At 41.2% G+C, this 127,963-nt stretch overlaps 4 protein-coding genes and 1 long non-coding RNA gene across 13 annotated transcripts; 2 read left to right on the forward strand and 3 right to left on the reverse strand.

Moving 5' to 3' along the window:
• Positions 1 to 2,910: 2,910 nt before the first annotated feature.
• Positions 2,911 to 89,385, reverse strand: add3a (adducin 3 (gamma) a). Of its 7 annotated transcripts, XM_058641113.1 has the most exons (17): positions 89,260 to 89,385; positions 73,727 to 73,764; positions 31,437 to 31,680; positions 22,256 to 22,394; positions 20,507 to 20,658; positions 20,164 to 20,244; positions 16,296 to 16,445; positions 16,002 to 16,145; positions 15,371 to 15,469; positions 14,195 to 14,368; positions 13,272 to 13,529; positions 12,093 to 12,197; positions 11,911 to 11,997; positions 11,098 to 11,124; positions 9,718 to 9,841; positions 6,114 to 6,206; positions 2,911 to 4,020 (listed from the first exon to the last, which is right to left on the reverse strand). In XM_058641113.1, the coding sequence occupies exons 3-17, from the start codon at positions 31,629 to 31,631 to the stop codon at positions 3,776 to 3,778; spliced, it is 2,073 nt and encodes a 690-aa protein (XP_058497096.1). In that variant the 5' UTR covers positions 31,632 to 31,680; positions 73,727 to 73,764; positions 89,260 to 89,385; the 3' UTR covers positions 2,911 to 3,775. The 7 variants fall into 7 exon arrangements, with proteins under 7 accessions (XP_058497096.1, XP_058497097.1, XP_058497095.1 ...); XM_058641114.1 differs by lacking the exon at positions 73,727 to 73,764 and having other exon boundaries at positions 89,260 to 89,278; XM_058641112.1 differs by lacking the exons at positions 73,727 to 73,764; positions 89,260 to 89,385 and adding an exon at positions 61,746 to 61,875.
• Positions 89,386 to 91,906: 2,521 nt separating this feature from the next.
• On the forward strand, positions 91,907 to 104,727 carry cusr (Copper-only SOD repeat protein). Its single transcript, XM_058641110.1, has 10 exons — positions 91,907 to 92,083; positions 94,508 to 96,581; positions 96,930 to 97,029; positions 98,302 to 98,376; positions 99,947 to 100,042; positions 100,283 to 100,415; positions 100,530 to 100,644; positions 101,777 to 101,901; positions 103,678 to 103,758; positions 104,221 to 104,727. The coding sequence occupies exons 1-10, from the start codon at positions 92,044 to 92,046 to the stop codon at positions 104,310 to 104,312; spliced, it is 2,931 nt and encodes a 976-aa protein (XP_058497093.1). The 5' UTR covers positions 91,907 to 92,043; the 3' UTR covers positions 104,313 to 104,727.
• Positions 101,544 to 106,541, reverse strand: LOC131467299 (uncharacterized). The gene is made up of 3 exons (XR_009241487.1): positions 106,156 to 106,541; positions 105,975 to 106,063; positions 101,544 to 101,910 (listed from the first exon to the last, which is right to left on the reverse strand). It is a non-coding gene; the product is annotated as an uncharacterized LOC131467299 (long non-coding RNA).
• On the forward strand, positions 106,032 to 116,483 carry xpnpep1 (X-prolyl aminopeptidase (aminopeptidase P) 1, soluble). 2 transcript variants are annotated; one of them, XM_058641119.1, is made up of 20 exons: positions 106,032 to 106,177; positions 107,197 to 107,321; positions 107,688 to 107,751; positions 108,228 to 108,332; positions 109,230 to 109,322; positions 109,620 to 109,763; positions 109,882 to 109,977; positions 110,855 to 110,936; positions 111,541 to 111,751; positions 112,457 to 112,546; positions 112,628 to 112,678; positions 112,813 to 112,871; positions 114,172 to 114,249; positions 114,351 to 114,422; positions 114,553 to 114,613; positions 114,701 to 114,770; positions 115,178 to 115,351; positions 115,772 to 115,848; positions 115,985 to 116,083; positions 116,213 to 116,483. In XM_058641119.1, the coding sequence occupies exons 2-20, from the start codon at positions 107,205 to 107,207 to the stop codon at positions 116,330 to 116,332; spliced, it is 1,863 nt and encodes a 620-aa protein (XP_058497102.1). In that variant the 5' UTR covers positions 106,032 to 106,177; positions 107,197 to 107,204; the 3' UTR covers positions 116,333 to 116,483. The 2 variants fall into 2 exon arrangements, with proteins under 2 accessions (XP_058497102.1, XP_058497101.1); XM_058641118.1 differs by lacking the exon at positions 106,032 to 106,177 and adding an exon at positions 106,550 to 107,004.
• A 420-nt stretch (positions 116,484 to 116,903) lies between these two features.
• Positions 116,904 to 118,336, reverse strand: si:dkey-246e1.3 (uncharacterized). 2 transcript variants are annotated; one of them, XM_058641123.1, is made up of 3 exons: positions 118,155 to 118,336; positions 117,893 to 117,989; positions 116,904 to 117,779 (listed from the first exon to the last, which is right to left on the reverse strand). In XM_058641123.1, exons 1-3 carry the CDS (start codon positions 118,237 to 118,239, stop codon positions 117,425 to 117,427), a joined length of 537 nt encoding a protein of 178 aa, XP_058497106.1. In that variant the 5' UTR covers positions 118,240 to 118,336; the 3' UTR covers positions 116,904 to 117,424. The 2 variants fall into 2 exon arrangements, with proteins under 2 accessions (XP_058497106.1, XP_058497107.1); XM_058641124.1 differs by having other exon boundaries at positions 116,904 to 117,761; positions 118,155 to 118,326.
• Between the last annotated feature and the right edge of the window lie 9,627 nt (positions 118,337 to 127,963).

Consider the following 127,963-nt stretch of genomic DNA (forward strand, 5'->3'; position numbering starts at 1 on the left):
AGACGAACTGCGCTGGTGGAAACGAGGCTTAAAAAAACCACAGATACAAACAACCCAGCATGGAGACGTGTGTCATAAAAGAGGAGAAAGACTCTCCTTAGAGCTTGGAGCCAAATGACCGACAAGTCTGGTCAGTAGGGGGCGGTCAAGTGAAGAAAAGGCCGACTGTGTGGAGGAAAACACCTGTTCAGCTTAACCCTTTAACATCCAGCGTATCGCAGAAGACATGTTTGCAAGTGCACTTTAATTACGCAACGGTTTGTTTCAAAACAAAAGTTGCACGTCAAAGCCAAAACATGGATATTACGGTAATTTCACTCTCACTGTTGCAGAAAGAAGCAGCATCTTTGTCACCAGGGAGGAGAGAGTTTTCATTTCTTTGGCCTGTTTTTGGACATTGAGACAAAAACTCAAAACAAATGTTATTTGTTATACATGTCCTATAGTGTTCAAATTTCAAATTTAACACGCAGAGTCTGGTGTTTGTGTACAACTACAGTGTTTTTGTCTCAATAAAACTTTTAAATATTTCAACATGCAGTACATTGTAAGTAACTACCAGATATTGAAAAGTATTCTGGGAAAAACTTTACGGGATACTTTCTGGTCCTTTAAGGCTTAAAATAAGTAGTTAGGCTCAAAATAAAGGTTTTTGGTTTGATACGCGACCAAACACCTATGATTCACAATAAAAAACACATATTTATGATGCCAAATTAATCTGTAAATTCATATATATATATATATATATATAAATAAACATTTAAGATTCTCACAGATTCTGATTCTTTAGTTAATTTGTAATAATCCACAGATGGAGGAAAGGCCACATCATTAAAGTAATTTGGGGAAATCAACATTTCTTGTACTGGTCTGTGCAATTCCAGCTTTGGAAATGGGCTTACATATAATTCATAGGTACAACAAACTGTGCATAACATATTCAGCGTGTCAATAACAAAAATACACATTATATTCCAGAGAGCAAACCCCACCCATTTTCATGTTCAGGTACAAACAGAGCAATACATAACATCTGTAAAGTGTCAGTGTCAGTCACTGTCACTTTCATTTGCATTTTCATGACCATCATTTCCATAAATGTGCCGTAGCTTCCTGATTCACACACAAGGTTCGCAAAAAAAACAAAGGCACCAGTTGCTCTCCAAACACTCACGTCTGTATAAAAGCGTTGATATTCTCTGAGTGTTGAGTTTAAATGCTCATGTTGTGATCGTGACCGTAAAGTAAAATGAACATGTATGGATTATGTTGAACTCAAAGACAACAATGACATGGATTTGTCATGCGGAGACATGAAAAATGAGCCCTCGTTTCTTAAAATACAGTTTTTATTTGTGAATTTACACTGATTAGCAATACATCTAAAAGCAACTCCATTAGATAACCGTTTATATAGGATTTTCACAGGTCACAAAGTAGCTTGGCTCATTCTGGCATGCCAAAGCAAAGTTTTCTTTTTTAAAAAAAAATAAAATAAAATAAAATAAAATAAAAGGGTGGATAGAGGCGTTAGTAAAGCAAAGTGAAGCAAGGTGCAAACAGTTGGGAACAGATGAGGAGATAATAAAAAGGATGCAATGCACATTCAGTTCATCTGGGAGCAACATATGCTCGTAAAACGGTTCATTAAAAAAAGCCGAGTGCTCTCTCTCTCTCTCCCTCTCTCTCACTGCAAACTAAAAGAACAACAAAAAAAGAAAAAGAAGCGCACTGCGATACAAATGAAGGATGGGAGAGAACAATCGGGGAGAGATGGCATGAGAAACTAAAGACAGTGTGTGTTAGTTTGTGGCAGGTTTTCCACACACACACACACTCACACGTGTGCACTTTCATTTCCAAACTCACACCTCCCGTCTCCATCACTCCGCCGTGTGACCTCAGCTTGCCCCGCCCCCACCCCCCGCCCCCCCCGCCCGAGGTCCAAAAGCTATTGTTAAACACAGTTACAGACGTGTCCTTAAACCCTCCGTCCAAATCCAATACTTCACATTGCTGGCTGGGATATTGGTAGATGTGGTTAAACTGCAGGAGGGGGGAGAATAAGTGGCGACCCATCACACTTTGGCTTTGCACAGTTCAACCGTGGGTCATCCGACAAGTTACAACGCGCTCGCGTTTACCAGAGGGAAAAAAAAACACCACCAGGGGATGCTTTTAGAAAGTGAGACGACAGCCGTGCTCGCGGGGCCTTCAAATAATAAAAACAATGTCCGTGTGACCCCCCCCCTGCCCCCCGCCCCCCGCCCCCAATCCAGTTCCAGGAGGAAGTAAATGGCAATTTTGCGAATGTAGCTACTTGAAATGAAGAGTTTCTGGGAGCCTGAGAGGTGTCGATGCAGTCACTGGGGTGATTTTACACAAGTCTCGTGAGGGTTCTTTGACAGACGACAATCGCAAACCCTTTTCTCATCAAAAAAAAAAGACAATATGGCTTTAAAAACGCACACGAACACGACAAACACGTCATCGCTTCACACTCCTCAACCCATAATTCTCATTTGCAGTTCTGCGGTTTAGTTTCCCCGACACCAATGAAAGACTTTCCTTTCCGTCTTCATTGGACTCACTCTCTGACTTTCACGCTTCTTTCTACTTTGAACAACAATCTCCTTCACGGCTGAAACCACGTGCGGCTACAAGGAGTTAATACACGACAAGAAAAGTGCAGCAACAATAAAATATGAAATATAGAGTTCATTCAAAATCTATAGCCAACACGTCCAGTTGTCACATGTTATAAAGCAAATGTGTTGAAGGATATAATTCCAGAGCAAACATGCAGAACTGAATGTGAACTCTCTGTCAAAGCTTCGTTAGAAATGAGTACAAAACTACTGCGTTCAGTACAAAACATAAGATCCAATTTCATGAGATGACATGAGATTTGTTTTTGTTTCATTTAGTTTGGCAAAAGCCACTGAGATGACGACAAGATATGAAAATGCTACATAAAAAAATAGAGTGAATGGGTCGGCAGCTCTTTTGAGATGACGTCAGCGTCAGCCTTCATCTCCTCGCCATCTCGTCCAGTTTAACAACAAGTTAACTCAAGTTCACAAACACTCGGCCCGCGCCGCAAGAAGCCGGAAGAGAGAGAGAGAGAGTAAAGCGAGAGCTGAGAGAAAGAAGAACGTCTCCCACAGTAAATGAACCCGACACAAACACTTCTCCAGTGTGACCTCTCAGTTCCCGGTGCAGCTGCGTCAGGTGAAACGGGGGCAAATTTAAGCTTTTGTTTCGACTTGTGCAGTTTTACAACATTCAGGTTGTAAATCCAATCGTTACATAACACTTGGATTTTGAAGCTTACAAATAAAAATTAAAATAAAAAAAAAAAATAAAAGAAATGCTACGTGGTTTCAAGTTCAGGGAAACAACTCAGGAGACGCAAGTTCTCCGGGATGTGAACAGACTCAAATGTGGCCTAACGGCAGGTTCTCTTCTTCTTCTTCTTCTTCTCTTCTCAGGTGTGTAGATGCACAACACCTGCCCCCATGTCACCGTGTGGATCCACACATCCACCCCAAAATGATTTTTACGGTTACAAACCAATTCCTTTTTGTTTTTTCTTCTCTGTTATCCTTTCCATCACCTTTTTGCACCAAAAAAAAAAAATTCTAATAAAATGAAAAACTGCTGAAAACAGAGACAAAAATAAAAACACAGACATTGACACAGAACATGGGGACGCTGCCCCTCTTTCTCCTTCCATGCAGTGGGTTTTCCTCCCCGCGCTGCACATGTGATATCAGGCCTCGGTCTTCTCTTTCTTTTTGTTCTTCTTCAGGAAGGACGGGGTGCGGAACTTCTTCTTCTTCTTGCTGTTGGGCGACTTGGAGGGCGAGCTCTCCGGAGACAGCGCCTCCTCGATCTTGTCCCCGGAGCGCACCGTTATTTCCACGCTCTCCACGCTGGTGGTCAGCTGACTGACGCGCTTGGACAGCTCCTCGTCCGCGTCGGCGTGCGTGTCTTTGCCGTTCATCATGTGGTTCTCTGAGGGAAGGAGAGGAGGGAGCTGAGTGAGTACGGGAGAGAATTTAGTCTGCGTTTCCTTATTAATAACCAGATAATCACATTGGCTAATAACAATACTACTCAACCTTTACTATAGGTAAAGGTTGAGAAGGTTGAGTTTGAGGTCTCAAACCCGTGGCCCGCGGGTCCCGTGAGGCCCTCAGTTGAAGTTCTGTGGCCCTACATTTATATTAAAGTTAAAGTTATAATAAAAACTGGCCGGTCAACAATATTTTCATAATAATAATACATTAGATTACATTTATCACATTGTTGAATGTATTACATTCAACATGTCATTATATACATGCTTGTCTAGTGTTTTAATAACAACTGTCTACATGTTACTGTTAAATATGTCGACTCGATTTTATTTCGGCCTGTTTTTTTGTTATTTACAGGTTAGCTTTTCGTGAACCACGCATCAAATCAAACACTTTTACTTTGAAATGGTGTGCAACATCATCCTGACTGTTCTTTACTCTGATTATCAAGATAGAACTTTCATTTCAAATCACTGAACTGGACCCCTCTTCCTCACCAGACTAGAAGTTCACCAGCCCTCAGGAGTTTGAGGCCCCTGACTCATACTGTAGTATACTCATTAGTAGGGGTCACATGGTGGGGTGGTGGATAGCACTGTTGCCTTACAGGCAAAAGAAACAGGTTCAAGACCAAGGAAAACCTTTCTGTTTCCATGTTAACCCCATGTGTGTGTGTTTGTGTGTGTGGTTTTCTCCGTGTCCCTCACTCGCTAATCCCATCTGAAGTGTGTTTTTAACCCCCACTCACACGGTGACACACTGTCCCCGTGCTCTACATATTTCATAACAGCCCTGCGTAAAAGGCCCAGTGACCTGAGAGCCCAGAGTTTGTCCTCTTTTCACCTAAACAACAACGAAAAAACCAGGCCTGTGAACAGTGGACTTCAGCCATTACCCTAATGTAGTGAAACAGGCATCAAATTTACTACACTGAAACATAGCGACGACGATGCCCTTCCTGGCTTATTTCCATCATCGTACAAAATGAAAGAAAAGAAATGTGAAGAAGAAGCCTTTACAATAACTGACCCGATTTCTACATAACAACAACAGATTGACCTCACAGTGGTATGGGCCCCCTGAGTCAAGTGTGCTGTCCTGGGTTCATTTGTGCCTCATTGTGTGGTTTTGTGTGTTTGTGCTGAGGGGAAGCTGACAGGAAGTCAATCCCACAGTGTCATTATTTACAACTTGTTCAGGCACTGGTGGGATTTTTTTTTTTTTTTTAAACTTCCCAGGTGCTTCTCGGCTTCAAATGAGAGACACTATTTATAGGGTTCCCACACCTTAGTTGACATCAAATTCAAGGACTTTCCAGGACCAATTCCCTCATATTCAAGGACTGAATGTGCCGACACAGCTTAAGATGGGATTTCCCAGGCAACTTTACTCGCTCTTTGTTCTGCATGGAATCTCACGCTCAGTAGAGTTCTTTCTAAGATTTCTTCTATGTAGCTTATTCCTTCCTTTTGTAAGCCGCTTCAGATAAGAGCGTCTGCTAAATGCTTCCATGTAAAGGTTCTTTCTTGCTCAAAATTGCAAGCACATGTCTATTTAGGGTGATCCTCAAAAAACCTGTGAGAACCCTGCATGTACTCGACACATGTTAAAAAGGTTAAAGTTAAAGTTAAGGTTATGACATATAATGTATGTTGTTTGTGAGACTAATAAAACTCTTTTGCCGTACTCGGCAAAATGAACTTCGACGGACTCCACCATTTCTGAACTGTCATCAAAAATGTTACAGCTCCGGAGAGACTTTCCAATTCCAACATCAAACATGAGGGGGCGCTGAAACGGACTGAACACAGTATACGTGACCCCGTCAATCATAGAAATGTAAAACAAAAATATATATATTTTTATATGTAAAATTATTAGTGCATGACAAACATGTAGCACAGATCATAAACGTACGCTCTCATGCACAGACACACACACACACACACACACAGACACACACAAGGCACGGCAGTGAGCATCATTGTGAAAAGCGTCTCTGTCCCTCTGTGAGTGAGCGAGCGATACCTTCTCTAGCTGGAGTGCTTTGCAGGGACTGGGTGAGAGACAGAGACTGAGAGAGAGTGGAGCCGTCGTCGGAGGTAAGCTCGTGCTCGCCATCTGCGGGGGTGGGAGGGAAGGAGGGAGGGAGGGAGAGGAGAGGAGAGGACAGAAGGGTTGCAGGGCGGTGTGAGGGATTGACGTGTAAGGGTGACAGCATGAGTGAGTGGGATGAGAGGTTGAGAGGGGAGTTATGGAAGGATTTGAGATAAAGGGTCAGAAGAGGGTAAAGAGAGTGGGGGGGTTGAGAGATTAGTGGTTACACACATGTTAGAATCAGGCCATGCACAGCTGCTTTTCCCCAAAAAGTCCCCAAATCCATGTCACTCATCTGTCATTTGCTTTTTTTTTTTTAAGTAATATCTCAGTGACAGGACAGATGTTCAGAGAAGCTCGACCACGTTTCCATGTGAAAACAGCATTTTAAGATCATCACACGAGCATTTCAGCCCCCTTATCAGACGTAGTCTGAAGGAGTCCGCACTGACACACATCAGTATTCACAGACAGGGTTCACTGATGACAAACAACAATCGGATTCCTGCGATGGGTGAAAGTGAAAAGTAGCAGAGCTTTTCATTCACAGCCGATTAAAAAAACACTCACTAAAGTGAAAAGGAGGTAAATGCGTCACAGTTTCCGAAGGTCTCCGGTAACGCTCATCCAGACTAAAAAGCAGCTCCATTGTTTTCAAACAAAAAGCGTTCTCATCGACAACTGATGCATTTTTAAACATTCAACAGTATAAGCTTTTTGATTGTGAAGACAGATGAACAGCATAGACAAAATGTATTAGGGCAGGGTGTCTCTCTCCTCTGCCCTGCACACACCTGATTCGTGTGGCGTGTTTGAACAAGGACGACCTATAACACCTATAACACGCAGGCCAGGAGTGAGAAACCCTGGTCTAGGGCACTTTTATCCAGAGGAACCACACGAGGGATCAGGGCGTCATTCATGCATTTCTAAGATCATCTCTGCATCACAATACTGTACATATTGAAACTGGAAGACGCTGAAGTCAGCGTTACCTTTGTCATGATGCACATTCTATTTTAATTTCCACACATTATGGCTCCTGGCTCTTTTTTTTTTGTACTTCTTATAAAAAACACTTTTACAGCAACCTTTTAAAACAACTTTTGTGAGTGCCGTAAAAGCTACTGTCCAGCTCAGCATTAGCAGCTTGATTAGCTTTAAACACAGAGAACAGAGTGAATGCATGAATGACGTCGCCATTTTTGGCACGTTCACTGGCGCGTTGGAGGTTACACAAAGGTTTCGTGCGTACGCCGAGACGCAACAGTCACTCTTTGTCGCAGAGTGAACGTCACGTGGTCGCACAAGCACAACGTAGTCTGCTGTGTTGTGTGCGTGCAGTGTTCGGATAAAATGCAAAAGTTAAGGAATTGAATTAAGCGCAGTGAGATGCAAGAGCTCTATCATGTTGAGGATTACTCGTCCCAGTATAAATGCATTCATTTACATTAGGCAGTTTTGAACTAACAGCTGCAGTGTGAGTGTGTGTGTGTGTGTGTGTGTGTTGGGACCTTTTCTGGCATAAACACTGACCTTGTCAGGACCAGTCGTCCTAATAGAGACCATAACCTGGTCCTGCATTAACTGGTTAGGGATAAGGTAGTTGGAAATACGAGCATGTGTATGTGTGTGTGTGTGTGTGTGTGTGTGTGTGTGTGTGTGTGTGTGTGTGTGGCCCAGGCATGTATCAGGCCATTCCAGACGGTCTCCAGCCTGCATCCAGATTGGTCACCGGGGATTCATGGGGCTGTGGGGGCAACAGTGTCATAGCAACGGGCTCCGCTCATGTGGCGGGTGTGAAGACCTGCTGTCTGTGCGGTCTGCCATCGAAGTCGTACCAGTCTCTCTCTCTCTCACGTGCATTCACACTTTCACCGTGTTTCACGTGCGAACATGAGAACACTTGGATGATTCCCATGCACATGCATGATCACATGTGCCTCATAAGGACCAGGTTTTTGGTCTTTGTTAAGACCACAAGTTCAAGGTTTTTGCCAGAAAAGGTCCCAAATAGGTAACAAATACAAGAACACACGTGCATACACATACCCAAGTCTTATTTTCATGACTTCAGAGGACATTACATTTTAGGTTCCCACAACATGAGTAATACCTGGAACACACACAGTAATCTGGTTGAAGGGGTCAGGAGGAGCGCTGCAGAGAGACGACGGGTGGATAACCCCATTCACTATCTGGGCTATTGATTTTTCTCCTGTGTCTCCGAACGGCAGTGGGGCAGAGGGCTAACTAATATGATTAGCAACGACTATCCTCTGTCTGCCTGTGTGTGTGTGTGTGTGTGTGTGTTTGTGTGTCTAAGTCCAGAAGAAGGCAGTGATGCTCCGTTAGAGAGAGAGACACAGAAAGAAAGAGATTCCCCAGTGGTGTGTGTGTTAGTGTCGGGGAGTGTTCACTGGGACTGCTGCTAAGGCGACAGACCCAGGAATATATGGATTTTTTTTTGAAACAACACAACTGCTGACAGAGAGAGAACACAACACATTTGCAATCATACATCTGCGAGTCATGGCCTGAGGAGGAGGAGACACAGATTTGTGAACACATGACAACATTTTCAAGCTCAGTCTGAAATGTCCTCCAGCTGTTTTCAGTTGACTGTGAGCACTTCAGGATGTCAGGTGGAGCTTGTTAACAGCATCTTCAGACGGACACACAGTCAATATCTCCCTGCTTAGGGAAACTGTCTTCTCTCCTTTTAAACGCTCTTTCCCTCAACAACTGAAAAAAGCGTGTGGTGCACGCCGGGAAGTGTATTGGCAAGTTTGAAGGGAAAGAAAAGGAATTAGACCGTGTGTGCTAATCTTATCTAATCGTAAACGATTGGAAAAAAATGCTGTCTATAAAACATCTACAAAACAATTAAATGCACCCACCCCGGCTTTGTGCCGACACACACGGATATCAAGCAGGTGCCGGCTGCTGACACATCAGTTGTGCTCTCATAAAAAAACAGGAAGCATGCATCTTTTAAGATCGGCTTCTCACTCAGGCCGAGCGATACAAATTCATCTCCACTGAGCTGTGCTTTCAAACGGTGCCTTGCAGTGTCTCTGTAGTGAAACAAGCATTCAGAGTTGTAGGGATTGTTCGCCGATAACACTTAGGCATTAAGTGCAGGTCATTAAGAGAGAGAGAGGGAGGGAGAGTGTGTGTGCTTGAATTGGTTACCTCCGTGGGACCTTTTCTGGTACAAATGCTGACCTTGTCCAGACCAGAGGTCACAAAGACCAAAACCTTATGGTCCTTATGAGGCAGAATCTAATTAATAAGGACGTGGTTAAGTTAAGATAAGGGAGTTCAAATTAATGGAAGTCAATACAGAGTGCTTAAAAGGATAGTTGCGCCTGTGTGTGTGTGTGTGTGTGTGTGTGTGTGTGTGTGTGTTCCTCTCATGGGATCTGCTCTTGCTGTATTTACAAGCTGAACATGATGTCATTGTGCCTTTGCACATTCATGCATTTATGAGCAGGTGGACATAGGTTTGCATGTGTGTGTGTGTGTGTCGTACCACTGAGGCCCGGTTGCTTTCCCTCGACGTTCTTGCGGTACTCATTGAGGTCCTTCTCCGCCAGCTCACTGAAGGGGTTGGGTGGCAGGGGAGCCATCTGTTCCTCCTCTGTGGGCACGTATGGCTGAGGAGGAGACAGGGACAAGGGTGAGTGTCGGTGAACACACACACACACACACACACAGAAAAAAAAAAACATGCACAAAACCACGTACACAGAGGGCTGGGCAATGTGGTCAAAGGAATTATCACGAAAAAAACCACAAGTGTCAAATCAGACAATGTTAAATGTCCTGAGTGAAGGCTGTGAACTACTTACTAGACAGAAAACAACAAACACGAGTTATACATATGTTTTCGGTATATTTGACTTGCAAGTTGTGTTATTAATGTACTATTAAGTGAGGGAGTTTTACCATATGTCATTGTACTGATTATGTCTCATATTCAACATCAGTTGCATTATTGTCCATATTTAAATATAATTCTATTCTATTCTATCTGAAGCAAATGCAAACGGTCTCTACCTCACCTCCATCTTGTCCATTCTCTCCCCCCTTTCTGTCCCCCACCTCTCCTCTGTCCCCCATTTTTGCTTTCCCCCCAACCGGTCGAGGCAGATGGCCGCACGCTCGTGAGATAATGTATGTTGTGACTCAGCGCCATACAAATACATATGAAGTGAAGTGAAGTGAATAGCACCAGACAATTATATTGTAATCATATTACGCTACATACATAGAAAACAGATGTACAGTACACCGCATACAGAAATATTCGTCTCTCACACAGACTGGCAGAAACTTACACACACACACACACACACACACACACACACACACACACAGCACTTGAACACAACTAAAGCTGCTTGTAAAGAGATAAAACAAGGGTGTTGACCACATCACACAGAACTCGTCTAATCGCCAGCTCCACGCCGAGTTTATCATCCAATTAGAACGCGAACCCGAACAGCCTCGTAACAGAATGAACGGAGACAATTAACACAGCAAATGCATGGCACACAAACACAACGCACCGATGTGCATATGAATAGATTTGTACCCACAAAACAAGTCACACACACACATGCAGAAAACCCAAGTGTGTAAAGCGGAATGTCCTGAATACCGCCGGGGTCCAAAACACCGTCACATTCCACTGACTCACACACAGGAAACAAAAGGAAGTGTCTTTGATGCCCCGGACTCAAGAGTCAACTTTTAAAACACAACTCACACATGCAGTGTTTCCACGGTTGTGAGCAGGCAAACACAATGTGTCACATGAATCCACATTGTACAAGAGTGAAAATGAGAAAAAAACTACTACAGAAAAGAGAAAAACAGGAAGAATTAGAAAACACTGGTGAATATTTACCAGAACCTTTATCTGCACCACATCCTTCTGGACAAGACACCAACCACAGAAAACATCAGCGTCAACATTTGATGTCATTCTTTTAAGTCACTTAATAACTCAGCACAAGACTGCTTCAGCATGATGTAGTCACTTGCCTCCCCCTAGTGGTCAGGAGGTGTGATGACGTAGTAGTAGTAGTAATAGCAGGCAGTGTTATCAAGTGAACTATAGAAAATAGAGAGCAAAAAATTGTTCATGCTTTTATTATTTAGTCTAGTTATGTTATGCCCTTTATGTTGGGGTTAGCCAGGCCTTTCCCATCTTCAGTTTGCTGCTGCTCGCCTTTTAACAAGGACACACAGGCACCAGCACATCATCCTCCCTCCACCGGCTCCCAGTGCGTTACATAATAGCTTTTAAAAACCCTTTATTTGTGTAGAAATGTCTAAATGCTCTTGCTCCTCTGCAGTCTCAAAGTTCAGCTGATCAGCGGCTCGTAGTCGTACCTAAATCGCAGCTGAACCTGTGATTCTGTTGTTCTGCATTTTCGGTGTCCACTGCGCTCTTATGTGACATCCTTTTGGCGCCTACTTGTATTTTATTGCACCATCATACACCTTTATGACCCAGTGCAACTCAACCAAAATGTAACCTGGCTGATGCCTAAACACAAGCTAAATACCTAAGAGTGTGCTAAAGTTTGTAAACCATGGGTTTAAAACGTTAACCCCTTCCACATTTCCCTATGTACTTCCTCATGTGAATGGCATTCAGGCTTTGGTGCCAGATAATCACCGCTTGACACGAGTATCTGACAGAGCTCATCCTCACCCGTCGTGGTTGGTCAACAGGGATTCCTGCAAGGGCCTGAGAGCGTGGACCAGATGTCATCACATCACACCGGTTCTGTTCTCTGATCTGCGGAAGAACAAAACACAGTGATGTCATCAGAAGACTTTAACGTCTGAGCTACAGCTCTACACGTGAATTGTGATTACCGAGTGGAAACTCACTTTGTTCCTCTTCTCCAGCACATCAGTGGGATTTGTGTTGAGAGGGACAAACTGATTGGGGTCCTCGATCCTGATCGGGGTTCCTGTCTCCTCCGCCTTCATCCACTATAATATATATGTTAGTCATATAACAGTATAACAACAGTAATGTGATATAACAGTAACATACTGTATATTTATTAATATTACAAACACAGGGAGTTATTTTATGGCCTAAGAATAAGCTGATGCAGTCGTCTTACTCCGACATGTTTCTACAGCAACATACCAAAAGCAAAAAACAGCCACAGTGTGCACTTCACGTTTTTAAGTGGAGGCTTGATGTGCAAATAAAGAAAAATGTCTCTGATCACAAAAACCTGATGCGTTTACCGACAAAGAAGAAAATGGAATCAGCAGAGAGAGGGATGAGATTTGTGAAACTGTTTTCAGTCGGCCCAACTGATTTGATATAGTTCCCTTTTCAGCCAGTAGGTGGCGATCTAGTGTCAATTTTGAAATGTCAAAAAACAGAACAGAAGTGTTTTGTCCTCATCACAAGATATTCATGTCCCCAAGAGACAAAAACATACATGACAAGGTGATATGTCAGAAACTAAATGAAAATATTAAGACATAAGACTGAGGAAACACGTTAGACTGAAATACTGGCAGCAGTATATTCACAAAATACAGAGAGCAAACTGTGTTTGTGCTTTGGTTTGGTCTTCTGCTCTGTAAACCTAACCCTAACACAATAACACATGGGATGCCAGCAGAGATCGTGGAACTGAAAAAGCCTCTCAAAAAGAGGATCTGCATAAAGAACATAGATGACTGAATATTGAGAGCATGTTGAAGACAGACTTCTCTCACTGACACATGAAACTAATGTTTTTACAGTGTGATGATTCTCTGATGCTGCTCTAAAGCAGACACACTTTCACTTTCAATCATCGCGTGTTGCTGACACACTAAAAATAACAAAATCAGGTTCAATGTTTATAAAAATGTGTGTGTGTGTGTGTGTGTTTGTGCATGAAAACATTGCAAGTGCTGAGTTTTTGGAGAATCTGGCAACCTACGTGAACCACGTGCCTGTACTGTCTTCAATTAGGATTGCAACAAGACTGAAGATCACTGTCGTACATGTGTTACACCATCACTTTTCACACACTAATAAAAGCACAAAGTGCTCACTGTGGTTGTCCGGCTGTTGTAGCGCTCCTCTCCACCCTCCACGTTGACCTTGGTGTAGCTGTTGGGTGAGTTGAGCCAGCGCGTCTTCTCCCTCTGCTGTCGTTGCTGCAAGAACTTGAAGGGCAGACGTGTGGCACCGCAGTCCCCGTCCTCCTCGAACATAAACGCCGTGACGGTGGCAGGGATCTCCACCTCGCTCTTGTGCCTGGGCTTGTCCCGGACGACGGGGTGCCTGTGGGTGTAACCTGTGCGGTAACCCTGCAGCGGGACATACGATCACAAGTCCTACAGTTGGTTTTCTTTGATCGGAAAGGATTTGGCTTGTTTAGTTCACAAAAAGCACATGGCCTCACAAGACGTTGTTTTTCCAGTAGCCTGTGCGGGCTCTTCCAACCTCCAAACACAGCTGCAGCACAACAGAATAAGCATTTATTATTCTTTGACTTTCACTTCCTGTGACGCTGATTGAACCGCCAGTTTCACAGTTAGCAAATGGAAAAGAAAGGCAGAACCAGAGCGATGACCGCAGGGTTTCTGGCAGCACAGAGGACAAACACAGTGTGCCATTTCCTGTCTGACCCTTTCTCTGTTGCCCTTCTCCCTGCATCCCCCCATCCTCTTTATCCTCATCTTTCCTTTCCTTTTCATATTTCTCTCTGTCCCCGTCCTCTCACGCGGCTCCACTGTTTTTTATACATTTTTCCACACACAGCCTGACAGCCAAGTTCCGTTCATTTCTGGGTTGTTTTTCCCTTTTTTTAATCTAGAAATCTGGTTTAAACCTCTCCTGTAAATATTCAGTCACAGTTGTAAGATTGCGACAGATCAACAGTGTCTGTATCCTCACGTGTCAATTACAGATGTAGATAGTGAGATAGATAATGTCTCGTTCACAGCATTATTATGTGCAGTACGTGACTCACCAGGTTATCCAGCATCCTCATCAGAGACTCAAACTCCAGCTCTCCCAGCTTCCACTTGACCTGGCTCCCCATGCTGATACCCGCTTCAGCCACACCGACCACTGTTGTTTTGTACTTGTCCCGTTCCAGCACGATCAGGTTGTCCACGCTGCCGGCACATGAGATGGCATTCACCTAAAGCCATGCAGAGAGGACAGTGGGACAGAGATGTCAGCCTCTACGCTAAACTGAGGGCAAACTACAGATGGAGAGGTCAATATACAGTACATGGCGGGGGGCGGGGAGGGTTTTATTTATAGAAATTAAGCTGGGGTTTTGCAGGATGGATTAATATTTTCCTTTTGCTTTACCAGGGAGAGTCAATCAGATCTCGAAAATCCAACACATCTACAAGTGAACACAAAGACGCCAGCAGTGAAAAGTTCTTAATAATCAAATCTGCCGATACAAACAGTCTCTCCCATGTTAACACATCCATACTTTCCCTAGTACCTCTTGCTATGTCCCCATATATATACACATTTAACCCTCTTATGACCATCATGATATTCAGGCTGCCTGGATTTATCTTGATGTTATGGCTGTAGAATTGTCAACACATTTTCAATGAGGGAGTGCTTCTGCTCCTTTTTCCTCCAAGATAACTTTCACTTTCGATATCTGGCAGTTATTCAACCGTTTGGGAATGACGGTGCTGAGAAGCTGATGGCACAAACGTGTGACGCGCTGGTTAATCTCGTCTGTGATTGGACGGCAACCGGTCTAGGAGTTAGGCTCATGAGAAGTACACAGAAGGGTTAAATGAATCCATTTAGATTTACAGTAAAACCTTTAGCTCAGTGTCAACAGTTGTATCCATTGTTGTCTCCACTACCAGCCACAGTTAAAATGAAGAGCATCGACAAAAACACATCCGCTTTTTAATCCCTTCATCGGTCACATCTCATCATAGCATAGATTATTAGACTGTAGACTGAAGTCTAAATCCTCCACATGGCACCAGATTATGATATAGTGTTGTTAAAAAAAAGTGACAGCAGCTGCAGAGAAATGAGACTGGGACGGAGGAGGGAAAGCTGCCGCCTGGTCAGTCTCATTCACGTGCATGTGGGAAACAGCACTTCTGGGATGTGTTAAGTGTCCAAAAACAGCGGCAGTTAGCTGCTCCGTGCATACCTGGATTTCACAGGCATACTGGACATTGTAGATGTAATGAAAGGCCTCTTCGATGGTTTCTCCGAGCGCGACCATGCCGTGATTCCGCAGCACCAAAACCTGCAACGCACACAAACACACAGATGTCGTAATGTTGAGGCACACCAGAACGGAGCCAAGTTGAGTCAAGTTTAATGAGACCAAACACGCCTTTTCATTGTTAATGAATTCATCAAACTGTTCTGATTCTCTGTGTCAACAAGGGTTGGGTCACTCGGTGATGACAGCAGGAACCAAAGGTGGGGAAAAAAAAAAAAAAAATCCCAGAATTGCCAATTTGAATTCTGCTGATCACAGATAATCACAACAGAAAGAAAGTGTCAGACACTCACGTTGTGCAGAACACGTTGGAACAAAATGAGGCAACAATAAACACAGCGAACATTTCAACAGGACGGGCTGGTTTTATCGTTCTGCTACTGTTGAACTTACTCCACACCCTGGTGATGAGGTCATCTCTCTTTGTTGACTGCAAGGACAAGACTCAACTTAAACTGTCTGGTTCTTGTTTGTGGTTTGCAGTCCAATTTACAAACATCTTAAACTTTTCTGGATTGAATGATTGGCTTTTGGATTTCCTGGGTGTCCCTACCTTTGCCGTTGGCCCCAGGGCCTTCTGCAGGTCTCTGCGCTCCTCCTGGTCATCCAGGCTGCCCTGGTAGTTGTAGTAGGCGATGTCACCCAGGATCAACGACTCCTGGGAAATGGGCAGGATGCCGCACTTCATAGACGACACCTAAATCGGCAGAGAGGTGAGAGGAAGGCAGTGAAGTCATATGAGCGATAGGAGTCTTCTAAAGGCTGACTGTAAAATACTGTCTCATAATTGACTCGATCAGATCGACCAGACGTTGGACAGTCGCTCTGCTGTGGTATGTGAACTCACAGCAGCCATGGCAGGCGTGTGCACATGGATGATGCAGCGTATGTCTGGACGCATGGAGTAGATGGCAGCATGGGGGCTGAAGCCCACAGGGTCCATCCTCAGGTTGGTGGTGCCCTGTTCGATCACATTCCCGATGATGTTGACCTTCACCTGAGGAAACGAGGAGACGAGGCAGAGTCAGTGCGTGTTTCGGTGAGTTCCATCTGCAGGTTGTAAAGCTCGACAGGAACCGCCCCGACAGGGGAGACGGGCGATAGAGAGGACGAAGGAGACTGATACTTTAAAACTAACACTGCCCAGATGTCATCAAATATGCCCGAGCCAAGCAGCCGATACCCCGCTAACATTAAGTGAGAAGATGAAATACTGTCACATGATGACACATGATCTGCTCTTAAAAGGGACAATGAATTTGGAGATCAACAAGAAAGATAATATAGTCAGAGAATGGATAGTATGTCTCTTACTATGCTACTGTTTTATTACCAGGCAATTAGTAATTAGATTACACAATGGAAAGAGATGAGCGATGGACAGGGAGAGAGGAAGAAAAACGCAAAAACCTGCAGGGCAGAGGCTTGGAGAATAAAAAGATAGAAAGGCTAAGACATAAAAGCTGGAGATGTCAGTCTGCAGCAGTAAAAGCAAATAATAAAGAGAGAAAACTGCAGCGTTGCCTGTGGAGCCTGTACAGAATGTGCCATCATCGTAGCCACGTGTTCGCTGATTCAAACCAGAACCTATAACTTACATTCTTCATTCACAAGACACAGTCCATTCAGCATGATCACAACGGGGATGGGCATCCCATAATAACACTCCCAATGTAATAAAATACACCCACTTCACATCTGGAGCTTGTAAAACAGGGACTCGGCCTCTTGTTACCCTACATTACAAATAACTGGCACAGTTATTATAAGGTTAATCAGGTTTTGTTAATCATTCAAACTAACGAATTAGTAACACATACTAAATAACATGGTTCATTTGTTTCTTCCCATTCCCTATTTGGTTTTTCCATCTGATTTTATTCTCTTAAGAAACCACAAAGGAGCAACAAGCTCCCGTGTACCAAAACCACTTGTTTCCTTTGAGTTTAAAGTCTGAAAACATTGTCTTGTAGTGCTTGCATCACTACATAAATACATTAACAGCACTACAAATATAATATAACATAATATAAATAGGGAAGATATGTATATTCTGTCAGGTTAATTATGTTATATTATATTATATTATTTTATATTATATTATATTATATTATATTATATTATATTATATTATATTATATTATATTATATTATAATTTATTATATAATATTATATTCCTGAGTGATTGCTCCGTCCTTTAACAGCCTTATATGGACGTTTGAATCAATGCTTTATCTCTGTTGAGCTTTCACCCGGCACAGGAAAGAGAATGGCACAGGCCAAGTGTAATGAAATGCTGTCAGATGATTGAACATTGATTGTTTACATCACGCGTCTGGTACAGTTCAGACTGTACCCCCCCCTGTCAGTCAGATAGCCCTCCAGCTGAGAGGCCCCTACTGATAAAGAGCTCTGCTAATTATAAAAACGATGCCAAAGGACGTGTCAGAAGGAATCTGAAAGGTCTGCTGTTGTTGAATAGACGATAAGAAAGAAAAAAGGCAGCGACTGTAGCTCGCAGTGGGAAGACTTCTGTGAATCTACTGAAGCCCCGGACCTCTGATGTTTACGTCATCTTCTCCACCATTAGTCATTAGATTTGGAGCGATGACACTCACTCAGTGACATTAAACTAAACATAAAAGTACCAAAAGCATGGAGTTTGTCCGTGAACTCAAATGACCGCAACTTCACCTCGGAGCTCAAACAGAGACGCGGAGAAGGAGAGGCGCGTGGAAACTGACCAAGGACAACAGCACTTTCTCTGATTACCAAGCCTCCACCTGGCTCACGCCAAAAAGACCTCGAGCACTCTTTTCCTGGATGATTTCCTCTAAATACTGTAAATCTGTTAACTTCAACTAAGCTGCGTGCGTGTGTGTGCGTGTGTGTGTCCTGACATCCTGGAAATAATGTTGTCTTAAACAGTTTTTCCAACAATATAAGCTAAATCACTTTTACTGCACAATCTCTTCTTGTTTCTTGTTATTTGGCGCAATAGCCAGGTTGTTGTTTTTTGTAATCCTTGGCCTTTTAAACAGACCTTTTTCTTCTACTGTGTGATTATTATTATTATTTCTTTTACATTCAGAGAATAATAAATCACTTCAGAAGCATAAGTTAGCAACGAGTGTCACGGCGCAACTGCAGACACCTGCATGAAGAGGAGGTCTGCAGCTGAAGTTCAGCTGGGTTTCGTTAAATATCTCGAAACCTGCCAACAACTCCACAAGGTCAAACAGTGAAATGTGTCTGTTAGTAGTTAAGCTACTACAGGTCCTGTCAACCACCTGCAGCAATACCACAGGGGTGTCTGTGTGTGTGTGCGTGTGTGTGCACACACACAGGTGTTTAAGATAAGGCAGAACAGATGTAAAACAAAGCAAACAGAACAGGAATATGGAAGAGAGAAAATGTGAGCAAATAAGAGTTTGTCAGACAAAAAGAACAAAGGCAATTGTTCTCTTAGTGGTGTTTCATGTTATTTTATGTCAGATTACATGGATTATTCTAATCTCTCACATACCTTGCTCTTTTTTTTTTCTGCTTTAAATAAATAAATAAAAGTTGAAATAAAAGTTACTGAAACTGGCCTATGTGCTTGTATTAAAGCACCATTTTATTAATGGAAACCAAACCATTCACATAACAGACATGTCATGTCATTTATAGCATCTTTTTATCTTTTAGAACAAGATGCATCGGAATAACATGACACCAAAACCAGCAGCATTAAGTCGAGACAAAGGGAGGCAAGCGGGCGAGAAACAGATGGAAATAGAAACTGAATTAGAGGGAGTTCAAATGTGAGGCAGAAGGAAATGAGGTTGCCAACAGATTATTACACATGTTGTTGTTGTGCGACATGCCCCAACGCTGTGACAACACGTTCAATCTCTGAACTGAAACTAAAAAGAGAGACAGATAACCTAAACCACACACACAGCATGTGTTGACCAGATACAGAGTCAACACCATTGTAAACATACAACGTACAGGGGAAGCCAGAGAGGTGAGCAAAAGGGAATAGCTTCTGTGTCCTTGTGTGAAAACACTACAATGTCATTTATATACCTTTTTTTTTCCACTTCAAGAAAGTGAATTCAAGGAAGTAAATGGCTGATTAAGCAAGGTGGAAAATTATTGGCTGTGTCCACTGAAGGTCAAAGCACATTCAAAACATACAGACACAGACAAGGGCACTGACAACCCTGTATTATTTATTTTATTTACTCACTAAAGCCTCAAGATCAATTTCTGAAGAAGAAACAGGAGTTTGTGCCAGAGAGGAAGACAAATATTGAAATGAAAGAAGCAAATAGAAAAACATTGTATAGGGAAAGTTCTATTTCCGTGTATTAAAGGCAAAAAAGAAGACTTAAAACATATTGTTTTACTCTAGCCTTCAACTAGCTCCTTTTTATTCCACCCTGTGTTGTATTTTACGGTTTTATTTGCATTTTTTGTTTTATTTCAAAGTTAAAACCTTGTGACTTTACACGTTTCCTTTTCATTCCACCCTGTGTTGTGTTTTATTGATGTATTTGCTTTTTAAATTTTCTTTTTTTCTTTTATTGTGAAGCCCTTTGAGCTGCATCCTTGTATGAAAGGTGCTACACAAAAACACTTTCTAAATATTTCAAATGTTGTTGTTTTTTCCTTGTGCTAGACTATATGAATAAATACAAACAGTGCAGGTGCTAATGTTTCTTACCAGGTTTGATGCAGATGCCTCAGCGAACGACAATCCTCTGGGGATGATAAGAATGTGGTCTTGCTCTTTACTGACTCGAGCCTTGGAAAAGGAAAATGTCACGTTACAAATGATTGTGACAAAATGAAACAGATTAAAGAAGAGCGTTTGTGTAGCGTCAGCATTGGGACGACCTGACACTTTTCACACAAAATACTGAACTTAAGTTTAAAATCAATCAATAAGAATATATTCAATGTTTTTGTTATATATATATATATATACATATATATACATATAAATCACAAATCACAACACTGTCAGCACTTTCTAATAGTGTCTGGCTCATTCTGTGGTCACTCACTGTGATGTAAGCGCTGGCGAAGTGTGCCCAGCTGAACAGGTCCACCAGTCTGTAGAGGCTGGCCAGCTTACAGCGTATCAGCTTCTCGCCTTTCACCAACGTGGTGGATTCCACCCCATACATGTCGTTGATGGGAGTGACCATCCCCAGACCTGGATACACAACAGTAGAGTTGAGTTTAGAGTACAGTGGAGAAGAGTTGGAGTAGAGTTAAAGCAGAGTGGTCAGAGTAGAGTTGGGGAAAGTCAGTGTAGAGTATAGTAAGAGTAGATAGTGTTAAGTAGTCATTTGAGGAGAAACGAGTTTAGAGAAGTGAGAGTAGACTAAAAGTCAATAGAGTGACAGTTTAATGGTATTTAGAGTAAAAATTGAGTAGCATTCTAAGTAGTAAATTAGAATAGTTGTTAAGTAGAGTCATTTAAATAGAATAGAATATTACATTACATGTCATTTAGCAGGTGCTTTGATCCAAAGCGACTTACAATAAGTGCATTTCAACATTTGGGTACAAACAAGAGCTAGAAGTAAGTACGTACTCATGTGTGTGATGTACAAGTAGGTGCATTATTATATATTTTTATATATATTTATATATATATATATATATATATATATATATATATATATATATATATATTTTTGTCGTCGTCTTAGTCGAGGTAGAGTCGAAAGAGATGTGTTTTTGTGGGCGGGCTGGGGTGTAGGTTTTGATCATGTCCTGGATGTAGACTGGACTGGATCCGTTTGTAGCATGGAACGCAAGCACTAGAGTCTTCAGCGGAGGAGTGGAGGAGGTGTGTAGTAGAATAGTTTAAGTATTTAGAGAAGTTAGAGTACGATTAGAGTAGTTGGAGTTAAGTAGAGACGTTTAAGTGGAATAAATTAATTAAAAGTTGGGCAGGTATGCCTGACAGGAGTGGGGGACAAAAGTTTTGCTGCCCGTCACGATCAAACACTACATATTTCTTGGCAGAGAGACGGACATCCAGAAGCGTTTGGCGACCGTGCACCGGTACAGAGTGGACAGTATTAGTGACACAAGTGTCACAAACAGTAATAATATAACAGTAACCGGCAGCGATACACGGCGTGGCACACACACAGGCGCCATCTTCGCTTGCTGACTGGTTTGTTCCGTATCAGACATGTCAGGCTTCATTATCCACATAACTAATTACAAATTGGTTAGCAAATTCTTTGGCTATTTATTATGTATTTTAAATCCTGGTGAGTGGAGCCCTGGAGCACTTTTTTCACTCGTTATTATGATGTTTTGCTGTTATGTATTATCATGCCTGCCAAATCTTTGCTGTCTGTAATTCGTTTGTCAAATCAACACTACACCTACGGGTATAAATATAGCAACCTGATCCTGATCCTGATCCTGACTACTCCATCCTTAGAGAATTTACTGCCACACATCCTCAGACTTGGTCGTCATTATCAAAGTATTTCAAGGAAAAGCGTCACTGGACTATTATATTGCCTCTGGCGTGTAATTCAGCATAATCTGTGCATTCCAGCAGTCTGATTAAAAGCAGACTTCACATATGTATGTACTCCTGGCTGGACAGAAAAACCTGAAGAGAAATGCACAGCTCTTCCGGAGTCTGGGGTTCTCAGCATGTTTATGGCCTAAAGCTTAAAAAGCTCATATTTGCATATTTTCCTTTATTGTTCTAATATTGATGCTCTTTAAGCACCCTAGGCAAAGGCAGAATGTATTTGAATGTTAGGGTGTGTACTCACTGAGAGGGGAGGTGTTAAAACCAGCCACTGAGCTTGCCATGAAGAAGTCAGCGATCTGTCTGAGGGCAAGAAGGCCAGTGGGGTTGTTCCCCTTACGCTGCTGTTCCTGGATCAGACTCTCCAACTCCTCCTTGAAGGCCTGGGAGAAAAGAGTGGAGAATAAGAGAAAATAATGGGACCCCATGATGATCGCTAAATGCAGATCTGACACGCTGTGTGGATGACAAATCATTCAATGATGTTCAAAACTTGTTTCATAGCCTGAGAGTCTGCGATATCAGGTCTTGTGGAGCGTGCTGCTCATTTATTTAATCACAACAATGGCGCGTAATATCGCGTATATCAGGTTTCTTCAGTGATATTAAAGAAATAAAAGAAAGAGAAATCATGGTGAGACACAAACGAGTGTACAAGAGTGGAGAGAGAGCAGGATATTACTGGTGACAGAGATGACACTGTGGAAAAACTGTGGGGACATTTAGAGACAGGAAGCTTGGGAATAACAGGAGATAGAATGAGGACAATGCACGAGTCACAGATTACAGATGCTCCTCGGGTGTCAGTGCGAATCATCCTGTGAGGGATTCATGAAGCTGGACGCACACACACACACACACACACACACACACACACACACACACACACACACACACACACACACACACAGGAAGCTGAGTCAGGACTGGCAAGTCTAACAAGCTCACAAGCTGCAGCATCGCGATTGGCTACTCGAAATGACTGGGAGAGAACGTGGCTAATCCTCGTGTCCAGGTCTCCAGTCATCAGCTGAATCCACAGGTACACACTATACAGTGAACGCTAACATGCTCTTGTCCGAGAGCAGGCGCAAAAACAGTTGGGTTGCATTATGTCATATCACGCTCGATATAATTGTTCAATGTTCAAGCTGGGAATTACCAGCTGTGCAACTACAGCAGACATGATGTTTTCATAAAGCTCCAGTCAAACTCAGATGGAGAAGGTAACAGTGGATCAGATTATGGATGGGCATTTTTTGTAAAAATGCTGTTCAAAACATCCAAATATCATATGAGAATTAGTGAAAGTAATGCAGGGTTCACAGTGTGCTGAGCTTAGAGGAGCAGCGTAAAAATGCATTCAAGAAACCTCTTAAATTTCATCACTTAGGCAAACACACATGAAGTCCACTAACTAAATGCTTGCTGCCGCCACCTTGAGATAAGCGATGCATCACAAATTAGGCAGTAATTGGAGTAGAAATGTTTGTGTTTATAAAGTATTTTTATAAACATTTGTTTTGTATATTATATCATGAATAATCACAGTAATAACACTCATGCCCACCCCTAAATCTGAGTCTGCTGAATATACCTCCGACATGTAATTGTTTACGCAGTACATCTTCTCAATTTTGTTCAATGAGAAAACTGACAGTGCGCTGCTGCTTATAGATTTGTCAAATGTGCGTCATTAAAACGGGTGGAAACACGATACTCCTAAAAATATACTTCATCTAATTATATCCGACCACCTGTACATAATGTGATTCCGTGTCCTTTTCACCACAAATAAATCTCATCTCAGCTTGCAATGCCAGTGTAACACATGCTAAAATCTTGAGGATAAACAACAACAAAACATGAAGTGCATTTATTGTTGGTTTGGATAACTGAAGTTTAAACCTAATGCAGAGATTTATAACAAAATGAAAGCTTAGGTGTCATGTTAATAACATTTTATAAAACATATAAATGTGTAGTTGATAACTTTCAACAGGGCCTTTACTTAATGCCAGTGCTTATGCAACAGTCAGCATATTCCACTACAGCTGTGTCTGTGCACAAAAACACATCTAACGTTTTATTTCCTCTCGTCTCTGCCCTCGCCATGGTCCTTTAGTGTGATACAGATGGATGAGGAGCTTTTGGTTTCAAGCCCAGGTGGAGTTGAATTGACATACAGTTACTGTAGCACTGCAGGGTCTGAAATCCAACCAGTCATTCCTTTGTCCTTACCGGTAAGGTTACCAGTGAGGTTTAGGGTTCTATTCTTAATTTATTTACTTTTTTTAAGCTGTTGTTGTCCTGGATGTGAGACCTCTGGGGGTAAAGTACAGTGCCAAAGGCACAGTAACTGCAGCCAGAGCACAGAGGGTAGGTTTAATGATTAAAAACAAACAAACAAACAATAAATGGATAATGGAAAAAAAAATTGGATCTGTGCTAGAGAGTTGCGGCCACTTTGATAAAGTAGTTGTCAAAGACTGACAACTACGATGAGCCAATCTTACGGCAATAAATCATTTAATGCATTTCATTTTCACTGAAAACAACTGAAATCAATGCTTTGAGAGCAGTGAAAGTGAATGAACACACTTCAGTTTGCCAAAACAATCAGATGAAAGATGGTAAACACATGTGGATCGTATTATTAATATAACATCAGCACCTCTGAAACGTTTCAAGTCAGTGGAAAAAAAAAGAATGAAGATATTTTTTGACTCAGGGGAAACTAAGGTTGGGAGGCACAATTTTTCAAAAACACTACCCCTATTCTATTAATACAAAGCTAAATGCAAATCAGTGAAGTATTCCTTTATGGTTACTAAGTCAACCTAAAGACTAGGGCTTGTCCAATTCCTCAAGGGAGGAGTCAAAGCTCCAGCGTGGACAGTGCAGTGACCATGCCGTGGGGACAAAAGAGAAACCGTAGTCAATCTGAGTCACAACACAGTCTGACACTGAAAATGGTCCAGCCTTTATTTTCAATCCTAGTCTGTATGTTATTATTTAAGTGCACTCATGCAGGAAACATTGCCTCTACTGAGCAGACTAGATAATCTGCAGACATCATCCAGGAGTCATGTCTTACTTGATGACATGATAAGGGCTGATGTCACTCCTGTTAAAGTATTTTATCACCACTTTACCGGTGGGTGGATGGTGGACAAAGGACTTTGTTGTAGGTCATGAGATTATTTCCTTTCACTATATGAGGAAGTGTCTTGTCTTTTACAAGAGCTTGTGGCATCGTACTTCCCGATAAGTTTCCTTTTGCTGCGATTCCCTTGATTGTGTTGCAGTTATTGTTGCACGTTCAGGTGACATTTAAAATTGCAGTTAGAAAACCAGTGGGAAAGGAAGACGGAACTTTTGGACGTGTTTGCTGGACCGATCTTACACATCTGTTCTGTAGGGCTGATCAAAGACGTGTGTGTGTGTGTGTGTGTGTGTGTGTGTGTGTGTTGTTCCTGATGGTTTCAGCATTGCCTCGCAAACACATCTGTGCGTGTCCTCATGTGAAATTACACCACTCTGGTTCCATGTGACTCACTACAGCAGAGCTCAATTAAGAACAAAAAAAAACGGTTGTTGTTTTGGCTCAAAAACCAAAGCAAGAGTCCTTAAATACCATATCTGTGAGCATGTAGTGAGTGTATGAAGGCTGAATCTGAGTCGTTCAAAACCTGATCTGAACGTACTTAGTCTGAAATACTCAAAAAATGTGTCAATAAACAAAAAAAGGCGAGGAAACAATCTCTCAAAAACAAGCCAGGTGAGGCCTGTAATTTCAGACTCAGTCTCCCCATTGATGTCAGCATAAAGTTGCTCTTTCAAAAAGCCCATGTGACGATGTTACAAAGAGGGAGAGTGGCTGCCTGTAAGCTTGCCATCACTATTGATTCCCCTCATCTAACCTCTGTGTGCGTCAGTGAAATGGGTCCTCTAGACAGACTGCAGTGTCTCCATACTCTGCATAAACTCTCTGGCCTCAGAAAATATGGCCACTGGGGAACATTAACACTGATTTCATTCAACAAAGTGGACTGCATTTGCTTTGTCAGGATGCTGGAATTTCAAACTTGATATTAATGCCAGAAAAAAACAAGATTAGATTTTTTCAAATGAGTGTATAGCTAAAAAAAGAGTACAATTTAACGGTAATGGTTCTTTTTCAAGCTTCAATCTGTGATTATAAGAGAAACATAAACGATTGTGGTATCCTGTTGAATAATGCCGTATGTTACACTGTTGGTATCAATACAGCTGTATCTGTGGTTGTATATGTGAATATATACACGTAAATTGATGTTATACATTTACGTTTAGTCATTTAAATTCCCCACATAGATAAATGAATTATGGGAGCTGGTACTAATCCACAGTGCACTGTAGTGTTATAAATACTCCCTATATTTAACCACAAGTGAGTAAAACTACCACAGAGTGGAAACAAGTTTTAGTTGAGGCAACATGAGGTCAGACATCACTGTGACTAAAACTTCAATCTGAGGCTGGAAGTAATTGATGCTGGTTATTAGATTATTAGATTATAATGACACTGAAACTGTATACAATGTGGTTTGGTTTCATCATGTTTGACACACAAGTTTACTTACAACAGTCAGTACGGAAACTGAATCCACACACTGGACTAAAACATTTCTGTACGAGGCAGAAGAGTAAAGAATCCAAAGAATCCCATGAGTTTTATGTGCTGATTGACAGAAAGAGCCAGTAAAAATAAAATAAAAAACGAAAGAAAGAGAGCAGATTAAGGGAAAAGCACCTGCTTGATCAGTTGATGCAGCGTCTCCTTCTCCTGGCCCTTTGTAAATCATTTGTCTCTGGTTTTGAATTCTAAAGAAATGATTGTTTCTGTTGCCAGCTGGTGATAGTAATGGGAGTCTTATATATACATTCTTTTGACTTTTGGCCTCTCCCTCTGAGGTTGTGCGTGAACTTCAGTGGACTTTGGAGCTGTTCTGCATTTTGCCCTGTAATCCTGGGGGCACTGGTGGAGGTTTCACTAAGTTCAGCACCCAAAATGATGTCTCGTGAAATGTCAAAGTTAAACACGGTTGCAGAGAGGAAAGGCTGTGGTATTTAAGAGTCTCTGGAGCGAGTTAAACCACTAATGTTCTGTCAAATTAGCCTTTAGGGCTGTAAAAAAAGAAAAAAAAGAGAGAAAAAGGGAAAACACAGTAGAGAGTAGCAATGACATTTGCCTTGCACGAAAGGGTTCTCAACAGAAGCCACCAAAGCAAATAATCCACAAGCCTTTTCTGACAAGTAGGAGTGAAGAAGTGAAGAGGAGAAAATATGCTCTTCCTCTGAGATCCCCAGGTCGAGGGGAAATTAGACTGGGCAAAGTTAACACTTGGCATCTGCAGATAATTTCAATGCATGAAGCACAACGTGTGCCACATACTGGGGGAACAGTGGAGGAAGTGCAGGAGGAGAAAGGAAACCCTATTGGCAAAGAAGAGACCAAAATGAGGGAAATGCAAAAAATAGAATCAGCACATGGAAGACAAACTTAAATTAAATCTGATCTGATTTAATCTGAAGTTTCTGATGGGGCCTTTGACCCTTAAAAGACAAATACAGCTGGAGAGATTTACAAACCACCTCAAGGCCAATTTCATCCCTGCATGTAATAAATTAAATACTATTTAAATTAGGTGGTGTATCCAACAAAAGCTGTTGTCTCTCTTCCTTCTTATTGTGGCTATAAATAATCAAAAAACGAAATAAATTAAAGTATATCGGGTTGACATACACAGAAAAACTAAATGGTCTGACCACTCGAAGCTGCTTTTTACACTACAGTTTTGCCATTCACAATTTCACACCCCTTCACTAGTAGCACATTTTCCATCACACGTCGTTCACACCCATTCATATGCTGCAAGCACAGCCATGGGGTTAAGTGTCTTGCCCAGGGGCACATCTGCTTGCAGACTAGCTAAGCGGGGAATCAAGCCCACAACCTTCCAGTTGAAAGACGACTCACTCTACCGCTGAGCTATCGTTGCCCAGTGCTCAACCTATCAGCACCACTGTCTCTGCGTTTCTCATGATGGCAGTTAACGTCTTTCGTTGCTTGCATGTGTGCTGCTCATGTATAAACACAAACACTCTCTAAGCCAGGTCTGATAGTATTGCTTGACAGAGCCCATTATTAAAAAATAAATCAATTTTTACTCTTTATTTTAAGGAAAGTTTATTCTATTGCTTCAAACATAAGTTTCCCTCTAAGTGTGTTTTCCATGTCGTTATCTGAGGATCAATAGAGTTTGGACTTGTGGTCTTTCTTTGACTTCTAAGACAATATTGCTGTTGCATGCATGCAATGTAAGTATCCATGCAGACATGGTGCTGGTGGACATGATAAAAAAAATAAGACTTTAACGTTCAGCTGTAGCCTGACTTTTAAACGTAAACACAGCTGCATGAATGAGACAAGTGGATGAAGTCTGCGGAGTTGATTCCGTCCCGCCTGATCTATATTGGTCTGACTTTAAATACAACCTGCCATCCGAGCGCTAGAAACCATGTAATCTAAAACCGCCACGGGTCCCATAACACTGGAATCAAAACAGAGCGAGAGGGAACGGAGTGAGACGCTTCAGTGTGGACATCCTGCCGCTGAAACGCATGTTGCTGTTGTTTTTGTTGTGTGTGTGGTTGAAGATGAGACGTCAACGGGCTGAGATGAAATAGAAAAAACACAGCCGTGAGACACTGACACAAGCCCACATGGCAGCATGCAGCTGGTGAAACACGCTTGTCATTGTTGCTGGATATGAGTAAATCAGTGCTACGAGGCCGACTGTCCTGATGTGAGGCCTGCAAACAATCTTCAGCCCACAGGGGACCACCTGTTACTGTGAACTGAGAGCCGTTTGGCATGTGCTCAAAACCACATTAAGCGAGGAATAATACACTTGACACTGTACGAAGGCAAGTAAAACACAGGGAGAGCAACGAGCCGAAGGGATGCAGCGGTAAATAATAGAGCTGAGTGAGGGCCTTATGACAACGATGAGATGAAGAGATGCTAAAACATTGAATGGAGTGAGGATCAAGAGTCAGACAACTCCTCTCACACAACTGCCTCTGCTTGTTTTTAAACATGAGCTGCCACTGATAAGCGCAAACTGAAGCCACAAAACACAGCAGGGACGGTCGGGCTCAGACTGCATCTGCAGTCTGCATCGAGCAGGGCCTTAAAATGTACTCCTACTTCATTTGGTCACCTCGAACTACATTTGTGGCAGTTAATCACACACGTAGACAAGACACACACACACACACACGGACGCACAGTATCAAGTGGAAACCTGCATCAGCAGCACGAGGGTCCTGCCCTTCCAGACATCTGGCACAAAATGTTGTGTGCCAAGAAAACCGCACTGGGCATGTGCAGAATGTGGATCACATTTAAAGCTAAAAAAGAAAAGAGCCAAACCACAGAGCAGCCACTACCTAGTATCAATCACACACACACACATCCAGACTTGAGTTACTCTATGTGTAAGCAGCACTCATTCATGTCATTCATTCATTGTCTTAGCAGCGTCTATAACCTTATCCTTCACCTAAATCCTTTACAAATGTTACAGCTGACTCTCAAGCAATAAACGTATGTAAAATTAGTTCAATTCACAAAAACAAACATAATTTGTATGTGCAAAGAGGAACACTCCCATTGTTAACAGTGAGGAGCACAATAGGGCAGAGACCTGCCCTGTGGCAATAGTGCAGAGTAAATATTCCTATAATGTGTGTAGGCTGAACGGGGACGTTGAGGCGCCACACTATAGTGGACCTGTGTGCACAGACACAGACGGTACTATGAACTGGTCCTTTTAGTCTCATAGAAGAATAAATGCATTCAGGGTTCAAAAACCTAATGGAATAATATTATATATATATATATAGCTTTACATTTTGGACATTTGATTTGTTTCTTTGTCAAGTCTCACATTATGACCTATCGTTTTGTGTGTTGTGTTCTTTGAGCTAATCCCTGCTATGAACACAATCACTGTACTACATTCAGATCCTGGCTGAGTTTGCAGCCAACAAAGGAACAAGAGCAAAGGTGTTTTCCTTTACGTTCACTACAATGTTCAAGTAACTATGTCTGGTTTGTTTCTCCAAAACATCTATGAAGTTTGGCGACACTTATTCAGGCCTCCAGGGACAACATTCAAATTCTCACAGCATTATTTGTGTTAGGTGAAAACTGCCCAATTCGCCCTGTGTGGTTTGTTTCAGCAAAGCCAGAACCAGCGTGAGAACCACTGGGCACTTTGAGAGTCTGAATAAGGGTGTGGTAGCTGGTGGTTATATTAGGGTGTTAGTGGCCTGCGGACTCTGGAGATTGTGTTGCCAGTGTCACATCAACATGAGCACAAAAACATAAGCACATGTGATGCACTCACTACTGTGACTTCTTAAGAAATCACTTGATTGGGGAATAATAACTGACAGAGAGAGAAAATGGGAAGTGATTTCCCACACTATTGGTCATCCAGGTGAAAAGTTCAGTCAGTTCTCTCTTCTGCAATCCTGACAGCTCAACTGTGTCTTTAAAAAGCACGACTCAGCTATTTCTTTGGCAAAAGACAAAGACAACAGGCAGTTGTTGTTTTTTTTTTTTTTTTAATAAAACTGCTTGTCCTGTGAAGACTTGCTTCCTTCTGCACTTACGTTGGAACACACTGGACAGTGCGCCAGTCCATCAGAGGGACAAAGACACAAGTCCATAAAAATGGATGTAGTTTTCTACAAAATCAACTTTTGTAGTGAAGATTTTGTGAATTGACGGACACATGTCAGAAATGCATAGACATCGCCTGCAACCAGGAGAACCAGGTTCTCTGCATTTAACCCATCCTCTACTTCAAACCTTCCTAGAATTAGGAGCAGCGGGCAGTCACTGAGCAGACCATCTTTCCACATGTCAATATAAAATTGACAATCATGTTCTACTTGGGAAATGCTGAAAATAGCAAGTGAATAGGACCTGAATAAATGAATGAAGAAACAAATCCCAAATACAGACCATCTTTCCCAAGGATGTCTGTGTAGGTTTTATGTGTGATGTGTCACACTGATATATGCTGACAGGGTCATAATCTGTCAGTTGTAGCAGTGGAACCCAACAACTGACTTATCGTCACCAGTGTTCCAATGGAAAGACATGCAGACACATCGTTCACCGTCATGTTAAGTCATTGATCAGGACATTTTAAGCTTTAACCAATGGAGACAATAAAAAACCCAAAGAAAGCTACTATCATACCATACAGGACTATCTAGTAATGATCCAACCTCGTGGGCCTTGTTCTCGTCTAGATTGTGTCTCTCTGTGTTTTACAATGTAGATAAGCAGGAAACTAACTCACAGGGCTCTGTAGTATCTGTGTGACGCGTTTCTTCTGCTCCAGAACGTTGAAGTCCTGCCGAAGGTCAGGTGACATGTTCCTGGACCTGATGTACTCGGGATCATTGACGTTGACCCGATCAAAGTAGCGCTCCTTGGTTCCTCCGCCTGACGGAGGAGGCGTGGTCACCACCACCTCATGGTTGTCCGTGCTCATGTTGGCCGCACCTCACTTGTACACTCTATGGCCGCTGCTTGACTCTCACCTGAGAAGAAAACCAGAGAGAGAGACGTGTTAAACGTGTAAATCATGTCTTTGGAAAAGCAAGTGGAAAAATGCTCTGCGATATTTCATAGCACAAAGAAGGGAGTGTGGGGAGCAGCACGGAGCAGCATGTGAAAGGATCCAAACGCAGCACCTGCAGACATTTGAATGCTGCCATATTTCTACTTTCCATGAAAACATGAAAAAAAAGCCTGCACTGATGAATGTCAATAGAGTCAACGACGGATAATACAGCAGAATCAAAATTAAGGACGGATATTTGATACATATCCTATGATTTTGAAATGATGTTTGATAATGTTTGATCACTTTGGTTGTGATGCACAATAATGAACCAGTTTCTGTTGTTGCTTTAGAGTTTCGAGTTCTGTGTCACACTGACACTCGCATGGAGACCACTTCACAAAAGGCATTATCCAGGACACCGTGACACACCTCCGAACAAAGCAGAGGAAAACGACAGGAGAGGAAACCCAGACCTTGACTGGTGAAGCGGTTCACTCCCACTGTTCATTCTCAGGTCACCTGGCACAGCAACAAACACTTTTCAGGAAATCAAAGTGTGACAGAGCTTCTTAACATCTTATGGTTCCAAGGAGCGTGATCAAACAAAAAAGATGAAGGAAATAAAGTTTGTGAAAGATTGTATTTTGCTCTTATTACACAAACATTCCTATACCTGATATTAAATTACAAACTACGCTTGTGTTTTGCAAATGGGAAAACTTCCCACCCAATTCTTAAATATATTGAACATCTAACAAGATAAGATGGGGGAATTTGTAGTGTAACACATGATACATGACACGAACATGCTTCCTTCCAGATGGAGACGACAGACGAATTCATGACGTGACAGAGAGGAGAAAGACCCTGAAACATGAAAAACCACACTGTCCAGGATCCTTTTGCAGCATGGTTAATGTGGTAGTAACAGACAATAAGCTTGTGGTGTATTAGGGAGAGGCGGGACTTATGGGATCTCTACCAGATGGTGTCTCTTAAAAGAAAGACAGAGAGGAAAAAGCATGGAAGAATTTAAGAAAGGGATCCTGTTGCTTTCAGAGGTCATGCGACAGCAGGTGGGTTTTCAGGGCCAGAATCTACCCCCCAACACACACACACGCACACACACGCACACACACAGACACACACATTTAGCGGTGGGAACGGGTTTGGAGGAGGGATTCAGTTTGACACACGTTGCTAAGCTACTCATTCAGGTCAAATGCCACTCGGAAGCATGGTCAAGATTAGTGAAGTGATTCACAGATGGGCATAGAGAGATGACATGTGGTTTTACGAAATAGCATGTCATAGCATCACTTAGGTACAAGAGAGGAAATGTAGGCAGTCGTATGAACAAAAGCAAACAAAAACATATTTGTAAATCGCCAGAACATTCCATGTCAATGACCAGGTTTTTATTGCTATATGTGTTTCGTATGGAAACCAGAGAATCAAATTAGAAAACAGGAAGCTTGTTGCTCTCTACCTGATCTTCCTTTTAAAGATATGCTTTACTGTGGAAATGCACAAAAGCTGCCTGAACAATCCTCTTTAATTGGAGGCAGCTGGACAGCACAGAGTTATGTAACCTGATATTGAATCCATCCTCCTGCATCGCTGTGCTAGTCCGCTCACTGATTAGCATCCACAGAAAACCAGAGTCATAGCCGTGTGCTGATGATGGACTGTGAATCCAAACGTAGACCGAGTGACTGAAGAAGGAAAGCTGACCTGTGACTTGCACTTGATGATCCAGAGCCAAAAAAAAAAACCCAAAACATTAAAAGACACTAAATCAAAAATACATCTAAGGAGGTGCGACTGACAGCTGGATCTCATGCCTGACGTTTTCTGAATGAGTGGCATTCTACGTGGCCAGCTGAAGTCTTACCAAAATAAAGTTACACCCCCCCACCCCCCACACCCAAGGTATAAACACAGCCCCCTGTCTCTGTCAATAGATCATTGTACCCATCACTACACAACCTCCTGGTCTGGTCATGTCCAGAGAGAGATCGACAGTTGGACAGTTTTAGGGGATTGAAAGAGGAGCTGAGGTGGTTGTTTGTCTGTTGGCGTGTCACAGATTGCACATGCTATTAACCTGAGAAAGAATACCTGATCCTCGTCTTACAGCATCGACGTTTACGATTCACATTTCATGCCGCACGGCAGATGCTCGCCTCTAATTCCATTAAAAGCTTCCTGAATAAGACCTGTTCAAATTCCACAACAAGGCCAGAGGTTTGAACAGAGTTCAGCAACCGATTATGGGCGAACTAAGCTCCATTATTGTGTGGCAGAGAGATGAGGCATGCTGTGTTTAGTGAGGGGCATTCGACTGCGACCGAAGCCTGAGGCAAGGTGACAGCAACCTCTCACCCTGTGGCCTTCAGTGACCCTCCCTCCATCTCACCCAGCACTGCAGACATAAGCCGACTTCATCTGTGGAGAAGCTGACCGTGAAAACGTTCTCATCTATCAACAGTTATTTAAAGAGCGCCATTAAACTAATTACCACTATGAAGGAAAGACACGTTGACATGTCTCCTGGTTACCAGGAGTTACTGATGAATAGTGCGAGTCAGCCAGACACACAGGCTTTACCTCCAGGCAACAGCAAGCTAATACTGCAGGATTCTCTCATATTTTATGCAGTAAATAAATACAATTTAAGAAGTTATAAAAAGTTAAGTAAATGACAAAAATAATCAATTAATGATCATTAAAAAAATTATTTATTCTTTAAAATGTCAAATAATGACAGATCATTAAAGTCTCACGTAATGTCTTACAATTAGTGATCAAGAGTCTAAACTCCAAAGATGTTCCACTTGCTCACACATAAGATGAAGAAAAGCAGCAAATGCTCACAATCACATTTTAATAAATTAGTAGAATAGCAGTTTGTTTCATTTCTATCAATAAACCAAATCGATGAATCATCTAAAATCGTCATTAACAAAACAGCTGTCTTACATGTAAATATACCACGTAACAAGCGTCAGAGTACTGACCGCGTGTGTTTAACATTAGATTTATAAGCTGAATAACATGACGGAGTGGACAGATATGAAACAAGTCACGGCACATCAGATTTTTAAATACAACAACAACAACAACGCTGGTTAATATGACAGGCAGTGAACATGAAGTGATGAGGCGTGCACTTACAGTGACTCACACCCCTGTGTCTGTATCTTAGTCGAGGGAAGCTTCAAAGTGTGGACAGGCACGACAGTCTCCATGAGCTGCCAACCCTAAAGATAGTCAAAAAGCCTTTTGGGTTGTGTTTCAACCCCAACAGCAAAAAATACCAGGAAATAATCTGGAAAAGGGCTAATTATATCCACTCCCATTGTAAATGGCAACATGAGGACACGTGCACAGATCCACACACAACTCACGCCGGGAAGCAGGTGTGCACATGTCTAAACAGGACTGCCTGACAGATCCAGCAGTGAAACTGGAGCCAAACGCTCAGCAGCTTACAGATCCACCCTGTGGATTTTCTACCAGACCCGAGGAAGACTTCTCCTGCCGAGGCCCCGTGACGTGCCAGCTGCTCATGTTTTGTCTGTGGAAGTATTCTGACGTTTGTTTGTTTGTTTGTTGTGCGACCTCGTGTTATTGCAGCAGCTGATTCTTATGCAGGTTACAGCACAGACAAAAAAAAAATCCTTATCTGGATTATCTTGTGTGCACACATTCCTCTGACCTTCTACAGTGAAGAGAGCAGCTCCTCTCACTGCAGCGGTGCTCGATGCTTACTTGGATCTGCCTTTACATACAGTCTGTTGTGTTGTGCACATAAGAGATAATTGCCAGAGCTAATCTGTGGTGCTTACGCTCCCTGCACTCTTACTGCCAAGTGTGTTTATAGTGCAGGAGTGTGTGTTTGCTTGAGTAAGTGCCCATTGCCCAACATACTCATGGAATTCCCCTCATAGTACAAGTCACTTTTAGGGATTGTAATGTGGTGGGAAAACATAAACATAGGAAAAGATGAATTACTATCCCCCAGAAATGAATAGAAATATCTGAAAGAGATATACCCGAGGAATCAAATTCCCATATTCCACATGAAAACCAGTAAATAAACAAATTAGTCAAGCCTCACCAACCTTGTATTTCGTTCTCAGTCAGTGAATGGGAGAGAGCAGGCAGTGGCAGTAGGCGGCTGAGGCAACACACATGTCTCTATTTTACTCTGCTCTTGCTCTGCTCGCTATCTCTGCTCAAAAACTCCAACACCGAGTTCCACAGAGACGCCGGGAGACGTAAAAGGGTTAAAGAGCAAGACGTGAGAGAGGCAACGTGGAAGCCAGGCACCGGTGACAGTCGGTCCACTCGTCTGTCCAGATATTCCAGGCAGGAGATTCTCTCAGACTCCTGCAGGCTCTTCTCCTCCACTGCCACAGTGTTCGACTGTGAGAGGAGTATCAACAGCTGCGAGTGTATACTGTATGTGAGAGAGGGTGTGTGTGTGTGTGTGTGTGTGTCCTCAGAGAATGAGGGTGTGTGTGTTTGTGTGGTAAAGAAGCTAAAGGGACCACGTGACAGACGCTTAATCCCCCGCCCACTGGGCTAGAAGCACACACACACACACACACACACAGATACACATGAAGATATTCAGGCAAACACACACACATACAGGCTGCTGGACCAATCAGGGCACAGGCTCACACACTAATCACCCCTCCTCCCGCCTACTCTCTCTCCCTCTCTCTCTCTCTCTCTCTTTCTGTCTAGTCTGGTCTAGACTTTTTTCCCCTCATCTCTCTCTTTTTTCTGATCCATTCACTTTCTGGTCTCTCTCTCTCTCTCACATTCCACAATGCTCCTTCTCTTTCTTTATGCCTCTCATTCACACCCTCGACTGCCCCCCCCAACAACCCCCTCCAGACGACTGTACTAAAGGTCAGTGTTTATGGGTTTGGCTGGCAGTCACACAACGTCGCGGCCCATCAGAGTAAAAGTAGCCCTGTTCCAAGGTGAACTGAAATGCCACGATGCCTTAAATCATGTAAGACACCACAGTCTGGATGATTTCAAAAAGGAAATGTGACAATGATTGCAGGTCACATCCCCTGGTCAGAGGTCAAGGTCGGACCCAAGGCAGCTGTTTATGATCCAGTGCTGTGCCTGGAGAAAAACTTTGTTCGTAACCCGATCCACGTATAATTATGCTGCAAAATGTTTAATTTACTGCTGAGACCGTGGTCAAAACTGTCTGATAAGAGGGAAAACAGTTGGATCATAAAATGGGAGTGGAAAAAAAACACTTTGACCTTTGCAGAGACTTCTAGTGGCGACAAGGAAGTTCCTCTATCTGTTGATCCATCAAACGCAAAACAAAGCCTATCTGACGCCACGCCATGTGGCAGAAACTGAACCACATTAGAAAAAACAAAGCGGTTTTTCCTATTTCTTTCTTTTTAATATTTGGACGTGGTTCCATGGTTCAAACTTCATACGGGTTAGAAAAAAGAAAACAGAGAGTCAGCACACTGTCGACAACCAAGCCCAAAGTTACTCTTCTCTTCTCTTGGACCGTTTCACAAACATACATTCAGATTTCACTCACTTCATGTCATAGACACACTAGTTCTAATGCTGAGCAGACGCTTTTTTGTTGATGTGTGTGTGGTGCATGTGGGTGTTGCGTTTTAAGAGTCTGGCACTTGTTGAATGAATGACGGTATAACGTGCGCGGAATATGAGTGTAACTGCAAGAAAAATCAATACCCAGACCTTCACTTCCCTTAGTTAGGGTGACTATTGGTGCCGGTGTGTCATTCCCCACCAGTTCTCTCTCTTTTCTATATTCATTTTTAACATTGAACTGTCTTTGAAAAAGTGTGTCACAGTCTCACACTGGCACAGAACTAGGTATCACAGAGAATATCACGTTCATCTCAAAAGAGAACACTTGCCGATTTCAGTGCCAGAGTATGTCAGGCTGAAAGCTCCAGGGTAATGAACCTGTGCATGCCAGAAGCCACCACCTCACAGCTCAGATAATAACGAGCGCTCACGGCATTTACGCATAGCCGTGTGAGATTAAGTGTATCATTACTGCGGCAACACACACACCGAACCAGACCCTTTCCGATGATACGCACCGAAGTTGAACATCTGCCAAAATTAAACTTCAGCTCGGCATCGGTTTTCCACAGCTAATTTCCTCCTGCAGCTTCTGTGGCTGTTGAGGTCGAACTTGTGCTTGTTGGGATTTGAGCAAAGTGTAATACCTGTTCAGGCAAGTGGTGCAAGTATATGTGCCAGTATGTCATGAGGAGGAATGACGTGAATAACGAATAATGAATAACGGTGGTGAGAAAACGGCTCCACACACTGGATGACTTCATGTTAGGGGGGGGTGTACATGTGCATGTGCATGTGCATTACCTCTGTTTTTTCTAGGGTAACACACTGACCTTGTCAAGAGCAGTAGCCATCATGGAGACCATAATCTGGCCCTACGAGTGCAGGTCTAAGATTTGAACAGTGCTTGCTTAGGTTAAGGTGAGGGTTCACCATTAACTGGTTATGGTTAAGGTTAGAGATAAAGCTTTGATTGGGCTCTCCAAATAAAAGAAAGCCATAGCAGCAAATACCTAAAATGCTTCTCATGATTTAACATTAATCCACGTAGTGATATTTTATGGCCTATTATACTGTTTTTAAGGTTTTATACATGTACAATTTCAAAGGTTTTCATGGTTACGATGTTCCCCTCAATGAATTCCCAATAACACTATTTTTTTTTCTTTTTCCCAGACATTTGTGCGTCCAATACTTTTAACTCATGGAGACAAGATCTCTAAAACCCTGCTATTTTACTCACTGCATTTTGATGAGTTATTGCTTCATTCACTGACTTTACCAGGCTGAAGAATTTGATCACACACAGCAATGAAGGGACTGGATCGCGGCCCCTCTTTGCACACACACACAGATATGCATTCCTCAGACATGATCTGGTTCTGCTGGCAATGTCAAACTGATTCCTGATTCCTCTAAATAGTATCACATGTATGTGGAGGAAATAAGTAGAGTGTTTGCTCGGGGGGCTGCAGCTGGTTTGTTCCAACAAACAAGATCTATCATCCTGCTGTCGCCACATGACTTACTGTCCCTTTCTACAAACCGAGCCCGATGCACAAATTAAAATAATGGGAAAAACTTGCAGTGCCGGCATGTGGAATTATATTGTAAGAAATGCCTCTAAGAACACACCCCTGTGTGAAATAGCAGGAAAGGACTGTTGATTTCGGACTGAGCATCATCTTCGGCATCGTAACATTATCCTTCCAGAAATGATTGCTGGGACAAGTGGAGGAATTCACTTCTACATTCACTTCTCAACGATCAGCAGTTCCTGAAATCCTTGTAGCAGCTCGTCAGACAATAACAACCATACTATTTTCAAAGTCACTGAAATCACCTTTTTCCTCCCATGCTGATGCTCAGTTTAAACTCTAGCAGGTGGTCATGACCACGTCTACATGCTTAAATGAACTGCATTTACATTTGCGTGAACGAGCCGTCGAAGAGGTGCGGTGAGTGTGTGTCTCACTGGTTGACAACACCAGGCTCGTCTCGGCACAATACCTAATCATGACCTCGCTCGTGAAAACCCAAATGACTGTTATTGTTTGCCTTACGTGACACATTAGACTGAACCCAGACGGGCGAGTCCGTGCTTGATACTCTACAGTCTCCATGTAACTGTTATCAAGTCGGATGATGAATACGTGCCTTGCACACCACATTGCTCTTAAGTAATCCCATATTTCTGTTGGAGTCGGCCCCTCCTTGACCCCTGTGATAAGTGGTGGACAAAAGCAAAACACAACAGAATAGAGGAAGACCTCAGCGTCGGCTGGGCCAAATGCACGCTGGTGTCCAGTTACTGCTATCAGTGTTCTGTCAGCATTTCCCACCAAACAGTGATCAGTAACGGGAGAGGAGAAAGGGGGGGGGCACGTTCACCGATGCTAACTGTTCAGGAATGTAAAAACACTTGAGCTCATTAATGGGAATACTAAGTTTGTTCTAGCCAAGAACAGAAACGAGAGAAACAACTTTCCAACTGCTGTGCGGACCCCATGGCGGAGAACTGACAGATGTGGTCATTCTTGAGAAAATAAAGCATTTTCAGTTAATGGTTATGAGGCCAATCCTTTGACATAGGAGACAGGTTGTTTTTTTTCTTCACAATGTTGTTTTGACTACCTTCACTTCAAACATCATTTTCCTTGAGTACAGTACAGCTCATCAGTTTACACATCTTGTTTGCATCATGAGTCAACCTGCGAGAGACTTTTTTCTTTTTTGGAAAAACCAAGCAAGAGAGATCAACTTCAATTGGGTCGGTTTGTTACCGGACATTCGTGGCCTCATTCTATTATGTTACCAGTTAACCATGACAGCGAGCCGGCATACGCCCTAACACAGCCCTAAAAGTGAAAAAGTCCAAAACCTTTGGTCTTAAAAATGATATACACGTTTGGTCGTTAAACATGTGTGTGGTCCCATTGAAAAGGTATACTGAAGCTTTTTTTTTTTTAGAGCTTATTAAAGAAATAAAAGGATGTATTGATATATATCAATTTATAGTAAATTGATAAAAAAAATATTGCTCCCCTTGGGCTTCTGTAATTCAGTGAGAATCTGCAAACTTTTTGTAATGTTTTTAGAATGAAAAAGGAAAATGTCATACAGCTGAAGTTCTGTTTCCAAGTAGCGTGTAACTGGTTTTGTTTAGCAGCATCAGACATCCAGCAAACCACCATCCTCTGTAAACTGTGTTTAAATGCAATGGCAACTAAAGGCCTTACTTTAACCCCAAGGAGAATGTTTTGTTTTAAATGTTAGTATTAAAAGAAATACGCGACCCTCAAATGGAGGCTAAAGCGACAGAAGATGAGTGAGTGAGTGAGTGAATGATTACTTTTTGCTGTACAATGTGTTTCTAAAAGTTGTAAATTGCGATTGTGTAAAAGAGAAATTGTTATTGGCTTCACTGGAAGCGGTTTTCAGTTTCAGTCTCTCTGCAGTCTGACAAAGCCAACATGCTGCTGCTATTTTAATGAATCCGCATGCAGGCTACATGCTGTATCAACAATAATCACATTTCTTATGCTTCAAAACCCAATGTGTGATTTCTTTATTCTCAGTGTCAAGCCACAATATAAATGTCCTTTTTATCAATAGTGTTTCACAGAATCCAGTTCATGTAGAAAACAGTGCGACGACCGCAGGCTGAAGACAAAACTGTGTTTTTATTGGTCATAAATAACTACTAAACTAAACATCATCAGCCTTCATGACTCTCAGGGTGACGGGTGGCGTAATCTAAGGCCATCATCTTTTTAACCCTGCGGGGCTGAAAGAAACATCATCTCACCTGGTGCACAGATGCAAACACGCAGACGTGCTGCACACTCACTGAATGTAAAGCTGTCATTCCACTGTTCACCTGGCTCTTTAACAGCCTGTCTACTTTTACGCTTGTATGGGAGTGATCCTGAGTAGCCACTAATGTTTAACGCACTGAGACACGTTCAGATTCACTTCCTGGAGCGCTGGCCGCTGGGAACAATGCTGTCACTGTCTGAGCAGCTGTCTTACTTAGCAGGGAGAAGAAACACACACACACACACACACATACATTTACAGTGATGAACTCCAGTGTGACCAGGAAAGTCTGCCTCTTCCTCCAGCAGCGCTGGCCCCTGTCTACACTGACAAGACCCCTGCTCACAGCTTTATAGCCCTGGACAGTTCGCCAGTGCATCGCAGGGCCACACATGGAGACAAACAACCATTCACTCTCACATTCACACCTATGGTCAATTTACAGTGACCAATTTACCTAATCCCCATATTGCATGTTTTTGGACTATGGGAGGAAGCTGGAGAAAATCCACGCACACACAGGGAGAACATGCAAACTTCATTCTCCAATATTCTTCTCCCAATAAGAAGAAATAAACAGCCCAAACATGACTCTGCTAAAATGCTGTTGCTCATTTTTTTATTTACATTTTTACAGCCGATGCATAGTGAAGCATGCGATACATAGGATTTTTGGATTGTATCTGGTTTTCCATTTGTATCTGTCCAATATCCACCTCAGTGATTCTGACCAGTGTTGGACCGATACTGATACTGACCGATACGATTCTCCTCCCTACCAATTAACCAAATGCCCAATGGGGGAAGCCGGAGTACCTGGAGAGAACCCATCAGTCAAACCGCGATCTGAAACGGTGACCGTCTTGCTGAGAGGCAACAATGCTCGCTGTGTGGCCAGTTGGGTATTCATCTCCGGGTAATTAAAGGACAAGAAAGAGACACAGAAATGACAAAGCAAGCAGCTGACTAGCAAACAAGAGGGCACACGCCGAATTACTCAATAAACCTTCTTCCATAAAAATGTTTATTTGGTGTCACCTGGCTGCCTTATAATTGTAGCACCTTGTCCCCCCCTGCCCCGACACATGTCAGATAAAGTGTTGTTGTAGAGTGTTGCATTTTTTTGTCTGCTGGAGGTGAAGAGACAACAGAGAGTGCAATGAGCATGGTTGTGTGTATTTTAAGGACTTGTTATTATTACTCCATTTCCTCTGCTGGTGCAGATGAAACTCGACCTAGGGATGACAATGGGGAGTCACCGCCCATTCGTCACCCAGGTCAGATGTGCTATCGCAGGTCAAGTTGCACGACGACTGAAAAGAACTTTAGTGACTGATTGCTTAGGAAATACGGTGTTTATCTGCAGGAAATATAGAGCTAAATGAGTGCCTTTGCTCAAAGACACTCATTTAGGATTCAAGAAGTCACTGGCTCAACTGCCAACTAATGATATTAACAACCCACAACGTCCTTGTCTTCATCATATGCGGGGTTTCGCCTGAAGCTCTTCAATTTGTCTTCAGATGATGCAACGATGCAATGTTTTCCACATTTCCGAAAAAGCTCTCTAGATAGACAAAGACCAGCTCCAGTTGGAATTCTCATGAGGGCAAATGTGAGTCATTTTTATTCCTGCCAAAACTGCAGAGTGGAACCAAGTATTTAGTTTGAATACCCATTTGATTTATGATGTTGATGTATGTTCACAGAGTCTGTTATAGGTTCAGTGGAGTGCGCCATAGTTTTCCTTATCTGTCCTGCGTGTTGCATGTAGAGACCCAAGATCCATTCTAAACACAGCTTGCCATACCTGTGCACCACTGTCACTCCCACAGCAATCACAGCATATCAGATAACCCCATACAAACAGGCATGTACCATTTCCACTCCCCGTTCACAATAGAATACCACACACCTTGAGTCAACAAAACAGGAGAACGAAATTTTACAATGGTACCATGGCCTCTGGGTGTAAATACAGGTTCGTGTTTATTAGGTTTTCATATTGACAGAGTTTATTTTGTGAAATAAGAACGTTAAACTAGAATAAAAAGAAGCAATATTCCAAGAAGGTATAAAAAAATACAAAGAGCTAAAAATGTACCTCCTCTCATCCAGGTTGATTTACTGTGGTCAGATTTTTAAGCAGCCATTGGGACCAAATGTTACATAACACATTGTCAAGAGAAATGTCCTCTCACCACGGTCAGAAATAGCTCAGAGCTGAAGCTACGCCTGTATATGAGTGAGGTGCAGTTGGCAGTCACTCAGTTTCACCTAAAAGGTTCAAAGCACACGATGCATTTTTGAAGTTAATGAGAACCAAGTCCGTCACAAGCTCCACACAGGCAGCGCATGACTATTCAGTGAAACGGTGACATGGAAGCCAAAGTTCTGACACAAAAAAAGTGCTTTGTAGCTTCACATCCAGGCCAATTCCACTGAATCAAAGCCGTGAAGGAAGGAGAAAACCCACTTTTATCTGTGGCAGTGAAAGCTGCAGAGCATGTAGCATGAAAGCAGCCCATGACCTTCTAACCCACTGACTGTGTGTGGATGCATGTCTCTGATTGTGTACAGGCCCTCCGTCTGTATATGTTCGGCGGGGTGTGGGCTGTGCCCGATGGCCACTTCAGCGAAATCAAAGAGCGACATTGCACCGGGGTGACAACATCAAAACGGGGCACAACAGAGAACGAAGGAGGACATCCAGCAGCTCTTTCTTTCCCTGCTCCGTACGAGGCTGTTTGTCTAGACAAGATGTGAACATTTCCATGTGATGTTTATACAGATCTCAAGTGAGTGACATTTTTCTGTCACCAAAAATCAGCTGGGTGTAGCTGGTGTAGCTCCACCCTCACCATACTGTAACATTTTCGGTGCTGGTTATTTTGGTACTATTCCTAATGGAATTGCAAAAAAAATACGTGCCGTAGTGCGTCAAATCATTCCACTCGGTGTAAACCCGGCGATATATGTTTTAAATATCTGGGTCCTGATATGGAAATGTGAGCACAAATCGTCACGATTTTAAACACTAGGAACAAACAGATTTTTTTTGGTTTTTTTTTAAGATCAATCATCGTGAAAATGTCGTCTAATAATCATGATTTAGAGCAATAAAAACCAGCGAAATAGCAATATATATCAACATAATACACTATAAATTATGGTACAATTCATCTTCAGCAAGTCATTTTGACATTGATGATTTAGAACAACTTAAAAAGTAATGCACACCAAAACCCAAATGAAAGACAGGGATAAAGGCTAGTGTGTGCTTGCACACACACACACACTGTTGGCTGCTTATCTCCCTGTAATTATACCTGGTAATGACAGAGCCATTGACACAGCTTAACTGACCCCTCTTGCTTCAACCATGCAAACAAAAACAATCAATTTTCACGTGTTGCTGCTGCAAACTGCTACCGTATGTCCTCGCAGTCTGACACTGCTTTATAGTCGGGCAGCACAGTAGCCTACACAGCACCAGATCGTTTTTTACACTGGTGTGCTTTATGAGCTTAAGGGTGAAAGACCTGACATCAGTGTGTGATTGAGGGAGGTGGTGAAAAAGTGATCCTTTCACACTGTAAAAGAAACACATTCACAAATTAACTTAACTTAATTTTGGTCTCAGGAACACTGAGGCAAGTGCAGTGATTTCATATTGGAGTGACAATTTTAATTTGTTATGGTTATTAACAACATCTGGAATAATGTGTCTTTATTGCCCCAATGACTAACAACCCAGAATAGACAATCACACTTTGTGGCCCCATAAAGCTTTCAGATTCATTTCCAAGGCAAATGGTTTCCATGCCAATCTGAGCCTGTGAACACAGACTTTGCTTGAACGGACATGTGGGAGCAAATAGGCAAATTACCCACATGGCAAAAAGGAAAAATGTAGGGGATTTTTTTCTGTACTTGTTGCAGGTTGTTTGTAATCACTAACTTGGCCCAACAAACTATCAGAAGAGCCTGGTTTGAGAACGGGCAGGTGGTGATGTGTATCTGTAACTGATTTACATGTATGTGCTTTATCAAACGCGGTTATGTAACAGCAGTAAAAAAAACGAGAAGTGACGACAAACAAAATGATGAACTGGATGCAGCGGCGATGATCTCTCATCTGAAACATGCAGCGAGGCAGAGTGCGTGTGAATGTGCCCCTTGTACAGCGAATACAGCCTTCTCATAGCGGCCCGCAGTCACACGGCAGATCAATAATCGTGACTTTAATAACAGTGTGTTTATGCTTTGGTGAAGGGTGGATCTTCCACAAATCTTTGTGAAATGAAACTGAACTTTTCTCCTGAGAAAGCTGCAGGGTTTTTTGTTTTTTTTACTTCACACAGATTACTTCTTAAACCCCTCAATTTGATCCTCAGCTACACACAAAAAAAAAAAACATAAATGGCTGGACCGTGTCCCAAATCACACTCTCACACTATCTGAGATTAGCAGCTGAAGTGTTTCACTCAGGTAATGAGGTTTACCATCAGTTCATGAAGTTTTCCACCTTTGTAAATAACACATAATACTGATACTTCTTTTCATTCTAATTTTAGTTTAATTTGACTCTTAACTCACTATATGAAATAATTAAAAGCCCTGTTGTGAAATGGAGTTATACTATTGTTGCTGAGGAAATGGGCCCGAAGACTTATTACCCTACGGTCCAGCAACAACACAACACTGAAGGGGCGTCAGCTAGAGAACTGGTGTGTGTGTGTTTGAGGACATTTATTACACAATCCGAGGAAGCAGACAGCTTCAATATGTGGAGGTCTGTGTGTGGATGAGGTCATCGTGCATGAAGTACAACTGCAGGCACATCACAACAGCACAAGCACACACAGAGGCATGAGCACACCAGCAGTCACACACACTCGCATCGGTTTCCACGGCAACTCCAAACAAACAGTGTCTGTGCATGTGACGACCCCACCCCAGCAGAAAAAAAAAGGGAAAAACCGAGAGAGCAGGGCAAAAACGAGACGTAAAAAGATAGAAAGGAAGAACAAAGATGAAGACAGTAATGAAGGACATTACATCGGATTCAACAGCCACATATGCTTGATATTTTGCATGCTCTCTTATTCAAAACTGAGACATTAAGAGAAAGATCAAAACGACTCCAAAACAAGAAGAAAACTACTCCATATGTTAGTGTTTACCCCTCCACATAAAAATCCAAAAGCTTAACCAAGCATTCATAAAAATCATTCTCAGACATAAAAGCTTCATGGCTTAGATTTGCTTGTTTGGTTACTTGGTGAGACTGGATTTCACAAGATGGCAGAGGACCTCATCCAACTAGCATCTCATGGGCCTCTGACTCTGTTCTCACCACACAATTGGGAGCCTGAACACAGGACCACCACACATCAACTACCCCGCAAAAAAAGGCCTTTTAAATCACCTTAGAGCTCCAGAAACCAAAAAGGAACAAACCAACAATAGGCATGTGGCCTGTATCAAAGTGAGGCCTGTGAGGCATTACTGAAGCTTAGCAACTCCCAAGGTCAGTCAAGGTTGAAGACGCCCACATCCGCACATTAACAGGAGCGGGGCATTTATATGCCCTGGTGGTTGAAAAATGTCTGACCGCTCGGACTGCTGGCATTTCTGTCCATCTTTTGCGACATCTTAACATTCAATTACATTTTCAAACACTGAAGACTTGAATGACTACTGCATTTGAAGAACAGAGCGGAGCCACGGTGAACTTGTTGTCAACAAATACCGACCACAACCGACCGTATTTGACTCTCATAATCTCTTTTCTTATGATCTCATAGCCTATGTTTGTTCTTAACAAAATGTTTACTCACTCTTACAAACAGAGTCATGTAAACGCTGCTAATGAGTATGGATCAAAACAAACCGCACAAACAACTTATCAACCAGAGCAAGAACGTAACTTGGCCAGGCATGGTAATCTGTTCATTACTATTAATAGTTATTAATTGACTAACTGACTAAGTTTGTTTCCTTTTATTTAAGTGACATTTAACTTCAGACATCAACCAAAGAACTAATGCATTTAGCAGAAGACAACGTCAAAAACCAGCAAAGCAAATGTGAGGTGAGGCAAACGGCCTCTGAGCTGCAACGTTGCCCAGGCATACCACCACGACTCGCTTCTGGGTGTAAAGAAGGTGAAAGAAATATTATATTCAAATCTAAAAAACAGCACTGATGACACCATTTAGCCGGTTAATTACATGGGCTGCACGGATACATTCATCTTTTCCATTAACCCTGTCGTCAACACTTTGCATTTAAACACTGGAAATCACCTGGTGTGGAACTGCAAACTTGGCTGAATACTTCAGTCATGCATGGCAGGGGCAGGTGAGCACAGGAACGCGGGTACTTTTACATGTCATTTAGCACACGCATTTATCCAAAGCAACTTACAAGGGAATTGAGTAAAACCTGAGCACTGACAGTTGAAAACTGCTCTGGGCTACAGCGTGGCCCGATGTGGCCTGTGGACTAAACGAATGGCATCCAGACCACACACTAAAACTTGGCCTTGGCTGCTTTGATGAGCACTTGTTTTATTTGAAAGGAAATCTTGGCACATCTCCACCACAACAGGAAAGGAAACCAGCAGAGGCCCTCTCAGCGAGTCACTGTCACTATGCTGTGCTTTGACCCCTTCTATCACATCTGACCATTCAATGACAAGCTGTCAGAACAGAGTGGAAAGAGAGCCTCTAATGTGAGCGCACTTGTGTGTGTGTGTGTTTCCGGTACTGCCAGGCTCAAGCCTCAGGGGTTGTGACACAAACGCATACAAAGCATCCGTCATGGAAAGAATAGTAGAGGCAACCAATGATGATGGTGGTGACATCCAGAAGGTCAGGCATCTGCATAGGACCCCCTGTCAAAACTACAACAATACCATATAAGTGTTGCCATGTACAGCACGCATTATAACACCTTACATTGTTTTCTGACCCTTAACCATTGAAATCAATCAACATTCAAAACCCGGCAGCGATGACTTTATTTTAAAATGAAGTCATCCAACTATATCTGTTGCTGCTATTCCTCGTATCACGAGAGCGAGCAGAAGTGGGAAATACCTGGTGTTTGTTTGCTGACACGTGTGTTTGGCTCTATGCATGTGGGAATACACTGCTCGGATTCCCATTGTGCTGAGTTTGAAACACTTCTTGCATAAAATAAACACCATGCCTCATACCGGTTTCAGCCATGCGTTCAAATCTAAGACATTTCTTGTTAAATCTACACTTTCCTATGTCATCCAGGATACGGTGATTGGCACATTAAAGGTCATGTAGCTAGCTGGCATGCATCTGCTGTGAGTATCTGGGTGGAAACATGTGACTGTTGAGTTGGTGTCGCTATCCTGATCTGTGTGATGTTCAGTACCTTTAGAGATTTCTTTAAGCATCCACCCGGAACCCTGCAAATAGTGTAATGGTGATGATTGTGCAGATAATCTAAGGATGCCAGGATCTCAATATGTGGTCCGGGGTAATGGAGGAAACGTTTCCCCACATTTGTGGCCTGCGTAATTAATTCTATTAGTTTGTTGTCATCTCCTTATCACTGTTATTTTCTGGCTGAACAAATGTGTGTGAAGGAAGGACAAGCTTCCTGTCAGGATGTGAGGCCCAGCAGTGGGACAGTGGATCATAGCCAGAAGTCCCAATTTTCAGCTCAGTCCAAGTGTGTTCGAGTTGTTCGTGTGTGTGTGTGTGTGTGTGTGTGTGTGTGTAGTGCATGCATTCATGTGCAATTGCCCACATCCAGATTTCTCCGACCGCTGACTGGGCATCATTCAGTCCACTCACCAACCGTGGGAAATTCTTTGACACCATCAAGACTTTAGACTTGTGCTCTATTGGGAGTTTTCATTCATGAACTCTTCAACGACAGAGCTCTAGATTAACCTGCATCAGGCCAACTACCAGTGTGATGAAGAGACTCTCCAAATACTGGGTAATAAGATCTCCAAGGAAGAGGAGAATACTTCAGATCATATAGTAGATGCCCTTTATCTGCTTTCATCTCCAACATGCCAATTTCTATATTATTACTCCTCTTTTCATTCCTGTTCATGTCAGTTTCTTTGTTCAGAATAAATGTAGAAAAATCATTCTGATTTGCACAAATAAAGCAAAGATGCTGAGTGAATCAAGATGCACTGAAAGACAAAATGCTTTAGGTAGATTTTACTCTTGTGATTGGTCTTATAATCTAATCTAGACCTCCACAATCTATTTGTCAAGTGAATCCTTCCAGATTGCTAAATCCTGTGCAACTCTCTCTGCCCCACAAACCTCAGCCCACACTTCATTCACAAAACCAACCAAATAATTGCCCGCTACATATTAATCATATGTCAAGCAGCTGTGAAAATGGGATTCAACATCAGTAAGTCAAAACAGTCTCTCTGCAGTTGTGTGTTGGGTAACATTGCTTCCAGGTATTATACCACAAATCTATTCCAGTAGCTGAAGAAACATGTTGAGAGTTTTACTCAGGGCAGTAAAACCAGACTCATCTGTATCTAACACGGTCCAAAAACAGAAGGTTACCCAAAGACCCACAGGTGGGAAATGATGTAATGGGGTAACTTTGGCAGGTGCATTCTTTCTCAATAGAATCTGCCAGTGTTTATTGATACAACTGTTTAAAATAAGGGAAATAGATAAATTGGGGGGGGGGGGGGGGGGGGGGGTTTCAACAGCACATTTGTAAAGAAAGATCGCAAACACGGATCCAATCCAAGTCTGCACAGTTGTGCAGTCGTGTTGAACATTATATATTGTTGTAGGTGTTTTAGGAAAACAAGTCATTGTCTATGGCTGTTGGTGTCACTTGTTGCCCAAAGCAGATTCATATAATGACTCACAGGTGGTCAAAGGTCTATTAAAGGGACTGATTTTAACATCTCTCACATGCTTCTTTAGTGACAGTAATTCATTCACGGCTACAGGTTCAATACGTAGGTTTAAATGTCAATGAACCAAACGTCTTTTTTAATAACTGTATAAATGACAACATATTGTCAACTGTCCAGATCATTTCTGTGGAAATGTGCATGTTTTTGTGAGCGAGTGCAGCTGTTTCCTCACGTAATCTCATTCCCATTATGGCACCAGCGCAAAGATAAACTACCATCCTGCCCAGTCAGGCAGGAAGAGCGTAATGCATATTACTGTAGAAACATCTTGTTCCTCAGAGGCAGCGTAGTGTGTCTCATGACTCACAGTCACCAACAAGAGCTGGTGATGCATTCAGGAAGGAAAACTTTGGAGCATGGGTGAACCATTGACAGCAACCACAGCTGACTGCTAGAGTTCAAATATCTTAAAATATCTTAGCCTAATTCAGGCACAAAGGATACAAGGGAAACTTCCAAATGATGCTTTGAGAGATTTTACAGGTTATGGATCTTCTGCTAAATGATGGTCCATCAGCTTTTGTAAGAAGTTTGGCTGTTTTGAAGTAATCTCTGCACCCACAATCACAAATGATGTATGCTAGTTGTTTGTCCTATTTGAGCTTCCCTTTCCCCCTTCAGCCCTTGGTTCTGAGGCTACATAGCTCAAACCATTAAAGTAACAGCTGTACTTCAGGTCCAGGCATGGACATTTTTGCTCTTTCTACTCATTTTTTCAAAGTATTTCATTTATCTCTCCATAAAACTCTAAACTTTTTTTTAAAAAAAAACAGGCAACAAATGCCTTGATGTAGCATCCAGGAGCTTTGCAAAAGAAAAAAAAACCTTAAAGTTTTATTTTCATTCTCAAAATGAAAGATATGGTCCAGCTCAGAATTTGTAGAAACATCAGCATTAATTCATGTCATTCATTTGATTTCTTTGTCAAAATCATATACTTGCTCTTTTATCTACTTGGCATCCTAAGATTCTCTATAGTTGATGATCACACATTTTACCGTCAACTTGAGCCACACAAAGAACACACCAAAGGATCTAATGACAGACATCTTAAAACCACTGTAGAAAGGGAGGCCTCCAGAAAGGTACAATACGAGCAAAGCAGGCAAAGGAAGGATTACACAACTGACGGCAGATCATAAAGAACAAGGAATTATCTTTTCAACCTTCAGACTTAGAAGTCTGATCTTTTTTTCCCGCTGGGATAAAGATTACATTCATTCAACAAAACCTCTTGCAGGCTAATGGTTACTTGGAACTACAGCTCATCACTGTGCATCAGCATCAACTCACATTGGCTAAGTTCACTTGTCTGTGAATGTTTTTAAAATAAGAAATCAAGAGTCAGTTAGTGCGACAACAGCATTTCACTGAGACACCATTAAGACAAAACTCATACACAAACCTGCTATACTTACTTTCAGGAATGTTTTGATTGGCCAAAAGTCTTATTTCCTCCCCTAACTTCAAGTATTTTGTGAGTCCACATGGTCTTGTCTGCTGAAAGTATTTACGATTGCAATTCAGCCATTGGCTGAGACATTGTTAGATGTTCCCACAAGTTCTCCCAATTTAAAAAATGACCAAATGAACTGATGTACACACTGGGATCTATGTCAGACGCCAGCAGCGTCTGGGAGGCTACAGTTAGACAGCAATTTGTTGACGAGGCAGGTAAATGCCAGGATCACCCCCAGGGTCCACACTGCAGTGTCACTTTTAATTAAAAATGACCAAACACAGGGAAATAAAGAGAAAGAGATGGAAAGAGATGGCCTTACCAAAGGCCTGCTGCTGCAATCGGTGTCTCCAAGCCTACGATTAGGGGAGTATCAGTGACAAGAAAGATCCCGTTGATACATTTTTCAGCTGTGTAGGTAATACCACAACTATGCACCCTGAAATTCCATCACTCCTGTCTTTTCTTCTTCTGCCTCTTCATCCTCTCAGGCAGGCGGCATCATACTCATCCCTCAATTCTTTCGTCCTGTAGCACCTTTAAAATATCTCTCCCCATTATTATTATTAGTAATGTGGGATGTTGGTTGGGAAGCTCAAAAATGATGAAGCTACTATAACGCCATATGGTAGACGTACTATCATCACTAGACAACAGAGGGAGGAGTACGGAGATTCTGTGAAGTCAAGGCGGTGTCTTTCAGGTGATGCCCCTGCCTCTGTCTTCTAAGGTTGCCTTGGCATACAGACGAGTCATTTTCTGTTCTTTGTCTGACACACTTTTGTACATACAAAAGCTTTCCCACAGCGTAACGCTCCACACCGATAGTCCTTCCTTTCTTTTTTCTTCCTTCTGTTTCACCAATCAAAAAAACGCCCACCATCACAGCAGTTCTTGGAAATGGTGTTTAAAAAAAGAAGAAGCATGAAATGATCTTTCCATATTTAAAATGGGGGAAGGGAAGATTTATGGCTAGTTGGTGGGCGATGACCACGTATTCAATACGGAGGAGGTTGCCATGATGCCATCTGACATCTTTTAATGGCCAAGAGAGTCCAGGGAGAAATGATCCGTGGGTCTGTTCAGTAGCTTGTGTGAGTCTTGTTTTGTCATAAGTTCACCTCTTGGATTAGTGCAAAAGCAACAACCATAAACAATATAATAAGTATATTATTTAAAGGGGATAAATTCATTCCATTCATCTGTGTATTTCAGTGCTAGATTTTATTTTGAAGCCGTTATCACTTATTAGTTAATGTTCTTTTCAGTGATACAAATTGTAGTCATGTCTGTCCTTGTGCATCCACCCATGTTCCCATCCATAACTAATCCACTTCTTTTACTGCTCACTGAAACCTCAGTGTTCATGTGTGCAACTCTGTTCGGTATCCAGTTGAGAGTGTGTGCCTCTCTATCCCCCCTCTCTTTATTCATGCCGGTGTTCTCCATTTCCTTTTTTTCCAACAGCGTCCGCTCTCCCTCCATCTCCCAGCCCCTCTACCCCACATCTCCTCTGCTTCACTCATCCCTACCTTCTCGGCTCATCTGTCTTTCATCTCCTTCTTCCATCAGGTCCTACTTTTCTCGCGCACACTGTCCACACTCTTTTTCGTGCTGAGAGGACAGTGCAGCGTCCTGGCAGCTCTCCGCCCTCCCAGCCTTGGTGGAAAAATAAACAAGTGTCCACATGTTCCCATGGAATTTTAATGACTTCCATAACTCTAGCTGCTTTACCTGCCAAACTCCAGGCAGCACAAGGGAAGCAGCAGAATCCTGATAAGCCAGTTTAGCAGCACGGAGGATGGACGTGAGTGTGACCCTGGTAGCATCCTTCAGAGCAATGAGTTCTCCCGAGCAAGAAGCCATATATACACAAATCCATCATTGAAAAAATACACAACCTGACGCATAGAGCTTCTCTCTCCCACACTTAATCAAAAAAGAACTGGACTCAATATTAAATATAATTGTTGAGTTGCAAATCAACTGTAATGTGCAGATGACAGATCTTTCTCTCCGATATGTACACACACAGATACACTACCTTTGCTTGAATAATAACCTTGATCATCCTGCCAAAATGGGATGATAAGCTTTATTGTATTGGCAATGTAATGTGCATGCATTAGATATTGATATGGTGATCATCTTGAGAGCAGAGCCATACTGTGACCATCTTTGAGCCAAGTATTCTTCACGCTCTTTACCAACGCTACTATCAGAACTGTGAGGGTATACATGTCAGGGTGATGGTTGGTCAAACGTTACAAAATTTGCCAGAGAAAGTGAGTTTTGATGCTATTAAATAACCTGACAAAAAGACAAAAGCCTTTACATAGAAAGATTTAAATCGTAATTTATATGTTTCCACTTTGGAACGACTGAAAAAACTTTTATCGTGAAGCAGGGTATCCCAACCATATGCATATCATAATGATAGTCATTTTTGCTCAGTGCAGCTTGGTCTGTAGTGTATGTACAATACAGTTCAAACATATATACTCCAACATTGGTCTCGTTGGGAGTTTATTTTAGTGCGGCCATGACCCAGAGGCTGCCAGGTCAACTGCAGTGACCTGACCTGAGAGGAGACGAGGGGTTGATGAAGGTCTCTGTTAAGAGGCCAAGGCAAAGCAATAAATCTGTGCATTTACTCACGTCAGGCTAATTATTGAGACCTATTTAAGAGAGGGAGAAACAAGGTCATTTATGCTTGAAACAGCTAAATAGTTAATGGTTTATTACTTAAGACAGCAATAATCAAATACTTGATCCCCTTCCTTTTATTATAGATCTTTTACTAAAAACACAGATTGTGCAACATACATGTATATTCCTGCTTGGCCTTCCATTCATCTTCATTACATCAGACAACATGTCCGGGGCGGTGTTTACATTTCTCCTCTCCTCAGTTCTATTTTTCTTCCCCTCTCAACTCCGGACCAGCTGCAGGGGAAATGACAATATGGGAGGGAAACAATATCTCCTTTCCGATATCTACCAATTCTTCTTATACACTGAACTGATACAGATACAGATACAGACACAGGAGGCTTGTTCAACCTCCCTCCGTACTTCTCAATCTGAACTTCCAACTCATTTCATCAGGGCTGCGACCATCTGCCCATGAAATTGATACATGACTCTGTCTTGCACAAACTAAGGAAACTTGCACACTCACACCGATATTGTTTTCTCTCCCCCCCCCCTTTCCCTTTTTGGACTTCTCTCATGCGTAAAGAATCTGGGATGTGTTCTCCAAACTTCAAACCCACAATGATTAGATCATTTTGGATTGTGGACCCACAGATCTTCCCCCAAATTGTAGCATTAAAGCGTTCTCGCTGAACATCTGCTACTCTCTAGTTTAAGTACTATATGGGCATCCATGGTACAAAGACATAATCCCCCGACAGTTCAAGTATTTCTCTTTTACTTTCTTTTCATCCACTTGACATTGGTTATTTTGCATTCTTCTATAATTGTCTTAAGTCCTCTCAAACCTTTGTTCTCTTTGGTTCAAAAGCAACATTAGTAATGAATTGTGCTGTATATTTACCAATTTTCTTCCCTCTTGCAGTCAAGTGCACATATTTGTCTTTGATCATTTGTGGGTGACTGTGGCTGTGGTAAACACTGCCTCTGCTGTGTAACTAGGTTTGGTTAAAGCTTAAAAAAATGTAACCACAGATGGTTCCAGCACTGAGATCTTCAGCTCCACTCTGATGCAATCCCCCTGATGGGAGGTGTGGGATGTCAAAGTGAAGTCCCTACTCACTGAGGCCTACTTGCATATCCACTTCTGGACGGGAGAAACCCCATCCTGACTTCACAAATGACTTCCAGGTTTTAGCTAAGAACAAGGGAAGGGAGAAGGAAAACATAAAGACATAGATTTTGGGGGGAAATTAAAAGGTTGTGTGCTCAGCCTCATCATCACCACCAGAGTCAACTTTTGCCAGAACAGTAAAGCTTCACAGTGAATGATGAAGTCATTGTTTTTGGACTAACAAAACAATGGTCTGCAGGGATTTCAGCATATTCCATGGACGCGAGGTCGGTTGCACATGTGTGCTTCTACCACTTGGTTTGTCTGATTTTAGGTTACGTAGAAACCGACATGGTCGAGAAAAGTAAAGCAACATACATCCTGTGCGTTGTTTTGTTTTTTTTCTCAGGAATTCTATAATTTTTATTTGAGGCTCACATCCCTTTTTTTGCCAGAACTGAGGATTTCATGCCAAAGGATTGACACGTTAACACTGGTACATCTGTGAATGTAAGCAGTACAACCAATATAACATTTTATAAGTTACCTGTATTTGCCTAGTTGTTTCTCATTTGAGTACATTGCATTACCCTTGCTAACTAATGCTCGTGGAAGTCTGGTGCAAGTTTTATTCAAACAAAACCCCTGAATGATAGATAATGCCTGCATGTGACTCAGCACTACTGTGACATTGTTATTGCCAAGACAGGCTGCCCATGATAAAGAGGAGACTAAAGATTATTTTCACGATTAATCGAGTAATGGTTTGGTGCATATTTATATATTATATACATATTTATCTTATTTGGTATCTGGAGCAAAGAAACCAGAAAATATTCCCATTTAAGAAGCTGAAACAATCTCAGAAATTTCGTTTGAAAAAAAAGAAGCTTCAAACCGATTATCAAAATAGTTGACAATTAATTAAGTAATCGATTAATTATCGAGTAATTGTTTCAGCTCTATTAGAAAGTATATTTATTTTAAGCAAACAACTGTCTGAATGTAGGGATTGTCAGGATTTTTCACTTTTCAAATAGTAGTTTAATTCTAAAATAAACTGCACTAACAACTAAACAAAAAAATAAAACTTTCATAAATTGTAATTTCATTACCAGGGTATTTGGTAAGTTAACAACACACTCTATGTAACTGTCATACTGCAACGAAGGAGGAAAAGGTAATAATCTCCCCAAAGCCAAAAAGTACAGGTAACCACGTAACTCTTTCAGGATAAAACTAATTCTCTTAAGTAAGAGAACTTTCAATCATATTTTGGTTTGAAATACCGATGCCAACTACATCTGTTGATTAAATTGTATTAGGTCATTTCACAGAAAAACAAGTGTAATACTTAAGATGGGAAAGTAAATGACATGAGACCAAAAGGAACTCAGAGGATAATGGAAAGTAAAAGTTGGTCATGACTGCTGGGGAGTGCTGTCCTGTTACACCATGTCCCTAAGGCCTGAATCATCTGGTGGTTTTGGTGAATACTGCCAAATTTGGTGGAAACTTTTATCTCATTGTGTCCATCTTGCAGCGTTCAGTATCCACACACTGATTGTCTTCTGAAACAAAAATTAGAGCCATGACACTTGGAATGAGGAGGTTCTTCTCATTCTACCAAGTGTAAGAGAGTGGCATTGCTCCAGTGAATGAGCTATCAGACAACCAACAAAATCAGACAATCACAAAAAGTGTTTTCTGGTATCAAATCCTACCACTGTTTATGCTTAAACAGCACATTTTAAAGCTTCCCCCCCCCCCCCCCCTTCCTGTTTAAAATAGTTAGCATATATGTAATCCACAATTAAACAAGCAATGATATGATAATTATATATTCTTGTCTTTTATTGGCATTTAAGATTTAAAAATGGAGATTTTAAGGAATGGCTTGCTCCTAAATAGTAACAGGTTTCAAGTTTTTCTGTGGGGGAGTCCTAGTAGCTGGTCTGGAACTTTAACACAGATAGTGGAACAGGTGCATAGAGATTCTCTCTTATTCTTAAACACATAACTATGAGATCCAATTTTAGTGAGCAGTCATGAGAAGCATGTCAGAAGATCCAGTCACTTAGTGAAGACAAGTTCACCAAAGCTTTCCCATGAACTCTGACCTGGCCAGAGCTATCTATAAAAAGTGTTGGGAGAGTATCCAACCATTATTGGTTTCAACCTATAAGCCTCAACTAACTGTGGTTGAGGGCAGTGCAGGGTCAAACCACTGCTGGGGAAAAGAGCCAAGCAACTCACACTTTTGAATTGGCTGATATTATTAACCAATATAGAGCATACAATGATATAATGAGAACAGTGTTTACTCATCAATCACATCAATCCAATATCAGCAAGAGTTCAACATCCCAACACTGGTCCCAGAGGCTCTTCAAGGAATCTGATTAAGTCATAGGAGTGCAACTTGCGAGGGTGAAAAACATTAGTCAATCTGTCAATACCATTATAACATCTGAAGCCCAACCAGTCGAGTGCCATCTACCAGTCAATCGTGGACTAATTCTCAGTCGATCACGAGAGCCTTGACAACCATGGTAAATGAAACTCTTTAATAATTTGTTTGTGGCCTCTACCACGTCTGTGTGCTTAAGGTCTGGACTGACCGCCCTTAAAAATCAACACTGCGTTGTCAGAACAACACATGACCTGCACTCACTCTCTCTCTCTCAACTCCTCTGACTAGCAACGAATTTACAGCTCAGCTGTGATGCGTTCACTGATGCTCGTAAAATCTGCTCACTTGCTCACTCTCACTCTTGTCTGGCTTTCTCCAAATATTGGTGGGGACACCGTCCATACACAAACCTACGCTACTGGTTATAACAGCCCACTTATTAAGAAACTGTCGGGTTGAAATCAGGGCTCAGGCTCATAATTACAATTAATGGGTCGTGTCAGCCTGGACAGATTGTGCACGGACCCGGGTCTACTGTCAGGTCATTGTGACAGATCCACAATGACAGATGACCACCTTGTGGTCTGCCTGAGCAACCAGTTCCTACTGTCCTGACTACAAGAACCTAGCTTCCTCTTCCCAGTGTCAGAGCACCAAGGTAGAAAAATGCTTTTTCAGCAACAATCGATGACTACGTGAACCAGTAGATCTCGACAGACTAGAAACTTTTAAAGTAGATCTTGATTTAAAAAAAAGGTTGGGCACCCCTGATCTAAAGGAAACGGAGCATCACTTCCATTTGTTCACTGAAATATCAAACCTTATACAACCTTGGTGCTTCTGGAACAAAATCATCATGAGTGCAAATACCATCCACATTTTTCAAAGACTTTATATTCTTGCTTTGGTTGTTGCAAGAGAAACCCGATCTCAGTGAGTTTGGGGCCCTGCATGTGCACCTGCATTAAAGCTGTAACAGAGGCTGTCCTTTTGTCAAAATTCACATTTAAGCCCCTCCGAGGGACCCAGCCCAAATACATTTGGTTCAACTTAGGGAGCTGGACCACGGTGTTCTATCACGATGATGAAAGAGCACCACAAAAAGATTCTGAGCTTTTATCAGCCAGGCACTGTCAGCCATGATTTCCTTTCTCTGCAGGCCAGCATGTGACACCTTAGTGTTAGAGAGCAAATACTTAGGAAGACTACATGTGTATATACATATATATATATATATATATATATATGTATATATATATATATATATATATATATATATATATATATACACTGTAAACATACCAACATGACACATTCTGTGGTTGGGGATGACTGTCTCGAAAGCAAAATTAAATGCAGCTGACTCAGACAGCTGGAAACCATGTTGAATGACATAATCAGTGGCAGGCTAGCCAAGCTTTTTAACACACACACACACACACACACACACACACACACACACACACACACAGAAACACACACAAACACACACAAACACAGTGCCACATTACATAAACCAGTGATTTACTACACAAATCAGCAAGAAGAGCAACACCCATTTCTTGGATGATATGATATTTGGGCCTTTTTGTAAAACACACTCATTTTAATCAAGCTATTTAACACACACCTACATCTTAAGTGAGGGCATGTTGTGGAACTTTCTGGATAAGAAGTACAAATATGGAATGGGAGGGGCATAAAACCCGCAGCAGTAGATAAAATCACTTACATCATTTTGCTGGGTTTGCTGCAATTTAAAGGGTCTTCTGAACCGCTATGTCGTCTGATTGAAAAGTCTACACAGTCTATCATCCGTCCTTAAGTGGAAACATAAGGAGAGGAGGTGAAGAGGTGCCTGGGTCATAAGGATTGACTGGGAAAGCAGGACAATACTTCACCGATGAAGCACTCAGTGTTCACCTCCTCAGAGTCAGCATGCGGGGGGGGAAGCAACTTCCTTTGACTACTTTTAAAATGTTATTGAATTACACGTTCAAGTTCAAAGTGCACTTTAGTCACATGTAACACTGAGAAAACTTTCTTCAGTTGCCACAAACAATATATCTCCAACCTTGACCTGAAAGCAGGCATGTGCTGTTGAATTCATTTCAGTCTGATACAAACATTTCCTCAAGAGGAAATCAAGGCCAGCAGGACTGCAAATCAATTGGGCCGAAGCTGCAATTTTCTTCAGGCAACACACAAAACCATTCCTGAAACAATGAGAAAACCTCTGAAAGCGGCTAAAAGGATGAAGACCAAACAAAGCTTGTTGGGGTTATGTTGTTATATTGCTCCTCTGCAAAAGAACTCTAGACAAATATTTGAAGAGACATCTCAGGATTTGTTAGCGGACCAAGGCTATCACCATGCCAACGAGTGTCATGGAAGCAGTGTGTATACGGTAGATTATAACTACCCTCCAAACACGGCACTGAGTCTCAAAGCAGGTACGTTCTGCAAATTTTGGTTCACCACACAATTTTGAAACACTTAGAGCAAAGCTATGGGCACCTGAGATGATATGACTGCACTCAAAATCAAGTCATCATTTTAGTGAGTATAGTGAGTATAGTGACCACAATATGTCAATAACAAGATCCATTATCCCCTCATATACAGCTCAAGAGCAAACAAAAAACAGAGAGACTGTAAACACAACAGACGTGAGGTCACTGAAATCAGGAGGCAGCATCGTGGATGCAGATGTCACTGTGGTGAATCCATCAGTTTTCATTATGTAAGCATAGAGGAGACAAACATGGCAGCGAGGCAGGGTTGATTTGCCTGCATCAGAAAAACACTATATATACGATTTCTTTTGACTATGAAATGAAAATATAGCTCACTGTACTTTTGTCGATGCACTGCATGTGTGTCTGCAACAATGCAACTGCAGCAAAAACAAGAATCAGCTTGCACTCATATCCATACTTTCCTTCCAAATCCAATAGATGAACACACTTTTGCTGCCAAACGGGTGGCTCCACATGGTGTAAGATTTCTGCTCTTGTTCTTCTGTTGAGCTTAAAAAAAGGAAAACCGGGCAGAACGAGCAGAAATACACCATAACTTTGAGACCTAGATGACGAGGAAGTTAAAGGTCCGATAAAAACTGTGAGCAGAAAAATCAGAGCTGGCAAACCACAGAGTTTCCCATCAGTCACGCAAGAGAGAGGGCCTTCAATAGGAACACTCAGAAAACAACCGCCAGAAATAGAAATTGGCAACTCATAACAGCTCCTTATCACAGTTCGGTCATGAGTAAACAGACACCTATGAAAAGACAGATTGACTGATACAGTACTTGACTGTGTCACCCCTCCTTTCCCTCAGGGGGTAAAGAACAGAACTGTAATCAGACAACAGAAAAAAACGAGCACTTTACAACATGCAGAATACTGAACACAGGTAGAAGCATGTCACATATTCGTGGGACCAATCAGCAATAAAACCCAGCCCCCTCTGCAAACCCCAACTCCACCTTCCCACTGAGCATGGTGACACTTAAGAGGGCGGCACCGCTCTTCTGCACACAGAAAGCCATCCCAGGCCCATTCACAGCTCCCAGCTCTATTCATCTCCATAGTAAAAGAACTCTTGATCTGAATGGAGGGAAGAGGGCCTCTGCTTTTTCATTTAGCCTGAAGCAATCCAGAGCAGAAAGGCCTCATTCCCTGTGCAGCTTAAAAAAGTTACTTGTGTAGTCTGAACTCCTGAGCATGTTAAACCGGCAAAAATAAAACCACAGCCCATGCCACAGGTTCGCAAACATGCATGGGATTAACACAGATTTGTGCTCCGCTCCTTCGTGCTGTCGGCTCTGGGAAGTGTCACAACTGCACGGAGGCAATGAAAGTGGACAGCAGGGAGATAGCAGCCCCGATGGCGGAGAACACAGCATCCATTATATCAGTCACCGAGCACTCAGACGCAAAGAGAGAGAGAGAGGCACCAAACATACAGCAGACAGCGAGTATGGCACGTAAACAAACTGCAGTACAAACCTAATGTACAGCCAATCAGGGTTAATCTGCTGCCTTCAGGATTCTTCCTCTTCACCACACGGCTGTGATCCACCTGCACTGCAGCGAGTCCTCTGCCTGTGCTGCTGCTCACTCACTCTCTCACTCTCTCTCTCTCTCTCTCTCACACACACACACTCCCAACACGCCTCTCCCATTGTAGCAGTGCAAAACTGTTGCTGCCCACTTTCCTTCACGCTCCTCCTACAGTGCCCCCCCCCCCCCCCTTTTTTTCTCTGCTGCTCTTCTTTCCCCACTATATCAGGAGTGGCTGAGCTTTATCTGCACGAACTGAGGGCAACCACTACTTATCTGCAGCAGTGGCTTCATGGGACAAGCCAGCAAGCATGCAATGCAGGGGGGGACGGGGGAGGGGTAGACCTAATTTAAATTCACACACACACACACACACACACAGGAGGGAGTTGGTGTTCTATCACCGGAGTGATCTTTTGTGAAGAAGTTTCTTGGTTGGACACACTTCAAGGCAAAGTAAAACAAAAAGTATTGCTCTTGTGAAATAAAAACGTATGTACTCACTGGATTTACTCCCTCTATCACTTTCATTTTCACCTTCCAAACTTCTTAAAATCAGGCCTATGTTTTCTTTCTTAAATTCAAATACATTGTTTTCCCTATACTTATAAAATCTGTTGCTAAATTTTACAAAGGCCTTCGTAAAAGCACAATATGCCATAGTTTGATGACAAGAGAGAGACTTAAGCTTCTTTCTTTCTAATACAAGATCCAAAAAAGCCATGTCAAATGAATCCACCCACCAATCTTCTACCACTATCCTCCACATGAGGGTTACGGGGGGTGCTGTGCCAATTTCAGCTGACCGGGACAGGTCGCCAGTCAGACCACCATGCAGAAAGGACCGGGTCGCAAACCCAGGTCTTCTTGCTGCAAAGGCAAGAGCGCTAACCACTACACAATGTGGCCCCATGTCAAATTAATCAATCATGAAAAGAATAGCCAATTTCAGCCCTGCAAACATGATATAACGCGAAGCCAACAGTTTCCCTCCAATTCCTGCATTTAAGCTAAGCTAGGCTATGCTTACTGGCTGCTGGTTTTAGCTTCAAGTTCAGTCTCGACATGAGTGGTATCCAGTTTCTCATAACTTCACAGAATGAATTTCCCATCTGTATCAAATTCAGAATCAAACAGATGTCAATTTTTGAGCCGATATTTAATAAACTATAAGCACACATGTTTAAATGTTTAATAAGATTAAATAGCACTCACTGGCAGTACTAAGGAGTTTTGGTGCCGTCACATCTCTTTGATAAGGTCAATTTGTTAACTGGGGTGATGTAAAGAGAGGCCAGAGGAATGACATTAAATTAGCATGTGAAAGGCTCACTCACGGACAAGGTTGACCGCGCACAGTTCAAATGAGGCGGCATCTCCACAGTCCTTCCTTTCTCGTCTCCTCACCAACACTGCATTTCCCTTGAAAATACAAAGACCGTGCTACACATTACAGACTTTTATGAACATAATTCCCTCAGTGAGGTTTCAACAGCTTGTAGGAAGATTGAAACGTTTTCCAGGAGGCCTCAAATTTCTCAAATCCATGTTTAGTAGAATTAACAAGAGCGTCAACTGACATTTAACTTCCCACATGTAACAGCAAATTGCTGGTGTGTGCAGTTTATGGTCAGACAAGGCAACAAAGGAATCTCAAATGAATTTTTGATGACCGTTTTTATGTGCAAGTTTAAAGCTTGGGTTTGTTGCCAACCAGCACACAAACAAAGCAGACAACAATCATTGGAAGAAAAATAAAAGCTTGCGTCCAAAAAGCAGCTGAAGAGCCAGCTGAGCCCAAATCAATTCACAATCAATTATTGAAGCTCCACGATGGGGTTGTGGGAAGATGCGGTCCAGCCAAGATAATACATAACCAGTCATGAGTCTTTTCGTGAAAAAGATTCCCCGTTTACTCTCCTCATATGTGTGTGTCAACTGTCTTTTTGTATTTATTAAAGCACATCTAGTACGAGAGGATGGATCATTCTTTACGGCTGAAAAAGACAAGTTGTTGCATGTCAAAGGTGCGCTGTAATAAACAGCGTCCTCAGTCACTACGTTTCCATGCACATGCCACGAATGTCGCTGAATTATGCCATCCCAGTATATAAGCACGAGGGGAATAGACTATTGAGTAAAGTGTGTCCGTCCCACTAAGCGGTTAAATGCTGGTTTAAGCTTGTCAATATTCGGGCTCATACACACAAGAACGAGTCAAGGAGAATCTGCAAAGTTTTTGTAACGCTTTGGCTTTTTATCTTTGTCATAGTCTTCTTCTTCTACTAGTGTTTGGAGTTTGGTAAATTACTTTTATTTCATTTTTCCTTAGTCACCCCGGCTTGGTTCTGACACTTCTTATATATATTTGTAATGTGTCAGTCAGTCAGTCATCATCTACCGCTTTATCCTCTGCTAGAGGGTCGCGGGGGGTGCTGTGCCAATCTCAGCTACATCGGGCGATAGGCGGGGTACACCCTGGACAGTTCGCCAGTCCATCGCAGGGCCACATAGAGAGACAGACAAACAACCATTCACTCTCACACTCACTCCTATGGTCAATTTTGATTGTCCAATTTACCTATCCCCACATTGCATGTTTTTGGACTGTGGGAGGAAGCCGGAGAACCCGGAGAGAACCCACGCACACACGGGGAGAACATGCAAACTCCATGCAGAAAGGCCCTTGTTCCAACTGGGGCTCGAACCCGGGTCTTCTCGCTGCAAGGCGAGAGTGCTAACCACTACACCACCGTGTGGCCCCATTTGTAATGTGTATTAATTAAAAATTTTTGTACACTGTGTACAATGTTTATGCACAAGCTCAATGTATTCTTCTCCGTTTTTGCCGTCCTACCGTCCACAAACTTAAAAATAACCATTCCTTAAAGGCAACAGAGTATAAAATAGGTCTCCTCATCAGTCCAAAAAATGTACCAACCTGAACATGTCATCGTTGCTGTTGTTATACTCGCTTGTGTATTAGCAGTTCCCAAGTGTGGGACCTGTGACACATATGCAGAGCACCCAGACTAGTTTGAGTAGTAGAAAGTACAATTTCAATTTCAGTCAGACTGACATATTTATGCATGAGTTTTTGTAGAACTTACACAATAGTACAGTTATTTCTAATATCATGTAAATGTACTGAAGTCAGGAATAATTTGTAGCTCCTCCCATTTACTAAACAGCAACAATGACCAGTGCCACATCTTTCCAGCTTACTCCAGACTCTGCATACCTGTTCCAAAATAACCCTCACCCTCAGGCCTCCTGTGGCATAGCTGGAGATGAAGGCCTGGCCTAACATTAGCACATATTTGAGTGAGATGTGCAGGCAGGCACTCTCCATGGGTTAAAAAAGCAAAGCAGGTCTACATTATTAATGAGTGAGATTGCTGGTTGTAACGCTTGACCAAACCTCCTTTAAGGAGAGGAAGGGGAAGATGGAGAAGTGCACTTTGCAAAAGGCAGATGGTGTGCACACAGTTTAGTGTACATTTAAAATCCCTCATACTGGATAGTACATATATGGTATAGTAGAGTCAGTGAGGGGATGAAAATCCTCAATGTTGTTCATATTATGTGTGTGTACAAGCTCTGCAGAGGTAAATGTATTAATTATTAATCAGCAAATCATTCAGTGCTCGTCTGTCACCATCTGCCCACTAACACATCCTTAAATAATTTTACTCATCCCAAACCTGCAGACTCAGCAAATGGACAGCAAAGTGCGTGCATGTGTGTTTATGACCTGATGAACGCTGAAAACAACTTGTGGCTCAGTATCACAGTAGTTGGTGATCTGACATTAGCATCAAGCAACTTTCACATTTTAGGACAGAAAAACAAGATCAATGTGTGTTTTGACTGTAGGCAATGGAAGATCTTTATCTGTGAGTGAACAAACAACCAGGTTAGACAGTCAGTACGTTAACATGCACAGTTTAATCCAGCTAAGGCCGGCCGTAGTCTGACTAAGACAGGCAATCGGACAACTTGCCAAGCCTGACCTTTACGCCACAGCGAGATGGATTGTGCTGTGGTTCTGTATGTCTTGTACCTGCTGTACATGTCAATCATGATACAATGGAGCATGGCTCTTGTGGGTGCTGTATTGTCCGAAGAAAGCCACCGCCACCGTCTGATTTCCGGCAACATTACCGCAGTTTATACGTCGTCTCCTTCTACTTCTGGTTCAAAGACCGGAAATGTTGGTGCTTGTGCAGAATGCCAAGTCTGACTAAGCATATACATGTACATGTAGGAGTAATCGGACTATGAATCGCATTATCCAGGTATGTTAGTCTGACTAAGACTAGCTCGATTTTAGTCAGACTTTCAACATGTAAACACACTGATTTAAAACAGTAAACAACACACCACAGAACAGATCACCATGGAACCCAGTGACATTTGTACTTCAGTCATTTCAAACTAAGCCGAAACTGAATATCATTAGATCAGTGTTTGAGCAGTGCTTGTCATGGTCGAAGAAGAAGAGTAATTTGACCTGGAAGTGAATGCCAATCAAGACGTTCTCGACACACCCACATCCAAACTGCAAACATAAGGAAGACTTTCAATCTTGTACTGTTTGGCAAAAAACATAGCATAACATAACATGTCCTTCTTAGCTAACACCTGGTAAAGAGGGGGACAGAGGGCACCAGTTACCCTGGTGGGTTTAATATTGACTGCAACATGAAAACTTAGAATCAATGAGATATTGGCTATATTTCCATCGACAACAGGGAGTTGGCACCAATGTTAATGCTGTAAAACACCTGGCGGTGTCAAAGCATACATCATTTTACCCATCGACAGTAATTTCAGGGATGCAAGTCCATCGTTTTATTAAGTAGTTACTCTGCAGAGTATTTTGTTCCTGAGAATGTGAGCCACCATGTTCATGCCGACACTATCCATTTTAATTTGCCATTTGCCCGACGTCGAGCCACAACAGACTTTGTTTCCACTGTTACATGTGACAAATATGCAGCTTCCCCCGATCGAAAACAGCTAAGCACAACAGTCAAGACCAGAAAATACCATATCTATAAATCAGCAGCATCAACAAGAATAAAACAATGCAATAATTGTTTTGGGGTTTTTTGTCTGCCCGCATTTGTTCTTATGAAACAGAACTCACTGAGCCTGAAAAACAAAACAAATTTATCTGCCCAGAGTCCAACTCTGCATGCAGGCTGAATAAACTCTCCCCACTCTCTGCAAGACTGGGAGCAAAACAAAGCGACGTGGCTGCTGACGCAAGCTCAAATCCCCTGAAAAACCCAGATGAAGTGGTGGGATTCACCTGCAGCAGCCTGCAGTAGACTGTTGGCCTTTATCCAGAGGTGGAAGTAAAGTATCTCTGCATGTGGAGTAGAGTATATAATGTGTGTTTGGTTCGGGATAACACTTTGATTCGGCTGTCCAAATGAATGGACGTCACTGCAGTGTTCAAACCTGTATGTCCGTGTGTGAGTAAGGGTGGAAATGTCTGGACTGTATATATCAGGGGACCTTATTTCATAACTCTTGATATAAACCACTATCATTTAATAAATATTGACCAAAAGTCATACCTTGTAATAAGTGAACCTGGCAAAATGGCCTGAACTCATCCTATCTCATCTAATTTCCCCTTGTTTGTTTGACAGAATTCGGTCGTCTCGTGTCCTGAGGCAACTACGCCCAGAACAGGGGGCATCAAGACTCACAGCCTGTGTTGGGTGGAGAGGGAGGTGTTCTTTAATTCCCCATGTTGACAGTAACACCATGTGACAGTGTTTCAGCTAATGATTCCATGTTTGCCAAAAGGTCAGGAGGTGCTCATTATGGTCAGATTGTACACTGCTGCAGGAATCTGGAACATGTTTTCAAGGTTAACTCAAACCTAATAATACAAACTGCTAAATTTACATTTGATCCGCTGAACACATATTACCTTGTTAAGCACAAAAAGACACACATTTGCACTTACTACTCATCATAAAAATATGGACATTCAACCCAATCTCCCAGCACATTCCAGAGAGAGCATTTAAAACGTTAAGTAAATCATAAACAACTGGGTGGGTGTGGGGTGAGAGACTGGGCTGTAGGAGTGTTTCATTGACAGAGAGCCCAGGCTTTAAGTCAGCCTGACTCCGACTGGAGATGGTGAGCGAGAGATCCAGACAAACACGACTCACTGCCAAGCATCATTACTAACACACCCATTCCACTCCATCACACATGTCCACTGCTGGCTGCCACATTCACTAATGATGATATCAGATCAAAACAATCTGCTAAAAAAAGACAAATGAATAAAAATGTCTCCAGCAGAGAAAATTTAATTAATGAGAGATATGCTATTGGGAACACATGAGTATGGCCATTTTCATTCTTGTGCTATTAGAAAGAATGATGTGTTACTTTAATCCTGTGACGCAAGACTTAAAACAACATTTTAATGTGATTAGAACAGATTATAAGAGAAGATGAAACAACCCTTGAGACAACACAGGCGTCCTTTGAAGCAAACACACACTAAAAGATATTCAGGGCAAACCTGGAGATTAGTATTTAACTCCGAGTCCATTTTCTCTTCTGGTGTCATGAGGGGAATCAAATGAATCAGCCTATTGAGCCAAACAGATCTGTGCACTGGCTTTGACACGGCCAAAGTGTGTGACTCTGTGTGTCCATGTGTCTCTGTGTGTTGTGTGTTGTGGTCCCATTTTCCCAGCCTCCCAGAACACAAAGCGGCTCTTTGTGGCCTCACGGCACGACAAAAGCTTCACAGGCCACCGGTGCTGAAAATGAAAGTGTGCGAGTCAGTGTATATTTGACTAGACGTGTCTATATGTTACTGCGGTGTGCATTTGACTCCATATAAATGAGCATGAGTAGGCTAAATTATCAAAAAAAAAAAAGAATTGTCTCGTCTTTTGACCAGACTACACGTGTCTGTGCGTTGTGTATGTGGTTAAGCCGTGGCCACAATGCCGGGTCCACATGAGAAGCATCATCATGTGGTCCAGAACCAGAGTCAAACATAAACCCAACCACAAATCCATGGCAGACAGACAGACAGACAGACAGACAGACAGCCAGACAGCCATAAAGCTAAAGATAAAGGGCCAATTCAACAAGCCCACAACTCTTTCTTCAGTCCCCTCTGTCAACAAAGGGCAACAACTCTTATCAAGTATGGTCACAAATCACAAAACCAATACATTACATGTTTGATCTTACACAAGTCTTAGACAAAAACACACTCAACTAAACCGTGTAAGCGGGTCTGTTGAGTCACACAAAAGCAGCTGTTATTTATCAGGGACACACCCGTCCTGATTATGTTTAAAACGTTAAGTTTATAACCACGAGTGTGTGCATGTCGGTCCTCGCCTCTCGTTAAGACCCCTTTTGATTAATGTCATCTATGTGTGGGAACTTGACCTTTTCCGTATTCATCCGCAACAGTGTCCTAATCTTCTAGCGAGCCAAACTAAATTGTTCAACAACAATACATAAATTAAAATAACTTAAGTGTGTGTGTAAAGCGATGAACAATACAGTATCTCTCCTGGCTCAGTCACACCACAGGAAAATGTGCCAAAATGTTATGTTTCTAAAAGTTACCATGTGTTTAAATTATGTACAATTCAGCAACACTGTGAGCCGTTTCTGATGGTGTCAATAGAGATTTTGACCAATCCACACTATAACACAGACCTATATAAAGGTAGTGATTTTTAAGTGTTTTTTGTAACAATTTCACAGTTGTGTGCAACCCTGCCTCCTCACTCCTATACAACATATTACAACGGCAAAGGTATTTCAAAATGTATGTAATTACAAGCAAATTGTTTTCTGTTTACATGAGGTGCATAACATATGTGGATAGGGAACACATCAGTAGAATGGAGAATAGAACATGATACTGATAACAATGTATTTACATACAGCCTAATATCTTATATCTAAACTAAAAGGGCCTTTGTTGCTTCAACCACAGATGGGAATCAGTGAGGCAAACCTCAGTCTCTGGGTCTGGTGTGACATTTATGCACTTTGCATTAACCACAAGCACTTGCTGAATACCAAGCCGACCATTATTCAATGCAGCACTTTGTCATGTTTAAAAAGAACACACACACACACACACACACACACACACACACACACACCAAATTTCAATTTGGTGATACATCCTCGCCCTTCCTCGTGCAATACGAGAATTGATACGCCAGGGCCAATATCAATATTTTGGTTAACAAATTAAAGTAAACAGTCCCTGCTAGTTTCATTCCCAGGGCATCGTAACTTGATGTCTCCTCATGGCGCCGCTGCTCAAATGAATTGGGGGAAGCTTGGGTAGAAGTTACCTGGCCGAAGAAAAGGGAGTTTACAGCAGGATACCCTGCCCTGCATGTTTTAGACGTTGCCCTGCTCCAGCACACCTGATTCAAATGATCAGCTCGTCATCGAGCTCTGCAGAAGCCTGATAACGAGCGGTTGGGAAACACTGCTTTACACAGTATGCACTTTGTTCTCCATGTTGTGAAGAAATAGAGAAATCCTGCACTTTTGACTTTTCACGGGTGTTTTGTTTTCTTCAGTTAGACAGATATCGTGACGTATCGCTATATGACTGTCTTCCCATATACTTGATTATCACAGAATCGTTGCATCGTGATATTATTGCTATCGTGGACCATGTATCGCATTGGGAGGTAACCTGGGATTCCCATCCCTAATTCATGCAATTTCTAACGGTATTGATGGTTATTTAACCAACACTGAGATCAACTGTGGAGTCATTCGAATGACAGGAGATCAGACGTCAGTGCTGAGCAAATCAAGTGTTCAATGTGGAAAAGCCATCTGGTGACAGCAGCCTGGAGGTTTCAGAAGCTGCTTTGAGAGGAGACTGGTGTCTGTCTGAGTCTCCAGACCAACTGGGGAATGTTGGTAATAGGAAAGGGACCAGTGGGAAAATACAGTCATTTCAGGTAAATGAAGGTGATGATATAACGCTACTGTTGGTTTACAGTGGACAAGAAAATGCAAGACGCTAAAAAGAAAACCATTTCTTCTTTTTCTTCAGCTGCTATTATTAAGTTCATATTACTGCCAGACTGAGGTGGACACAAATATAATGGCATTAAATTATAAACTACCACTTTTGCTTCACAGAATAACAAGCCCATGTCCAAAAATCATAACTTTTTTTGTTAAGTCTACTCTGCAAAGCTGATCATATTTCTGTAAAAACTCTTTATAATGACATTTCAACCAGCTGAAGAAAGAGAAAATGACCAGTGGAAAGTTCTGACCTTAGCTTTCTTACTCCAATAAATGCTTCAGCAGCCATGTGTGCTTTACATCTCTGTTCTCTCCCTTTGTGTTTTTGATTAGTTCTCCTTACCAACCTCTGGATCTGCAGACCAAGGTTTAAATGGGTCCAGTATTTCGCTAACTGGACAGAAGTTAGATAAAAAAATAAGCAATGAAACATTAAAAATGAAACACCAAAGCAGCTGTAATCAATACTTTCATAATGACAATGGAGGAAAAGGCTGTAAAGAGAATAGACTGGATTATATATTAAAATTATAAAAATGTTTTTTTTTTTTAAAGCCACAATGGCACAAGCAAAAATACTTAACTCAAGGCTTTTGGCAGTTCCCATACCAATGGGTGACGTCAGGGTGAGCTGCCATTTGGAAAAGATTCAACCGTGACCAACCTGAATTACCACCAGTAGCCCTCATTTCTGTTTATTATTTTTGGTTTGATGGTTAAAGTTCACAATTTCTTCAGACTGCCATCATCTGGCACACATGGCTCAGACCTGTCAGCAACTTTACAACAACTGTCTGAGAATATTTTATCAATGTCAACAAATACATTTGGTACCTACTTTTCAATATCATACATTCAGTATGTTGTTAAAAAAGCTAAAGCTCTTATAAGGATTTTATTTGGCCAATTATTAATTGTCTGTTTTTTATTTATCAATACTGTAAATGTGTTGCTGCTATCTTGGCCAGGTCTCTCTTGTAAAATAGTTCTGTGTTCTCACTGGGAGTAACTTGGTTAAATAGAGGCTGAAAAACTAAATGGTGTAGAAAGAAAGAACCAAAAAGTCCAAAGGGCTTACTTTATCTCAGTGGTTTGTATTGCTCTTGAAATCCTGACATTAATGCAGTCTAGACTAAATGACATTATGACACTCATTGGGAGATTATAACCAGAGCTGTTAATCCCCCTCGTATTATGATGCAAGTGACAAATGGAACTTTAGGGAGCTTATCCAGATGTGTTTGCTGTTGTTCGCACTCTAACTAGCAAACTAAATCACAACGCTGTCGAGTGGGAATCCCGGTGTTAAATTTGGTGTCGCAAAATACACAAATTCCTCATGTTACAAGATAACTGAGTTTTTTGTAACAAGATTAGATTGAGACGGTACCCGTGAGGCACTTTTGAGTTCAGTTTCATACACAAACATTTCCAGATTTACAATTTAAGAAACCACAGTCACACGTTCCATTTTACACGACAGCTGTTGTTTAGTGCATAACTGATCTGAAAATGCTTGATGAAGCCAAAGAGAAAATATTTAGAAACCCTCAGACTAAAACAGTAGTCAACCTCTGTGCCAGATTAAAAAAAGACATCGTTGATAAAGGTGGAGTGTAAAAAAAAAATCATATTGAGCAAACCACTGGTCCAAACCAGCGGATATTAACAGAAGGGGTTCTATTTGATGTTCTAGACAGAGTGGAACATAACTGAAACCCAAGAATCTGAGTACAGTGATTTGCCAAATGGTTTGGAATCATTGGTCAGTGCTGGGGCCACACTGGACACATGTTATCAGATTAGAGCAGCCATTCAAATGAGCCACACTATTTTTCCTGACAATAAAGCTCTCGGCTTATTTTTGACCACCAGCTAAACAGAAAAATTTCATAGAAAAATAGACAGTGAAAAGTATCCTTGACGACATCACAGCCTTTAAAGCTTTTCCTTGTTATTGTGAAACATTTGTGGGATTAAAGAGTCCAGAAATTTGACACTTGCGCATCTTAATTTCAGTCTTTAACCAATACATTGACAACTGGTTTAAAAGTGGAAGTGAATGTACCAAAACTATGGGGGGAAAAAAGATAAATCACAACAGGAAGGGACACTGAAGTAGTGAGAGAATAAGGAGTTAAGAAAGAAATAAGAACAACACAGACTGGGCATAGGCATAGATTTGACATTTAGCAGGAAGTACTGCAACAAATGAGATCATGTCAGATCAATTCGTGTTGGTTCAAAGTGAATTTGTATGAAGAAAAAGGAGAGCACCATTTGTCAAAAAGGGGAAAATTAAGTATAACACACGTGCAGGAAATGACAAATTGACCCAGACATATTATAGCATGTTTGTGAGAGCCAAGACTTGGAAGGTGTAGAACGAAAGCTATATAAGAAGTGAGGACTTCAAAGAACAAAGGTGGCACAAAATGGAGCTTGAATGTTACTAGTTGGTTTCTAGACTTTTCCCCCAATGGAGAAAGCTCTCAAGGTAGGGCTATACAAACAGAGAGAGAGAGGAGCCTGTCACAATTTCCTTCACAGGATAACTTCCAGCACAGTAAAAGGTCTGACCAGATGCAGTCTTTAAACTTAGCACTGACCAAATACATGTAATTTGTTCAAGGTTCTACAAAAAAAAGCTCACTATTACACTTTATATACGCCCTGAGTCCTTGACAAAAAAAACAAAACAAAGTAGAGGGTGGAGGTGTTTTTCCACTTCAGTCAACACTACATGGCATACTTTTTTAAACTTCATTTTGCACCAGCTACGACTTTTATGGAATGAAAGAATACTCCACACTGTGCCACGCTTCTGATGCAATCAACAGGTGTCTTACCTCTCTGGGGACAGCTTGATTTAATGTTGTCTCGCCAACTAGGACAAAAACACACATAAACACATAATTACTTTCTGCATCCAAGTCTCCTGAGGTCTGCTACGGCTAAACAGGAACCTCAGCCAAGTGAGTTCACATGAACATAGAATTAAGTTCTAAGATATACCCTGTAATATATATCCACCATTTTACCTTACATACTGTATATATATATATGTAAAGTAAGATGGTGGATAGCTATTGTGCCCTGGAATACTGAAACAGTCAGGGGCAAGCAGGTGGGAGAAAACTGTGCCGGATCCCCAAAGATCCCATGAGGCGACGGGGGTGAATCACTGCCATAATACAAGATGGAGCAGAAGGAACCCATAGGCAATGGATTCTACTTGTGAAGTGATCACTTCATATCCGGTACAGAATCCAACACTAACTAACTTTAATATCTTGTTTCTTTTGCATGTTTTTTATAGCAATGTCTAAGTGTTCTCCAAGGTAGGATGAAGGAACGTTTGTCAGAAAGTTGAAGTCAGAATACTGCAGGTCTGGAATAATGTTCATTCTGGCGGTTTCCATACTCCATAAAAAGCACCATGGGGGCATTATAAGAGTCCGATAGATTTAGTTCTGCAATAGATTGCTCCATCTCCATGGATTTCAAGTGTGAGGTGAACTCTGACAGCCTGAAACCGGGACTGGTGGCGTTAAGTTTTGTAGAAACTTTTCCTGCCAACATGGCTGAGGTAACAAACTCAGTCACGTGACACCCAGAGCTCTACAGGGAATAGGGCTGAAAGACTTTGAATAAATATGGAATTGTGATTATTTTCACTGAAATTGCGACTTGACTTCTGATACGAGAGGATTTTCATTTTCAGTTGAATAACACATTGAAAATGATTACTGTGTGATATTTGTGCAGATCTGTGAGAAACAAAGGTGTTTTCCTATGTCTGTAGAGCATGATGTTTATAGGTCAGGACAATATTTAATCTAAAATAGTCATTTGACACATTTTGGCTTTCAGAAAAGTTTGTGTTTATTTACTATTGAAGAGAATAATGTTGTGATATAGATACTGTATATGGCTATTGAATTATAGTGCAAACTGACTGTGAATCTCTACGACCCCTTTCCACATGTGTGTTCTTGGTCATCAGTTGTAGCTGCAGAGACTGAGCGGCGTCTCTGTACTGTAAATGGTGGCTGGCTAGTGGCATCATGGAGTGGAAGGCAATCTGCCCTTGACAGCCATCTATGTCATCTACACAAACACCAACTGTGTCAACACCAGGGGAGCACAGCTCAGGATAGGAGAATACGAGGGCTATTGATAGCATGTGAGATGTGTTATTGCTGAGGGTGCTACGCCTGCATTCCAATCTAATGGTAATGGCTACTGGGAATCCTGGGATTGGCTCAAAATAACATCTAACATAAAGTTTCCAAATTTATGTCGACAAAATATGGAACAATATGTAGAGAGAGCAACCTGTGCAAATATGTTCATCAGGGTTGGGTTATGAGTCAAAACTAGTTGGACTAGGGGCGTCGTGATACCACCACAAACTCGAGTATCCACCGATATCAGTCCGATACAGTCATTTTACATCTTTTAAATAATTTAAAGTTATTTCAAAGACATGAATATCCAACATTATTTTCCCATAAAGAAGAAATAACCAGCCCACAATATGACTCAGCTAAAATGATTTTGCTGATATTTATTTACATTTTTACACTGCGATGAAGGATTTTTTTGGATTGTATCAGATTTTACATTTTTATCTGTCCGATATCCAATCCAGTGATTCTGACCAGTATCGGACCGATACCAATATTGAGTATTGCATCGGCTCATCCCGACACAGGACTCACTGGTCTGCGTTTAGTAAATAGGCCATAAGCTGATCAGTCAGAATGACATACAGTAACTGTGGTCATAACTGTTAGCGGTGTATCTTCCACTTCTGCGATATGTGCAAACGGTTATGGAACACCTGAGAAGTCACAGGTGGTACAACAGTCGTAATACTGCAGTTCTGTCCAGGTTGGCGGAATAAAAAGTAACCGAAACCACCTGCTGAATATGGTGGGGATGTATTCTTAGTGGAGGTGCATTCGTACACAGCTAACCATAGAAAAAGCAATAAGAGGCCTGCATATCACTAACCAGATGCTTGACAGAGAAATCCAGTGATAAAATTTAGTATCAACACTAGGGCAGGGAATCAAACTCAGGACTTGTGTGGTATTGACTTAACTTTGGGCTAGGTATAGAACTTCAATAAGATTCAACAGCTAAATAAAGAATTTTAACAAAAGCCCACTGCCATGTTTTTTGTTAAAATGATTCAATAAAACTGGTATTGAAACAAATAATCTGTATCAAGGCCATAATTGACCTTTAACCAGGTCAACTGAATAATCAAAATAAAGTGCACTTCTAAGTGGTTAAACAAGTCACACACTGTACATGAGAGGCTTGTCATGATAATGAAAACGAGCACAGTTACATAACCTGTTTCGGCTGACTTGGTGAATGTGACATGTCCAGGCACACAAAACCAAAGAAGTTTCAAAGGGAATTTGTAAAACAAATCATTTATTAGGCCTAACTTAACAAGATGAGGTCACTGATTGAGGATACGTGAATGAAATGAGAGGCTCTATCTAGACTATGAATGGTGAAGTAAGGGACACAAATTCGATTCCAGAGCAGGGCGTCAGTCTGTAAGCAGAGAAACAAAAAATGTTGATCCTGTGTTATAATATGTCTAGCTTTTCATCAGCGTCAGAGCAGATGGAAGATAAGACGGTATGCCTGACTGTGATCACGAGGCAGGAAATATCTGCAGATGACTTTTCATCAAATGTTGTTCAGGCCAGAAAATAAACCAATTAACACCAGTGTTCTTTGACCACTGCGCAGAAGTAATACAAGTCTGGTTTTAGTTTCCTCTGAATGTCTGATTGCAAGAGACTTTAGTCCACTGAGTCTATTCTTTAATGAAACGATTTCAAATTGGAGGATAAACACAGTGTGCAAGTTGATGTGCTGCTGCTGCTGCTGAGTTGGGTCTTGATGAACCCCAGCTGGGTCGCTTGGGCGAGGGTGTATGATGATGCTGAAAGACCCGTAACTATTTAAAACCAAGCATATCGCTGACGACATGTTTGCACAAGCGCAGTCTGCATTATTGTAGTTCCACGACGCCTTGTGCTATTGGAAAAATTCCAAAGGTTTCTCAAAAGCTAAGAAGTTGCACATCACAGCCGACGTGTGGTTATTACGGTAATTTCACTTGCGCTGTTTCAGGAAGCCAGTGAAGCAGCCTCAAACTATTTTAGTGGAAATATGTTTTATATTGTTCAAATTTTTTAATTGAACACGCAAAGTGTGTTGTTCATGTACAACTGCAGTGTTTTTGTAAATAAACCTTTTTGTTGTTCTTCATTTTAAATTGTTAAAACAGTATTTTAACATGCAGTAAATTGTAAATAACTGCCAGACATTGGCAATTATTCTGGAAAAATGGGCTAAAGCACTTACACTTCCTGGTCCTTTTATGGTTAAAATAAGCAAAAACTAAATTTGAGGGTTAGGTTTTAAAGGATTTAACACCCAATGACCCCAGGAAACATTACATCTCCAGCTGCATCGAGACAAGGTATGTAAAACACTTTCAAGCTGATTTGACTGGCTGTAATCTAAAATGAAATTTAAACTACCTGGCCAAAGAACAACTTGAAGAAAAAGCTGAATTTCCATCAGGTAGAGCAATTTATTTGCATTCCTCCTACAAGAAAAGCATTCAATAGTTAGCAAAAGATATTAACTGTCGTCTATTATTTAGATACGGCACTGCTTTCTCTCTCAGGTTAATCTGTTTCACTTCTGGCAGTTTGCCTCGCTCTACAAAGCCTTATTGAAGCGATCACACAGACAGCTGTATTAACAGGAAGAGAGCCTCGTTGAGGGATGAGTTCAGGCAGAGTACATGACACAACTAGCCTAACCCTACTAGCCCCATTCAACACTCCGTTATGTTTTCATCTGTTTTTATTACTATAACAACTCAAAAATGTGATACTCTGTTAGTCCCAGCGGGCAGCAGACTCTTCCTCACAGCATCATCTCTGGAGCAGATACAACTTAAGAAGTTTGTTCTGAGACACTCAAGGATTGATTTATAATGTGATATAGGCCGTGTAGTCGACACATAAAACAACCAAATGTGCTGCCAAAATGAAAGTATAAGTATACTGTGATTGTCTGAATGGCTTTTGGTCAATTTAAGGAACAGAATAAGGCTAATACTTTTGGTATTTATTATTTTTACACAGGCCATTTATATTCAACCAATACATCCAAGCACAGGTTTCTCTCTCATAGAGAGACTTTACAATACCGGGATCAAGAAGTGCAAAATCATCAAGAAAAATCAATGTGACCATGATAAAACTCCTGTAAATAAGAGGCCGCTGTAAAAATACAGCTTGATTCCATTTCCCCCAACTTCTACATCTGTACTTTATCGACCCTTTACCAAAAGGATCGAACATGGCAATTTATGTCTTCCCACACGAATAGTTTTGACAGCTGCTTTCTTGAAGATGGAAGTCAGATGAGATCATTGAAATAAATGTCATGTGTCACTTCATATTTACCAACGAGAAGTGACGGGGTGTTAGTATTCTAATCTTCTAATCTATTAGATTAGAAGGAAGATGAAGTAATGGATGATTAAAACCAGAAGGAAGTAGACTAAACACCACCACTAACTTACTTTTGTTAGTGTTAATCTACAAACACACATGATATAAACTTGTGAACCTCAGAACTAGTTGTGATTTCCTTTTGTAGGCTGATTGAGAAAGCCTTCTCCCCTCACATGTATCACTAAACCAAATCTATTTGTCTTGACCAGCTTAGAGTTGCACTCCCAGTTCAAACTGCCAATGAAAACAGCACCAATATAGCTCAGGCTTTTGATGGCAGGGACCCTGACACAACTAAGTGTTTCAATACAGAAATATGCACTTTAAATCATATAACAACAAGATGTGACAAATGATTGCTGAATACTGGGTTACTGTAAGTTGGGGTCGGGCAATTTAAAGATTAAAGAACAATCTAGCTTTTAAGCAAACCATAGAGAGAATTTGACAGTTCCCCCATGTTATCTTGTGCCAGACAACATAAAAAGGATTTTCCCAAAGCAGAACAACATCAAAGTTGGGCTAAAATAAATGACATCATGTAAAGGACACGCCACTGCACTCATTTTACCAAGTATGACATCACTCGTGCAAGTCATAAACAATTGTTCTTGAAGCACTACATGGTGTCATTGGCCCATAAAGTCAACAGAGGCGGATATATCGCATGACCTTGTGCTACATGCTGTGTTTGTCTAACTTCCAACTCGAGTGAATCAGTAACTGCCCTGGAAGGGACAGAACAAAAGATGGGTCCTGTTGACTGGTTTCCTTTGCCGAGGTAAAGGAAATATGGCCTCCCCATACTTCCCATCCTGCGACGTGAGTCCAAGACATGTGACAACACCAAGCACATGTGACATCGGTATCTCCCCCCTGGCTCTGACCAGATACATCCTCAGTGGAAACTGTGTGTATGAGGGTGTCCGTTCATCAGGACAGGGAACTGATAAGGTGGAAACTGTACGTTTGTCATGAGGATCTGTTTATTGACTTAAAGGAAAAACTGATTGAATTTGCATTGGATGAAGTATACAGTGCTGTCACTGTCAAGGGTTGACAACTATTTAATGAGGTTTTATGGACTCTTGCTAAAATGTGTGAGACTGTAACACTGTGAATGAATTCAGCTGAAATTCTGTCAAAATGACCTTGTGTGCAGACTGACATCGACACACACTCTCCCAGATTAACTGAGTATGACTGAGTACAAATTGAATTGAAGCCCATCACGACATCAGAATAAAGAAAACATGACGTACTTGATTTATAAAGCTGTGTGGTTTTATATCTTGTTTATCTCTGTCTTTTTTTCACAGCACTCTATTGTCAGTATTGTGCATCGTTCTTTAATGAAGGAGGGGTTGTGTTGACATCTGAACAGGATCTAACACAACACTGTTTTCGTAAGTTACCCAAACTGCAATTACGAGTGCTATATTGAGTTTTCATGAAAAGACCATTATTAATTTATTCACAATTGAAAAATTTTGAATCATTTTTTTCCATAAAATATCACTAGTTACTCATTTGTTCAGTGCTACATAGATCTTAAAAATCTTAAAAAAAAAAAAAATTGTCAAATCAATAAAGAACTACTTTTATTCTGAGGCGATAGCTACGAGTGCCTCACCACAGCGACTTCAGTGTAATCCCTCTAGAGACTTGGGGCAAACCCATACTTTCACACAGTCTTCAGGCAGATATTTGACTTCTCTGGTGCAGTTTGGGATGAATGGGTCAAGCTGCAAGCATTTAAATCATTCCTAGAAAGCCGGCACCTATCCTGAGATTAAAGTCTGTATTTTAGCTCCGACGGTGAGAACTATTACAATCACGGAGGAGGACAGGGGGCGTGAATATACGTGTGCACTTCAATAACTGTGATATCGCCATATTTTTCAAAATTGCAGACTTAGTAACTGCATTCATGCATCTGTGAACATGTATGCAAGGTCATTTCAGCATCAAATGTACCAGGAGGAAATAATAAATAAACTTTAGATTGTGGCCATATGGATCTAGTCCCTTATTCCTGTACTGAACCTTTAAATACACCCAATAACTAACTAGGAGCAGTAAAGTAACACACAACTGACTGACAAGTGATGACTGGAAAGCACAAGTGCAAGCACACAGCAGTCAAAGCAATCACAACTAATCGGGTTATTACCCATGTAAACATCAGCACTGTCTTGTAAAGTAAAGCACACAGAATCAATTAAAACTATGACTAAGACAACATAGAACTACCAAAACACGACAACGTGACACAGAAACACTCTGCAATGCCGACACGGTGCATTAGTTCAAGAACCATTGTTTAGTTCACAGGCTGACCCAGTTAGAGACGAGACAACGGTGCAGCACAGCACAGTTACATACCCACAGCGACACCAGGATCCAGCAGCCAGCTAATCTCAGTGCTGCCAAGTGTGATTTGCCTCTGGGCGTGTGATGTGACAATACCATGGTGTGTATGGGTGTATTCGTGTGCGATGCATGTGTGTGTGTGTGTCCACAAACAGGAACCAAGGCATGGGTGTGCCTGCTAAAACAGTGGCAGATGATGTGGTAAATGTTGTTGTTTGGTCAGAGAGGTAATAAAGCATGTTTCCTGGATATAGGAGGCCAACAACAGTTCACATATGTCATATCAGACCATTTACTGGTCCATAAAATGTCAGGAAATGTTGATCAGTGTGTCCCAAACCTTTAAATTATAATCTTCTTAAATGTCTTGTTTTAAGTACAAAGAAAAATTATTCTTTATCATAATAATAAGAATTATTATCATTATTATTACGCTTATTACAATGATCAATTATCAAAATAGTTGAGGGTTAATAGTAATTCATGAATAATCAATTGTTGCAGCCTTAACTGTGTAGTTTCTCTAAATTACTTTCTCCAATCTTTACAACCATTTTTATTACGTATTAATCACTGAATTAATTGTTCATGAAAATACGCCACGTGCTTGTAAACAGTTTTGTGATTGGTCAGAATTTTGTGGGAAATTTGCCGTTCTCTGGAATGGTGACATACCAGGGTTCAGTATATGAACACGTCCAATTTCGAATGGCGTGGGATTGCTGTGTTCACACAAGCCCATTAAAACCGATCAACAAGCGAGGTATGAAAGCACCCCAAGTCATAGAACAGGTCAATAAACTCCTGCATTGCCAGCATTATAAATCGACACACAGTCCAATGGCTGCTGCGTGACCTAATGATATCTGCCAACCAATCAGTCCGCCAACAGCTGCAGAACTAGGGCTGAAACAATTATTTTGACAATCGATGAATCGGTCTGTGAGTGTTTTTAAGGAATTAAAGCAAGTTTTCTGATTTTTTAATTTCTTAAATGGGAATATTTTTTGGACAAGACAACAACACGAGACATTTGAGAACATCATCCTTTCCAGGTTTGAGAAACACTGATCAACATTTTCTGACATTTTATGGACCAAACGATTGCTCGATTAATGGAGAAATAATGCTCTGTGTAGTACACATATATATTACATCAAGAACAAGATTAAGCAAGCAAACAAAGAAGGAAGCAAATCCACTGGTGTATGACACAATACACACGAGAGAGCCATTCAAATAGCAACTAAACAAGTAATGTAAACTGATATGGTGCTGATAAACGACGCAGCTCGTGGTTAACCTACTTAGAAAGCAATAGCGCAACAAGTTTGACTACATTTTATTTTTATCAGGCAGAACGCTTGTCACAAACCCCATACGGCATCAACATGCTGTGTGGACTAGACTGGGAGGAATTGATCCCACAAGTGTGTGTGTGTGTGTGTGTGTGTGTGTGTGTGTGTGTGTGTGTGTGTGTGTCCCTTTAAACAATGAATAATACAGCACAACAATTACAATGAAGTTCAGTGGAGAAGAAGGTCGCACTACTGCGCTCAGTGAAGTCACTCAGTGTGAAGAAAGAAGACAATCAGAGCTGAATGTCACTGCAGGACGGATTCGGGACTCAACTGTGAATTTTTATGCGTCTACATACGTTTGGAAGAGTTATGTTTTTAAGTAGGACTTTTATAGCAGGGTAATAAAACAGCAGAGCAACAGGGCAGGAGACAGAAGAGAAGAGAAGAGAAGAGAAGAGAAGAGAAGAGAAGAGAAGAGAAGCATGCATACATACATACATACACACACATACAGTTGTGTTACCATGATTTCTTTCCTTACCATGAAAGTAACCATAAGGAGTTAGAGTATGCTTAAACTCATAGGGATGTCCCGATCCGATATTGTTATCAGATATCGGTCCGATATAAGTCAAAAAACTATAAGACATGATTATGATTCGTGCTGATATCGCATCGGATCGATATCGGTATCAGCCAATACTCAAGGCTGCAATATCGGTATCATATCGGGACATCCCTAAAACTCAACATAACTTGTATAATGTATAAAGCATGTCTTCACCCTGTAATGATGGAATAAGTTGCGGGGACATGCTTTTTATTCCCAGAAGGAAAACAAGTCTCCATATTGTGCCAGACCCAAGTTGCAGCAACATAATACTTAGACTCCACACACACAAACAAACACACAGAGATGGAGACAAAGAGAGCGAGGGAGGGAGGGAGGGAGCGAGAGGTTCACATGGTGACGGTCCATCCTTTCCAGATACTCAAACTGCAAACAACACAGGAATCCATGTGTGGCAATAAAAAATGAAACACACATGAATAAGTGGAATGACTAATGTCTATTAATTGAGTAGAACTAGAAGATTTTAGACACAATGTCCATTATAATCCACACAGACATAAACAATCATAGTCCCCCCCCCCCATTACACAGACCGTGGCTGCACACTGCACACTATCTGGCACACAGTCCAGCCATAATAGCATACCACATCAGGGTCATTCTCTGTTCACAGTGGCATCAGTCATTAACATTAAGATCTACAAATTAAATCAAAAACTGAATGAAGAATTAAGGCTTCAACACCAAATCCTTTGTATTTTCGTTTGACAGAGTTGTTGACTTTGAGCTGACATTGGCACAAGTGCCTAATCCCAATGACTGAATCATAATAACGTACTTTCAGATAAGACAGAACAATTCTGTCTCATCGTTAATCGTCTGGTGGAGTCAACATTCCAATGTCAGCTCTGAACTTTCACCATCTCAAATGTTTAACCCCCAGAAAGACACTTTAATAAGGTGACAGCCACAGGGATCAAAAGAGCCGCTGTCCGCCTCAAAAGCTCATTTGGCCCAAAACTTGGCACCTCTCCCTCTCCCATGGTTAGAGGCTGACCCGTTGCCATGGTCACTGCACTCTAACATCCATGCCAAATGCCTCTCCGCTGCATGGGGAAGACCCATGCTGGCCGGGGCTGACTGTCTGCCAGAGACTGTGCCCCCCTCACACAAACAGAGGAAGGCCTGTTTAACCACAAACATATTAAGAGCTCAGACACGTATGTACATAGCATACAAACAATGGCGTATGGATGCACATATGGACATACACAATTCCCAAACCTGGACTGGCTACTCCATGTGGGGTCAGATACTCTAAGTAACACATCCACCCACAAGTGTATAATAAGGTTATTCTAACTCCAACCCACTGGGACCTCTGGCACTGGCAACCAAACAACTGTGGAATCTAAACACTTAGCCCACACATGTATCACATCAAACGGCAGTCTGTCTGTGTGTGCACAATAGCATGAAATGAGAGACTGTTCCGTTTTGTCAGAGTCCTTCACTTAAGGGAATCAGAGCATAAAAACCAACACTGAAGTTATAGATCCGTAGACGTGCTGGAGAACTACACCAGAGGGATCACGACTAAACAAACAAGCATTCACACGAGGTAAATGACCAGTAGCCACCATGTAAAAATAATCAGAAATGTTGCAACAGTGTTGTTGCCGGGTGCAATTTATTTTTAATCCCCTCTGATGTAGAATAAACAATAAACTTCTCAAATAATAAGCCCATGGCCGAGTGGAGAGGGAACTTGGCTTGTAACCGGAGGGCTGCCAGTTCGAGTCCCCACCAGCCACTGCTCCTAATTCTGGGATGGAGGATGGGTTCAATGCAGAGAAGGAATTTGGGACTGATAAAGGACTCATTTATTTATGTACTCAAAGGGTGGAAATGGAGACATTGCTCTATTATAATCCCAGCTAACAACCTAAACTGTCTGCAAGGACATACATTCATTGTTGACAATGGTCCTCAAACTCAGGGGAGTGACTGAAATAATGAGACTGTAAATAAAAGCAGCTGAAATGAGTTCTGCCACAAGACGTTTTCCTGAGAACATGCTAAGCATATAGAAGAGACACCAGGGAAGACAAAGAACTTGCTGGAGGGATTCCATATGTGCTGGGTTAAAAAAATAAATAAATAAAACCTGGATCTCAATCTGGTCCTCAGATCGATCTTTTAATAAATGCCATTTCCTGTATCCTCTTTACAAGTCTTGCAATACTATCGTGGTCAAACAAGACTTGACTGTGATAGCCTTGCATGACCATGAGCTTAGCTAACAGCTGAGTCCGCAGCTTTTGTTTGTTATTTTGCCATCTATGGTGTAGAACCAGAAATACTTCCAAACGATGCTTTTCAGATGCTTTGGGGTCATGACTGTTCACTCAAGAGGACAGGAGGTTTTTTTGTGTCCTCCATTGTCACCACAAAACAACATATCATAGGGGAATGAATGCAGGCCAAACTGTGCTCATCCTCCACATGAGGGTCATGGTGTGGTGGGCACTGGTGCCAATCCCAGCTGACACAGGGTGAAAGGCGGGCTACACTCTGGACAGGTCGCCAGTCCATCACAGGGTCACATAGAGACAAACAACCATTCACTCTCACACTCACACCTACGGTCAATTGTGTCCAATTTGCCTTTTCCCTTAATCTGCATGTTTTTGGACTGTGGGAGGAAACCGGAGAACCCGGGGGAAAACTCAGGTACACGTGGGGAGAACATGCAAACTCCATGCAGAAAGGCCAACTGCGCTCATTGCAAGGTCAATTTGTAATGTAAATACATTTTTTTAACAATGTGCCAGGTTAGAGAGATCCAAATGTCGTACAATTTGGAGCATTAATTCTTTGAAAATCTCTTTACTAACCAAGCAGAAGTTGTATTGAAACTGAAATGACTCTAAATGAATGAAACCTTGTGAATCAGAATCAAAAGGTGCCACCGCGACCTGACCTTGGTAAAGAACAAGATAATGGGTGGGTGGATGGACGGACAGTTAAATCAACAGTTAGTGTCATAAAGCATTATTAGCAAGATTTAATTTCCCTTCGTTTAGCTTCTCTAACCAAATTACATGTGAACAAGTTCATTTTCTCTAGACATACTGTATTTAAATTTCAAGTTATCATTAAAGGGGAAAGTACAAGGAAGTGTTCATGAGGGGGAAGATGTTTATTAGGTTTGTTATAATGAGCTTTCAATTTGAATCTATATCCAGCAGCAAGCTTGGTTAGATTACATTAGTGCAAAAGACATCCGAGTGCAGTCTTCTTTTCATTCACAACGTTCAACAGGATAGCAAACATGAATACGCTTGACTGTACTGTATGATTGTGTAATAATGCATATATAAAATATCCTGTTGTGTTTTTCATCTGGTTTCACCGGGTGTAACAGACACGTATGCACATGTTTACTCCTCAGGCGTAGACTATAATCCTGTCCAATTTAGTAGGTCCTCAGTCCTGTCTGACCAAACCCAGAGCAGAGCTCCACACTGAGACAAACCAAATGAATGACAGACAAAGTCAAAATCCAGGAAGAGACAAGTAAATCCAGCATAATAAAAGCCTGGTTGTGAGCAAACACATATCCTCCTCTAACAAAGGGAAAATATTGGAAACCAAGACTCAATCAATTTGCAGTGTGCAGGAGAGAGTGGAGCCACATGTTTTTGATAAGTCCTCTAGCAGAGCATGGTGAGGTAATGATGAAGTCATCGCTGTCCTCTGGACAGGTTCAAATTCACTGAGCCATGTGCATTTTAAATAGCTTCAGGCACACCAACACACATATGCATTTCCTTTTCTCTGTGCACTGCATGGTGAAAAAAAAGTTACTGTGAAAATGTCACGCTTAACTTTCTGTATCAGAGACAGAAATGAAGTGAAGGAGCTGGAAGTCGTGAGCAAGCTCCACTTCACACGTACCATGAAAACACTAAAGCGATAAAATCCCCCTCCTTGCACTTACGTTCCCACAAAAACATTCCTAGACAATCAAGACTTAATGCTTCATTAACAGTCCATGCAGACAGCACCCACTGCACTGGTCAAAGCTGCTCTGTTATGAATGTCAGTCCTTTTCCCCCCCACCATAAATGACATTGAACTTCCTGTGTCTCCACATGAATCTTAATGTTTACTGGGCTCAATTGTGGCTCTGGTTATAATAAAACCGTTCACTGCAGGGGAGGAAATGAACAGGAGAGAGGGAGAGAGGGAGAGAGGGAGGGAGAGAGAGAGAGAGAGAGAGAGAGAGAGAGAGAGACTTCTGCAGATGTGTTGAAACAAGAGATTCCCCTCTGCTCTGCCCTATTTAAATGTTATTCTGTGAGCAATATAAAGGTTAAAGCAGTATAAGCTTATTACAAATGCAATATGGCAGCAGAGGAGCATGCTCAATTCAGATTGGCTGGCTGCATGCTGATGTGACGCGACAGTCACAACAACTTTCTTTAGTGAGTTGATGACAGGAGGCTTCGTTGCGCCTCCTCATCTCAGGACCATGCAAATGCAAAACCTACACGGCCTGCACTGTTTTTCGTCAAGTATCCAAAAAAGTTAGTGCCACCGAAAAGTACCGAAAGTTACCGATGCCGTGCAGTGCTCGTGAATCCGTGTGAGACCAATGCTCGTATGCATTGCACGTTCCTGTGCTGTGGAGGTGTGGCTTCGCACTAGAGTCTGAAGAAAGCGGCTGCTTGGACTTTTGAATTAAATAAGTAGCTTGCTCAAACAGTTTTTCCAGGATCCTCCCACCCTACCTTTAAGCATAACAAAAAAAACAAGAAACAAAATTGAGCAAAGAAAAGTAAATATGGCATGTGTTTAATCATTTCTGGAAAGTCCCTGAGAATTAGGGCCCACTTTATCCAAGTGATTCAGAGAATGGGTGGAATACTGTTTTGGATTTCAGGCCCATATGGTGAACATCCGCAGCTTTCAGAGCGCCCTGCAGAACTAAATAAGGACGGAGAAAGGAAACAAATGAAAAGTAAAAGTAAATGCCTTTTGGAGACAATTAACATATTTTCCTTTCTTTTTACTTAAGACTTTGGTGTAGAAATGGATTTTCTGACAGAATCATTACAGGTCAACATGCAATTTGAGGGGGGAGAGAGGGGGGAAGAGAAGGGACAGAGGGGGAGGGGGGCTGGTGGGAGGAATCCAGAATTTTAATCTGTAGACCTTGAAGAGAAGAAGAAAAAGGGGAATATCAGTGGAAAGCCGAGAGGACGCAGGAAGAGAAACACAGCTGTTGGTCATTTAACGGTTAATGTTTTCGTCAGGATGGAGCAATTTACTCTTATTGAAAACCTGCACTCAGTGGGATACACTGAATAAACCAGTTTACAAGACATTTTACCAGTTACTTTTACCACTGTAGCAAAAATTACAGGAATACAATATATTCATGTCATTCACTGCTTGCTGCAATCCACACACCCAACTGGGTACAATAACAATACAATAAGAAGTCTTTAAGTGATATGTTGCAAATGATGTAGTTGCTTAGATCAGACTGGGTTGGAACCCACAGCTGGGTCATGAAAGGATTTGTTTTCCAGTCTTTTTCTGAAAGCTCATTAGGAATAAAATATATTTTTCACATGACATGTCATTAAGGAAACATGTAACGAGTCAGTATGTTTAAATGCACAGTTTAATCAAGCTAAGGCCATAGTCTGACTAGGACTCGGACAATCGGACAACTTGCCTAGTCCAAAGAAAGCCGCCACAACCATATGATTTTCAACAGTAACAGTGCTGCAGTTTAAACATGGTCTCCTTCTACTACCGGGTCAAAGACCAGGGAGGAAACGTTGGTGCATGTGCAGAACACCAAGTCTGACTCCAGTCCGACAAAACATATACATGCAGGAGTAATCAGACTATGAATCACATTATCCGGGTATGTTAGTCTGATTAAGACTAGCTCAAATTTAGGCGCAATAACACGTTTACATGACATGTCTCAGTCTGACTAAAAGGACTGAAATCCTGACTTCACATAACACTGGTATCCTGTCCACCCAGTGTCTCATCTCTCCTGTCATGATGTAGTGATTCCCCCATGTGACTGTTGCTGCTTGGAGCAGACACACTACTTTTGATCTCCACAAAAATAAATCAACTTGTTTCAAAGTAGTTTAATAACAAAACAGGTGGGAAACTTGCTTCTGTCCTTCAGAAACATTCTGACCACCCACGAGAGACTCGAGCCTAGGAAGGGGATAATACTGTCCAATATTTAATAAAAAGCTTACCGACAGTGTTTTACACATTTTGGATCCATACTCTTTAGGATGTATTTGTTATAAATAAAATGCATAAATGTTGTGAAGGAAATGTCTGGTTTACCTGTTCAAAATAAAACTTACCCTCACATTTCTGGTTATAGTGTTATATCCTAATGATTACCTCGTGGTTTTCACCGAAACACCAATGATAACAACTTGATGGTGAGCAGCGCTGACGACAGCGCAGAGTTATAAATCAAATCTTAAACATATTTGAGACAAGCATGCAGATACCTGGTGTGGAAGAGGAGGAGGAAGAGGAGGAGGTCTGTGGTTGACAGCTGACATTCGACCCGTGTCCGCGGACCTTCTTCTGAACGTTTAAATTCAATGACTCCGCTCAAGTGCGACGTGCCCGGGCACTTTCGCTGAAGTTAAATCAGTGGGATGGTGCTCACGCGCTGCCTACGGCGCGGTTCAACAGCGACACATGCTGTGGAGATCTACGACAGCCGGCTAAACCGGAAGCGCTGGCTCACAATGCGGCAGGAAGCGAAGTCCCGGCCACTGCTAACGGTGGCTCATTTTGTCGCAAATCCATTGCTGCAAACTGAGCACCCCCCCCCCCCCCCCCCCCCCGCTCTGTGAAGTTCATGTTCATTATTTACGTTTGTCCTAGTTCTTCTGACAGGGGCACTTTATAAATCATCCCCCCGAGCTCTGGTTCACCACACGTACTTCCGACTGTGTTTATGTAAACAAATACAGGGGGTGAAAGGTTTTTTTTTTTTTTTTGGAGCCTTTTTTTACTCCTTATATTCTCTGGACAAAAGCTGCTGTAACTATTATAAAGCTCATTAAAGTGTTCTATGGGAAGATTGAGGTAGTTTTGGCTCAGGCTTCAGACTCAGTCGGACTACTTTACATGGGCATGTGTTAAAATGTCAAATGTGACTTGCACGATATGACACAGGTATATGCTGCTCTGCCTCCATCTGGTGGCCATCAGCGTGCTTTTTATTCACGGCAACTGTTCCTCAGTGATCTTAATTCATAAAATAGACTCATGTAAATGTCTGCTTATGTTTTAAATATGCACATTGTGATGGTGTGTGTCTGTGTGTGTGTGAGAGAGATTACACTAAAATTAAATAACTGGTACAGGTCTAATAATTGAAAGTCCTATACTGTCACCAAATCTGTAACACTTGGATTTTATTCTTCTATGACTGTAGAAGTCATTTCCTGGACTATAATTATAACCCTGACCTTAACCTAACCACAATTCAAATCCCCATGTGGAGTACTGGTTCTGATAAGGTCAGCGTTTATTCCAGGTAAGGTAGTAAAGCGGTAACAGATACAAATATGGACACACACAGACATAATCTGACAGCAGACACATCTGCACTATGCAAGTACTTGCTCTGCTACCAGCTCCATCAATCATCAAATGTATCAACAATCTTCATTTGTTGATAAACGGTTGCCTGCTCACCTGCATTCTAAAGCAAACGGTCAATAATGCTTTAACTGAGTGTTCCAAAGAGAAGATGGAATGCTAACTCAGCTCAAATGTATTTATAGAGCACATTTAAAAAAACAACCGAGGTTGACCAAAGTGCTGATGTCAAATAAAAAAGATCAGTAAAAATAGAAAGCATAAAACATTTTATTTTTATTTATTTTTTTAAAGAAGCAAAACAAACAAACAAAAAACAATTGGAGTCCAGCTCAAGCTGTGTTAAATGCCATGTAGTAATAGTAGTTTTTTTAAAGGAGGAGGAGCTGCCACTTCAAAGGGATCTGTCACCTCTGGTCTTTAACTTTGTCTTTGAGAATGCTACTCAGCGTTTCGTTTGCTGTTGGTTTACAGCAAACGAATCAAGGAACATTGATGTAGATTTAAGAGAAATCACACACACACACACACACACACACACACACATGCACACACACACGCACGTGTTGATATCTTTGACATGTTTTATGTCTGAAATAAGAAAATAATACAATGTTCCTTTAAAAAAAAAAAGCCATACATACACAGATACAGTTTTCTTGGTGTGAGTAATGTGGAGCAATCTACTATCAGTGTAACATCTAATCAGTTTCTACTTGGCCCCCGTGTGTTTAGCTGTCACTGTCCTCTGTGTGTGTGCACACATGTGTAAATGGTAAACTTGTGTGGGCTCGCGGGGACAGAGACGTTGTCACATCATGATTCCAGCTCCTGCTCCAATCAGTGGTCTAAAAAAGCCAGGTGAAGGACCTGACCCACTTCACCCGTCCTCCAATATTTGTAAATCATGACGCGGCCCATCCCCTCCAAACAGCTCACAACGATGGGCCATCGGGCTGCTATTCTTGGAACAAGTCGCTATTTTTACGTTTTCTTTTTCCTCCAACACTCACAAGGACAGCTGAGGAATATCCTATGCAAAGGACAGGGAAGAGGTAGAAAGGACAAAAGGAGAAAACTAAGAATATCTTAGCTCTATGATAACATTTTTTAAGGGCCTCAGCTTTCAGTTTAAAAGGTGCTTATGATTCTCGGCACGTGATTTCTCTTAATTTCCACCGAGGATGCCACATACATATATGAATGTGCATACTTTCAACCAAATGAGGAAGTTACGTAATGTATTGCTCAATAATCACAAATCAACAACTTGATATACTGCGACATTAAAGTGTCGCAATATACCAATAAACATTCCCTTTGCATTTCCACTTGACTGAGTCCAGCAGAATATATTAACACAATGATCACACCAGGATCAGGTCACCTCCACTTATCTGGGCTGCCAAATATTCTCCCCACCTCCCTTGCTTTCATACATTAGGCAGACTTGCCTGTCGACCAATCACAGGCAGACACAGACAGACTGCAGACAGAAAACCAGTCACACATGACATGCTGCAGGAGAATACATTTAGACTCACACCCGTACACACACACCATCATTTTGCTGCCCTTCAACTTAAATGACGGCAAACTCTCTCTTGCAATTGAGCTGTTTTTATCCCTAACCTACAGTTTGAACTCTAATTACTATACTACTTCTTTTTTGCAAGATGTACCTCCTGACAGGAGTCCTTATATTTTCCTTACTTGGTGAGTATTTTTAAATTTCTTTTACAAATTTACTTTGCATGCCTGACACTTAAGACTTAATGGATGATATATTCATGATGTTTACTGTGTGTATTCATGTTTTTAAAAAATCTTTCGCAGGGGACAGAGAGTGTCCAAGTTTACTCCTTGCAACACTGATTTCTGTTCGTTGCCGAGACTGGCTGGTATTTCGCTCTGTCAGAAAGAAAACCAGTGAACTAGTAAGGTTAAAACTGATGGTTTTTCTTGATAATATGTAACTTGTTTTGAGACAGACTGCAATACTTACACCAACAGATGACAGTTACCCCTGAAGGCTTAGGAGTTGCATCTCACTCTGTGAATACTACCATGTTATGAAAAGGGTTAAAATGATGTAGAAGGGTAAATTAAAATTTTAGGGTAACCTAACTTCATCTACCGCGATTACCAAATGTGCTAATTTTGAGGATTTTATGGTCACATTTGCGAAAGTAGCAGCTCCACTTGTTGACTCTCAGTTGAAAAGCCAGGTTAACAATAAAGAATTGAAAATGGCTACTAAATAACAGTAGTTAAAGGTTTCTAAAACTGAATTTAAACAGCATTTCCACAATTTTGAGGCCCTTAATTATAGCTACTGTAACTTCATAAAGTCTTTGTGTGCAAATAGTCTGTGCTGTCTCAAATTTGTTTTCACAAAAACAAATGTTCAAATCAGGGAAATAAGAGAAACCCAACAGTTCACACAATGAACAAAGAGGAGAGGAAAACACTTTTGCCAAAAAAATAATCTCTGGCAGAACCCGTTGTACAAACCCTCTATTTATTAGTGGAATTAGATGCAATCCCAAGCAACACACCTTCTTGTGATTCAACCTGTGTGTGTTTTTTTTATCTAAATTTATATGGTGAATGCATAAAACAGAAGAAGTGAACGATTCTCTACCGAGGAGACAGATCTGCTTGTGCACTAGGTGAAAGTGTGCAAGCAGCAAGAACCCTTCAATGAGGGTGGGGTACGTGGTCCACAATCTGTGGACCCTCTACCTCTGGCCGCCTACTGATCCTATAGGTCCCATCAACAATTCTTTCAGACAGGATAGCGAATTCAATCTACATTTGAAAATACTGCACAATTGAATCTAGATATTTGTTTGGTCAATGGCACAGTGACTTTCTGCTGTCTCAAAATAGCAATGTGTGTGCAATTCCTACCTACACAACATGGGCGCTGGGCATGAAAATAACAATTGCATTGGATGGAAACTAGCAACGATATTTGCACTGTGCTGTCCACCACTTTGCGCCGGGGGTAAGAAAGAGCCAGGAAACTAATTATCCTTCTACACATCTTCAAACACTGTCAACCGTTTATGAAGCCTGTTTTATTCATTTAAATGTTCCACCATATGTGCATTTCCTTGCCTGACTAGTTTCAGTATTTATGCCACACTTGCAGGGGAACATTACCTTTGGAAAATTCCTCTTGCATTGCATTCATAGTTCTTTAAGAACTATGAATGCAATGCTGATGCATAGTGATATTTATAGTGTAACAAAATATGAAAAAAAAGTAAAAAAAAATAAGTGGTGGATGCATATGCTGCTCTTCCCTCAAGTTTTGCATATTGTTACATGCATATTTCACCATCGGAGTCTGATACTTGAAGGGTGTTTTTACAATAACCATAAAAGGGGCCTCACAGCTAGATTAGGGGATATCCCTGACCTTACCAATCACTCTAGTTATCTATCATTAACCAAATTGAAATGAGTAGATATTATAGGAGCATAATTGGATTTTAATCAACTGGAGTCAATCCTGGCTGTCAAAGGCTGGGTACACCTTTGACAGGTCGCCAGTCCATCACAGGGCCAACACACAGAGATGAACAACTATTCGTTCTCACATTCACAACTATGGCCAATCTAGAGTGTAAAATTAACCTCTACATGTTTTTTGACTGTGGGAGGAAACCGGAGTACCCGGAAAAAAACCCAGACGCACACAGGAAGACCATGAAAACTACAGGGTTTTTGCTGTAAGGCAACAAAGCAAGTCAATTCTGACTACCATTATTTAGTTGCCACTTTCACTTCTTTATTGTTAACCTGGCTTTTGAACTGAGAGTCAACAGTGGAACTGCGACTTTCACAATGTGACTATGAACTGCTCAAAATCAGCACATTTGATAATCACTGTAGATGAAGTTAGGTTCCCTAAAATCACAAAAAATCGTTTTAAGCCTTTTCATAACATGGTAGAATTCACAGAGTGAGATGCAACTTCTTAGCCTTCAGTGGTTAATGTCATCTGCTGGTGTAAGTATTGCAGTTTGTCTCAAAGCAAGAACAATTATCAAGAAAAACAATCAGTTTTAACCAAACTAGTCCACTGCATTGTGCATCACACATTGTAATAATCACACTCTTGTCTTTCAGATGCTATTTCCTGTATTCAGTTTCGGGCGCCTCTGAATATGGCAGGAGTCACAGGGCAGGTGCAGTTTGATTCTACATCCCAGACAGCCATTGTCACAGTATCTGGTGCAGGATCATGTGGGCCAGTTAAAATGTCTCTCAGTGAATTCCCCGTCATGTTCGGCCAATTTGCTCAACCTTGTTCAGAGGCAAACATTGGCCCCATCATATTTAACTTCACAGCTGATCCTGCATCAAACTCCACTGTTAATGTGTCAAGCCTCTTTGAACAACGTCCACACTTGGATGACTTCTCACTGACTTTGCAGACATGTAACGGCACTAAAGTATGCACTGTTGTAAGTCAAGGTCAAACTTCTTTGACTCGTCAGGCCAGGTTTACTGGCCCTATTGCCGGTAATGTTTACATTCGCCTCAATACAGGAGAGACCAACCCTAGGCTTCTTGCAGACCTAATTACAATTGGTCAGGTTGATGCCTCCCAAACCAATATCACTCTCTTTGGATCTACGAGCACTGCAGCAAGCTGTGATGTTCTACTTGGAAGCTTAGACGTCTCCACTTTGACTAGATTGGGGATAGTCAAAGTTGGAACCCCTTTGCAACCCGAGAAATCACGTCTGGACATTACGAAAAACCTCAGCCCTGGTTTCCTTCTTTTCCACATGGGGTCAAGTTACAAGTGCTCTCAGGTTTATCACGTGCCAGGGAAACAGGTGACTGCTGTTGTGAATATGAAAGGGATCAAAGGACACTTTAGCTTCCAACAGGCCTCCAGTTTTGATGTGACAGAGATGCGGGTCAACCTGACTAACTTGCAGAGCAGAGTCGGCCCTTACCACGTCCACCTGTTTCCTGTCCCTTCAGTCACATCCTCTGCAGCAAGCCAGTGTTCAAATGACAATGTGGGTGGCCACTGGAACCCATTCGATGTCAACACTAATGACCCAACATACCCGAAAGTTACTGGGTCAACACACGACAAGTATGAGATTGGAGATCTAAGCACCAAACACATGTCCCTCGCAGGTAAAGATGAGTTCAATATGGTGTTCTTGGATTTCAACCTTCCTCTCTTTGGACAGAACAGTATTGTGGGACGCTCAGTGGTTATTCACCAAACAAATGGTGCCAGGTATGTTTGTGCCAGCATCAGCTACCCCGGTGAAGTTAATGTTGCCAGAGCCAGATTTCAGAGCCCTGTGGTCGGCGAGATCTGGTTCACCCAACTACAGAACAACCCTTTGTCTGACGTATCCATCTTTATGGATCTGTCATATGGAAATCCCACACAGACACCAACCAGAAATCACAATTGGCATGTTCACACCTACCCCATTAGCTCAGACAGGGATGATGATGAGAGACACTGCAGCACGGTAGGGGGACACTGGAATCCCTTTAACATCAACACTGGAGACAGCAGCTATGCCATCCATTGTGGCCCATCCAGTCCCTTATCCTGTGAGGTGGCAGACCTCTCCAGCAAACACAGCCCCATCAACCTTGGCACCAGGGTGGGTGGAGTAGACACAAAACACTTTTTCACCGATGTCACTTCCTGGTTGCCTGAGTCAGGTTTTATTGGTCGTTCTGTGGTCATCCATGAAGCAGATGGAGGAGGGCCAAGGATTGCTTGTGCCAATGTTACAAAAATGCGGGTCCACAAAGCTAGCTTGGGAAACTGGTCTAGCCCTGGGGTGTCCATTGGCCAAGTGTGGTTCTCCCAAGCTGGCCCGCAAAGCCCCACAACTATTAATGTATCTTTGATTAACTTGAATGCCTTAGCAGGAGGCTATCATGTTCATATGTTGCCAGTGAAACATGGCAGTGCAAAGCCCTGCTCCGATGCAAACGTCATGGGTCACTTCAACCCATTGGACATATCAAACTCTCCCACACCAGGAACTGGTACTGTGGACCAGTATGAAATTGGAGACATCAGTGGAAAGTTTGGGATGCTGGATGGCCTCAGCCAGTCTGAGGCTCTTTACGTGGACAATAATATCCAATTAACTGGACCCTACAGCATAGTGGGAAGGTCACTGGTGGTTCACTATGCCAATGGATCAAGGTGAGAATTTGTTTGTGCTGATTAGATTAATTAGACATGAACCAACAAAGGAGGTCAAAGTGAAATCAAGTGAAGCATTTTACATATGTAGGCTGTTCATAGGCTCCTGTTTCAAATAAGTAGTAGAGAGAAGTAAAGATTAGGAATGTATTTATTTTACTGTGACTGCTGAAAAGATGTTTCTTAGATGACAGATAACAAGGATTAGATTCCCAGTCATTAAGGATGACTCAACAAAATACCATGAGATAGAGTTTCCTCAAGGTTAACTATGCAGGATTTAAATGTGTTTTGATCTTGTTTTTGGGTCGTGTCCTCTTGTGCGTGTGCATGCATGTGCATCTTTAGAATGAGGTGTGCCGACATTTCACATGAAAGAAATTCAGAAGGACAATGGACTATTGCCAAGGCTATATTCAACGGTACAGCGACTGGAACAGTTCAATTGGTAGGAACTAAATATTTTCTACTAAATGCAGTTTAGTTTTTCATGTTCATATCTGTATTCCGTTGTGACCGTCTACAGAGTTCTGTTAACCTCACTTCTTTCTCACTATACACATATTTATTTTTTAAAGTCGAGGTCTTTATATCACATGCTATGGGTGAAATCTTCTGAGACAGAACACAGCTGTTCACATGTCATACACCACCTTTCAAAGATTGCATTTATAAATGAAGAAGTTTAGATTGCTAAACTTTGCCACAGCTAAAAATGTCAACAGTTTTTTTAAGAGGGAGGAAAAAACACTGACTACCAGTGAGGACTCCACTGCTCACTTCTCCTCTTATGAAGCATGTTACAAGCCAGAAAGGATGACGTCATCTTTTTTGTTTGAGTAGTGAGCTGTATATCTCTAATGCAAGGGTATTTTAATTATGTGTTGTATATTCAATTTCTAACAATAATGTTACACCCTGGACTATTAAGGAGGAACAGCAGCTCTTCTTTCTCAGCTTAAGAGGCTTATTTTTCACTGCATTCGAATCAATGTGAATGGGCCGAATTGAAATACGATATAAGCTATAAAAAAAGAAAAAAGGAAAATTTCCCATTGGGGAAGCTGACTGCGATTTATTTTCAGATGGTCATGTCACCTGCACAGCTCTAAAACTGGTCAGCTCACGTTGTTTGCCTGGACAAATGAACTATGATTTGTTGAACGCCCAGCCCTACACAAAGATCTAAGTTACAAGATCTCATAGAAAAACATATGAGGTTTCCTTTCTTTCCATGCCAAGCTGCCACAAAAACATGACAGAGTATTTCCTCTGAGCTGGACAGACATAGAATTCATTACGTCTGGGTTGCAACAGAGAGCAGAGATCATTAGTGAGCCTGAGCGTAGTCTGCTATCTGCTGTCTGCTAGTGAGTCCTACTGGCCCCCTGAACTAGCAAGCTCACCAAGGGAACAGCTGTGTATGTCAGCTCCCCTCCAGAGGCCCCATACTGGGCTATGCTCTACCGAGCTCATGATATCTGAAAAGAAGACATATCACTGAGGGGAAAATGAAAAGTCTCAGGAATGAATCTCAAGCTTAACCTGCTAATTAGGTCAATCAGCGAGTCACAGAGTGAGCGTAAAAGAATGCTGAAATATCCACAAATCCCCACTGCCATCCATTTTAGCTACCTAATAACAACAGGTGTCGTGGGTGTAAGAATGTGACATTCAAAACAAAGTTGAGTCCCTAATTTTCTTTTTTAATCATTTCTAGCGCCAGCAGATGTTTCCCGATGGGAGTAGCAGTGATACCACACTCTTGGTGACCCTTCAATCGTCGAGGCTAAATGTAAGTGCAGAGTCATACTGTACACTCTACACTCATGGCGATCAATCAATTATTTGGTTTGGAAAAGTCCAAACCAAATACATTTGCAACAGTCAACGATAAAACTACATTTCTGTGGGGCATCAGCAGTCTTCAGCCCCGCACCACCTTTCTTTTTAGAAAGGACAAACAGAAGAACTTGGAAAGGAAATGTTATTTAAGTAAGACACCTAAGGCAAAGCCAGTAGAAAAAACATGAGAAGCCAGTGTCTGGAAACACTGGCAACACAAAAAGATCCACATCAATAGTGCTCGGGTTGGTTGTATGAAAGTGACAAAAGAAAGGTGTTGAATTTAATTTTGTATAATCAGGATTTAGTTGCAGGTCTGAGCCAAAACCAAAAACAAGAGGCACTCATTAAGACCCCGTTCAGACCTGGTATTAACATCCATCTAGGGATGGGCATTTCATTCATTAATTCATTCATTGTCTACCCGCTTTATTCTCCACATGGGGGTCGTGGGTGCTGCTGGAGCCGATCCCAGCTGACACAGGTTATTAGTGGAATGTTCTAAACTCCAGCACATGAGAGCGGGTGAAGGAAATGCAGGCTTTACAGCATATGCATTCAAGGACAAATGGCATCACTTCTATGGGATCTACAGCATGTGGAGCTTAAGAGGAGCAGCTTCAAGTAACATTCAGAAAATCTCTGGACAGCAGTCCACTGTGCCGCTTGATGCTGCTACCGCCTTGTGATGATAGATGCACTACAAATTAGGTAGTCACTGGAGTAGAAAATGTTTTTCAGTTTTGTATCTGTTAGAATTTCGAATAGTCACATTAACTGATAGCTTTTATTTATTATCAAACAAATCAATGAATATTCATGCTACATCCATCCTGCCATCCTGAGTGAGCTGAACACGTGCAGTTTGCACTACGTAAAGGTCTGAACGCTTCCGAGTCCTTCCTGAACGTGTCCTCAAACCCAATCCCCCAAAAAAACACATTTGAAGTGATTTCTGTCTGTCCTCAGGATGGGTTAGAGATCACCTCCTCAGCTGATGTTCCCTTTTCTTTGACTCAATATCAACACTTCATTTTCTACTTCTACTATGAAAAAATGAAAGCATGAAAGCTTTGATTCCCTCAGTTTCTTGTCAAAACAATTGTTTGTTCCTGGCAGACAGACAATATGTCAGTGTGTATTTAGATAAAGGATGGGGACGACAGATCCGATCTCATAGGAGACGCCTCCTATAGGCATTTTTATGCCAGGTGTGAACAGTCCAAGGTAGAGCTATCCACACGCGATGACATGGATGTTGATCCCAGGTCTGAAAAAAGGCCCAAGACAAATGATTGATACCCGTTTTCTTAAATCTCAGGACAGTGAATAACTAGTGTCCTTCATTCTGAAGGAGAGAGGCCGTGCATTTGGGTGAACAGTTGGTGCAAGTTGACTGAAGTTCCCAGTCCTTTCTGGCTATTTTTCACAGCAGGATTTATATGAGATTATAAATGTGTGTTTGCGGTCCATTGCTTGTGAGTGCATTTTAAACTTACACCATATATGGCTTGCTGCAGACACCTGAGGCATCCTTGTTCATCACAAACAGCCGCACAGGCAGCCAGTGTAACAACGTGGGAGACACGTACAACCCCTTCAACATGACATCGGGGGTGAGTGATACTCTCTCAGGTTGCACACACTTTGTTGCCGTATATCGTCATGCTCATTTATGTCACCGTTTGTCCTCCACAACTTGTCCTTTGTCTTTCCTTCACGTTAAAAAAGAAGCAATTGTACATTTATAACCTTAAATATGCGAGTACAGTAAGACTCGATTTCAAAGCAGCAATCAAAATGTCTCTTTCGTGCTTAATGTGAGATGCGCTTCCATCATTTTCTTCCCTCTGCAGCACTCTGGATGTTCATTAGCAAACCCTCTGTGCTGTGTTGTGGGGGAAATATCTGCGAGGCAAGGCTCAGTCAGTCTGACCAAGAGGCAACTCTTCACTGACTGCATCATCCAGCTCTCTGGAGACAACACAGGTACCACACTGATACCGCTGTTTGCAGTACAATGATGGTAAAAGTGGGAATCAGTAGTGGGGGGGAAACTTTTTATTTACTAGTAATAACGGTTGAGGTGGGTTTTCTTTTCAGTGGTCCATAAATCTCTCGTGCTGAAGAATGGAGACAGCGTCATTGCATGCGCTGACATTATCCCAGAATCCCCTGCAGCAGAGCAGACATTTCCCACTGTGACTGAGTTCAGCAGGTGTGTGTGACGACAGGTCACTCTGTTTGATTAATACTCATAATCAGAATAGAACGTTTACTCTTAGTACAAATAGTTTTTCAGGTTTTGCCTGAAAATATCCAGTATGATGAAGATACATAATTGCACATTGATACTCTAGTTATTTCTTCATTTATCCTCACTTTTGCAGCCATCGTTAACAATCTGTGGTGTTGTATTTGTTGTATTATTTTAAATGAGAGTAACTATCAGTTTACTAAATCCAGAAGAGAATTGATACAGTTCTGCGATCAATCACACGGGTCTGAAATGTCCTTTTCTTTGTAACGGGATCTAATTTGGTCTGCTTGAAGTTTTATTAACTGCTGATCTTACACGTTTACTACTCACATAAACTTAAAGTCATTTGGTCATTATATAGCCACATCGTCACATATTACACATAGTAATACTCTTATATAGAGCTTGGCAACCGACGTCACAGCACAGTGCCGCTTTCGTTGATTCCCTGTTATACAGTTATAACACGTGCTATGAATGTGTTTTGTACCTTAAATTGCTAAATGTAAAAAACTGAGTGCCAGCATGTCAGAACAAAACAAGACCATGAACACAGACATGTAAGATTATGTATGCATCAAGTTACTAACGAATCAAGGAAGAAATAAAACCGGCTTTCCCCCGTCAACATCTGACAAAATAATTGTAAGTTTCTGACGTTTATAACCCAACAAACAACGTTCGACACTTACAATTATAAGTTCCAGACAGACAGCGACGCCAAGCCCGCGACTACTGTCGCTCAATAGCCAATCAGCAAACAAAGTTCCGATCATTGCAAACAAAAAGTGTAGTTTCAAACAAATAAAATACAATAGTTTTGAATGATTAAATCAATGTTTTATTTGCAATTTTTGTATTTTGATTTTGTGGTTTGTGTGTTTGCTCAATTCAAAACGTGTTGCTTGCTAGAGGGAGGGAGCGTTTGATGTCTTCTAAGGCTAAATGTTGCATAATGGATCTTTGAAGCATTCTAAGACGCCATTACAAATCATGAAGTTGACTTTAACAACTAAGTGAAGTTTATTTATTGATTGATTAAACCTAATATACTGTGCAAATATTCAGTTTATATTTTCATTTTGCCCAGATATGACTTCCGTAGGAGAGTTGCAAGTACCCTGGTGGTGGAAATAGCAAGAGTCACCATCCTGTCCAGCTCTCCCCGGTCTGTAGTGGGACGAAAGTGTCAGCGAGTCAACTTCATGGTTTCTGGTAAGGCATCTGCACTTAAAACAGACTGCATTCCCTGAAAGTGGGATAAATGACTTGACATTGAACGAGTGCTGTGGCTCTAAAATCTGTTTAAAAGTAGATATAAATAAATAGATATATCGGCATATTGGTTATGTCAAAAAACAAACAAATGTTTTATTGTTATTTGTATACAGTGTAACATTGAAGGTGTAATGGCAGTAATGTGGTATCATGGATCACTTCCTAAGCACACCGGGAGGTTGAAGAAGACCTTTGATATTATCTTTAAAAAAACCTGTTTAAAAGTAGATAAATAAATATGGTATAAAGCAAGAAAAACAAATGATTTACCAGAGGATGTTCAGTATATTGGATAATGGATGAATGTAATCGTATGAATACTAGTAACTAGTGGGTTCTGTATTCATAAACAAAAACAGGTCTTTGTGATAAAATATGAATCTATAAGACTGTATGTACTACTAAAAACCCTTTAACAGTGTCTCCAGACTGGCTGTTTTTATCAGGACAATGAACAATTATGGGCATTGAAAATCTTTAGAAAACCTGAAAAATTGCTGAGTAACCTGATGCTGGAGTTGAGTGTCTGTGTGTCTCATTTTCTGTCCCTTCCTCTGTCCCAAGAGGGAGGAACAGAGAAGAGTCTGTGCAGGAGTTTCACACAGTATAGCACAGGAAGGGCATTTATGCCCTCAAAATTCCCTCACAAGAACACTTTGCTAATGCGATCATTTTTGAGAAAGCCTCTCTTGCTGAGACGAATGCAGCAGGCAGCAGGTCACTCAGTGGTTTTCAGAGAGCATCGCTGAGAGAGGGTGATGAAAAAAGGGTTGTACATTTGAGGAAGTGGAAAATTACAGAATTGGTTTGTGAAACCCAAAAAAAAAATTTTGGTTTGTTTTTCGGAGTAATTATTTCTATTTTTCTGAGTAATTTATTTTTTTGGAATGAGTAATTTTTTTCATGGTTGGTTTTTTTGGAGTAATTTTTTTCTGATTTACTGAATAATTTTTAGTTTAGAGAGCATTTGAAACAATAAACATATTCATTCCTTTATTGAGAGTTCGATTTATAACAACATGGATGGCTTGTTTAGTTGAATCAAGTTTTACTTTGATCTGGGTATAAGACACTGGGAGATAGTCCTGTCCTTAGGTCACATAGATGGTATTACCATTAGAAGGAAAGCCCATTCAGATCTGCGTGGAAAGAATATGAGCATCTTCAAGCTAAACTGAGGGTCTCATCTGCTGGGGAAACGCTGCCAGGTCTCTACCAGCATGGAGCGGTAGGTATAGTAAAGGAAGCAGAAGTAGTACCAGTTAAGCCAATGTCAGTCGTACTTTTTTTCTTTTTTTTGAGTACTTACTTGGGTGAGGCCCAGCCAGACCACCCAGACTCTAACTCATGCAGCCCCCAGGCAAATTGAGTTTGAGTCCCCTGTGCTAGACATAGCAATGCTTCTCCGGGATCAGTTGGACGGATATGGCATGCTCCACGGATACAAGATGATGCATTTGAAATGCATCATCCATGCAAACAGGAAAAAAAAATTTGTTAGAAAAACAAATGAATGCAATGCACTTCCATAGAAAAAGACTCAAACACTGAGTCTCTTAATGAAAAGCACTGTAACTCAAAACAAAACGTCCTATAACTGTATTTTTTCTGCGACACTTTTCACATCCTGGTGTATCATCATCTGACTTGATTGAAAAATTAGTCCTTTTTGAACTGTCAGTGTGTTAATGTTCATTGTCTTTGTCCTTAAAGGGAATGTCAGCCCAGAACTTCTCAAGACCGTCAAAACCAGTGAGAAGATGGGCAAATACAGGGAGTCAGACTCATGTGCAAGTAAGTACACTTAATTCAATTCATTCATTCATTCAAAAAAATACAAAAAACAAAAACAACATGTCCCTTGAGCTAATTCAAGGGCTCCTACTTTCATGCAATACAGAGGACTTGAGTTTTTAACACTGTATAAATAAAAACAAAATAAGTCATATTATTAGGGAAACCGTCCCTTTATTTATGGAACCAGCTCTCTAAAACTATTCATATCACACTGAATTGCAATAAATAAGGATAAAATAAGAGTTATGACACTGAAATACAAACTCCACTCATTATTTCCTATTTCAATTTTACTTTTAATTACACAGCTTCAGGAGAGGTATACAGTGCATGTCTTTATACCTAAAAAGGACAACCTCTGAGTACATAAATAACATTCACCATAAGTCATAACCTCTTTTAATAGTGAACTCCTGGCTTGAACAATGTCTGCTCACATATTTAATTTGATGCCCTCAGGTAGTGCAGTTATGCCTCTGGTGCCGGGAGGTTTTCTTCTTGCCTTGGCGTTTGCTGCCGCCTGCCTGCTGCCATCTGCAGCTTATTTATAGCTCAGAGATTCAGCTACAACCATGCATCATCAGAAAAAGGTACACGGATCCTCTAATTGTGAAACTGCGAATATGTTTCTGAAACGTAGCTGTCGTGGTCATTTTATTGATGACGAAACAAACAATATCGGTGTCTCTTTTGTAAACCAATGAAGATGTCAGTTGCCATTTTACATTTGGTCTTGTTATATGCATTTTAGGCAACAATGTGTCCATTATATGTCCATTGTGACCTTTACAAACATGTTTTATCCATTTAAACAGTTGGAATGGGTGAGGGGAGTTATTTAAATGTGTTGCATTTGATTTAACCTTTTTCTTTGTGTATGCACTATCAATACATTCTGTATCTATATATTCAAGATTATTGTGTAAATACTATATGGGAAGTTCTGAATAAAAAAATAGTAACATTTGTATGTCTTTGCCAACAATGAGTGTGTGTTTTTATTCATTTAAATCTGTGGAAATCAAAGGTAAATGTGTGTAAAGTACAGTGCTATTTCAGGGTAGTACTTTGTTAACATATGTTTTCCTTTATTAAGATCTGTAAGTAGTAAGTAATCATTTTATTATGGTTTTTATCACTATTATTATGGTTCGTCATCATTTTCCAATGCCTGATAAACCATCAGTGAGCCCTTTTTATTTTAGAGCTAATCTATAATGACTGAAAATGAAAAAATTAGGATATCCCATTTAGGGATGCACAATATTATCGGCAGATATCAGCAGATATTGGCTTTAAGAGGCATTATCGGATATCTGCAAACACACACCAAGATCTGCCGATATGACTAGTGACTACAACAGTAGGCTTAATAGGCCACTACCTCCTTGACTTCTTTATTGGCGCCCTCTTCAACTATTATTTTTTACGTTTATTTATTTTGCTCAATGAAGAACATGTGTATCTACATCTTTAACATAAAATATTATGTTAATTTCACTACAGAAGAGACACAACGATCTCTCCATATCAGCCCATATCGACTCTCGATATATCGGCACATCGTTACGGCAAAAAAAATTAAATCCTGCAATCCCATTACAATTAGCCTTCTACACACTATAGATTATATTTTTTTACTTTTCAAGGATTGAAACAGGAATATTGAAGAAGGTAAGTGATAACATTGAAGGTGTAATGGTAGTAATGTGGTATCATGGACCTTTGATGACCTTTGATATTAAATCTGAGATTTATCAAACGTTGATCAAAAGAAATCACTTCCTAAGCACATTGGGAATTTGAAGAAGACCTTTGATATTATCTTTAAAAGGCCACTGTTGACCTGTGAACCTGATGATTATGTAGCTATGATATGTATATTGTTAGACATATGGTAGAATAGTGATCATGTAACTGCGGGTGTAGCATTCCTGAATAAACAGTGCCTCTTACTTTGTGGAACCAAGTTACTACATGTTATGTTCTTTTATACCATATGACAGTACATAGTTCTGTATGATAATATTTTTCTATATACACTGTAACAGTGATATGCATGGTTATGTGTGATTTTTTTCCCTGTGTGTTTATCAGATAGACTGTTTACACAGTATTATGTTTGTGACTATTTTGACACACTAATGAAACATTAAATGCTGTTTATGTGCGAGTACATGGCTGCTCGTGCACATTGTGTGATGATTACTCACAGAAAAAGAGGCGAGTCTCGAGCCCTCTGCGTTTACTGGAAGACCTGCAGTCACGTGACCTCAAACGTCAACAACGAAATGGCAGCCTCCTGTTTCGTAAATTAACACAAGGTCCAGCTGGTGAAGAAGCTCTTTAAAAATATATTAATTTTTCTTTCCTTCTTCGACCCCAAAGACTCACATCTCCAAGACCGAACCAGCGGGTGTGTATACAGCGGCTCACGGGCTGCATGTGCGGGACCTCTGGGTTGTTTTTACGAGGAGGTATCACGCCGCGAGCGCAGGGGGATGTTGATTGTTTTTCACTCGAGGGGAAACGACTGGTTGCCCCAAGCTTTTACTTACTAGACTGACCGAAAAGCGGTACCCTGCGTCGTAAATCCGTGAAAAGTAGCGAGCAAGTTTTACAAAAAAAAGCCACCAGCGTGCTACCACACCCACCACGAAATCCAACGTCCTCACTGAATGAATTAGTTATTGTGTGCAACGGTTGGCCTGTTGAAAACAACGATGCGTTGAATAATTTAATATCCCCTCGCTTTTACTGCCCAGTGTGTGCACTTTTAGTTTATTTTAACGTCATTACAAACAGCCTTTTTATTATTTTGCAGCTACGTAGGTAGCTAGTTATTTCATGTTGAATAGCAGTCCATGTAATGCTAACTTGTAAACAACAATAGCATGTGGAGACTTTAGCCAATAGGAGAGCTCATCGATGAGGCTCGCGTTAACGTGATTGGTCGCTGCTCTGCCGCTGTGTTACCGTCGAATCATTCCGCTGGAAAAATAATCACCACTGCACTGTGTCCTTTCACCATTGTTTTACAAGTTTACTGCAGTGGAAAGAGCTTACAAACAAAAATGTGTCCCTTCTTTTAATGTTTAACCCTGGAGTTCATTACAGTTACTTATCAGTTGGTTATATAGCAGGTTAAAGACTCTGGTGCAGACTATGAACTCCAGGATAATAGACCTGTAGTCACTACCCAGCTCCAGACACCTGAAGTTAACATGACCTCCCCAAAATCAGGTAATCTGTGTATAATTAGTAGAGCTTTTGAAGTGTCGATGACGGAGGAAACTTTATTAAAATTTGGATATTAACCATGTTGTTTTAGACACTGTCTGCAGCCTTTATCTTAAATTTTGATATTAAACACACCTATCAGGTAACGTCAGCCTATGTGAACTATCCTTTTAAAGTTATTTTATCTTCACACAGACACAGCCATGTCTCCAAAGATCACTGGAGATCTGCTGAGGCAGCTTCGCCAGGCGATGAAGAACTGCAAATACTTCGCTGAGCCAATACAGGCATACATCATTCCTTCTGGAGATGCCCACCAGGTAAATGAGACCACACACATACAATCACTTTGTCCTTACATAAACAAATGCAAATAAACCCTTAATTAAAAAAAAAAAAAAGGAGATCCACGAGTTTAGATCACATCTGCTTTGTTGCTTATGTCTATCTTACTTAGTGTACATGCTGAATTTACTTCTAATTATCTAGTATATGACCTTTGCAATTAATTGTAGCCCTTTGCGCACTGTTCCTCCCTTTTCCCTCTCCATGCTCAAGATGTGATGTTAGAAGAGCAGCAAAGGTGGCGTTTAAAATGTCTGACTTGTTGACGGCCACTTCACGCTGATTGTTAACGAAGCTGATCGCTCACCCTTTCTCCTTGTCTCTGTCCCCGTGTCTCTCAGAGTGAATACATTGCACCATGTGACTGCAGACGTGAGTTTGTCTGTGGATTTAATGGCTCCGCAGGTAAGTTTTGTGAATGTAGGAATAGAGGTGAACACACAGGTTTTATTGTTCAAATGCTGTTTGGGCAAACTAGACGCCAAGACCTGTTTTTCATTCTGGACAGTAAAATAATTACTAAGATCTCTTCAGGATCAGCCACTCTCACGTTCAGTTTAGTTGTCAGAGGACTTCTTATAGCCTACTTTGTAATAAAACGTCTTGAGTTTCACTCTGACATCAGTGCAGATTAAAAGGAAAGAAGAAAAATAGTTCACTCACTCTCAGACCTATGTTTGTTCTCGGATGTAATTCCAGAAGTATGCACGCACTGTTGATGTTGCTTGTTGAAAACCCACTGTGTCTCACCATCGCAGTATTGATCCTAACTTCATTGCAAACTTTCATGTTCTTACATTGAACAAACTGGATTCAACATAGCATTGGTTATTGGAAATGTCAGCTCTACTTTGTGTGTTTTGTTGTGCTGTGATGTGCAGGTACAGCCATTGTCACAGAGCAGTATGCTGCAATGTGGACAGATGGGCGATATTTCCTCCAGGCCACCCAGCAGATGGACAACAACTGGACCCTTATGAAGATGGGTAATGTCCTCCTTTAAGACTCCACTGTACACTGTCAAAAACGTTAACTGCCTCTTAGTAATACCTTGCCAGTTATTAATAAACGTATAAACGGATTGTGTAACATTTAGGAGAATATACTGGGAGAAAATAAGCTTACTGAACAAAAGAAGGCTCTGCCTGCTTGCACCTAATGTAGAAACTGCAGAGAGAGTGAGACAATAGATGAGTGGGAGTTGCAAAATAGTGTTTACCCTTTTTGGTACATAAAAGCAACTGCAGTTCCTTGACATACTTGGGAAAGGGAAGAATGTGCTTGTCTGAAATGTACTGATTGCTAACTAGGCATGTAACGACTTAAAAAGTCCCACCTGAAGCTCTCAGACTAAGTTTTTATTTATAAAGGACTAGCATGTCTTTACAACAGGAGCCTTGCCCTGTTCAAATTAATTATTCTACAACTCACAGCCAACCAGTGTAGAGAGAAAAGGTAATATTGTCCCTTATCCTAGTGTTGGTACTGTAAATATCCTAGCAGCAGCATTTTGTACTAGCTAGAGATGGGATTATCTTCTGGCTACGTCCCAAGTAAAGTACATTGTAATTGTTCCAACGTGTTGAAATGAAAGCATGAGTCAGCAGTTAAGAGAAACCCCTCTGCTTTTGAAATCAGCCTGGGTTGAGCAGGACAAGATTGCACACACGTAGTCACCTGACTGTAAAACAAAAGTTCCTAATCAAATATGATGCTCAGTTTTTTATGGCAGTGTTCCTGATGTTGGGCAATAAACAGTGGAGAGATGCATTCACATGGAGTGGTGGAGTGGGAGGAGCCAAATAAAATGATCTTTTGTGGTTGTAAAGAATTCTGTACCAATGTGGCCTTGACACTTATTCTTACACACTGGATTTCTACAGGACTGAAAGAGACACCATCTCAGGAGGACTGGCTCATTAGTGTGCTGCCAGAGAACTCCAAAGTGGGAGTAGATCCTTGGATCTATGCTGCTGGTAGGTTATGGTAACATTCCCCTCTCAGCATCAGTATCAGAACAACAGGAGAGAACACTGTGCTATCCTTGGTATACTTGGTATTCTTGTACTGGTTTCTAAATTATTCTTATGAAAACAGGGTTTGTCAAACACCACAGCAAACACAAAAAGTCACTTTCCTACATGACCAGCAGGGACTGAGTCTTCTAACTATAGACTAAACGATAGATAATTCATGAGCGTGTGCTCAGATTCACATAATGTCCCCCACAGTGTCTGTGTCTCTTAACACTGTCCTCTGCTGTAATGTTTCAGACCAGTGGAAGAACATGTCCACAGCGCTGACCAGTGCAGGCCACTCTCTGGTGGCGGTGCAGGAGAACCTGATCGATGCAGTTTGGACCAACCGTCCTAAGAGACCCAGCACACAGCTCCGCACCCTGGGATTAGAGTACACTGGTCAGTGAGCCGCTGTCAAAACCACCATTATTACGCATAGTAGAGTTGGATTTACTGTCCTTAACCTGGTTTCATTTGAATACGGTTTTCCTTTTATGTTGATGCTCTGTCCCTGTAGGTGTGTCCTGGCAGGATAAGATCACCGCTCTGCGAGCCAAGATGACCGAGAGGAAACTCAGCTGGTTTGTTGCCACAGCATTGGACGAGATTGCATGTATGGTTAAACATTTTCATTATTATTATTACAGCACTTTACCCTAAACCAACTGTGTGGATTTGTAGTAGCACATAAGTACATTTACATACATGACATACTACTTCTGTTCAAACAGCATGTGTCTGTGATGTCACCTAAACTTTTTCACTTTCGCAGTGGTATGCAGGTGTTTTATATCCATTGTTAACTTTACTCATAGGTTATAAAACTTAAAATGACACTTTAACAGTTTACTGCATTTTAAATATTTCAGAGGAGGTGCAGAATCATGACACTTGATTTACATTATGCTGAAAGTATTAATAAATAATGAGGGAAAATCAGAGCCAAACATTTGCAGCCAAAAAGCCAAAAAATCCTATTTCCACTCCTCAGGTGTGTACAATTGTTTTGCCCCATCACAGTTTAGCGGCGTTTTGGTTTATTGGTGTAAATGTTTTGATACAAGATCACGATCCAAGGAGCCAGGGATGCACGGGTGTCCCTCATCATGTCTCTTCGAGGGCCTCGTTCACTGGGCCTAATAAGCTCTTGTTTCTGATTGTGTGGTCTGAGAGCTTGTGTTAATTAGAGTAATGCTGATTTTGATTGTCTTCAAGGAGCATTTAGGCTTTGAATGGGCGTTAAATTGAAGGGGATTTGCACAGGCATCTACAGGAGGAGGAGTGACGGTCTAATAATAATGTTGATATTTAACACCAAACAGTGTGTATGGTTGTTTGAAATGAGACATACAGTGTTACGGAAATTGATTTTTTTTCTCCCAATCATGAGTCAAGTGCCTTATGGAAACAGTTTTATGTTAATTATTGTAAAATGTTATTTGTGTGTTCTTCTACTTAAAACACAATGCTCTATTATTTCCCATTTTCAGGGCTCTTTAACCTCCGTGGTGCTGACATCGAGTACAACCCAGTTTTCTTTGCATACACTGTCGTGGGAATGAACACAATAAGGTAATAGAATATTACAGCAAGCTCAATGTTTTGCGTTCAACTGGTATTTATTATTAATTATCAGCATTACCAAAAGTGACTGAAAAGCCGTCAATATGCAGCTCCAAATGTGCACAGTCTTCCACATTATTTTATCACATTAAAAAAATAATAATAATAAAATGTCTTAATTGTACATTTATGTCACCATGAGGTATAATCATTTAATTCTTATTTTTTATTTAAATCCTACAAAATTGTAACACTTTTTTAACCTCTATATTACCAGGAGGTCAGACCTAGTCAATACAGCTTTATTTTCATCCTTTCTTTTTAATTAGACACCACTGAATCACCAAAGGATTGAACACAATATTGTGCTTCACATTAATCTACAATATATATGTAAATATATATATATACATATATATGTATACAGTATATATATATATATATATACACACATAGATATATTTAACTTGCTATGGCATGATGCTTCTATGATGTAATCTAATTCACATTTCACTGTTAATTGACATTCATCCCCAAAATATAAACTATAGAACATTTTTCAGCAGGAAGTGGTTCAGAAAACCCACCATGGCACTTTTTCCCCTCTCTGCAGACTCTTTATTGACCCAAACCGCCTCTCTGATCCTGCGTTGAGAGACCACCTGCAGCTGGACTCCCCCAGCAAGCCTGAGCTGAGCATCCAGACGTTCCCATACGAGTTGGTCTCCTCTGAGCTCCAGGCCATCTGCGCTGCACTCGGCCCCAAGGACAAAATGTGGATCTGCGACAAGGCCAGTTGTGCTCTCACGCAGGTCATCCCCAAGGTGAGAAGCACGCGCATACTTAGCAGCAACGTGCAGTAGATAGTCCATTGTCTCTGGTGTTCACAACAGAGTGCACCTCAATTCACTCACTCACAGCCTGTATCACAGTTTATCTAGTGGGAGGACATGGATTTAGATATGAATGGCCCTTGTCTCAACCAACGAGTAAATAAAATCGGATGTAGTCGTCCGGTTTTAAAAGTGAAGCTTAGGAAGTAGGATAAAAGCAGCAATTAGCCAGAATGGGGTGAGTCTGCTGGTTGCAAAAATAACTCTATGGGCAAAATGAGGCTACTTTTCACTTGGTAATAACATCAGTTAGCAGTTTCCTGAGGAGTTAATGATCTTAATCACTGGTTTCATTGGCCTCTACCGCAGCACATGGTATTCATTTTGTAAATTATGTCCACATTTAGAGGAAAACAATTTCAGTGGAAAAAGCACAGCACATAATGAGTGGACACCAGTGGGATTGACAGCTGGTATCGTCCAATAGATGCGTGGTGACGTCTATGAACTTCCAGTTGCTGAAAACTTTCATGCTGCCGGAGACCTAATAAACTACTATGTTGGTTTTTGTTCCCACCTGTTAGAAATAGTTATATTTTCCCCCGAAACAACATCAACATGTACCGTTAAACATATTCTGCAAACCTCTGCTTTTCTTGGTGACACTGGTGACTATTTTGTGTTCCACTGTTTCAGTCTCACAGGTCTCCAATTCCCTACACCCCACTCTGCCTTGCCAAGGCTGTGAAAAACGCCACTGAGATTCAAGGCATGAAAATGGCTCATGTAAGATCTTTTTCTATCTGATTTCTGATTTATTTGTATTATAAAAACGTGAGTATTCACCTTCTACACTTATACTCACAGATCAAGGATGCCGTTGCCCTTTGTGAGCTCTTTGCCTGGTTGGAAAAGGAGGTATGTCCTTCAAAACCTACCAATTTATACCCTGATATTTTAAAAATACATATTTGAAACCGTGTACTAAAACTTTTTAAACTGGTTTTTGAGCTTTCTTTGCATGACTGTACGCTGCTGTCATTGTTTAATAGATTCCTAAAGGCACCGTGACTGAGATCTCTGCTGCTGACAAGGCTGAAGAATTCCGCAGGTATTTTGCTCGTAACTGCCCTGTCAGTTACGACCATGGTGATTTATAACTTCTCTGGCTGCGTGTGGAAGATGCTGTTTAACTTGTTTATTCCCCGATGCTGGCACCGGGGGCTTTCATAGCACGTGGGGAACGCAGACATGCTGCAAACCCCACACAAAGATCAGAATCGGCGGCTAAAAGCTCATAAAAACTTTTCTCATGATCACCAAACACCGTTAAAACACAATCAATCCACTTGAATAAAAACGATTTGAATGAAGAACGACATCTCCCAGCATGCTTTTGGGGACTATTCCCAGTGTGAAGGGTTACAGAGCACCATTCAATCGTTCAGATTGGCGAAGGCCCAATGCACGTTGCGTGTCACGCATTTGCCTCCTTATGAAGCGCTAATGTGATTGACATGCATATGGAGACCGGAGCTTGATTCCACCGAAAGTGGCCAATGCACGCCATAGCTATCGCCCTGCGTACCTGAATGCACTGCAGTGGCGTTGCGTTGCCATTCTGCCCCGGAGCACATAGCGCAGAGGGAGTATCGACCAGCGGCGTGTTTTCTTACTTGTTCTATGCAAATACAAAGAATGCAATACATGTTGAGGTCGTAAATATTTTGTAAAGTGAAAATTGTAAATAAGTTTTTATACCGGTTATGGTGGTTATTCTTGCTATTATTATTATTGTTATTATTATTATTATTACTATTATCATTGTTACTGTTTTTATTATGTTTGCAATTTTCAGTAAATCTACTCCACCATATAAGTTGAATATTTATATTTGAATGGAATAGAATATTTATGTGTGTGTAACAATTCAAAACAAGCATTTTTATTTTTTTTTACTCCTGTGGTGGCAAGTGTAATTAAAATGAAAAGGGTTTTATAATTTGGTACCTAAGAAATCTCAAATGGCACAGATGGTGCCAAACTGTGCCAGATTGGAGAATGGCAAGGCCTTCCTTTACCAAAACCTCTGTAATTTTGCTCTGTGTCACGTCAGCAGCATCAGTCTTTGCACAGCATGTTTTAAGCATATTTTCAAAGGATATTTTCTTTAAAATGCAGTAGTTCCATCTGCATTTACTCTGACACGGTGGCATCTACACTTTCTGGTGGAATCTCTCAAGTGTTATTCTTCTTTTGAACCCATACCAAGATAATTCACAAACAGCTTGTGATTGCAGCTGTATTTATTTTTCGGGGGGCAGAAGGGATGAAGCGGTGAACTGCTGTGGAGTTTTAGCACCCTCTACTGGTCTTTACAGCAAGAGTAACATTTGATTGTGTGTTTTCAGTCAACAGAAAGATTTTGTCGGCCTCAGTTTCCCCACAATCTCCAGTGTTGGTCCAAATGGAGCGATCATACATTACAGGTCAGTGAGTGACAGAAAAAGTCATTTCTTTGTTTCTTGCTTTTGAGCAAATCAATAGTGAACTAATCCTTTGTTTATGACGCTCTCTGTTTTTCATTCAGACCACTGCCCGAGACCAACAGAACCCTCACCGAGAATGAAGTTTACCTGATTGACTCCGGAGCTCAATATGTGTAAATAAGCAGTGTGTCTTAATTCACATAGGAATCATCTCCATGGCTGTTAACAATAAGAACAAAACAGCATAGGTTTAGTTGTGGTTTTTCCTATTGCATTAAAGTGTCCATATTCTGCTTTTAACAGTGATGGAACCACAGATGTGACACGCACCGTGCACTTTGGGACACCGTCTGCTTTTGAGAAGGTACATTTGTGTGCACCTTCATATCCTTGACATATCGTTTGTCCGCCTAGTTTTTCTTTAGCATTGTTTTCTGTTCTTTTCCTCTAGGAATGCTTTACGTATGTATTGAAGGGACACATAGCCGTCAGCGCTGCTGTTTTCCCCAATGGAACCAAAGGTGCTACACACTACATTCAAGCATGAAACCTTTCATTTTTTTGTTCATGTCTTAATGCAGACGTTCCTTCTGGCAAATCAGTAGTCGTAATCATAGTCTTGTGTGGTGGAGAATTTAACACACACACAAAGACACTTTAGAAAGAAAAGAGGAGACACAAGCAAATGTAATTACAGCTCCAGACAACTTGACCTTATAATTAAAGTATTCACACAAGGTCATCGAGTTTTAAACATTAGAGACACAAGATCAAGACGCAGCCTGTCACAGAGTTTCAGTTAACTCTGCAGACTTTAGATCTGATGGAGGGAAACGGGTTAAAGTTTAGGTCTCCTGCTCGATTCATTGTTACAGTCAGACATTCATATGTGTGATTGCTAGCGCTAATCTTCGTGTTCTCCCCTTAGGCCACCTTTTGGATTCATTTGCCCGCGCAGCCCTGTGGGAGTCCGGCCTGGACTACCTTCACGGGACAGGCCACGGCGTGGGCTGCTTCCTCAATGTCCACGAGGGGCCCTGCGGCATCAGCTACAAGACGTTCGCCGATGAACCTCTGGAGGCTGGCATGATCGTCAGTGATGGTAGGGCAGGGTTACACAAAGGCTGCTCTTTTACATAGCAACAGCATTATGGCCAGATCAGATCATTTTTTGGTCATATCACATCAGTCATTGGGAAAAGCACAGACCTACGTCTACTTTCTGTACGTTTCAAATGATGAATTAAATAATTAACCACAACTGGTTGTGTCGTCATAAAACTGGCCTCTGACTACAGCAGTAATGGTTAGTAAATAGGTTGGAGATTGAATCACCGTCTGGATTAAGGATGACCCTCTGCTGATCTCTAGCTACTCCAGTGCTTACGTCCTTCTTCAGTGTTTCAGCTGTTTGTTTTGTTGAACAGAGAGAACCAGAAGTCAATGTTTTCCAAGAGATGCTGAACTCTGAACTCAGTTTTCAGTTCCACGTCCCAATCTCAGATTTTGTCTTTTTGTCTAGAACCTGGATATTATGAAGATGGATCTTTTGGCATTCGCTTGGAAAATGTGGTCCTTGTCATACCAACAAAGCCCAAAGTAAGTCTTAAGGCTGTTGGTCACACTCTAATGCTATGGCACATACCAAACACATATCAAATATTTGACTTGTGTCTTTTACAGTCTGTATTTGTTTGAGAAGGAAAATGACTTGTGTTCTGTTGTCTGTGTGCAGTACAACTACAGAAACAGAGGGAGTCTGACATTTGAGCCCCTCACTCTGGTCCCTATCCAAGTGAAGATGATGGACACAGAGCTGCTCACGCAGAAGGAGGTTAGTTACATCCAGCTACTATACAAGTTCTAGGAACAGTTGGAGCAGTTTATCTCCAGATTATCAATATTAAAATCATAAACCACGGATTAAAACACATGCTTTGACCCTCACTTCACTGTCCTACAGCGTGACTGGGTGAACGACTACCACAGGAAGTGCAGGGAGGTGGTTGGAGCAGAGCTGGAGAGGCAGGGCAGGAAGGAGGCGCTGGAGTGGCTGATCAGAGAGAGCCAGCCAATCGTCTGAGGACTGATCCAATCATGTTCAGAGGGATTACGGTCAATTGCTCAGCAGTGATAATCTTTTGTATTTTTCTCATTTTTCTCTGTGTCTCACACTTGGCTTCTTTTTGTAAAGTACATTGTATCAGCAGTTTAATTAAAGATCAATGAAATTGCTTAATCTTCTTTGGTATCCTATATTGGAAGCACCCTCTATTTATTTAAATTCAGAAACAAAGAAATGAAGTGTCTATCGCCCACTGACCTGTAATGTCGGATTGCTGCATTTGGACCAACACTGGAGGCGGAGGCCAACAAAATCTTCCTGTTGACTGAAGCACACACAATATCCATAAGTGACGGTGAATGTTACAGTAACATAGACCCATGTTAGTTAGCGTTAGATTACATTAGTTAGCAAAACTGAATTATTATGCATCATTCTTAACGAAAAGTTAATACAGTCATTTGGTTCTTTATCTGCATCCCACAAAACTTGATCTGTGGTTTCCTTTTTGAGTTATGTTGTTTATAAACATAACCTCTTTGACAGAGTTTTAAAAAAAGTGTAGAAACAAAATTGGAATCACAAAGAGCATTTTTAAAACTGCATTTATTCAAACATTATTTTTCTGTACTTGATTATAACATCATTTCAATTTAAGTCCTGCATCTACCTGTAGGAAATGTTATACTACTTCTTATTGGGCTTCACGTCGGCTAAATCCAAAATTAGCTTGACCCACAAACAAACACGTACTTGTTCACTGTTGGTCTCACCTAACAGTGTTTGCCCTGATTCAACTTGAGGAGCTGATGAACTGTTGCTATAATTTAGAACATAAGGGTTTTAAAGGGGTTCTTAAGTGATTTAGGTTTGGATGACAAACATGGAAGGATTAACATTGAAACACCAATGGTCAAAATGACATTAGTCCTTAGTACACGACTGTGACATACTGTGTAATACTCCATAATAATACTTGCACCAATAACCCTACTGTACAAAACTGGTGGAGTGTCCCTTTAATGGCCCAACTCAAATAGATATAGGGTTTAAACCTCAGAACCAAGACATGTGCTAACTTTGTTTGTTCTCCATGACTCAGGTCTTCAGTTAAAGTTGCATGTAAAATATGGGAGGGTCCAGGATGACGCCACTGTTAGGATCGCTGGCGTAGTCTTGGATGGACAGTGGCTGTGCAGGTTTGTGCTGTGGTGTCTGCGGGGCTTTAATATCCTCCTTATCCTCCTCCTCGTCCTTCACCCCTACAGGCAGAGGGTTACTGTAGATGTAATAGATCCTGGAGTTGTCCTTTGCTGCCTCTGGTCTCCTGAAGAAGTTGAGAGGGTTGATGAAGCTGGTCGACCTCTTCACTGCCTTAACTGCCACGGGGTCCAGCGGCTCCTCCCAGCTCACTGCGCTCTCGTACATGAGGGCTCGCTTTGACTGTCTGAGGAGGGAAATGGAACTGAAATTACACAAATGAGTTTTTTTCTCTCAATCGTGTACACTCACCTGACATGCATTCGTGCTTGGGCCCTAATGATAATAACAACAGTAATAACCTTGTTTGATCTTCACCTGGTGCGGTTGTAGCAGCCTGTGAAGCAGTAGACAGTCGTGATGGTGAGGATACACAAGGCCACAGCAATGATGACTATATTAAACACTTTGACCCCTAGAAAGAAAGAAATAGAGAAAAAGTTTACATGGGAAACATGATTCAGTGAGACGACACTTTAAGACAATGTCCAAAATGGAGAAAAAGAAAAGAAAACACTTTGGCATAAATGGTATAAATGATTATCTAGTCCTAAGGTGATGAAAATGGAAGACAACACACCAAACACAGCAGCGTCCATGTCCTCGTCCATGTCATGCAGACCCAGAGCTGCAGTGGTGTTCAGGTGCAGATCGTCTGCTGTCATTGCTCGCTGCTGCTGCTGCTGCTGCTGCTGCTGCTGTCCAATAACATACTCAGAGCTTCAAACCTCGTCTTGTTGGTCTCAATAGAAACTGGGGCCATGTGACTCAAACAGGCCTGACCCAGTCTCTGCGGAGAAACCCCCTCTTTTGTAGCCCGTCTTCTACTCCCCGAGAGTAGAACACCCCCTCCTCCCCCCCTCTGCTTCTCCCCTTGTTTACTGCTCATTATTCTGTGCAGCTTTTCAGGGGTGAGGGGCAGTTTGGCTCTTCATACTGTTTGTAACAAGCAGTGAGTGGTGACCCCGAAACCACCCAGTGCGGGCTTCAGCTTCTAAAGAGCACGGACCAAAACGTATGACATGAAACAAAGAGAAACTCGCTCTTGTTTTTTTTTCATTTGAAAATGTTTTTATTTTCTTCATTTCAGCCTTAAATGGCATCACATTCATCATATTGTACATGTTTGTTGCATCTAATGTGTCACTTTTTTTTGTAAGATGACACATGAATGAAGAGTTTTCTTTTAAAGAAACAGGACACACCTCTTTATATTATTCTCATAAATATTATATGAACATATATACAGTATATATTCTTTTTTAATTTAGTGCTTTAATTTAATGTTCAAAAACACATTCTGTTTTCAATAGTTTCTAATTGTAAAATCACAACCTTTACTGGATTTTAATTTAATTGTTTTCAGTTTAGTTTTTAATTAATATGAACATTAATATTCAAACCTAAACACTTCCAAAAGATGTACAAATATCCAGGATATCACTGGGATTGTGTAGATCAATTTTAATGAACACAGAAACCATGAACCACAATATTCTCTCCTTTATTGTTACACCTGTGTGTTTGTGTTTATTTTCAGAGTTTGCAGAAGCAAAACCAGTAAAAAAAAAGAAAAAAAGAAGGAGGGGGCAACAAAGACATCATTCTGTTCTCTCCTCATGCCTCACTTCACCCCACAGCATCATGGGAAATATTATGCAATTAGTTAAGAATCTAATTAAACCTTTTTCTCTCTCTCCCTTCAGAGAACAAGACACACTGCTCTATAGAGTTATTTCAAGTGACTTGAAGTGTTTGTGTGAAGTTAAAAAAAAAAAACTAATCATCCTTTATTCTGGATATAGAGTACATACAGTGCACAGTGGAATAAAATGCAGTTAAATGGTTGCAATTTCTGGTTCAGGCCACAAAGCATCTGAAGTAACAGTTTCTTAAATCATGTTGCGGCTTCCGTGAATGCATAAACTTTAGTTTCCTGCATTTTTTTAAATCACTGTTGCTCTGCTAAATATATACCAACCCAAGTTATTTTTCAAAACATTGCTTTCTCTGCAAACAAACTATTTTCAAGGTGTATTTAAAACAAGCACAAAATGTCTACTGGTCAACTGGTTCAAGGCATGATCAGGCCTCTTATACTGGAAGCTCCTGTGCAGGACCAATCAGCTCCCAGGATCCACCCAGACTCTCACACATCGATCAAGCACGCACACCTGCTACTCATCTCACACTCAGCAGACACATACACACAACACGGCCCTGGAGTCATAACAGTGACTCATGCATATGCTCAGTTTAAGGACACTCTGAACCAATCAAAAACAGTCCTGCAGGCACACGTTGATATTTAGAGAACAGCATGTAGTACTACACACATGGTGTAACAGTAGGCACACGCACATGAGGAGCAGGATAACTCTTAGGATAACACTTAACATGTTACACTTTACTTTTCAATACAAAATGTCTTAGTGTTTCATACTAAAACATGTCAGTAATGCAGCAATTCCTCCACTAGGTGTCAGACCTCACCTGTATCTACACTGTGTTGGAATGGATGCTTGATACCTAGATGGTACTTGGCACGACTACTACTACTACTACTACTACTGCAGCAGCTACGACTACTACTACTACTACTACTACTACTACTACTACTACTGCAGCAGCTACAACTACTACTACTACTACTACTACTACTAATACTAATACTGCTGCTGCTACTACCACTACTACTACTACTAATAATAATACTGCTACTACTACTACTGCAGCAGCTACGACTACTACTACTGCTACTAATACTACTACTACTACTACTACTACCACTACTACTGCTACTAATAATACTGCTACTACTACTACTACTAATAATAATAATAATAATAATACTGCTACTACTACTACTAACAACAATAATAATAATAATAATAATACTGCTGCTACTACTACTACTAATACTACTACTATTGCTACTACTACTAATAATAATAATAATACTGCTACTACTACTACTAATACCGCTACTACTGCTACTAATAATACTGCTGCTACTACTACTACTACGACTAATACCGCTACTACTGCTACTAATAATACTGCTGCTGCTAATAATACTACTACTACTACTAATACCGCTACTACTGCTACTAATAATACTGCTGCTGCTACTACTACTACTACAACTACAACTACTACTACTACTGTACTACTAATACTAATACTACTAATACTGCTACTACTACCAATACTGCTACTACTACTACTAATACCAACAACAATAATAATATGAAGAACAAAGAAAAAAGACACTTGGACAGAAACAAGAAACAAAAATCAGACATAATGAACTAACTGTAAATGCAGTAGAGGAGATTGACTTGAATAATAAAAAAGCAATGACACAGCATGTGAACTATGTGTTCATGAGCCCACTGAATGTCCTCACAGTCTGTTTCATTTCCACGTCCACCCTGGTTCCTCTGCAGACGGGGCATGTGTGTATGTGTGTGTGTGTGTGTGTGTGTGTGTGTGTGTGTGTGTGTGTGTGTGTGTGGCATTAGGCTGGTGTTTGGTTTATTTGAGCAGAGCAGTTTGCATAAACCAACTCCACGCTCTTTCAGCTTTGCCAGAACTTAAATGTAAACCCTGTGGTTAAACTACTTTCATTTGTTTTTGTTTTGTTTTTTTTAAACAAGCACATTAGTTCATTATGGGAGAGAATCCATTTTTCAACACAAGTTGACGGAGACTGAATAATGTTTTGGAAACTCAATCAACAGCATAAACGCTTCTTACTTTAAAACTGACGGGGCACAGTCGACAAAAACTAATACTGAAAGGAAATTCTTGAACGGATTTTCACTTTATTAAGTCTGGTCTGCTTTATAAAATATTAGTATGCTCATGTGGTTTAAATGAGCTGCTCGAAACGACTTGGATATCCAAAGCACAACAAACCAGGATAACACAACACACACAAATCCAACAAAAAAAAGTATGTTATAAAGATAAAATGGCAAAAAAGCAAAAAAAAATAAAATGATACAGTAACATAATTCAAATGCACAGAGACAAAAATGCTTAATTTAAATAGACAAACAAATGGTGATACATATATTTAAGACAAAAACAAATGTACAGTCCTCTTCACGTCTGACAGCTGCGCACGTCAGGTGACAGACAGAGAATCATGGACTGATTTATTCTGTTTATTTAATATGAAGCATTTTCGCATGCAGGCATGCAAAGTGTGGTCTGTGCGTGTGTCATCTTTTCAAAAACACGGTGAGTTCAATATTTAGGATCTGTGTTAAAGTATTGCTCCGACTGCCACAGCCCATCCACAACCAGCACCTCATGCATCAGTGTAACACACCGTCTCATAACTTTTCAACCAAGTCTTTCCCGCACACATCCATACATTCACAAATTCACATTGGTTTTGTTGTAGTTATTTACATTGAGGCTTTATGCATTTCATGGTGTTTCTGTCCTATAATCACTGTCTGCTTACAGTGACTAAGCAGGTAAGATTATAATGTCTTGTTCGATGACTCACTGACACACTGGCTTGTCCCAACACTGAGAAATCACTATTTCCTTCACTTTATTTCCTCAAACTCTGTCTCCTTCCTGTCTCCTGTTTGCCTGTTTTTTTTTTTTTTATTTGCTCATAAATATACATGTATATATACATGTGTATATATACATGTATATGTATATATACATACATATGTATGTGTATATATCTGTATATGTATCTATGTATATATGTATGTGTGTAGATATATGTGTATGCCTTGTATGTGTATGTATATACTGTATATACATACACATACATACACAAACGCACATATAGACACACACACACACATACATACATACATATATCACATACATACATATACATATTGCCTATATACATATACACAAACACACATATATACATACATATATGTATATATACATGGACACATATATACATCATACATATATATATACATATATACATATATATATAATCTCTCCTAATCCCTCCCCCCCAACTTCCTCCCTGAGCAGCCAGTGAATTCCTGACAATCCTTCATCGCCCGGCCTCACCCTTCCTCACCCTGTGCTACTCTCTGCTCCTCTGCCTCACCCTCTCTGTGTTTATACAGAGGCTGGTGGGGAATTAGCGTTCTGGCGTGATCCATTTGTCCTGATGTGGTTCATCGGGAAGGTCCTGCCTTGATTTATTACACTTGTCAGTTAAACTTGTGGAGGTCCTGGAAGCTGGATGTGATGTGGCGATCATGCCACTGTGCACCATGGAAGACTTGATGGACGTTTAAAAGACAGCACATACACGGTGTGAGAATGACATTCACTCCTTTCAAGGTTCATGTTGTTTAGGTTGCATGTTTCTTTCTTGAAGTATAAGTTGTCATATAGGAGACGAAAGTAGAAAATATCATTTAATCCGACAGATCTGACCATTGGAGTAAAAACACGTCAAGCTTTCAGTTTTGCCATTCACTCGTTCACTCACACGTTCATATAGCACACATCTATTGTATGTGCAGCACATTCTCTACCACTCATCTTTCATACCCACTCACACGCTGCCGGGCACAGCCGTCAGGAGCAATGTGGGGATGAGTGTGTTGCCCAAGGACACATCGGTGTCATAGACTAGCGGAGCTGGGAATCAAACCCACAACCACTGAGCTACCGTCACCCCGAGTACTTATGACTCACAAATCTTGATGGAACTTATTTGGCTAAATCTGAGGGGAAAAAACTAAACAAAAACATCATTCATCCTGACAAATGTTGAAATCTGAGATCCACTCTCTTGGCAACACCACGGCGGAACATACTTGGACAGTGAGGAGCACGGATTTACAGAGAGGAGACGTGTGAGGAGTCGGGTTTCACGTTTACGTGTGACATTCAATGACTCCTGCTGTCAACACAGTGACGCTACAGGAGGAGGCTGAGACTTCATACGTGATGCACGACCCACTGGAAACCCACGTTAACTCAATACTTCCTTCCGTCCCACATGTTGTACTTGACAGGTAATGTGCAGAGTCAGAACAAATCACAAGTCGTTGTTCACATACATAAACTCAGCTGCAGCGAGAGACAACAATGAGAGGAAGAAACAGAGAAACACAAAGTGTCTACATAAAATGTCCTCGTGTAATATGCTCTCCCCACACTGACCTGGAGATTTACTCTCCTGTTCTATATTTTCTTCTTCATAAAAACAAACCTTTATTGTGAACTGGAAAAGCCTATCCCGCCTCTTAATATCTATAAGTGTAATTTAAGGGGGATTTAAGGGGAACGCTCTAGACAGTGATCCCTGCTCTAAGTCCTTATGTCTCCTGGTGCCCGGTGAACGGTTTCCTCAGGCTGGATTTATCTCACACTGAGTGCAAGGAAGCAGTGAAGCAGTATTATAGTTTCTTTATATCTTTCACCATGTCAACTTGGCACAAGCAAACATTTGTCAAACAATTTAGAGCTTATTTATAGTCCTTATTGTTATTTTAATGCTAAAGGATAGCAGATATATATACAGTTTATATGTAAAAAAAAAACAAAAACTGTCCAAATAAAAGCATTCGTCTTTGTGTAAAATTACATTCAAAGTTAAATTAAAAGACAAATAGAAATATATCTCTTTATTTTCTTAATTAAACTTAATTGATCTTTATTATTATTATTATAATATTATATTTCATCTTTATGGTTTGTTCGTTTAGGTGCAGGTTCTGTGTTCAGTTGTTCATTTAAAACAACAATGTTGATTAAAATGTAAAACAAAAATAGTAACTGTGTATTTTTTCGAAATAAAAAAATGCAAAAGGAAAGGCTTTTATGAAAACACTGATAAAAAACTGCTTAAAAGAGACGGCTATATGCACTTATCTCATATTATGTTATTTGACTCCAGCCGCTTAGATTTGGTTACATTTGCATTTAAAAATGATAATTGTGATGATGAAAATCAAATTTCATTGATATGTAAATGTTACTGTTAAAAAAAAAAGAGGGGAAAAAAAAGGACCATTGGTCCCCGGAAATCTGGCCCTCGTTAAAAAAAGTTTGGACACCCCAGCAGTAGAATGTTACCTAGCAACCAAAGATACATGCAAAACAAGTGGCTGTTGAAATAATAAAAATTAACCTTCCAGCCGTGCAGCAATTGTCTAATTCACGCGTTATATCCAAACAGATTCAGCAGCCTTCGTGTTTAAGCCAAACGTGTCAAACTCAATAACAGGAGCTTTGTGTTTGAACAGTAACTGTTTGCTGAGAAATAGCGCCAACATGTGGAAACTGTCTTGTTTTTAAACGTAAGTTGAAGTTCAGGTTAGCAGTTTCTATTTAAGCGGAGCAACGTTTCCTGGAGCTGTATGAAAAAACAAAACAAAAAACAAGAATATCAAATGTCATGCTTTCTCAACTTTCAGTTTGGAAATATGTTTTAGATAGTCGTGCAGTAAAAACAACTTTACACAGTATAAATATTATCTGAATGTGAGGATTTCTTTGCTGGAAACAAAACATGAAATCCAGGCGAATGTCCGTCTTCAACTGTCTTCAACTGTCTTCAACTACCACCTGCAGACTGAACTATCACCAAACCAAACTGTCAGAACTAAACCGGAACAGACCCACAGTTTCAGGTTCAGCATTACTCTATTCACCACTGGCTGGACACCAAGAAGCTGCTGCTGCTGCTGCCGCTGCACCGCTGACGAGATCCAGACCTAATGCTCTGCTTGCCAGTAGTAAACACAGTTTGGCAAATAGGTCTTGGAGGATGGATGTGGGAAATGCAACACAGTTGCTTTGAGTTTTCCAGACTTCTCCACACAGATTCTGGTTCTGTCTCAGCTATTGGAAACTGGATGTTTGAGGGGAAGACAGGAATTTAAATGCCTTAAACATGACAGGGATATTTACCCCAATTAGTCGTTTTTTTGTAGTGAATGAATGAAAAGTGTTGGGACACCGAGGGGAAGGAGAGGTCAGCTGACATTTGTAAAGCGCTGCTGCAGGACGCCATGACAACAAGAGCAGAAAGGAAATTGTGCAAATCTTTTGCTGAATGAATTGGAATACTGGACGTTCCACAATGAGAAATGCAGAGTGTTAAAGAGTGCAGCGGCTCCTGGACCTTCACTCCATCTGTGTAGTTTGCAAAAAACTATGGGAAACAAACAAGGAGGCGTGGAGGAGGTCAGGTCAAGTTATTCTTATAGATGGTCCTATATCAGGGTTTTTAAGAACACAATCCAGTCAGACAAAAACATACAGTCTGTCATGATTTCATGATACACACTGTATATAATGTGGTAGGTAGTATACGTCGCTGCTGGACGACCAGACTGTATGTGATGTAGTTTAATGACAGTGATTGATGACTTTCCACCACAGACAAAGTCTCCTTAGTGAGATTCTATAAATAATGTCATTTATGTCCTCTCAGAGTGATTATGTGCTGATATAAAGACCTGATAACAGGCATATTAGCTTTATTCGCATGGTTTACATGCAGTACGATGCTGAATTTAACACCAGAATCCCCTTTCTAATAAACTTAGAAAACATCTTCACATTTTTTTTAACAAAATCATCAAAATCAAAATCAGGGAAGGGTTTTTTTTAGGAAAGAATCTAAATCAAAAACCAGAGTGATATAGATTTTCCATATACTGTTAGTTATGACGTTAAAAAGGTCACACGACATGACACTGACTGTTCCAAACGGGAGCGACGGCGCTCTGAGCCGCAGCAGTGATCTCTACCACTTGAACTCACTGTGACATCTGATGGATGCATAATAACAGCGTGTTGGAACGTAACAGATGAAGAGCAGTGCAGAGTTCAGTCCAAGATTGTTTTTTTGTAGTGGCAAACTTGTCCTTCATCACAATATGCCACTCACTTTTATTAGCCCACTGTTTGAAAAGAGCAAAGACACTGAAAGTTCCCATAAACACAGACGACCGACTGTTTTCCGTCCACACACAAGAAGGAGGGAGGAGGTCGACTGCAACATCACTTAAAACAACGTGATTATATAAATATCCTGCCAATTTCATAGCTGAGGATTATCTTGCCTAATTGTGTATACATATATATATACACACATATATATATACGTATATTGTACATATGTCATGAAATGTTCCATGAAGGGTTTGTGATCATACAAAAACAAATGATTTGTACACACAGTTACAAGCGTGAAATCTCAGCGTCAGCAGTATAAAAAGAGGTAAGAAACCCCATAGATAGATAATGCGATTCATTTTCATCAATTATTTGTTGTTCTTTGAAAAAAAATGGATATTTTACTACTGCTGTGTCTGCAGTGGTTGACAAAACAATGAATCGACCTGTATCTTTTAGGACATAAATACCTTTTTTTTTTACTTCTTGATCTATATACAGTATAAAGACAATGAGTACTATAATATAAATAATATAATTAATATACTCACAGGATTTGTGTGTGTGTGTGTGTGTGTGGACCAATTGTCAAGTAAACCTGTCTTTGTGGGGACATTTTGACACAACTTTAACTGCCTCTTTCGGGGATAAGACCTGGTTTTAGGGTTAGGGGTTAAGCACTCTGGTGAGGGGGCTTGGGAATACATTATGTCTATGATGTACAGTGTGTGTGTACTTGTATTTGTTCCTTCTGACCTCTTCTGACATAGACACTGACCTTGTCAGGACCAGTAGTCAAGAGAGACAAAAACTTGTTCCTAATGAGGACATACAGTTAGGCATTAACTGTTTATGGTTGCAGGTAAAGCTTTGTTTTGGCTGTCCAGATGAATGCAATGGATGTGTGTGTGTGTGTGTGTGCTTTCTTATATGGGTCTCTAGGTGATTAACAAAAAACTTATTGAGGACATTTTGGCTGGTCCTCACATTCTGACACTCCTAAAAATCAGGTCTAAGACCTGGTTTTAGGATTAGAATTAGGGTTAAGTACTTAGTTGTGATGGTTAAGGTAAGGGTATGGGGCTAGGGAATGCATTATGTCTATGATGTGTCCTCACTATGAATGCTATACAAACGCGCGCACATGCGTGTGTGCGTGTGTGTGTGTAGACAGTCCTAATGAGTCAATTCTGTTATCTTAGCAAAACCCATCAGACATCAATTTGTCTTGGTGTGTGTGTCAGAGCAGACCGGGGAGTCTTAGTTCAACAGTTTCCTCAAAACAAACTCCTTCTGCTGGAGCTGCTGTTGGCAGAAGACTTCTAAACTTTAGTGGCTGCACGAGGAAACCGAGGCCAAAGAGCCATTCTCTGGAGATGAGGAGGAAAAGACAACATTAGGGAAATATTTAAATATTTAACTACGGCTCGGGCCGTATAGACGTTTCTTTAAATACTGTATATGTTGTGG

Source organism: Solea solea, chromosome 10 (assembly GCF_958295425.1).
Source record: "Solea solea chromosome 10, fSolSol10.1, whole genome shotgun sequence".
Lineage (NCBI taxonomy): Eukaryota > Metazoa > Chordata > Actinopteri > Pleuronectiformes > Soleidae > Solea > Solea solea.

Excerpts from the sequence above, each read along its gene's own strand:
- cusr (XM_058641110.1), top strand. The coding sequence starts at position 92,044 with ATGTACCTCCTGACAGGAGTCCTTATATTTTCCTTACTTG. Across the intron at positions 92,084-94,507 it reads CCTTATATTTTCCTTACTTG|ATGCTATTTCCTGTATTCAG; the intron begins GTGAGTATTTTT and ends CTTGTCTTTCAG. Across the intron at positions 100,645-101,776 it reads ACTGTGACTGAGTTCAGCAG|ATATGACTTCCGTAGGAGAG; the intron begins GTGTGTGTGACG and ends CATTTTGCCCAG.
- xpnpep1 (XM_058641118.1), top strand. Across the intron at positions 107,322-107,687 it reads CTTCTGGAGATGCCCACCAG|AGTGAATACATTGCACCATG; the intron begins GTAAATGAGACC and ends CGTGTCTCTCAG. Across the intron at positions 114,423-114,552 it reads GACTCCGGAGCTCAATATGT|TGATGGAACCACAGATGTGA; the intron begins GTAAATAAGCAG and ends TGCTTTTAACAG.
- si:dkey-246e1.3 (XM_058641123.1), bottom strand. The coding sequence starts at position 118,239 with ATGACAGCAGACGATCTGCACCTGAACACCACTGCAGCTCTGGGTCTG. Across the intron at positions 117,990-118,154 it reads CATGGACGCTGCTGTGTTTG|GGGTCAAAGTGTTTAATATA; the intron begins GTGTGTTGTCTT and ends CTTTCTTTCTAG. Across the intron at positions 117,780-117,892 it reads GGCTGCTACAACCGCACCAG|TTCCATTTCCCTCCTCAGAC; the intron begins GTGAAGATCAAA and ends GTGTAATTTCAG.
- add3a (XM_058641113.1), bottom strand. The coding sequence starts at position 31,631 with ATGAGCACGGACAACCATGAGGTGGTGGTGACCACGCCTCCTCCGTCA. Across the intron at positions 12,198-13,271 it reads ACAACAGCCGGACAACCACA|TGGATGAAGGCGGAGGAGAC; the intron begins GTGAGCACTTTG and ends TATATATTATAG. Across the intron at positions 6,207-9,717 it reads AAAGCAACCGGGCCTCAGTG|ATGGCGAGCACGAGCTTACC; the intron begins GTACGACACACA and ends CCACCCCCGCAG.